At 39.0% G+C, this 138,794-nt stretch overlaps 1 protein-coding gene across 1 annotated transcript; it reads left to right on the top strand.

Moving 5' to 3' along the window:
* The first annotated feature begins 37,425 nt into the window (after positions 1-37,425).
* On the top strand, positions 37,426-110,403 carry Rab38 (RAB38, member RAS oncogene family). Its single transcript, XM_032895941.1, has 3 exons — positions 37,426-37,986; positions 66,042-66,322; positions 109,535-110,403. The coding sequence occupies exons 1-3, from the start codon at positions 37,785-37,787 to the stop codon at positions 109,685-109,687; spliced, it is 636 nt and encodes a 211-aa protein (XP_032751832.1). The 5' UTR covers positions 37,426-37,784; the 3' UTR covers positions 109,688-110,403.
* Positions 110,404-138,794: the final 28,391 nt, after the last annotated feature.

The raw sequence follows: 138,794 nt of genomic DNA, 5'->3' as shown, positions 1-138,794 counted from the left end.
TCTGTAGTTATGTCTCCCTTTTCATTTCTGATTTTGTTAATTTGGACACACTCTCTGTGTCCTCTCGTTAGTCTGGCTAAAGGTTTATCTATCTTGTTGATTTTCTCAAAGAACCAACTTTTGGTTCTGTTGATTCTTTCTATGGTCCTTTTTGTTTCTACTTGGTTGATTTCCGCTCTGAGTTTGATTATTTCCTGCCTTCTACTCCTCTTGGGTGTGTTTGCTTCTTTTTGTTCTAGAGCTTTTAGTTGTACTGTCAAGCTGCTGACATATGCTCTCTCCTGTTTCTTTCTACAGGCACTCAGAGCTATGAATTTTCCTCTTAGCACAGCTTTCATTGTGTCCCATAAGTTTGGGTATGTTGTACCTTCATCTTCATTAAATTCTAAGAAGTTTTTAATTTCTTTCTTTATTTCTTCCTTGATCAGGTTATCATTGAGTAGAGCATTGTTCAATTTCCATGTATATGTGGGCGTTTTTCCCTTATTACTATTGAAGAACAGCTTTAGCCCGTGGTGGTCTGATAGGACACATGGGATTATTTCTATCTTTCTGTATCTGTTGAGGCCTGTGTTTTGACCAATTATATGGTCAATTTTGGAGAAAGTACCATGAGGTGCTGAGATGAATGTATATCCTTTTGCTTTAGGATAGAATGTTCTGTAAATATCTGTTCAGTCCATTTGGTTCATGACTTCTCTAAGTCTGTCTACATCTCTGTTTAATTTCTGTTTCCATGACTTGTCCATTGATGAAAGTGGGGTGTTGAAATCTCCTACTATTATTGTGTGAGGTGCAATGTGTGTTTTGAGCTTTAGTAAGGTTTCTTTTACGTATGTAGTTGCCCTCTTATTTGGAGCATAGATATTTAGGATTGAGAGTTCATCTTGGTGGATTTTTACTTTGATGAATATGAAGTGTCCTTCCTTATCCTTTTTGATGACTTTTAGTTGAAAATCAATTTTATTCGATATTAGAATGGCTACTCCAGCTTCCTTCTTCCGACCATTTGCTTGGAAATTGTTTTTGAGCCTTTCACTCTGAAGTAGTGCCTGTCTTTGTCTCTAAGGTGTGTTTCCTGTAGGCAGCAGAATGTAGGGTCCTCATTGAGTATCCAGTTTGTTAATCTATGTCTTTTTATTGGGGAGTTGAGACCATTGATGTTGAGAGATATTAAGGAATAGTGATTATTGCTTCCGGTTATATTCATATTTGGATGTGAGGTTATGTTTGTGTGCTTTTCTTCTCTTTGTTTTGTTGCCAAGACGATTAGTTTCTTGCTTCTTCTAGGGTATAGTTTGCCTCCTTATGTTGGGCTTTACCATTTATTATCCTTCGTGAGCACTGGATTTGTAGAAAGATATTGTTGTAAATTTGGTTTTGTCATGGAATATCTTGGTTTCTCCATCTATGTTAACTGAGAAATTTTGCAGGATACAGTAAAACCTGGGCTGGCATTTGTGTTCTCTTAGGGTCTGTATGACATCAGATCTTTCTGGCTTTTATAATCTCTGGCGAGAAAATCTGGTGATTCTGCTAGGTCTGCCTTTTATATGTTACTGACCTTTTCCTTACTGCTTTTAATATTCTTTCTTTATTTTGTGCATTTGGTGTTTTGACTATTATGTGACAGGAGGAGTTTCTTTTCTGATCCAATCTATTTGGAGTTCTGTAGGCTTCTTGTATGTTTATGGGCATCTCTTTCTTTAGGTTAGGGAAGTTTTCTTCTATGATTTTGTTGAAGATATTTACTGGTCCTTTGAGATGGGAGTCTTCACTCTCTTCTATACCTATTTTCCTTAGGTTTGATCTTCTCATTGAGTCCTGGATTTCCTTTATGATTTGTACCAGTATCTTTTTATGTTTTACATTATCTTTGACAGTTGTGTCCATGATTTCTATGGAATCTTCTGCTCCTGAGATTCTCTCTTCTATCTCTTGTATTCTGTTGGTGATGTTTTTATCTACGGCTCCTTGTCTCGTCCTTTGATTTTCTATATCCAGGGTTGTTTCCCTGTGTTCTTTCTTCATTGCTTCTATTTCCATTTTTAATTCCTTCAACTGTTTGATTGTGTTTTCTTGGAATTCTTTCAGGGATTTTTGCGATTCCTCTCTGTAGGCTTCTACTTGTTTATTTATGTTTTCCTGCATTTCTCTAAGGGAGTTCCTCATGTCTTTCTTGAAGTCCTCCAGCATCACGATCAAATATGATTTTAAATCTAGATCTTGCTTTTCTGGTGTGTTTGGATATTCAGTGTTTGCTTTTGTGGGAGAATTGGGCTCCGATGGTGCCATGTAGTCTTGGTTTCTGTTGCTTGGGTTCCTGCACTTGCCTCTCTCCATCAGATTATCTCTGGTGTTACTTTGTTTTGCTATTTCTGACAGTGGCTAAACTGTCCTATAGGCCTGTGTGTCAGGAGTGCTGTAGACATGTTTTTCTGTTTTCCTTTAGCCAGTTTTTGGAACGGTGTTCTGCTTTCGGGCGTATCGTTTTTCCTGTCTACATGTCTTCAGCTTTTCCTGTGGGCCTGTGTTTTGCGTTCACTAGACAGGTCACTTGGAGCAGAAAAGTTGGTCTTACCTGAGGTCCCGGGCTCAAGTTTGCTCCTGGGTGTTGCTTTTGAGCTCTCTGCTAGGGCAACAACCAGGAGGACCTGTGCCTCCTTTTCTGGGAGCCCCAGCACACCAGGGTCCCAGATGGTATTAGATGTTTTCCTCTGGAGTCAGAAATGTGGGCAGAGTGTAGTCTCTTCTGGTTTCCCAGGCGTGTCTGCCTCTCTGAAGATTTAGCTCTCCCTCCCATGAAAACTGGGTGCAGAGAACTGTTGATCCAGTCCCTTCAGGTTCCGGCGGTGTCTGGGGCACAGGGGACCTGCAGCTCCAGTGCCCCTATCTTCTGGTTCCCAGAGGCCGTATACAGTTTCCTCTTGGGCCAGGGATGTGGGCAGGGGTGGGCAGTATTGGTGGTCTCTTCCGCTCTGCAGTCTCAGGAGTGCCCACCTGTCTGGGCGGTGAGCGGGATTGGCATGGTTGGGAATCCAGCTAAAAATCGGAAGTGTCTGGTCCCAGAGGAGTTTTGCCTCTGTGTGTCCTGAGACCACCAGTCAGGTCGCTTGGAGCAGAAAAGTTGGTCTTACCTGCGGTCCGGATGCTCAAGTTTGCTCCTGGGTGTTGCTTTTAAGCTCCCAGCGAGGGCAGCAACCAGGAGGACCTGCGCTGCCTTTTCAGGGAGCCCCCGTGCACCAGGGTCCCAGATGGTGTTTGGTGTTTTCCTCTGGGGTCAGAAATGTGGGCAGAGTATAGTCTCTTCTGACTTCCCAGGTGTGTCTGCCTCTCTGAAGGTTTAGCTCTCCCTCCCACGGGATTTGGGTGCAGAGAACTGTTGATCAGGTCCCTTCAGGTTCTGGTGGTGTCTCTCCATTCTATTTCTTTACCCTATCCAGAAATACTATTTTTGAGAACAATGAATGTATCATGTGAGCATGGCAGTAACTATCTGATAACCTGTTTGTGGTTTAACTCTTAAACAGAGGCTCCTTGAAAACTAGATGCAGGCTGGCTTCTTCCTACACAATTAATATTGACTTTTTTGAAAACATATTCTCTCTTATTGTCTGTAGAAACTAAGCTGATTTTAACCGTAGCCTTTAACAGCTCTTATTCTAGTTTGTATGGCCATTTTGTTGAGAAGCCAGTTGTGGGGCAAGGAGTTTCATAGGCTTCCTCCACTAACTTTAATTCCTGAGCTTTTCAGGATTAGCTTAAGAGATTTAATGGCATTGGAGATGGCAAACATCATATTTGAGCTCTGTGACTGAGCTCTGCAACTTGCCCTCTATTGGCATGAAGGATGGTCAATGATTATTCATTTCCTCTTGGGCACATTGTAGATGTACTGAAAGCTTTTCCACCAGGCACAGTGCATTTTCACAGTGATGAAATCTATTCCTAGCTATGCATACACAGCCCCCTACTCTCTTCCTTACAGATCTGATAACCTGTTTGAGGGATAACTCATTAACAAAGGCTATTTCAAAGCTTGCTGCAGGCTAGCTTCTTGCTATGCAAACTATATTGAGCCTTTGAAAAATAATCTGTTCTTCCCCATTATCTGTAGAATGTAAGGTGGCTTTTAATGTAGATTCACTCTGGTATTAGTTCATTTAATTAATAGCATTTAATATATTTCTTCAGCCTTCATTTAAAAGCTTTTCTTTCCCACATTATGAAAACAATTGTTTAGGGACTTTTAATGGGGGCTTAGCTATTGTTATGCTGTACTGCATGTACTATTTTTCCTTCTATTAAAATCTACCGTAAAAATTTTTATTGATCAGGTCAATAGAAAAGATATAAAAAGGTCAGCTTTCTTTTTGACATGTCAAATGGTTTATACCAAACGAAAGTGAACCATTCTGAGACAGAACATCTCCAATGTCCTGTCTCCTTTGCTCTTCTTTCCGTTCTCCTTCTGTGTGGAGGTGGTGGCCGCTAAAGAGTCAGTGCAGGCCTCCTCCTCCTCCACTTCCTCTTCCCTGTCAGTCTTTCTTTCAATTGCCCATCTGCTCGAAGGGCCATTTGGTATTTTCTGTTGAACAGCATGTTTGTGCATTGAAACAATGGAAGGAAGAAGGTCTGGAAACAGGTTTTCTCTTTCAGGTGTTAAAGCTAAGCTGGTAAAATTCTCATTCAGCATGTTGCTTCTGTCCAAGGGCCCCAGGAGTTAGGTTCAGAGATTCAGTCCATTATCATCATCAAGACAGGAGCTTGGCAGCATCCAGGCATATGTGGGGCTGGAGGAGCTGAGAGTTCCACCTCTTGTTCTGAAGGCTGCTAGCAGAAAACAAAAGTTTTTTTTTTGTTGTTGTTGTTGTTTTGTTTTTTAAAGTCCATTAGGCTATGTCAGCTGTTAGAAAAACCTCAGTTGACTTGAGGGAAAAAATGCAGTGTGTGTGTGTGTGTGTGTGTGTGTGTGTGTGTGTAGATAAGTGGTAGAGAAAAATCATAAAACTTTTTGTTCCTATCCTTAAAATATTATTCTTTAATGTAATTTAGGACGATGAATTTGTAGTCACATTCTTTAAAAGACTTCAAAAGAGGTATAGGATCTTGTAGGGAATTGAGCAGGAGTTAGGATTAGCACTCTGGTGGCTTAAATGAAAATGGTTCTCATAGACTCATATATTTGAATGCTAGATTCCCAGTTGGTAGAACCATTTTGGGAAGGATTGGGTATGGCTTTGTTGGAGGATGTCATTTGGGGTTGTATTCGAGGTTTCAATGCCAGCCCTAGTCTGTCTGTCTGTCTATCTGTCTGTCTGTGTGTGTGTGTGTCTGTCTGTCTGTCTCTGCATCCAACTTGCAGATAAGATGTAAGCTCTTGGCTATAATGTCATGCCTTCCTCGCTGCTAGTATACTCCCTGATGAAATAAATGGTCATGGAGTGACCCTTTGAAACTCTAAACAAGCTTTCAATTAAATATTTTTTCTCTTGAATCGCCTTTGTCTTAGTGTCTTTTCACAGCAATAGAACAGCAACTAAGACAAGCACATACATGCTTTGTTTCAACTATGAAGCTGCATTTATCCAGTACTAAGAATATTATTTCTATTAATATATTGTTAACTAAAGTCAAAATTTTCAAGAAATGGTATACTTAAAACAATAGTGTAAATTACCTCAATGAAATGGCTTGTTGGTTCGCTTTCTGACAAAAAAGTATAAGTGTTAGAGTTCAGTGCATTAGGACACTGCAACTTGTGAATGCTTCTGTAAGATTATTTTGAGTGTAGAAAAAAATTACCAATCATCTTCATCTTTTCAAAAATGAATGTTGAAAGCACATCCTGAGCAGACATACATGTTGCACACTACACTGTGTCGAACAGCATGACCATTCCAAACACATGTCCTGGATATTTAACATTAAATATTAAACTGTAGGGCCATTTAACAGTGTGGAAAGTACCTATTGTGTGGCTAATGTGAGAGAAACTGTGGATTCTGGCATGGGAGGGGTCCTTGACTACTTCACTAAACTCACAACAAAGAAAATGGATACCAGAATAGGATAATTACCAACCAAAAATATAATGCAATAATAAATAAATAAAGAGGACACATTAGCAAGAACACAACCCCATTCTAAGATCAAGATTCAGACTGGGAGCTTATCATATCTTTGTCTCTTTGGATGGATAAGCTTGTGTGATTTCAGATATAATTCCTCAGATACAGAGTAACTTGTCTTGAGAAGGAGGATGGTTGTATCTTGCTATTTATCTCCTACGGCTGGTCTTCTATGCACTGAGACCAACTGCATGCTAGGTTTCTCAAAGAGAACCTTTGCGTAGCGCCAGCTCTGTTCGTGCCCAGGTTCCTTTAGTTTCCAATTTATTTTATATCAGTCATGGATGGAGGTGAAAATGCCTCGTACATCCCATCCCCTGATCTGAACCTCAGCCAGGTCTCAGAATGGACAAATGCCTCTTTTCAAAAGAAAAAGTGATTTGAGACCGTAAGCTGTCGCTTCAGGGACACTCACGTATTACTTTTCTCACTGTAGCGAGAAAATACCTGACCAAAGCACACTGGCATCTATTTTCAATGAATTTGAGACTACAATGTCTCCTGGCAGGCAAGGGTGGCAGCTGGTTCCCAGTCAGGAAGCAGAGAGATACGCACCTTCTCCTTGCTTTTGTGTTTGTTTGTTTGCTTGCTTTGAGAGGTTGTTTGTTTGTTCCTTTTGTCTTGTTGGGACCCCATCCTAGGGAATGGCACTGCCTCTAATCTGCCCCTAGTCATCACCCCCAGAGTGCTTCTTTCTACTTTAATTAATCCAATCTAGCACAGGCACATTCAAAGGATTGTTTCCTATGTGATCCTGGACCCATCAAGCTCAAAGTATTGACTATTATAACTCTCTTCTCTGAAATCTCAGTATAGTTCTTGATTCATAGTTTCTTGATGCATTTAAAGCTAGGATTAGTATATTCTATAACTTTCCTCAGGCTTATATTTTATCCCTGTAGAAGGTGTGACCTAGTACACTAAAAAATTTGAAAGTGAAAATTTTCTGCTCCACTGTTGTTAGTATAGTTATTTAATATTATAATTTTAAAAGGTCCTTGTTATACAACCCTAAAATTCACGATCCTGCTGCCTAGAAAGACTGGAATTGCAGAGAAACCCACAAGGACTAGATGTCATATTGGTATTTTAAAATTAATTAGCATAAAAGTTATGCTAAACTTAATAAACTTACTAAGTATATATATATATATATATATATATTTCTTAAATGCTCCCTACACCTTTCCATCTTTCCTCTAAACTTCAAGTATTAAACACCAGAATTTAAATGATCCAATTCACTTATTGCTTAAAGATAAACTCCATGTATTAAGCTGTTTTTTAAAAATTTTATGATGCTGTTCTTCATTTAAAATACAGAGTCAAAGGTATATTCTGAGGAACAATGACTTCCCTTTAAACTAATAGACTTTTTAAAGATAATTTCAAAAAGAAAAAATGTAATTTGGTAGGTAGTCATTTTTATTCAATTATTTTTGCATAAATTATTTAGTTGATTTTTTTCACAATCAAAATTCACAGATTTTCTCTCCTCTAAGATAGAAATCAGGTGATTAAAATGTAAGAAATAAAAGGGTCAGGCATGGTGGTGTGCACTTGTGGTTCATTAATCCAGAGGCTGAGGTGGATCTCTTGAGCACGAGGGTTCGAATCCAGCCTGTGTACCATGTAGCAAGTCCTAGTCTCTGAAGAACAATATAAAGTATTTGAGACTTTACAGGATTAGCAATCTAACAACCACATTCAGAGAAGACTGAGGAACAAGCATCTTAATATCTGAAGGTGAGTACCTCCCAGCCTCTGACACTTACATATCAAAGACCCTTTAAATGTTTTTGTTCCTACTGCTAAGAAAAGGCGAGATCATAATGAAAGGTTTTCTTTAATCTGTTTTGATATATTTGCCCTGTAAGATACATTTAAAAAGTTTCAAAGAGTCTTCTACTGTATTTGCATGGTCACATTACCTGTTTAGCCTAAATGATTAGAAATAATCTTGGAAGTCTCCATGTGGAGACTTTCATCTCAACTGCCAAGTGTATATTAAATTTAGGATTACATTGCTACATCAGAGATAGAGGGAAAAATGGGTCTTTACAAAAGCTTGTTTCCAGGGGACAAAGTGACTAGTCAGAAAGAGTGTTAAAGAAGGGGAGGATGTTGAAGTGGCGGGCTGGACAGGAATTCTTGAAGGCGTAGTGTGAAGCTTCTAAAAGTTGAAGTCTGCAATAGGAGAAAGAGCAGAGGCCTTGAAAACTGGATTCAGATTAGACTCATTACAGAATGCAAACTTCTGAGTGCCGAGAGTCCAGGATCTAGAGCTTCTGCAGGTGACTGGGATGAGCAGCAGTCCAGGCATGGTACTGCTGGGGCTAGTAGAGCTACAACTGTTGGGTGGAGGAATGATAGAGTCCTAAGTAAGAACTTGTAGTAACCAGAGAGGTCTCTGCTTAGTGAAACATTGTATCACTGTGCACAAGCATCTGAAATAGCCAAGTAGGGAAGCTATATTACTTTAGTCCACAATTTTTCAGGCCTTTATTCATGGTTTAGTTCCATTGATTCCTGCCTTGATTGTGCTGAGAGACAAGACACCTGTTGGTGGCAGCATAGGCAGAGGCTCATTTCTTGGTAAACAGGAAGCAGAAGGATAAGAAAGAAATAAGGATTGCAGGAGTAGTGGTGCAAGCCACTTGAGGGAGTCACTTGTGGGAGTGTGGTGGCAGGTAGATCTCAAGTGTTTGAGACCAGCCTGCTCTATAGAGTAAGTTTCAGGACAGTCAGGACAGAGAAATTCTATGTAGAAAGAAAAGGAGGAGGGGGAGGAGGAGGGGGAGGAGGGGGGGGAGGAGGAGGGGAAGAGGAGGGGGAGGAGGGGGGGAGGAGGAGGGGAGGAGGAGGAGGAAACCAAAAGACTACAGAGCAAGGATAGCCTTTAGAAAACACCCATCAGTGACCTAGTTTCTTCAGCCATTCCTTAGTTTCTAAAATTATCACTATCTTCCAAAATAGCAGCGTCAGCTAGGGACCAAGTGGTCAAAGCATGAGCCTGCGGACAGCATTTTATTTTCAAAGCCTAACACTTTCCTTTGGGGAAAACTCTTAAGTGTTTGGTGATACAAGGTTCACAGAAGGGTGGTAAGGCAGCCCCAGTAAAGGAGCAAGCATTTCCTGCTGACATGGGCAAAATCCTGCGTGAGCAATGCTCCAGTTTTTCAGTCAGGACCTCTATCACTTAAAGTACTTAAGTGTAGCAAAATGCTGCACACATTTCAGTGTGGTAATTTTAAATATTAAAATCAAAGAAATATCCTCAGCTATCATGAGCTTAATTAACTATACTACTTCCTGTGTATTACGTTTTAGGAAATCCCTTTTTTTTTCTGCTACTAGATATTTATCAAAAGAAATTCATCTGAGCCAGGCGGTGGTGGTGCATGCCTTTAAAGCCCAATACTCAGAGGCATAGGCATAGGCGGAGGCGGAGGCAGGGGCGGAGGCGGAGGCGGAGGCGGAGGCGGAGGCGGAGGCGGAGGCGGAGGCGGAGGCGGAGGCGGAGGCGGAGGCGGAGGCGGAGGCAGATCTCTGAGTTTGAGGCTAGCCTAGTCTACAGAATAAATTCTAGTACAGCCAGGGCTACACAAAGAAACCATACCTTGAAACGTTAAAAAAATAATAATAATACAATCCATCTGTTCTAGTGATGCTAATGCTTTGTGAGTAATTTCAAGGGCACTAAATCAAAGACTACATTATTGGCAAGTTAGTCTAATGTTTGGTGGTATGTCACTAGCTAGATGTATTTCTTGTATATTTTTATAAAAATAAGTGACCATGTGCCAAAAAATTATAAGATGAATAATGAAACTCACTGGTTCTAATAGATCTACAAATAAAATTCACTCAAAATTTGTATAGATTAAATATATGAAAGTAATTATATTAAAATTAAATGCTACTTAATGAAACACATGAAGCAATATTAAATTGAGCAAATTATGTTTCACCTAAAACATAAATATACAGTTTACTATCTATATTTTTTCTAATTTTATTATATTAAAAATAGTTTTTTCATACAATGTATTCTGATTATGCTTTTTCTTTTACCCCCAACTCCTCTGAGCTCCTTCCCACCTTCCCCACCATCTGAATCCACACCTTTCTGTGTGAAATAAACAGTCATCTAAAGAATAATAAGAGAAACTAAAATAGATTAAAATAAAAAAAAAAGCAAGTCAGAATAGGAGAAAGCAAAGTAAAAGGATAAAAAGAGCCAACGAGGACGCACAGAGATGAGAGAGACACAAGGCTGCACCCTGGCTTCATTACCATCGTGTTCATTTTTCATGTGCCTTTGGCTTTAAAACCCTCATCTGCTTTGTTTTTCTAGGTTTAAAAGGACTTAAGGCTGCTGAGGGTTAGGCGCATCTTCTCTGACTGAGTCTAGATCCACAGTTCTCTGCTGTATGTGTGCTGGCAGAGGGTAGACCCGGAACTGAAACTGTAGAAATCTGAAACTGTAAAAAAGACTAAATTTTTTAAAAAAAAATCAAAAAAATATAAAAGAACTTAAAACTCCATCTGTGCAGATATTCATTATTTAAATCCTGTGTAATAATAAAAATATCATTTTAGTGGGGCGGCTGAGGCAATGGTATAGAAGGAACTCTTAGAAAATGCGAAGGTCTTTTATATGTACTGCTCCGTATCCAGCTGAGGAACTCATATGCTGGTAGCAAAATAAAGGACCTCATCCATATAAATTCTTGCAGCCTGGATTGATTTTCCTCTTCCTGGACAGTTTGCATTCAGTGTACTCCAATTAATATGGTGCTATGGTAAATTCTAGCAACTACATAGCACCAAACTGAATATACGTGTAAAAGCAAACTATAACACAGAGAAATCAATGGCAAAAGTGATTTTTAATTTAGTTCTGTAGCAACTCGTCAACTCTGGTCTCCCAGAGCTAAAAGATATTCTCTGCTTTACAATGGAATAGGACCTCTTCCTTGACAATGATGCCTCCATCAAGACACTTGTAAATCTTAGTCTTTGTACAAGGACACAATGCGTGAGCAAGAAGTTATTTTTACAGAATCACATATTCATGTGGTCACATCTGTGAGAAACTATCCACTCCTAATAAAGACAATGCTGAAAGTTTTGCTCAGTATACCAGCTGTTCCTGTTTTACTAAAATTATAAATACTCTTGATTCATATAGTAATGCAAATTTTATTTATCCTTATTGTTCATTCTCAATTTTAAAATAACTTGTAAACAATCTGAAAAAGATACATAATATGAAATTGTACAACACATCTGATTGGTAATGTTGTTTATTAAGGCATCTGCAAAGACATCGAAATACTGCAGATAATTGATGGCCACATTAACAATTGTGTCGTTAACATTATCATGCTACTCATTTCCTTATTATCCTTACCCTTGAGCTGTATTCTGTCCTCTTTTCCTACTATAGTCTATCTGCCTAGCTACCATAACCAGAGTCTAAATAAGACATATAGCCTCTCTGCCGTTACAGTACTCACGTCACTTCTCTGGGTGAATGCAGTCTACCTAATTGTGTGTTTTAGTAAGAAAGGCATGCACTGGTTTGAGGCCCATGACTGTTCACCTTGGTTGGCTGTCCAGGTTCAAGTTACAACCCACACAATTATCAGGGTGGCCTTGGCCATGACTCATTCAGACACTGTTACCTGTATCAATTTATACTAATCAAATACAAGGAGACAGATATTAATAGGGATTTTAGAAAATAAAACGTCTTTTCTGCAAGCTACTAAATGTATATTTTCCACTACTGGACTCTGAAAAGAGTTCTAGCCATAACGAATAATATTAAGAAATTAAACACCCTTGGTACCAGGCCCAATAGGAAGCTGTGTTAGCTGAATTAGCTATAATATTAGTTGTAATAAACAAACATGATTCAACAATACCATGAGCTTATTTATAATTTATATAAAGTTTTAATTTCATTGCTTTCAAAGATGTAAGATCTTTATTTTATAACGATCACTTTTGTGGAAGTATGATTAACACAAAATATATTATACTTATCTAGAAGATACACCTGTGTAAGAAAACACATTGTATCATATGTAAATTATCTTTCTATGCTTGGCTACCCTCCTCCAAGATCTTTTCCTTCTCCTTCTACGCCCTCAAACTCCCACTTGTCTGCTTTTCCTTAAGATGTGATATTTTCTGGTTAACAGAACTTCAAGGGCACAAAATTACACAGGACAAAGTCTATTGATCTTCTTCACAGAATAATTACTTTGATATAAATACACATTATTCCATTATCTATAAGTATTTCTTATTGCCAAGTAAAATCCAGCATACAAATACTCCAAAATATATCAAGTGGTTAATGAATATAGGAGTTGTTTTCAATTTATATTAGAAAAAATTGAACATATATATCCATATATGTTTGCATGCTTTCAGTCCTTATATGTGAATACTTAGGAATAAAATATATGCTTGGTGTCTGTTTAACAGTTTTAAAAAACTACAAGACGATTTTCCAATTGGGTTCTGAATTTTGTATTACCATTAGATGCTTTCTTTATACGTTTCTTTTAAGTTGTTCTTACTATCTTTACTACTATCACCTAATGATTTTTTCTTAATTCTGATCATTATAGTTTTCATATCTTAAGCATTTCTTTTCAATGTATTCTAATAATTAACTAATATATGGGACCAAGTTAGCATAACTATTATTTTCTCTGTCTAGTGTTCTTATGATGTGTGTTATGCCTGCAAAGTTTTCAGAAGAATGTTTTCTCTTTTTACTGTGGACAATATTTTCCTGCTTCTTTGAATCTCTGAGCATTTTTATTGGATGCCAAATGTAGCTCATTGAGGATGGATAGGTGCTGGATACTGATGTGGCCCTGCAGACATCCTTGACGGCTGTCCTGTAAATAGCTACAGCAAGTAAAAGCAGTCTTATTCTCTCAGGACATGTTTTTAAATATTCAACAGGCAGGAAGAAATTTCACTCTATTATAGGGATAGAATTTTTCCTACCCCTATAGTGATAACTATACTGCGAACCACATAAAAAATAACAATTATCTATTAGCTGGTACACGCAGGCAATGGTTCTAGGCTTGGTGTTTCTTGAATAAATAATTCTCCGAGTTCAGACAGTTCTCTCACCTACATTTGCTGGTCAGTGATGAACACTCAAGACTTGCATATGTATCCTGTGCATACCTTATAAACCCTGGTAGCGTAGCTTTACCGTTCCTATACTGTTCTCTGTGATCTCTACCTCTCATTATTCCTCCAACTTATATCTCTGACTACTTAGAGAATGTTCAAGGCCCTACCTCAAACTCCCCCCTTAAATCAGGTCTTGAAATGGGCAGTGAACTGGAATGGGGCAAGGCTTGCCTTATTCTCAGTCTCTTAGATTGTTATCTTTCATTGCTTAACACCAATGCCCAGTATTTAGGCAGCTAATACTTCAAGTATTTCATTTGGTCTGTGTGTTAAGAAGAAGGGTGCATTTAGAGACTTTCCTCCATCCATCCTTATCCCATTCCCAAGCTCCTTGAATCCTTTGGCATTTTTTATATAAATCTTACTTGTCTCCATCTCTAAGTTCTTTCGATTTGGCACAGAAAGAGAAAGACCATAAAAGATCATGTGCATGTGTGAGTAACGACTGAAAATAGTCACTCAGTTCTGTCCCATGGTTGTTCTTGGTTGGAAGGTCAGTAGGGGACAATAGCCAGTCTGTGCTCCACTTCATAGCACACTGCACATCTATCAGCCCCAAATATGAACATTGCTCCTCCCCTGAAATAATGGAGGGCAAGATTCCTTGCTGAGGGAAACAGTAGAAGTCCCTTATTTATGATCTTCAGGAGCTAATCTTTCTTGTCCATTGAGGAACAGTGTTGTTTTTAATTTACTTTCAGACTTGGAGACAACTTAAGACCTTACTCATGCCTATATAACGAATAACATTGGATAGCAAAGGAAACAGCTTTAATTAAAGCTTACATTTAGACAAAGAAAATACTGGAATATTAATTCAGCTGTGGCTCACAGTGTTGATAAAAATCATGCCAGTCAAAACTCATCAAGTTCCGGGGTTAGCAAGAATGATGCCACATGCCTGTAAGTTCAATGATAAGGAGGCTGAAGCAAGATGTTTGGGAAATGGGCCACCCACTCATCCACCAATTTTTAACCCAGAATTGCTCCTGTCTAAAGGGAATATGGGAGAAAGTGTGGAGCAGAGACTGAAGGAAAGGGCATTCAGAGATTGCCCCGCCTGGGGATCCATTCCATATACCGATGCCAAACCCTTCACTATTGTTGATGCCAAGAGGGGCTTGCTGACAGGAGCCTTGTATAGGTGTCTCCTGAGAGGCTCTGTCAGAGCCTGACAAATACAGAGGTGGGTGCTCATACCCCTTTCCCTTTCTCAGTTCCCACTAGCCCACCTCCATCCAATCTCTCACCCCCTTTCTTCCCCTTCCCTGCTTCTTCCTTATTTGCTGTATTGAAATGACCCCATTCCCTTTTCCCAGTAAATGTGCTAATGGCTAAACTCTTGCCCTCTGAGATAACAGTTGAAGTCCCAACCAATGCTCTAGATCTCTGCCTCTGAATAATCTAATTAAGAGTATGATTAAAATGTTCTTTACGGGGTCCAAACACTTAAACCAGATTTCAGGACTTTCCTCTTTAGATGACACATCATAGACACTTCCGTGCAAGCTTTATTGGTGCTTTTAACAACCTAAAGGATGGTCAGAAACTAGAAAAGGACAGTGAGAAAAATTTTGTACTGGACATAGAACAGGATGGAGATACAATAAAGTCTTTAAGCTATTAGCATTGATTGTGCTTGGCTTAAAATATTGCTACTGAGACTTGTTTCATTTTAGCAAGCAATAAAAACGTTTTTAAGAAGGAAAGAATGGTTTTCTGAATTCCACTTGCTGTGCATTTATCTTGAAACAGAACATTTGTCTTAGCATTTTAGGAGGTTTGTAACCATATGTTTTTACATATAGTCTCTTATGTAAAGGGTTTCAGTGAAAATTTCTTTGTTAATATCACCTCAAGTTAAATCTTTAATTAAAAGCTTTGTCTTTATTCAACAGTATGAAATGCTTTGATACAGCCCTGATAAGAAGTGCTAAGCATAATTAGGTGTTTGAAAATTTGCATATGCTGAAAATCATGTTCAAAGACTTTTGTGAAATTTGCACTTTGGAGGAACTCCCTAAATATATAAAAGATAACTTTTGTAGCTTAAGGAGACTATTTTTGTAACTATGTTTTATTTTGGAAATAAAACAGATGTTTTATTATCTTCAAGGAAGGAAATGATTTTGCTTAAAATGTTATTTCCTATGGCATATCACTTCATATATAATGTGTTTAAAGCAAGAAAAAAATCTTATTAAAAATCCAACGATGTTATATTTGGCAATGCCACACTGGATTAAAAGTTATAACTTGCTAAGTTTTCTTTTTAAACATTTTTAAGAGAATAGATTATGATGGAAACTTAATTTCATAATATTTGAAAGCAATGATTTAGTAATTATGTAAACAAGTAGAATAAAATGTTTATATACCTATTATTGTTTTAAGTATATGTACATGTCTATATATACATATGCATTAACAGACAGGAATAAGCATTAAATAAGATGCAATAAATTTTGACAGGTTGTATTAAATAATCAAACATATGGATTTATTTTCTGTACTTTCTGTTCTTGCCAACTTCTTGAAGATGTATCTGTAAGAGTGTATAAAAACTTAAAATGAAAAAAAAACCCTAATCTGATAATGAATAATATAAACTCACTATTTATTATCAGCAGAAACATTTATGACTCTAGTAACTCTCTGAGATTGTTTTCAGAATTGCTTTGTTTCTTCATGATGTAGATAGCAACTTGGTACATTTACATCACAAATTGGTAAAGGTCAGAAAATTTATTGTTATTGAGCCACAATAGATCGTTTTTATTGAGTACTGATTTTTTTCATAACCTGGGAGTACCCCAGGATGACCTTGAACTCAAGATCCTTCCACTTCCCGAATATTGAGATTATTGGCATGATCCTTGAAAACAGAAGCATCTATGGTGAGCACTGATAAATACCATAATATATAGGCATATGATAAGTAGTGACTAAGGGTTGGTTTGATTGTATGTCCATTTAACAGAATAATAGTAGTATGTTCATCCACAAGGTCCATGAAATATCCTAGTCACTGATTTATGTCCTGAGAATGGTGACAGGTATGGGTTTCCTCTTGTGGATGGGGCCTTAAATCCAATTAGAAAGTGGTTGGTTACTCCTATGGCATTCATGTTACTCTTGAATCAGTGGGCATGTTTTTGTCAGGCCAGCTCATAGGGTTTATGCCTGGATAAAATTAATAATTGTTGTTCTTCTCCAATAGCATGCTTACTTTAAGTACTACACACACTCTATTCTTAAGATAATTTGAGAATATATGTGATATTTTAAGAAAGATGTGTGTGTGTGTGTGTGTGTGTGTGTGTGTGTGTGTGTGTGTGTTGTATGTACCCATGAAGGCAAAAAAGAGGACATTGAATCCCCTGGAGCTGGAATTATAGGCAGTAGTGAGCGCCGCACTGTGGGTACCTGAGAGCCAAGCTCAGATCTTCTGCAAGTGGTGTTAACCATTAATTCATCTCTACAGTATGGCTTTAATTTAGGAGAAAAACCAGAAACACAGAAGGGTAAAAGATCCTTTTAGTGTTTCTTGTTAGCATCCGTTAATTATAAATAAAGTAGCTTTCTGTAAAATAACTTTTATTCACCCGATGTAATTGTCATATCTGAGGCTTACGGCCTCCATCCCTGTCCTAGACCTAGTCCTGGAAGCTTCTAACCTCCATACAGTTTTAACAAGGTCTATAATGTTTACAGCTTCTAAGACTTACTGATGAATAACAACCCTTTCTAGTTATTTCTGAACTCTGGTTGGCTGATTCAACTCTGTCCTGGCTCAGACTTCTTCCCAGGCTGAATGCTTCAATCTGGCTGTCCTCTCTGCCTATGACTTTTTGCTTTTCAGACCTTAAACTAACTTTGGCAGTCTATTCTAATCTTCCGGCTCCTCATTCTCTGTCTTGTTCTGTCTTTACCTGTGTCTTCCTTGTGCTCTCTTCAACCCGTCTCTGTCAAATTCTTCTGGTAAAATTACCTCTTCCTCTCTCTGGCCCTGCTCTCTATAGCTTTCCCAGTAAAACTGCCTCTCTTCTTCACACTGCTCTTCTGAAAGTGGTTTCACTTTCCTCTGTCCACTTGTGAGAATTGGCATATCCTATTCTCGAAAAATCTCTCTGATTTTTCACTTCGTCTGCCACTCAGTTAGACACTGCTATCACATGTGGGTGCTTCCTTCTACAAACCAACTTTTCCTCCATTGATTGCGATTAAAGGTGTGTAAAAAGGACATGTCTGTATTCCATACAGAGGGATTAAGGGTGTGTACTAAGACTGAGGAACACCATGAATAGAAACAGAGTTTTTCAGTAACTAGTACAACCTCAGGGTTCTCAGTGTGGTCAAAGCATGAAAAAAGAGTGTCTTGATAGGAGCATGAGTATCTTTATTTATTTATTTTTTATTGGATATTTGTTGTGCCCACCTCGTCCGGCAAGGAAGACGAAACACCGTCGGATCCTTGTCAACAGCCTTTATTGCAGGACACCTTCATTGCTGATACGGGGACCACAAGCGGCAAAGTCGCTCGCCTTATATACACAACAGTATGCTAATAATCTCTCAGGGATTGGTGGGGCACGGGTCACCCCACTATCACCCCACTGTCATCCCACTATCACCCCACTACTTGTCCTCCAGGGATTGGCAGAGAACGAATCACCTCATCAGCATGGTACCGCCCCCTCATTAGCATATTACCGGCCAACTGACACCAGGTGCAAAACCCGCACATGCGCAGTACTATTGTTCACCAAAGGAGGGCGACGGATCATACACCTGCCCTGACGAGGGGACAAGCCTGCGCATGCGCGGTAAGTTGTTTACATTCAGACGGGGCTGGCTGTCGGCGCCATCTTTGTTTTGCCACGCCGCTCCCTACAGATATTTTTTATTTACATTTCAAATGTTATTCTCTTTCCCGGTTTCCTGGCCATAAGCCTCCTATCCCATCTCCCTCCCCTTCTTCGATAAGGGTGTTCCCCCTCCCAAAACACCCCCTCATGCCCCCGACATTCCCCTATACTGGGGTGTCCAGCCTTGGCAGGACCAAGGGCTTCTCCTTTCATTGGTGCCTAACAAGGCCATCCTCTGCTACATATGCAGCTGGAGCCATGGGTCTGTCTATGTGTACTCTTTGGGTAGTGATTTAGTCCCTGGAAGTTCTAGTTGGTTGGTATTGTTGTTCTCATGAGATTGCAAGCCCCTTCAACTCTTTCAATCATTTCTCTAATTCATCCAATGGGGGTCCTGTTCTCAGTTCAGTGGTTTGCTGCTAGCATTCACCTCTGTATTTGACATGGAGCATGAGTATCTTACCAGATATCGTGTCACAGAAGAAAATGCCTTTCTTCCCCCATCAAATAGGACCAGTCTTCTGAAGATTTTGTTCAGGGGATCATCTAACTATGAGTTCTCATGCCCAGACAATCAAGAAGTACCATGTCTTCTTCCTTTCCTTTGTCTTTTATGTTAATTTCAGGGACTTCCCCAATATTCCAGAGTCTTTGAGAGAGTGGTATAGATCTTGCATTTATAGCTGCCATTCAACTTAATTCTCAGACACTTATTCTGAGTACTATGATCAATTATGCATCTCTGCAGTTAACACTGGCTACTGTAAAAGGAGCTTTTGTTTACCTAAAGCTGACAGTAGTACATAAACATGGCTATGTAGAAAGTTTGACAGGTGTATCATGTTTATTAGCAAAACAATAACAGTAAATCCTCCACTAAAGTCTTTGACCTCTCCAGCCTTAGGCTTATGCTTAACTATGCTGAACGAGGTCCCACAATTACTAACTATTTTCACCAAAACGAAACCAGGACCTAGGTTCTTTTCCAACCCTTAACTAAAATGTTTGCCTGTACCCACCAGATGTCTACTGTGTTCCTTTGTGTGTTGGTTTATGCATTACTGCCAAGGGAGAAAGTTCTGGATTTAAATTTCACTTTGAATACAATGACATGCAAAAGATCTATTGTTTAACAGTTTTATATCCTACAGTGAAAACAGTGGTCTCTCCTCTTGACTGTTTCGATGAAAGCAGATTTAAGTTGTATTGCATCCAAAGATAATAAATATATGAGATAATGCATACGTTAAGTAACTCAATTTAGCCATTCTGTGTTCTCTCTCTCTCTCTCTCTCTCTCTCTCTCTCTCTCTCTTTCTCTCCCTCTCTCTCTCTCTTTGTGTGTGTGTGTGTATGTGTATCTTAAAAAATGTGCCGACCATGGTATGCATGTATGCTATTATATATAATTTTTATTTGTCAACTAAAATAACTTTTAAATATCTGGTTTAAGAATTTATATATTATAAATTATATATAATATGCCTTTGGAAAAGGAACCTATCCTCTCAGTTTGAATTTCTCTATGAATAAATGGTAATAGTCATACTGTTTTGTGTTAAAGAAAGGCAGTGCTTGAATTATATATAAGACACAAACAAGAAAAATGTGTCTTGGCACATTAAGTGACTTCTCTGAGTGCGCACAGTTAATGAGTGTTACAGTCTCAGTTCAAGTTCGGGTTCATTGATGCAAAACAGCATGTGTCACCAAATGTCAAAGAGGCTAGAGTCACTCTGGTTGGCAATGCTCAAGAATGCTCCTTTAGAGGAGAAATTCTTTTCAGTTTTAGTTTTTAGCTTAACTTAGTCAAGTTGTTTCAGACTTAAAAGACAAGCTTGATATTTAGTCAGACAGTACAGCCTTTAGACTTTAGTACTTCGGTAAAAACATTATTACAATTAGTATTTAATCTTAACACTTAACAAATATCAGAATTATTTTTAATTTTATGGCATGTTCAACAAGAGAAGAATCCATAAGTTACTTTCATATAGACAATTCTCAAGCTACTATTCTTGCAATTTACCCAATTTGATTTTTTTATAGACAGAGAGTATATGATATTTGCTGTTAAGAATTCAGGTTTATTTCTTCTTGGTCTTTTGATCAATATCGAATGTAGAATTTGAAGTTCATTTCCCAAGCTCATACTGTAGGCGAGCTGTAGAGCTGGCATCTAACTTATACTGTAAGTTCTGTGGTGGAATTTAAAGTGTCTGACACAAAGTGAATTGTTGGCCTCCTTGCAGAGTTTGTCTCTGGAATCAGCTATAAGCATTTCCTTCTCTCAGGCAAGATGGCCATCATTTCCTTTGGTGAGACCCATAATTAAAGCCTTCAGCAATTCTTGCAGACTAGTGTTTCAAACTTTTTTTCCTAGTTATGCTAACTTCTCTAAAAAATGAGTGTCAGGTAGTACCAGCTAATTAGCAAATGTCAGACACTGTGTGATGATACATAACTCTTACCTTCCAAAGCCCCTATTTGCTGTCTGTGACTTGTGACCTCGTTGTGAACCCAAGCTCCAATAAGGCTACCACTGTGATTGGGGTTATAGTAGCTGTAATCTTCTTAGCCTTAGTTGAAACTGTGAAAGTCTCTTTCATCTTCAATTATTATTTATTTGGCCTGTTTCCCTGGAGGGCAGGGGGCTGTCTAATCCTTTTGACTGAGCCTCAGGAGTTTGCCCCAGCAGAAAGGAATGTTGGTGTTACATACCAGGAGCTTGAAGACTGGGTCTTGACCCCAATAAAGATGGAGGAGGACATGTTTCAAAAGTTCACTTGTTCCATGGCTATTGATCAAGGAGTTACTTAGAAATGACTCAAGGGAAGTTCCTAGCATTGTAGATGATTCATAAATTAAGGAAAACCAAAAAACTAAAAACCATTTATTTCATTTGTATATGATTTGTTTTTCTTCTTTTCTCATATATTACATCCTGCCTGAAGCTTTCCCTCCATTGATTCCTCCCATTGACCTCAACCCCTGTGCAACTCTGCTCTCCCCTCAGCTCCACTCCTCTTCTTTTCCCTTGAGAAAAAGGCCGACCTCCAAGAAAAATCAACCAAACATGGCATATCAAATTATAAGACTAGGTGCCCTTCAAATTAAGGTTAGACTAGGCAACCTAGTAGGAGGAAAAGAGTCCCTTAAGCAGACAAAAGAGTCAGAGACAGATACTGCTCCCATTGTTAGGAGTTCCATAAAAAGAATAAGAGTAAGAGTAAGTAACCATAGCATTTATGCAGTTTACCTAGCTCAGACCCATGCAGGTTTTGTGATTGTCAGTTCATTCTCTGTAAGTCCCAGTGAGACCCAGTTAGTTGATTCTGTGGTCGTTCTTGTGATGTCCTTGCCCCTGAAATGCCCAGCCCCAATTCCATTTATTTCTCCTGTTTCAGAAATTCAATTGTCCCATGGACATTTACTGAGAGAGCTACTTTAGAAATAACTCAAGAAGTTCCTAGCATTGTAGATGATTCTTAAACTAAGGATAATTAAAAACACTAAAAACCCTTTCTTTGCAATGCCAAACCAAAGCCAGCAAGCATTGAAACAAACAAACAAAGTCAAAAACAAAAACCATGCAAAACAACAACACAAAAGAACAGAGAGCAAATGAGGTGTGGGAACATGACCTGGCTGATGGATGATTGTCCTCCTAATGTTTTCCAGGCCAGCAAAACTAACATCAGTTCTCTGCATATGTGCAGAATTTACTCTAGGGCTGAGGAAAGCATTGGAAAATGTGTTGACTTGAGAACTTTAATGAACATTTGTTTGCAGAACCATTGCATCAAATGGAGGATCAGTAACAGTGTGGTGTGACGACATTCATCAAAAATGACTCTTCTACTAACAACTTCTATAAACTCTTTTCCTATATGGGACCTGGCTGGGCTCTCTACAGCCCTGATGTGAGCTTTCACATACTGGACATTGTGCCTCTCTTTTGAATTTAGCATGAAATATGTACCTCAAGAAGTCTAGTAGACAAGTCTGATGATGTCGGCGCCAGCACCAACACGGTACCGAGAATCGGGCGAAAGCCTGCGGGATGAAAGAAACACACACACACACACACACACACACACACACACACACACACACACACACACACACACAGGGGGAGTGTCAAGAGGAGAGAGAGAGGGAGAGAGAGAGAGAGAGAGAGAGAGAGAGAGAGAGAGAGAGGAAGAGCGAAGAGTGTGAGACCGGAAGAAGAGAGCGGGAGTGAGAGTGAGAGTCTCCGGTAGCTTTATTCACCACTTATATACCCAAGTTCTCCAGGTAGAAAATATCTGGGAAGCACAGTGGGAAACCCTGGCTTGTGACTACCTGGCTCTTGACTTCCTGACTTCAGTAACAAAAGACCGACTACGAGATCTGAATTAATTAGGGAGAAATCCGAGAAGACGAGCCTAAATCTCAAGGATAAAGGCTGAGGAAGCAAAAGGCAGAAGTAAATTGACCACCACCCAGGTGTGGTCCAGGTGTGTTGGTTCCACATGCATCAGCCAGGCTCAGCAGAGGTCATACAGTGGAGACACCGGGTGTTTACTACTTGGTCTTTTCTTCCTGTGCCGTAAATACATGGGAGAGGCCTCTGTCCAACAATCCCAAGACTTCTTAACTGTGGCCATACAGTTACAAAGTGGCCAGGCCCAAATCCAATATGGCTCACTACATGATGAGACATCTCTCTGATTCTCCTTACTCTGTTCCCTCTGACATGAGTCTATTGTGCAACAATACACATTACTTATAGAAACTAGCATGGGTTAACAGGCTGAGAAGGGCCACCACAAATGATCTGAAACACAGACTTTGACTCTACTAAAAAGATTTAAATAGACCTGAGCTAAATGACTGGTTTGGTAAACAGCCAACTAACAACAGAAACCTCTTATCTTTCATCATTTCCATTTCTACATTTTTTTGAGTACTTTCTAACCCAAATTCTGAATCCAAGATAATCTTTAAATGACTCTAAGTAAAATAACAAAAGCCTATCATCTTTAACCTGCCTTCCATGTTGGACATCAGCGTAGCTAATTAAATTTTCTTTCAATTATAAATTTCTTATTTAGGGTTTCTATTTTTTGTGAACAGATACCATCGTCACAGCAAGTCTTATAAAGAAAAATATTTCATTGAGTTGGCTTGTAGTTCGAAGGTCTAGACCATTATTGTCATGGCAGGAAGATGGCAGCATGTGGGTAGGCATGGTGCTGAAGAAAAGGTTGAGAGTTCTACATCTAGGGAGCAGAAGGAGACTGCTACACTAGGCATGGATTGAGCAGACATGAGACCTCATAAGACTGTACAGTGACACTCTTGCTCCAACAATGACACCTGCAACAACAAGACCACATCTTCTAATAGTGCATTCAAACACATGAGTCTATAGGGGCCATTAGTATTCAAACTACCACAACAATTACTTGAAGAAGTTCTGTTTTCTATAAGTGATTTATTACCATCATTGTAATACATTCAGGTTATTGTAGAGACTAGGATATGCCAAGTTTGCAAATCTGTAGGCAATATACAATATCTTTTCTTTAATTACTTCCAATGTGAAAAGATAGGGGAAGTAAAATCCTTAAGTAATAAACTTTCCAGTTGATTTTTTTAGGAACCTGAAAGGATGTTATTATCAAACACCAACACAGAAAGTTGCTCCTGTCTACAAGAAATGCAAGAACAAAAATGGAGCAGAGACTGAAGGAATGACCAATCGGTGACTGGTCCATCTTGGGATCCATCCCCTGGGTCCTGGCACTGCTGCTGATGCTATGTTGTGCTTGCAGATGAGAGCCTAGCATGGTTATGCTCTGAGTGGCTCTAACAGCATCTGACTGAGACAGATGCAGATTCTCATATTCAAGCATTGGACAGGTATTTGGGGCCTCTATGGAAAAGTTAGGGGAATGATTGAAGGAGCTAAAGGGGATGACAACCCCATAGCAAGACTATCAGTGTCAACTAACCTGGATTCTGGGAGCTCCCAAAGACTGATCCGACAACCAAAGAACATACATGGGCTGACCTGAGGCCCATAGCACATATGTAACAGAGGCTGCCTTGTCTGGTCTCACTGGGAGAGGATATGTCTAAACCTGTATAGACTTGATGCCCCAGAGTGGGGGGAATACCTGTGGGAAAATAATATATTATAATATTTTTATATATAATATATAATATAAAGTAATAATAAAAAATAAATAATATAATAATATCATATAACAAATATATATTTAATGTATGCAAATATATGCATATATAAAATTTATGTCCCTATGTCTATAGAAGTAGGATTATAATATTCATATACATTGATGAATGTGCCATTTAATACTTCTTCAAAGTATCTCATATATTCACTATATAATTGATACACAAAAATGTCACATGTAACTTTAAATGTTGAATTTTCAAATAGTAGAATAGGGTGATTATAATTTTTATTGACTAAAATTCATGAACTAAATGTTAAATGAATATAAGTTATAAAATTTTATGGATATAGCATTGTTTTTATCAGTTTTATATTGAGGTATATAATGGTTTCTATTAAAATTAGTGGTATACTATATATTTTGTACACAAATTTTGAAAGATGGCCAATTTATTTAGAATAGATTCTTAACAAAGCACTGGTTACCCAGTTCAGACACTTTGTCAGTTAATTGTATCTATGTTTGAGACCCATGATGCACATGTTTATAAAGATCTTTATAATTTAGAGAAGCTGTTTAACAAGCTGTAGCACAGCATGAGGCAGCAAAACTAGGCTGATTCTGGAGTTGGTGGCAGATTCAGAAAGGAAAGACAACCCTTAAAGCTTCTTTTCCAGCAATCTTTGGGCTTCCATTTTTCCATTGTTTTCTACTGATGTCATCAGAATGCTCTTGTCTTAGAGGAAAACAACAGCAACAACACAAGCAGCTTTCATAGGTACCTTACTATACTTAAGGCTCACAGTAAGAGAAGTCATGGTCTTTCAACTTTCACATACATACTTTATTCACTTTACATCCCAATAGGTGCTCTCAGTCCTGGTCACTTCTCCCACAATTCTCCCCTCATCCTCCATTTCCTTCTCCTTTGAGAGAGTGGTGCTTCCCCCTCTCCTCCCTTGAGTATCCCCTCACCCTGGCACATCAAGTCTCTGCAGGGCTAGGGGCATCCTCTCCCACAAAGGCCAGACAAGGCAGTCCATCTAGAAGAACATATTTCACAGACAAGCAACAGATTTAAAGATAGCCCTGGCTCCAGTTCAGGACCCACAAGACTTAGCTGTACATCTGTTACATACATGCAGGGGAGCCTAGATCCAGTCTGTGAATGCTGTTTGGTTGTGGTTCGCTGTCTCAGAGTTCCCAGGGGTACAGGCTAGATGACTCTGTTGGTCTTCCTGTGGAGTTACTACCCCCTTTGAGGCCCTTAATCCTTCCCCCAACTCTTCTCTAAGATCTCTCCAATGTTTGACTCTGGGTCTCTGCATGCTCCTGGGTCAGGTGGTGGGTGGAGTCTCTTAGAGGACAGCCATAATAGACTCCTGTGTGCAAGAATATCAGAGTGTCAGTAATAGAGTCAGGGATTGGTGCTTGTCCATGAGCGAGCTTGGTCAGTTATTGCTTGGGTATTTTCTCGCTCTCTGCTTGATTTCCCATGCCTGCACTGCTTGTCAAAAGGATACATTTTGGGTGGAAGGTTTAATGGATGTGTCGGTTCCCCTATTGCTCCACTGGGGTTCCTGGCTGGTCACAGGGGGTTGCCTTTTCAGTTTCTATCTGCCCACTGCTGTGAGTTTCAGCTAAGGTTACCTCCATTGACTCACTGGAGCCTCCCCTAACCTAGGTCTCTGGCATGTCCTCAAGGTGTCTACCACCACTACACCCCTGCCAGCTGCAGATTTCCATTCATTCTCATTGCCATCTGCCTATCTCTCCTGTCTCTCCCAATGCCTGAATGGCCCCATTCCCTTCATTATCCCTTCTCCCTCCTATTCCTCTATCCATCTACCTCCTATGACTAACTGAATTTCAAGTATCCACATGTGGGCCTCCCTTCTCATTTAGCTTCTTTGAGCCTTTACGGCTAATATCCACTGATACGTAAATATATACTATGCACATTATTTTGGATCTGGGTTCCCTCACTCAGGATTATATTCTCAAGTTCCATTCATTTGCCTGCAAAATTCACGATGACTTTGTTTTTAATAGCTAAATAGTATTCCATAGTGTAGATGCACCATATTTTCTTTATTTGTTTTTCAGTTGAGGGACGTCTAGGGTTTTTTCAGTTTCTGGCTATTACAAATAGTCTCCTGTACCAATGAGTTCAGTGCTATTCTCCAATTTTTGTCCTGTTAGACTTACTGTATCTGGTTTTACCTTGAGGTCTTTGGACTGGAGTTTTATACAAGGTGTTAGATATAGATCTATTTACATTCTGTTACATGCAGACATCTAGTTCAACCAGCACCAGTTCTTGAATATGTCTTCTTTTTCCATTGTATGGTCATGTGTCATGGTTTATGTTATTATTAAATAATTCTTGAGTATGGGTGCAGGGTAGAACATCAAATATAGCTGCACCTGGACAAATTAAAAAAAAAGTCTCACCCTTCCAGGTATAATGTGACAGGCACAGTGCTAATGTGCTGACAAAGGATATGCTCATAATCCCACAGGTAGAGTCAAAGAGGAGACAAAGTCTCCAGAACCAAAGCTTGTGGAGAGAAATGACATACCAGCATTCATAGAATCTGTATTTACACAGTGTACTATTGATGGGCATAACTCCCTTTTGTAGACTCAAGGATAGTTATTAGTTAGGATTCAGTTTGGTTGCATCTAATAGAGCTTTACTAAACTAATGGACAGAATAGATTATATTGTTCTCATACATAAATTAAATCTCAAAGTTATAGGGGAAATATGTACTATTTTATATTTGAAGGCGATTGATTTGGTGATCAGATCAGGATCAGATCAAATCAAGACTGGTGACAGAGTTCCAACCTAGGAAAACTAATTCAAGCAGATTTCTTAGGAAGCTACTGCTTAGTGATTTGTTAACAGAGAATGAAATCGGGCCAGTGAGATGATTCATATGGTAAAGGCACTTACTGCCAAGTCTGATGAACTGTGTTTTATCCCTTGGGACGTGCATGTTGGAAGGAGAGAAATGACTGTTGTTCTCTGACATCTATTCTTACATGTACCCAAATTCCTATTCCCCAAAAATAAATAAATAGAGGTGTAAGAAAGGAGGGAGATAACAGGAATCATGACAAGATAAATGGGAGAAGCACTGGAGATAAGAATTAGCAAAGGACTGCCAATGGGAGAGTGGGGCAGGAACAAGACAGTGACAAAGATATTACCAGATGACATCCATTAGCCTGGTGGGAATTTTTTTACCAAAGTGAGCTCATGGAGAAAGCTCCCATTAATGCCTCCTGAGCTATGTATGGGCTGCTATGGCAGAGTCACTCTAGGACAGTGGCCAGGCCCAGTCTGACTGGTTCTGAGTGCCACATGAAATGGTGTGTTGGTCTGTGGTTAGAGAATATTTCTCAGCACTGATAAGATCAGTGGGATGAGAATGAAAAATATTGGCTGGAAAAATACTGTCACACAGCTGAGAACTTGGCAGCAAGACATTGGACCTCATTGTCACTGCACACTGAACCCTGAAACCCGCATCTAGACTTGCTAGGACTCCTTGTCCAAGACCTTATCATATACTCAGATTCTTTTCTCTTTTAGGTATCAGCAGTGCTGCCTGTATAGGTGAAAAAGAGAATATACAAAAGGAGAAGCAACACAGTGTCAAAAGGTAATCATCTCATCAAGAATATACTTCAATTGTATATAATTGTGTAGTCTTTTGATAAGTTACTATGTATAAAAATATATAAAAGTAGAAGTCCCTGTCCATCATCTTATGCTCAAAGCTCCAAAGCAATAAACTGTACTACATACTCTGTACCCCATTTCCTGCCCCACAACTCTGTCAACTTTTCTGGAGAGCTACCTGCATCAGGAACACCAGGTAAGCCCTTCCCCTAAGTCCTTGCCCACCTTATTCCTTTAAAACACACCTCTCAGCCTTCAGTTGCTTCCCACCCGCTGGACTTGATTTTCCAGATCATAGCCCATCTGTTTTTCTGTACTGATAAACACTGGTACTAGAGTCCTGAGAGGCAACGATATCACCGAAAATCAAAGAGGGCATGCAGAACACAAAAACCCCAGGGGAGACCTCCTACTGGACCTGAAGACTAGCTAGTAACCAGAACCTCAAGTCACTCAGACCAATAGTCAGAAAGGAAACAAAAACCAGGGTGGGGGAATAAAAAACTAAAAATCCAACCACCCAGCAAAGATAAACTCAGAAATGAGCATCTGAACTATAATAACCACAAGCTCCTCATGATTAAAGGTCAGAAACACAATCAACAACAGCCAAGACATTATGATACCACCAGAACCAAGCTATCGATTTCACAGCAAGATCTTGATATCCTAACAGAGCTGTGAATATCTATGCCCCACATGAAGGATACCCACATTCAAAAACTAAAATTTACCGAAGCTTAAGTAACAGATTCAACCCTACAAATTAATAGGGTGAGACTTCAATACCCCACTTTCACCAATGAAAAGGTCATATAGACACAAATCAAACAGAAATTATGAATGAAATGGACCTAACAGATATCTGCAGAATGTAAAAGAATATACCTTCATCTTAGCACCTCATAGAACCTTCTCCAAAACTGACCACAAAGCAATTCTCAAAAGATACAAGAAAATTGAAATAACCTCTTGTATCTTGTCAGATGCAAGATTAGCTTCAACAGCAACAGAAAGCCTACAAACTCATGGAAACTGAACAACTATCTACTCAATGTGGGTCAAGGAAAAAATAAAGAAAGAAATTAAAGGGTTTCTAGATCTCAACAAAAATGATTGTGCAACATACCCAAAATTATAGGGTACAATGAAACCTTCCCCAAAAGAAAAGATTGAAGAGATTTTATACTAACAATAGCACATTTAAAAGGGAGAGAGGGGAGCAAACAGACTCAAGTAGACAACAGGAAATAATCAAACTTAGGGGTGAAACCAATACATTCAAAACAAAGAGAACAATACAAAAAACAAATCAGTAAAACCAAGGGCTATTTCTTAGAAAAATCCGTAGCCAACGAGAGAATATCCAAAATAATAAAATAAGAAATGAAAAGGTAGACATAATAATAGAGATTGAGAAAATACAATGAATTATTAGGTCTTACTTTAAATATTTTTCTGCCACAAAAATTAGGAAATATAGAGAAAATGGATGATTTTCTTTCTTGCTAGATTCCACTTACCAAAGATAAATGAAGATCAGATTAAATAATTTAAATAGCTCTATATCTCCAAAGGAAATAGAAGCCATTAAAAGTCTTCCACCCCTCAAAGGTCCAGGACCAGATAGTTTTAGTATAGAGTTCTATCAGACTTGCAAAGAAGAGCTAATACCAATACTCTTCAAACTAGTCCACAAAACAGAAACAGAACAAACTTTGCCAAACTCATTCTATGAGACTGTAGTCTAATTAAATGTAGAGAAACTTAAAGCAATTTCAGTAAAATCAGGAATAAGACAAGGCTTCCCACTCTTTTTTTATCTATTCAGTATAGTACTTGGGTATCCTTCATGTGGGGCATAGATATTCACAGCTATGTTAGGATATCAAGGTCTTGCTGTAGTAGAATAGTTTGGTTCTGGTGTTACAAGACAACTAAAGGAGATCAAGGGGATATAAGTAGAAAAGGAAGACATTAAAGTATCATATTTACAAATATGATAGTACACATAAGTGACCCGAAAATTTCTACCAGAGAACTCTAACTTCTAATAAATACCTTTAGCAAAATGTCTGCATACAAAATTACCTCAAAAATATTAGTAGCTCTCATTTATACAAAGGATAAACAGACTGAGAAAGAAATTAGCTAAGCAACACTTTTCATTATAGCCACAAAAATTATAAAATATCTTGGTGTTAACTCTACCCAAGCAAGAAAGACCTGTATAGCAAAAACTTCAAATCTCTGAATAAAGAAATTGAAGAAGATATCAGAAGAAGGAATGATCTCCCATGCTCTCAGATAGGTAGGATTAACATAGTGAAAAAGGCCATCTTGCCAAAAGCAATCTACAGATTAAATGCAATCCCATCAAATTTCTTTATAGACCTTGAAAGAACAACACTTGACTTTATGTGGTAAAGCAAAAACCCAAAATATGTAAAACAATCCTGTACAATAAAAGAACTTCTGGAGGTATCACTCTTCCTACTTTCAAGATCCACTACAGAGCAATAGTAATAAAAACCTCATGCTATTGGCATAAAAGCAGACATGTTGATCAATGGAATCGAACTTACATCCTAGAAGTAAACTATACAATGTAAAAAGAAAACACCTTCAACAAATGGTGCTGGTCTAATGGTATATCAACAAGAATGCAAATAGATCCATATCTATCACCTTTACAAAGCTCATGTTCCAGTGGATCCAAGACCTTCACATAAAACTGGACACACTAAATCTGATAGAAGAGAAAGTGGGGATTACACTTGAACTCATTTGTACAGGAGGCAAATTCCTGAACAGAATAACAACAGCTCAGGCACTAAGACCAACACCTAAATGCTACTTCGTATAACTCAAAGCTTCTCTAAGGCAAAGGACACTGTTAACAGGACAAAACATGAACTTACAGAAAAAAGTTCTTTAGCAACCCTACATCGAATTGAGACTGATATCAAAAATATATATAAAGAACTCACGAAACTTAGACATCAGCAAACCAAATAGTGCAATTAAAAAATACTGTACAGGTCTAAGTAGATAATTTTCTATAGAGGAATCTCTAATGGCCTAGAGACACTTAAAGAAGTTTTTAAAATCTGCAGCCATCAGGAAAATGTAAATCAAAATGACTATGAGATTCCACCTTATACCTGTCAGAATAGTAAAAATCAAAACCTCAAGTGACAACACATACTGGCAAGGATATGGAGCTAGGGAAAAACACCTCCATTGCTGGTGGGAGTGCAAGTTTTGGAAAACAATTTTTCAGTTTCTCAGGAAATTTGGAATATTTTCCACCCAGAAACTTGGAAACAACCTAGAGAGCCCTCAACTGAAAATGGTTCAAGAGAATGTGATAAATTTATACAATGGAATATTACACCACTATTTAGAAAAATGACATCGTGAAATTTGCAGGCAAATGGAAGGAACTAGAAGAGAACAACCTCAGTGAGTTAACCCAGATGTGGAAATACACACATTGCGTGCACTCACTTATAAATGGATATTAGCCATAAAGAATAGAATAGCTGTGCTATAATACACAGACCTGAAACAGCTAAGTAAACAAGAAGAGCCCAAGGGAGGATGCTTGAATCTCACTGAGAAGGGTAAGGGTAAAGAAAATAGAGATTAGGGATGGAAGGGGAACTGACTGGGAGAGGGACACAAGAGGGATCAAGCATCGGGAGGACAGAGGGAGAGAGAACTGGGGGGCATCTCTGGGATGAGCTAAAAACCACGGGCAATGGACTCCCAGTAATCTATGAGAGTGACCCTAGCTAAGACTCTTAGCAATGGGGGATATGGAGCCCAAAATTGCCATCTTCTGTAACCAGAAAGGTCTTCAAATGGTGGGACTGGGGCTCTAACCCAACCACTAAACCTTAGAGCCACGATGTATTCTGTTTACAAGGTGTGCAGGAATAAAGATGTAGTAGAAACTGAGGAAATGGCCAACCAATGACTGGCCCAGCTTGAGACCCAGGCCATGAGAAGAAGCCAGCCCCTGACGCCTTTAATGATACTCTGTTATACTTGAAGATAGGCACCTAGCATAACTGTCAGCTGTGAGACTTCACCCAGCAAATGATGGAAACAGAGATCCAGAGCAGGAGCAAGCGCTGTCTCTGACTGTTGCCTGATGTTACATTCTTTCCCCTTAACTCGGCTGCCTTGCCTAACTACAATAGGAGAAGATGCTCCTAATCCCATTGCAACTTAATATGCCTAGGCTGGTTGATATTCATGGAAATTCTCCTCTTTTCTGATGAGAAAGTGGGGGCGGGGCTGGGAGGAGAGGGGGAGACAAAGATGTGTGCAGCAGGATGTATAGTAAATAAATTAATAAAAAGGAAAAAACATTGAACGTACACGCTTTATTTGTAACTGGTGATTATAGTTTATAATTTGAGTTTTCCAATTTTAAAATAAATTTTACGAACAAAGTACTGTGAACATCTTCCAGTGTGTTGTTGATTTCTAAAGATTGTTTAATTTTCATATTTTAAGTTGCTAGAAAATATTTTTCCTATAATTGGATTTTTGTTTTTCCTCTGCATCAAATAGTTTGTTCATATCTTTTATTTGTGGGGCCGTTTTAAAAATAATTCGATGGGAATTTATGTATGTAAAGCATATTTCATTTTTCCTTTCTTAATTGTAAATTTCCAACCATTTTCCATCTGTCATTTGTCGTGTTCCCAAAGACACGCATACAAAATAAATAATATAAGCACACATAGTCCCATACACACAAATACACAAACATGCTACAGACACATATGTAGCCACACGTACACACAGAGAAATGTATGTGCACATGGATTGTTTCTCCTTGCATCATTCTTTCTTTCGTGTAATCCAATGGTATCAAATGACCATTACCTTTATCTCCTCATGTCACTTCTGTGGTGTAGAGGAGACACTCTCCGGAACTGGCCTGTGATAGAATCAGAGGGTCAGCTGATCAAGAGGGAGGAGTCAAATGTGGCTGACTTTCCAGGCTTGGTATATGATGGTAGGGTGCAACCACAGACCAAAGCCATGGGCACAGGAAAAGGAACAAGTCTGTTAGGGTAGATAAGGAATTCAGTTTTGCCCATGCTGCAGTTAAAAGGCCTGGCAGAAAACCTGGCAGAAGTGCCCACCAGGCAGTTTGTAACTAGTGTTACAAACAGCAGCGAATTACAAGAGTAATGCTGGGGTTTAAGATGGGGCTGTAGAAATCAGCAGCCAACATTTATTAGTTTATCTTTTTTTTTTCAGTGCATATCCTGGGCCAAGAATTATACAAAATGCTTTATTGCGTTTTTTTCATTTAGTCTTCTCAAAGAACTTATTAGGTAAGATATATTGCTGTTCTTATTGTATATAAGAGGGGACACAGTTACAGAAATTAAGTGACTAAGGTCTTACAACTGGATAGTGGTAGAACCTGAATGAAAATTTAATCTGCAGACTCATTGGTGAATGAGCTTAAGCAAAGAGAGAAGATCTAAAGGATGGAAAAGAGCGAAAACACTAGATGGACAGAAAGAAAAGAAATTGCCAATGAAAGAGCTTCAGAAGTTTGTCACAGAGTAGGTAGAGGATCATATTGATACTTTAATCAGAACGGGTGCGTTTTGATGGTAGAGGCTTATATTTCCTCTATTCTTTTAGATAAATGTGAGATCCTTCTTTTAGCTTTTACCTTAAAACTATCCATTGTAATGTTTTGCATATAAATACCTTTGATTGACACTTTAATAGCAAGTCAATAATTTCTGGCATTATTTCATCCTTCTGGCTACACTGCATGACTTTTTGTATCAGAACTTTTGCAGATTGAGGGATCATAATATTATTGCTTTCTCTTGGATCAATGGAAAAAGATACCCTAGTACATGATTTGTGTGTGTGTGTGTGTGTGTGTGTGTGTGTGTGTGTGTGTGTGTGTAATTGGATTTGAGTGTGAGTGGATCACTATTCAAATAAAAAATGCTCCTATTTATTGAATGAGTGTAGAAAGTATACTTTTCATCATTATATGATAAGACTTTGTGTTCTAGGAATAGAACTAACCTTTATAGTCCTATATAGCCTGAATATATGATAGTATAGCACAAAAATAATCTGGGGTAGAAATTTCACTCTATTTTGTCAGATGTCAAGGAATGCAGTATACAGCAAAAGAAACAAATGTTGGAGCTATTAAATGAAAGTCACCTTCTTTTCTTTTATTTTGTGATTCTGGGGTGATTATGTAAAATACTTAATGCCTATTTTGCCCAAATAAGGAGGTACTTGCTATTACATAATTATGAGACATAAATAAATTCAGCTATTTAAACAGTACCTATAGTATGAGGAACATTAAATTTGACTACATTTGGAATGTTTTAGTGCCTGTGCTTTATGTAGCCTTACCTGTCAGCTATTCCACTGCTCATATCTCCTCATCTATGTTGGGCAGGTTACAAGGAACAGGGGCTCCAAGTCTGACACATCTGCCTGATGCAACCCTAATGAGAGCAGCCACCAACATAATTCTCTTTCAATGAACCTATGACAAAAATGGTTTCAGGCTGAATTGGGTTTTCCTGATGAAGAGTAATGGACAACTCAAAACCTCAGTTGCAGTTAGTTTCTGTTGATAATTGTTTTTTTTTTTCTTTTTTAAATAAAGTTTAGGAGGAAAAATATTGCAACATCAGAATTCTTAGCAACCGACTCGTGTTCATTTCAAGCACTCTCCACACTAAATCCACCTGGGCCTCTTTCCAAATAATCTAAATGTTAATGTGTCCCTGTAGATGGCTGCTGCATTCCTGAATCAGTGCTGGCTGTAACCAACGCCCATTACAAGTGGGAGCAGGTTCGAGAGGAACAGGTTTCAGACAAGCCTAGCGGACAAACGGGGAACTCTTTGAAGATAACTGCGCAAAGATCTGCTGCAGCCTTAACTCGGCAGCTTTATTTGTTGAAATTGTGCTTTAGGAGGTTTTCAGATGCCACTGTTAAATGCAGGTGTCACTTGAAATCTCTAACTCTCTGTTTCTGCCTCAGGAAGGAATAGACTTGAGGAAACCTTTGGTTCATTCCTTTTATTTGGTGTAATCATTAGTAATGTCCCTTTCTATTCTCAAGTGGACCAGTTTCGGAAAATAAATTCTATGATCATTTCTTCGAAGACCTTTTTTATTTATGGGCAAAGGACCATCTTCTTGATGATATCTTTCTTATATTAATCTGAGAAAAATTAGCTTACCTTTCCTGCAACAAAGCCTCTGGGACTGACTCTGTCTTGCAGTCCTTTAAGTATTTCTTTGATGCAATAATTAAGAGCTCACATAAGCTAACGACTAACTCCCTGTGGTTCTTTTAATGGCAAAAGCAAATAAAGTAACTTTTCAGAGGCTCATCTAATTTGGCAACCCCAGAGAGAAGCAAAAGGAATTGGCCTTTCAAGTTTATATTTGCAAAGCAATTTCCAATCATTTTAATTAGTTTCTCCACTTAATAAGTGAAAGCTTTTGTATCCACCCTGGACAGCAAGTGAATGGAGACAGAGATAGCTATGCCTGTGCTTTCTGGGATATGGTGAAGGCCTTGAACTGGAAGAACTTTGCAGGCTAATACTATGACTTGCATCATCTGCCTTTCTGTTGCTGGGGAGAGGGTGTGTTGTGATTTGGCAATAGGATCATAGTGAGAGCATGAAAACAGTGCCAGAGATGTGTGGAGAGACACTGGGAAAAACTGGTTTCCCTGATGCAAATGTGGATGGATGTTGGCAAGGTTCCATTACAAGTTCAGAGACCTAGTTAGGTCTCACTGGACTGCTACTCTGCTTTCTGGGTCACGTAAGTCTAAAGGGCTGAAAAAAAAGAAGCTCACAGTAATTTCTTCCCATTTTGAGGAATTATCATAAGACTACGATGAATACCTATGGAAACAAATTGTTATAGTTCCTGCCTGCTCAGAGTGTCTGCTAACTCTGGGCAGGTCCTGTCCCTGAGAGGGTCTTCTACTGCTTCAGACAGGCCACAGAACAGACATGTCAGGGCTCCTTCCATGGCCCTAGACCTACATTTTAAGTTTTAATTTGGGTGTTCTTTTGCTTAAAGAGTCCCCACCCCCCCCATTTTTATAAACATTAACCCTAGAAACCCTGAGTCTTATCTTGCCTACCCTAAACCATATTTGGATGTCTGATGTCCCAATAACAGGAAAGACCAAATTAAAGTCAAGATGACACAGCTGGTTTCTGGCTTGGGAAACAGGCTAGGGCCTGTAAAAATGTTGGGACACCTATAATAGTGAGGGCTGAGCCACTCTGGGTCTCAAATTTCTCCCTATCTGCTAGTTTCTTCCATCAGATCTTCAGGCACAAAGATTTTTTCTTTTTCCTACCTACCGGGGTGTGGTTTGGGATCTGGCAAGGGTCTGATTTTGTGGATGCTTCATAAAGAAATATAAAGACGAAATAAGACTGCATGGACTGAGTGTTTTTCTGAGCACACCGGGTAAAAATAACCCATTTTGAAGTAGAATAATGATCCCAAAGATCTGCTCCCTCCTTCCCTCACAGCCTTAAGTTCCCCCCAGAAATTCCCACCTGCCAAGGGAGACTTTCTCTGGCCTCCCTAAGTAAACAGTCAACCACATACAGACTTTCCATACTACCTTTCCTATATGAGTGCATTTATCCCGCTGGAGATCTCTGATTATTTGTATATTCCCACAAGCACACAGGTATCTGCATAGGTCAGTTACCTATGAACGAATGATTAAGTGAATGAATAAGAAAGCAGGTGTTGAATCCAGCAGGACCTGGATTTCAAGCAGGCACTTTCTTTACATTTCTAAGGTATATCCGGTTCTTGGGACTCCTCATTGTAAAAGAGGAAGAATAATGCTACTTAGTTTTAAGACTTCCAGGATGACTAAGTGGTGCATTATGGGAAGATTTATAAATATCTGCTGTTACTTATAGTAAAACCACGTGTGTATCGCTCAGTCTAGATTGGAGGGTTTAGGATAAGGGTGTAGGCTGGCGGTGCAGCAAGCTCTTTGCTTTTCACCTCTGGTGGCCTCTGCTTAAAGTCATTAGCAGTTGTATAGGTGAAAAGGTGCTAAGAGATCAGCAGTACCATTTTATACAGCCCTAGCAAAAGGAGCTCAAAGGGTTTGTCTAATGTCATTCAACAATAGGGACCAAAGTACCTGCTGCTTTGGCCTCCCCAACCTCACAACACTGTGGGTGGCAACAGGGCCCGGTAGCCTCAGAAGACCTGGATACTTTTCAACTCTCAGTTCTCTCCCAGGCAGAACGTGGAAAACAAAACCCACAAGTTTGTGTCATGGACGGAAGGCGAGAGAAAAATCTTTGCGAAAGTGTAAAGCACTGTGCAAATAAGAGCTGGAACAGGCCCGGAGGTCCCGGGTCCTTTAGTTTCCAGTCCCAGGAGTTGCTCCTGTCTCCTCCCACTTTGGAGACCGCGGAGTAGGAAGGATTAAACCCGGGGGAGGAGTTCCGCCCCAGCTCCCTAGCCTGTGCCAGCACGCCTAGCCTTAGCGCCCACATAGAGCTCCAGTCTCCGTCCTGTGCCGTGCCCCGGCTGTGCTTCCCAGGGCAAGCTCCAGGCTCCGCAAGACCCGCGGGCCTCCAGGATGCAGACACCGCACAAGGAGCACCTGTATAAGCTGCTGGTAATCGGCGACCTAGGTGTAGGCAAGACCAGCATCATCAAGCGCTACGTGCACCAAAACTTCTCCTCCCACTACCGGGCCACCATTGGTGTGGACTTCGCGCTGAAGGTGCTCCACTGGGACCCAGAGACCGTGGTGCGCCTGCAGCTCTGGGACATCGCAGGTGAGCATTCAGAGCAGCGCGCAAGGGGGTGAGGGTGGAATGGGACAGTGAGAAGTTGGGGGGTGGTGAAGGTTCCGGGAATGGAGAGTGACTTGAAAGCAGAGTCCCGGGACCCTAGAGTGCAATCAAACAGGACCTCCAGATCTTCAGAGCGCTTCACTCTAGGAAACTTTGGCTTATTGGCTTGGAAACCTGATTTCAAAGAAATGAAAGTGTTTTCTTGTTTCTTTGTTGTTGTTTCTGTTGGAGTGGGCCCAACTCTAGCTGCAATGGCTTGAGCTGGTTACTTCACTTTCCCCTGGAATTCTTGGGTGCAGAGCAGGCTGTGGCCCGGATTCACAAGGAGACTGTAGACGCTTTCTGTTTTCATTCTAGTCTTTTTCTGGCCTTAGGGAGCCCTGACTTGGCCCAGAATGTCTCACGTGGCTTTCATCCTTCGTGTTTAGAGGGGAAGCCCCTAGGAAACTTAAAAAGGAGCAGGGTTGTCTCCTATGGACTCTTTCCTGTTTGCCCTTTCTCGGTCTTTCGGAATTTAGTTTCTTCCAAATCTCACTACTATCACCTCACTCCTTCTTGACCTCTTTAGTCAGGTTGAGATGCTGAATTTGTATAAATCTAGAATGAACTATCCCTTCCCACACCACTCCCCTCTTCCCTATCTCTCTTCCATCTCCCTCTATCCCTGACTCACTCCTCTTCACACACTGTCTCAAAAAGGAGACCTTGTTTGTGTTTTAGGACAACTTTTTTTTTTTTTTTAAACTGAGACAGGATCCTGTCATTTAACTCTGCTAACCTAGATCAAGTTGACCTTGAACTCACAGAGATCCACTTGCCTCTGCCTCCCCAGAGGCAAGGGTAGGGGTTTTTGATGATGTTAATGTCATCTGCTTTAAGATTTCTTGACTTGATCTTGGTGTAGTTTTTGAGAAAACTAAAGTATGAGATCAGAATTTGACCAACAGTTTATACCAACTCCTAGGCACAATGAAAACTGAGGCAGGCTGCAGTTTGTTCTCAAGACTGGGTCCTACTTAGCTGCTTGTAACCTGGGTATGCCTCGCTTCTTATTCCAGATGCTAACTCACCAGACCAGTAGCATTTTGAGTTGCAAATGGCTAGGCAGTGATAGCTCAAGAATCTTCTCACTTTGGAGTTTTAAACTCCAATGAATTCTCCATGATCCATTTTAAATGGCCCTACTTAATCTCTATTCATGGTTTGCAGCACCAAGAACCCCTTGATAAGTGCTGGATTTAAGTAAGCAGTTCTTTTTCAGAAGATATGTTCATTTCAGCTAGTGCATTTGGCTGGAAACATTTTGCCCTGACTTGAAATGAGCACCGAGAAGGAAAATTCCTAAACGGACATGTATGGTCTTTAGACACATGTGCTTCTGCAGCCATGAGCTTGCAGGTGTCATGATAAGGTTTGCTAGTGTAGACAGGTTCATGGTTTGGAGTCTTTAGCAGTTCTAGGGAAGCAGGAGCCACTGGAGACGTGAAGATTGCATCCACTAGAGTCCTCTGAGCTTTTCCCTGTGAGCCTTTGCCCTCTGTTGCTGCATGTGTTCGTGTCTGAAATGTCTTACAGCCACACCAAAGTTCTCAGGATCCCAGTTTAAAGTTGTGTACTGTTTAAAAGATGTAGTTGTAGCTAGCGTCATGCAGCTAGCATAGTTGTAGTCTAAGTAGCATTATGTCTTCAACCTTGTTATATGTAGGTGAGTCTTAGTTTCCTCTTCTAAACAGGAAGAACAGAAAGACATCATGATTCTGAGCTTCCAGAATGGGATACCTTTAGAGCGGAATCCCTTCTTCTGAATACTACTATGTGATTATAGATAAATTCCCCATATCTTTATTTAGGTTTTGTTATCTATAAATAGGGAGTCTGTTTTATCCCCCAAATGAGAGAAGAATAAACAATAATGCAAGGTAAAGGCAGTAGTGCTGATCTCTAGGAGCTCATTAAGTTACTACTGTTTGCATATTTATACCTACTAAGCTAGAGGAACATGGCATAGATATGGTGACTAAGTCCTAACAAGTAGTAATTCCTATACCACACATATATCTTGCTCTCAAACGTCAGTCCAGCATCAGTTTTAGTCTTATGCATTTTGCAACATAAGACAGTTTGAGTTCCAAGCTTGCTCTCAGAAGCAATTTAACTCCCAGACTTGGGAATCCTTTCACAAGTCTGCCACAGTTTCAGACCAAAGTTTTGGTGAAGGCTATAATCACAGAAGTTGGTGCACGTAGGAAATCGCAAGGATCTGAGGTTCCATACAGCAGACAGAGTGGCATTCAACCTCATGGTAATGCTCAGTTCACTTTCTTTGATGACTTCAAGCTCAAAGGCCCTGAACAGATGAGTTGAAGGCCGAAAGCTGTTTGAGTGAAAGCAAGGTAATTGGGGGATAGGACGGTTGTAAGGCAATTGTTTCAGGTTGTATTAGAGACCTCTGGGTTCTAAGGTGGTTTGAAATCCAACCTCCACTTTCCACTCAGATTCACGTTAGGTTAAGTATGCTTTTGAGTGCCCTCAAGTCACAGCATGCCCTCCTCCTTTTCTTACCTCTGGTACGTGTCTATAAAGAAGGGGTAACAGGGAACTGAGTTTTGAGAGTGTTCAAATTCTTTTCTTTTAACTTAAAAAGTAAAACATGGTTTTATGTGTATGGATATTTTGCCTGCATGTATGTTTATACATCACATGTATATAGTGCCCACGGAGGCAAGAAGAGAGCGTTGCAGTCTCTGGAATGGGACTTACAGAATTGGGAGATGCCATGTGGGTGCTGAGAACTGTACTCAGGTTGGTCTTCTGCAATTGCAGTCAAAGTGCCTAACGGCTGAGCCACCTCTCTAGTTTCTCCCCTTTGTTTTGGTTTTGAGACAATGTAGCCCAGGTTACCCTTGAACTCACTGTGGAGCCAAAGTTGATTTTAAAACTTCTGATCTTCTTTTCTATGCTTCCCCAGTGCTGAGGTTACATGTAATGGCCACCATATTTAGCTTATGCAATACTGGGGATCAAATTAAGGGCCTTGGGTATTTTAGCCAAGCACCCAGACACTCTTGATGAGATGGCAAGGACTTGCCCTGACTCTGTACGATATTAGCCTACTACAGTAGTTCTTGGCATAGATAGATCCTTTGTGTTTCATTTGGTTCAATGATGTAAGGCCTGATTTGTATATGGTTTCCCATGATATATATCTCATATCACCTTGAGTGACCTGCCCTATTCTGAAACTCCCAAGACAATAGGGGCTTGTGAAACAAGATGATAATTTCTCTAAAATTTGCCCCATTTCTGAGAAGGTCAACTACAAAGGCGAATCTGGGTCAACTCTGTTCACATAACCTTTGTAGAGTCAAATATATTGTTATTTTGTCCAGGATGAACCTGTTAACAGCCAAGTAGGATTGTGCCTACTCAGTCTGATTTGAAATCATACTAGGTTATGCACGTCCACTAACCTGTGAGTACCTGACAAGCAGTGAGTTCTTGCGGATAAGGCCTTCTCTCTTTCTCTGGTTGGTAGATAACTTTTGCTTTCTTCCAGCATTTTTCTTTTATGGAAAATAGATATTTTCTCATTTAATACAATCTGATCACGTTTTCCCATCCTCCTACTTCTCTAAGTTTTTCTCCAACTTTCCTGTTCTTGAGTTTTTAGGCAATCCTTGCCTTCTTCCTATAATTTTTGGATATTTATAGACACCATTATGGAGAAACTGGATAAATGAATGAAAAAAATTTTGAACATTTGATCACAGATTGAGGTATGAGTTTATACTCCTCTTTTCTGTATACATAAACCCCCCCAAAAGAAAGAAAGAAACAGAAAGTATATACTTGAGATTTATTTTCTTACTACTCTCCAAACTAGATCCAGACACCAGCAATTTGCCACATGAACACATTCAGAGAATTGTGCTGTTCTCTGTGGAGCTCCTAAGTACTTTGGGACACAGCTTCAGGAATTGTGACAATTACAGATCTAGCAGCTACCATCCCTTAAGCACCTGATATTATGGCTGTCCAAGGACATTTTATTTCCTAGTTAAATAGCTGGCTATATGGTAGTGTTAGAATGTAAAATATGGCTGTTGAACAGGCCACCTACCTAATGAACATGCCCCTCCCCACCCTTTTTAACAACTTTGTTCTACTTCCCCTTGTTTAATAGTAGAGTGTTTCAGATACATTCTAAATCCAATATGAATTAATTATGTATGATGAAAATATAATATTTGATATTGGTCAAGTCATGAAATTTTACTGGACCTCAGGTATAGAATAGCAATTATTTTATTTGCCTATGATATCACATTTGTAAGATGTTCTCTCAGCTTCTACAAGCTTTAATATTATAGTATATATGTATATATATCTACCTCTGTCTATATATGTAATAGTATATACATACATTCATATGAATGAATAAGTGAAATTTGACTGAGTGTGCTAATCATCATACAATCCAACTCAGTATTCAAAAATGCCATGTAAAACATCGTATTTGCAGACAGTTAGAAGAGTGCTTCTTCACCATGGAGAAGTTTTCGTGAAGCAGTCTTCTATATGACAGCTGCCTCTAACAAGATCCAACTTAGGACAACAGCATTCCATTTCTATGCAAGACTCAGCTATTCTGTCTTTCCCCATTCACTTGGGTCACCATGGTAGAATGCTTTGAAGTTTTGAAAGTGTTCTCACGCTGGGGTCTCAACTGAAGGAAAGGTTTGGACTTGGCCATCTCCTCAGTGTCCTTAGTATCTATGTTGATAATAATTATCCAATTAATCTTATAAGTATTAGGTATATTGGCACTAGATCTAGATATATAGCAAAAGGTACGTTTTGAAAACAAGTATGTCAAGTAGAACAAAATGCATTTGAAGACGGGCCTATCTCCGTGGGGGAAATCATTGCCTCTTTTTTATCCTGGCTAATTATAGGTTTTCAGATCACTATGTGGATAACAGGCTGTGCACTTACAGCAAAGCAGAGTGTATAGTAAGCAGAAGTGGAGACTGCTCGATATCGTGCAGGAAACATGGAGGGGAATCAGGATATTGAATTAGATATGACTTGATTCTGGACCTCAAGAAGGTTAACTCTTTTGTGTCATGATGACATGAAAACATGCAAGCATGCCACCTCTCATAGTGAGGGACATGGGCTCATAGACGTGATTGCAAAATATTTTTGCTGCTGGAACAAAGTGGATCCTGTCCACGCCACACCCTTTAACTGTTTGAGACAAAAAAAAGCCTGAGGAAGTTGGACGAAGCCTGAATTAGCACAGCATTTCTTGTGCTCACACTTATCTCTGTTCTTTTATTGGAGCTATAATTCCCTGAAAGAGGCTCAGACTCTGATTCTAAAGCTGCCTGTGTGCTTGATGTTGCAATTTTTCACCTTACAATTCCATTTTCCCGATGGTCATGCTTTCCACAGTGTTTTTGCACATTAGTTGTTTACTAAGTTTGTGTGTATCTGTGTGTGGGTGTGTCTGTATACAGTCACTGTGTTTGAACTAGAGTGGATCTGAGACTTTTTTGAGAATAGTTGTCTTGAAATAGGCTTACAGCTTTTTTTCTCTTACGATAATTCATTTCAGGAAGGGGATAGATCAAGACTTTCAAGCTCCTTTGAACACTTTTTATGTCTTTTTCTATGATCTAGAGGTAAACTTTCCAGAAAGACCTGGTGACCCCATTATTTTAGAGTAAAATTTAGATATAGGACATCTATGGAAGATCCATCTCTCTAGGTCATTATATGTTGGTATAAGTTGGCAAAGTTCAAATATAAGACTTGATTTTTAGATTTCAAATTATTAATTCACTGTTTATTTGGGATAAAGTTTCTGAATTTGCACTTTTCCCCCTTCTTTTGATTTTCCATTCCTAGATCAAGAAAGGCCATTTCATTACTTTGTAAAGTAATGATCTTTTTCTTTTTGAGTAACTATGACTTGCTCACCACCCATCCGAACTTTGGTCTTCAGATGGACGTTTACAGCAGCCCTATACTCAGTACAGTGTCCTCATCTATTTTGACTTCTTCAGTTTGACCTCTTTCGACAGAAGAGCACCATTTTCAGAGTTCAAGACTGGCTTTTCACTATACATGTCAAGGCTTTAAGTGATCAGGCCTGTGTTGCACTTCAGCTTTATTGCCCACACATGGCATTGGACTGTGCCGGAATCTCACAGCGTCCCATTGCCTTACCTTTCCTGCTATGCAGTAGCTCACACAATTGCCCCTGTATCAATGTACCTTCCTGTCTTTTACTTAGGTCACTTCAATATAGCCTGAATCATTCCATCCATTCTATCTGTTGACTTCACATGAAGATAGGAGGAGACACTATTTCCAAAATCACAGATTAGTCTGTATTTTCCCTAGATTATGATGTTTCTTCTTCTATACAAGAGTGGTATGTTCATCAAAACTGTATCCCAATATCCTAACATAGTACTTAGCACATACTTGACGTTCAATGAATATATAATAAAACATTTCTAATCAAATATTGCATCATTAATTTGGTTCCAAGACAGGTTGATGTTCAATTTTATAGATAAAATAGAAATTACTAATTCAAATTTGATTGTAGTTTAAAGACCAGAATTTTATACATATTACCATATGTATAAAATGTATAACCAAACACCTTAAGAAGGTATTTTAGTATTTTTAACACAAAACTGGGGAATATGCTTAAATATGATTTTAAAGACTTTCTTTTTTTTTTTTTTTTTTCGGAGCTGGGGACCGAACCCAGGGCCTTGCGCTTCCTAGGCAAGCGCTCTACCACTGAGCTATATCCCCAACCCCCTAAATATGATTTTAAAAGCTATGATTCTTCATTTATCAACATCTCTGGAGTTTGGAGTAAAATGTCAGTTGTTTAAAGGTCAAGGGGAAAAGTGTGTTCTTTGAAATTTTCAGTATGTTAAATGGGGTAATAACATATGAAAAGTAATTTTATATAATTACATCATCTTGTACCTTATCCAAACCTTTCCAGTCCTTTTAGAAATAAAGGGATTTATGATTTGGAGGGATAGTATTGGAATCTCAGGCCCATAAAATTTATAAATGTTAGAACTAATCCCTTGTTTATTATTGATGAGGTCTGAAAAATTAAAACCTTCTTAAAAGTTTGTGTTATCTTAAGTATTGACATTCAGTTTTGGTAGGCAAGAGGGATCCACAGTTCAGTTGCTAACAATATAATTTTTCTGTAGCTCTGGGGATTGAACTCAGAACCTTTTGAGGGCTAGTGCAAGAGATATACCACAGAGGTACATCCCCAGGCACTTTAACCATAATTTTAAAATGAAAACCATCCCAATGACCATGCATGGTAATATTCAGATTTCAGTCATTTTAACTCCTTGGCTTTCCATGTTTGGTCCCATGTTTATTGTCTCTACTCCTTTCTGTCCATCCTGCAGATGCATGAGATCTTTTCTTTGGTTCCACACATCATAGAGATAATAGTTGATTGATTTGAAAAGCAACTGCCCTAAGGAAATTCCCTAATTGTTTCTGTCAGTAGTAACTTCTTCACTCTTTGAGTCCCATGCAACATTTTTTTATTCCCCTGTAATACTTGGAGACAAATCTTGTGTTAAAGTGAGTTTATCCCTTTGAAGATATACTGTGCACGTTTCAGAGACTTCTGCCATGAGTTATTTGGTATATATTGTAATTAGGTGGTTGTGGCCAAAGAAGTAGAGAAAGTGCGAATGCTACTTAGGAGGGTGTCCTAGTTAGGTTTCCACTTATAATAAAATGTTCTAACAAAAGCGATGTAAGGGAGAAAGAGGTTTATTAAAGCTCACAGTTCATCACAGAAGGGAAGAAAAGGCAGCAGGAACCCAAAGCATCATGTTCACAAACAGAAAGCAGAGAACACTGAGTGCACGCCTGTTAGTGCTTAACTTGCTTTCTCCAGCTTATGCACTTCAGGATCCCCTGCCTCAGTCAGGGTCCCACACGCAGGGGGAGTTTTAAAGAAATCAAGAGAGTCTCCCATAGGTGTGCTCCCACATGCCTCTAGATTCTGTGATCTCAGAAAAGATCTAAGAAAAAGCCTAATTTTGGAAAGAAGAGTTAATGAATTTAAGAGGGCTGGAGAGTTTGAAGTGTTTGATTTTCGTTTTCCTTAACTCTGTAATTTTTGTAGCCTGCATTTTCCTGATGGACTGTTTAGCCTTTGTTCCCCATATTTATATTCAAATTTAACTTTTAATTAGTTTACCAGTCTTGCATAAAATTGCTCTCCCAAGAAGAATGATGGATTTTCTTGTTTATGTCTTCAGTCTAATGCAGACCAAGTATTTATGGTATGATGGGGATTCCAAAAGATTTCTCTCTAATGCATAGGGGAAGTTCAAAACAAATTGATTCAAAAATCCTTGTTGAGAAACTTGTTTTCCTCTGCAATATAATGTGATATTAATAGGTCTATTTATTGAGGGTCAGGCATATTATAGGAATATGCACCATTAGCTTTATTGCTCACAATGAGCTTCTCTGGACTCTTACTACATAGAGACAAGAAAACTATAATTGTTTAGGCTATAAAAATGTGAAGCATGGAAAACTTTTTGGACAGGCACACAAATAAGGAGTTCTGCTGAGTTATGATTTATCTGACCACTACTCCTATTTTACAACCAGTCTATGCTAATGTTTCCCAATATTTGATAAAATAAAGCAATTGTTTTGCAACTAATAGATTATTTAAAGTTCATCAGTAGGAAAGCTAAATTCTTTTCATGCATCATCAATGAAAGCTTATGATTAGCTGAGCTTAATGTAACATATCTTTATATATGACTTTTAGGCCAGAAAACTATAGTATCTAAGGAGCCGAAGTACCTCATTTGAGAAAGAAAGCTAAGAATAGCTGTGTGGTTTTCAAATAATAACTCTTATGATGCTAGGAGGATCTCTCTGTGTGTCTTTGTATGTATGTATCTGTTTTGGTTTTTTTTGTTGTTGTTGCTGTTGTTTTGTTTTTGTATTTTTTTGTATTTTTTGTTTTGTTTTTTTGTTTTTTGATGTAAAGAAAATAGAGTAGCCTCTAGAGGCTTATGCAGAGAATCTCACACTCTTAGTGTCAAAATAATTTCTTATTATGCCCTTAAATCAAAGGAAGTACTTAAAACTTCTGTTCTTTAAGGGGATAAAGCCAGGTGACTTAATAAGCATATTTTGGAGTAACTCAGTTTGTAGAGTGCTAGCATCCATAAAATTCTAAGTTGGTTTTCAGCACTGTATGGAACGAGACATGGTGATCTTTCTCAATAATCTCAGCACTGTGGAGGCCGAAGGATCAAAGCTCATCAAAGGTCATCCTGGGCTATGGAGCAAGTTCCATGTGGTCTTGCTAGACACACAAATATGTATCTTCTAGCAAGTAGTTATTCATTTGAAAAAACATAGCATAATTTGCAAAAGATTTTATAAACTACAATTTAGAAATATGTGTGCCTTGGGTTATGGAGTGACCTCTTAGCTCTTTGAGAAGACTACCCAGATTTCCTGCCTGTATTGATTTGTCACACAGTTCTTGTTTTCTATGACAGAAATTTCCAAAATTAAACTACCCCTAAGTGTTTGCCTTGAAATTTTAAAATATCACAAGGATTTCCAGGAGGCATATTATAGCATTTCTAACATTTATGGTTTAGGGAATAAGTATACTAAAGGAATCTAGAAATCCTTCAAGAATTGAGATTGGAAATAAGCGGTATTTTTGTATGTTATGTATTAGAGTGAATTTAAAGGTTACTTAGGACTACTATTTCAAATGCTAAATAATTCAAAGATTGCTTTTTGTTGGATCTATTAAGCTAATTATTTAGTAAACATATTTAGGATGATTATTTGTTATTTTTAGAACAACATTGTTTTTAATTGAAATTGTTGGTGTTTAATAATATTAATGAAAGGAATCATAAGATTTCAAAATTTAGGCCAGGAAAGGTAATGTAAAGCTGTAATCCCAACATTAATGATGTAGAGCAGGAGGACCATAAATTCAAAGCTACCTTGGGTTACACAGTAAGTTTTTTAACGGAATCTTATTTTCTTGTACATTTTTGCTTAGTTAAACATATCATAGATAACTTGTTTATTCTTGATGGATAAATCCAAGAACTGATAACTACCGTGAGTATTAAATAAGAGCCATTATTTATGGTGGATCTGAAATGATGGAAAGAGCCTGGATAGTTCTTCAATACAGGCAGGTTGAGATCTTTATGAACAGAAGAAATGGAAAATAAATGCATAAGATCTGTGATTCTTCTTTTTTCAATCCAGTTCTTTCCTTGCAGGGGTTCCCTCCCTCCCACAAATATGAATAAAAATAGTCACTTCATTATATGAAGTCCCCGTATTGCTACTTTCATTCTGTTATGTAAGTCTATTAGGGGTACACACTAAGAGTCTCTTAGAATCCATGTGCTATGCAGACATGAGTACTGTGATTGAGTAATTGAATTAGTGGCTTGAGGAATCTACAGTGTTACTGGAGACACTGTAGAGGGTTACAGAACATGAAAAATACTGCAAGCAGGTGCTAAGCTAAATAAACAAGAGGATGATATATAGTGAGTCATTGTTGTGGAAACTTGGGAAACAAAGAAATGGGTTCAAAGCCAAATAGTCATAGTCTAGTCATAGTCATGGTTAAAAAGAAGGTATACTTATCTTATTAAATTGATTATGAATGAAAAATGAGGTTTTAAATTGGTGTTTTTCTTGCACACGAGTATTTGAAGGAAGTAATGTCAGCACATTTTTTTTTCATTTAAAAGTTAGAAGTTTGGTATTGATTAGTTCAAAAGTGTTCACAAGTGAACAATAGATGGTCATGATTTATTATTAATATGAGTTCTGTACTTGTAAATGTTCAAAATTTTTAAGATATTCCAATATGTGAATTTTTATGATATAACTTCCTTTCTGTTCCAATCAAAGGGGCTAATTTAAATTGTTTGAAATCTGGTATGGATCACACCACATATTAGCAGTTCAACTTCTCATTATGCACCTTCGCTCCAGGCTCTAGGTACATTACTCTCTACAAGCATTGATACTGAGACACAGGGCCATGGAAAATGAATTCGGTAGTAGTTCATAGAAAAGAAAATAGGTTAACTGCACAGTTGTGACCTCCCCCTATAACATTTGGCCATATACTCAACTATCTATGTAACATATCTATTTATAGAAATCTAATATCAACTGTAACATGTCAGAATCTTGATTTATTTTCTGTCATTGAGTGTCACACATCAAACCTAATGAAATCATCTCTGTCCTAGCTACTAGTAAAGTCCTGTTTTCTTTGAGGCTCCTGAAGTCAGGCTTGAATCATCCTTTTTATACAGTTCCTCTGCTGTGTCTGTCTCCAGTTGTTTCCAGGAAACAAACAATCTTCGCGACTACCACTTAAATTAAATAATAGTCACTTGCCAATTGTTGCAATACCTTCCTAACTGGTGTCTCCAGTTCTGTCCTGGTTCCCACAAATCATTTCTCAATGCATCTGCCTTAGTATCCCATGATTTTTCATCTTGTTTAGTTCCAGCAGCTTAGCCCATTACCATGGCAGAGAGCAGCTTGGCAGACATGGTACTGGTGAAAGTAACTGAGAGTTCTACATCTTGATCTACAGAAAGAAAGATACTGGTCAGGGCATGATGTTTTAAACACCAAGCCTACTCCTAGTGATACCCTGCTTCCAACAAGGCTGCATCTACTCTAACAATGCCACACTTCCTGATCTTTCTCAAATGGTCCCATTGCCTGCTCACTGAGCCTTCAAATATATGAACCTATGGGGACCATTCTTATCGAAACCTTATATGTTTCCACCACTATATATGAATAAAGGGCAGAGGAAGGGAAAGAGGGAGGAAAGGAGAGAGGGAGAGAGAGAGAGAGAGAGAGAGAGAGAGAGAGAGAGAGAGAGAGAGAGAGAGAGAGAGAGAGACTACTCCCCAAAGAGAAGGCTACCTATTTCTTGTAGCTAGGTCCCATCTATACTTAGTGTGAAATCGAATCTTCATGACCCATTCCTCTTAATTAGGGTAAAGCTCAAGCTTTCAGTTCTTGAGCTTTTGGGGATACAGTTCATATCTAACCAGAGCAGAGTTTCTCTTTTCCTGCATATATAAACCTCAATGAACTTTCATTGTTTATAGCTTGTCATAGGAGTAATAGAAATTTGGTCATGGTTATAGATCAGTTGGTAGTGTTTCAGGGGTGATGATAAAACAGTTGGTATTAAGTACAATCTATGATGAAAATAGTGATTAATAAACATCTTTCTGTCACTGGAATATCAGAGAGAAATGCAAAACAGTGAAGAGATTAAAATCTACCAGCAGATGATTATCAAGGCTCTTAAAAATAAAAAATTTATATTCACCTACCACAGCACGTGGGTTTCCCTAACCCTTCAGAAAAAGCTTACTCTATAAACAGCTCGTTGTTCCTTTCACCACAGCTGGAAGTGGCTGATATGATGTGGTTACTTTTCTCTGAGACCATAGTGAAAGAGTTATATTTACTTTTGATTTTATATTGGCTTTCCGATTTTCATATACTAATCATATAAATACAGAGAACATATTTATGGGTCTTTTAGATCTCCTGATCGGGCCATAACTCTCAAACATGAACTGCTTGTAGTAAATTCATTACACTATTTCTTATTTATTTATTTACTGGATTTTCTTTATTTGCATTTCAAATGTTATTCGATTTCCTGGTTTCCTATCCGTAAACCCCCTGTCCAATCCCGCCTCACCTTGCTTCCATGGGGGTTCCTCCACCCACCCACCCACCCCTTCCTGCCTCTCCGTCTTGACATTTGCCTACACTGGGGCATTGAGCCTTGGCAGGACCAAGGGCTTCTCCTCCACTGATGCCCAACAAGGCCATCTTCTGCTACATATGCAGCTGGAGCCATAGGTCTGTCAGTGTGTACTCTTTGGATGGTGGTTTAGTCCCTGGGAGCTCTGGCTGGTTGGTATTGTTGTTCTTATGGGGTTGCAAACCTCTTCAGCTCCTTCAATCCTTTCTCCAACTTCTCCATTGGGGACCCCATTCTTAGTTCAATGGTTGGCTGCTAGCATTCACCTCTGTATTTGCCATGCTCTGGCAGAGCCTTGCAAGAAACAGCTATATCAGGGCAAAATTTACCTATTATTAATAGATCCTAATAAAATTGGAGTTACAAGATAGGGGCTTACTGTTACCCACAGAGTGTTTTTAAATGGAGATTTATGGGCTCTGTGCAAAACCAAAACAGCATGTCCCTAAAGAGTATAGGGGAGGAGTAGGTATTCTATAGAAATGCCAGGTTTGTTTGTTTGTTTGTTTATTAGTATTTCAGAAAAGGGTTTCTCTATGTAGTCTTGCCTATCCTGTAAATCACTCTATAGACTAGGCTGGCTTCCAACTCCTATATGCCTACCTCTGCCTCCCAAGTGCTTTGATTTAAGGCATGCACCAGTATCACCTAGCATTTTCAGATTTCTTTAAAATGTTGCCAGGTTGAAATAATTGACCTGTATTGATGCAGTTTTACACGTAGACTTATATAGAAAGGAAGTGATGAGAGGCAGTAAGGGACCTGCCAAGGGTCCAGGCGATGCGGTTTTACCAAGCAGTGGCAATTTTGGTGGATAAGAGGTGGCAGAGTTAAGAGCCACCTCAAGTAGTGGAATTTGGGATGAGTATCAGGGCAGAGACTCTTTGTATTGAGAATATAGTTCACTCTGGGTGGATGTGTCAGTGATGCTATGAATCACATTGGCAGACTGAGGAAGGGTAGGAGGAGAACAATTTGGGTATCTGCTGTATCAGTTCTTTCCCTGCTGTGATGAAACAAAACAACTTCAGTGTGGATTTATTTGTGTCCACCGCCATGATATATAGACAGAGTTCCCTGTGGCACTTATGGTGGCAGGAGCAGGAGGTGGCTGGTCACATTACAGCACACTCAGGAAACAAAAAAGAGTAAAGGATAATACTCAGCTTACTTTTTTCTTTTCCTTTCTGGACCAGGACCCTAGCTCATGTTACTGTGCTGCTCTCAGTTAAGGTTGATCTTCCCTCACAGATACTCCCTCACAGACCAGCCCAGACAAGTAATTCCAGATGCAACGAACTTAATTATATTGACCATTACATCAGCCAGATTTCCCAGAAACAACATTGAATGTAGTTTAGAGTGGACAGTGAGAAAACTGCAGCCCATCATGATGAATGGACTAATCTGTAGTCACACACTGGTGGGCTGAGATGAGTTGGGTAAAAGTATTTGTTTAGTGTTCACCATCTCTCACAATGACTCAGTTAACCTCCTCATCTGGAAAGTGTCTGTAAGAATATGGAAAACGGTTTTATGCAGATGAAATGCACTAACATAGACTAAGCACCCAGCAGTCAAATTTTCTTTACTGTCTAGAAAAAAGAATAGAAATATGATGTAGGTTCTAAAATTAGAGTTTTGGATCAGAATTTAAGACGAAACACTCTTACAGGTACTTTAACAGAGACAAAAATAAAAAAGTGGACCAAATCCTAATTCTATCTACTAGTGATTAGGATTTTTTTTTTTTGTATTATGAGCCCCGAACTTTTATTTACAGTGAATCATAAAATTATGTTAATCAGAAGAAAATTAAGTAGACAGCACATTTCATAAGACTGAAATACTGAAAATGCAATGTCATTAGGAAAGTGCATGTCAATATAACCTCAAAAATATGTCAGATAAGTTTAGAACACAAGATGCTGTACTGGATGTCTTGTAGGTTATAGCCTTCTATGCTTCTGCCATAGGCTTTACCTGTTTAGGAAACTCAGGCATAAAACAACTTGGCTGTTCTTAGTGAGAGCACTGGGGAACTGATTGTAATAGTTAACTTTAGCTGTGAACTTGACCTAGAGTTTCTTAGTGTTTTATCACAGTCACAGAAGTCAAACAAGAACATGGATCATTAAGTGAAAATTCCATGAAATACACATTATGGTTGTGACGTTTGTATATATTTTTATCTACACTTGGGACACCAAGGAAACCACTACAGGCCATTGAAAACAGAGCCAAAGCTTGACTAAATCACAGCAGAGAACAACTAGGAGGGTTTAGCTGTCACCCTTATCAATGCCATTAGCACCACGGAAAAATGAGATGCAGAGACAGAAATAGTTGTTTAAGGCTACCTTGGTGTGTACAAGGCCACTGGTAACAAAATTAAGGCCCATGCTTTCTGACTCCTCTAATAAATTTGCTTAAAATTTCACTGCCCTCAAAGCTGGAGTCATGATTCATATCCACACTATGCTGGAATGTGTTTAGAGGCTATAAGACAAGTGGTCCCACACCTAGGAACTAGGTCATCTTAAGAAGAAAAACCAAGTATGACTCCCATGCCTTCTAATGGGCAGAACCCTCCATATTAGTGGCACAGAGTTAAATCGCTGTCCAGTAAATGTGTGTTTGAATGAGTATTACAGTGCCAGAAATAGTTTTTGAATCACAGTCTTTGTTTTGTTTTAAAATAAATTTATTCAGGAGAGACTGTACAGGTTCTCTACCCGTAATCCGGTACTCGCTGAGAGTCACATGATTTTCACTTTTAACAATTGCTAGCAGATAGGGCTATCAGCTGATGGAGGAAGGATAAGACATGAGAGCCAGAAATTCTCTGGTCTGCCTATGACCCCTTCCTGGAATGTCAAAAATACAAACTTTCCCAGTGAGCTGGCCCAGTGACCTCCATATACAAAGACCTTTTCTTTCTAGAAACATATTGCTTTCTACTTGCTTCTGATTCATTCACTCACTCACACACTTACACACTTTTTCTATCTTTGTCAGGCTATAAGATTAAGGCCATATATTGCTTTTTGCATAGTCCGAAGATGATCCTTGGCCATATGCTAAATGGGAAAATCTTCCTTTTTGGGAGCCATCTACTTCGCAGACCTCTTGACAAGCAGATCTTTGAATAACCCATGACTTCCCTTCATCTGGCTCTCTAGAGAGATCATAAGACGTCTTTAACAAGCCTAGAGGCCCTCAGAGTTATGAATGATCACAGAGGGCTTTTTTCCCCATTTGTACTGAAATGTCATGCCCCACCCTGAATGGAATCAAAAGAGACATTTATTTATGTAAAGCATTAAAAAAATGAAAAGCGGGAGGGGTCATTCGGGAAAAAGTAAAGTTCATCCGTGGGTTGCGTGTCAGATGAAAAATGTTTTACCCTTCTCCTTCATTGACCTGATGACTATGGGAAACATTTCAAGTTTCTCTATGGTGTAACCTATGTTAGACATATTGTATTGTCATGTGCTGGTTCTGACGAAATGCTGCTCTCCAGCACACATTCCTGAGGAGAGGCTCAGATACTAAGGCAAGAGCCATCAAATGTCATTCCTTCCCAAGGCATGTTTAGGAAACGGTCTTTTCTGTAACACCAATGAGAAAATGACCGACTAAACATTCATTCCTTTTTATGAAAATTTATCAGCACAGAACATTGCACTCTAAGTTTATTTAAAGTATAGTTAGAGGCTTTGTTGGCATGGATTTTCCTAAATACATTGCATTTTCGGTAATTATTTTTCCTATGAGAAGATGCTGATTTGTGTAATTTTATGATTCAATGTAAATAAAGATTTGTGGCTCATGAAATAAAAATCCGTCCTTCATAAGTTCCTGCCTCCAGCAGTCATTAGTGGACAGAATGAGAGGTAATAGGATTTTGTTCATTTCTGTCTCTGCTGAAGTGCCTATAAAAGTGTTTTTTGTTTTAAACTCTGATCGAAAACTCTGTTTTCTGATCTTACATCATATTTCTATTATGTTCTTAACATAGTAAAGAGAATTTGGCTGCTGGATGCTTAGTCCATGTTAATGCATCCCATCTGCATAAAACTGGTCTCTGTATTCTTCTAAACGCGTTCCAGATGAGGAAGGCTTAATTGAGAAAGTCTAAGAAATCCGCCAATACTCATTTGGAAGATTTTCAGAGTCAAACTGATTCCAGCTGACTGCAACCAATTTCCAAACCAATCTTTATTCTTTAAGAGAAAATGGCTTTCTGCAATATCAGGGATGTTTCTCTGTCTAATAGATTGTAGACTACTTAATGAGGAGACTGGCTCACTGCTGTATTGTGAGGACATAGACGACAGACCGCCACGGAGTCTGTACATGTCCATTGAGTAGCTGTAAAATTGGAACGAGTTGGCTGCTTCTGGAGCAGAAATCGGCAGTCAGGAGAGCACAAGAGTGTGCGGAAGAGGCTGAAAGTACTTGATGTCAGTGAATAAACATGGCTGTGGATTCAGACAGCTGAGCTTTAGAGTCTGACTTTGCAAGCTTGCCATCTGTTTAATTTGATAAAGCTACAGACATTCCAAGTCTCAATTTTCTCATTTTATACTGTGTAAAATGGCCGGGAGTGTAGCTCCCTGGTAGAGTGCTTACCTAGCACTCCTAGACCCTGGGTGATTTTAATCTCCACAATACCAATAATGGCAAGAAACTAAACAGTGAGAATAATAATTGACCTGCAATGGTCATTTATGTAAATCATACTATTGAGGGGGACTAAACATACAGAGTATGCTAACTTCTTCTATTGCCTTTAAATGAAAATATATTTTGGATGCGTCTTTATCATACTACATACTTTTATTGTTAATCTGGTTTCCCATTAAAATATAAACTCTGGAGAACATGATAATATCGTTCTGCATCAAGTATTAAGAGAACAATATGATGACCTGTATTGATTATATAGAATGTAGCAGTCATTAGATATATGTGGGTATTTGAAATTAGCAATTTTAAAATACAATAATTAAAGTAATGGATTTTATTAGTGCTTATTAGTTGAATTTTATTTATTTATTTATTTATTTATTTATTTATTTATTTATTTATTTAATATGAGTCCTTTGTAGCTATCTTCAGACACACCAGAAGAGGGCATTGAACTCCATTACAGATGGTTGTGAGCCACCATGTAGTTGCTAGGACTTGAACTCAGGACCTCTGGAAGAGCAGTCAGTGCTCTTAACCACTGAGCCATCTCTCCAGCCCAATGTTGTTTTTAATCTATTAGTCTGTTTCTTTCAGTAGATGAATTGTCTGTCTGTTTGCATTTCTGGTTGTTACTAAGAGGGATTTGATATTCCCAGTTTTTTTTCTCTTTTTTTTGTTGTTGCTTCTTCTTCCCTCCTGAAGAGGGAATTTTGGGGATTTTGGTTTACCATGTTGAACATGATTGGTCCCTTACCAATTCCCAATCTTTTAGAAATTCCTGAAATAAGTTGTATTATTCCTTGTGTGCCCACTGATGAATCTTTTTTTCTTCTTTCAGTGTGTAGTTTCCCATATTAATATCCTTTGCAATATTGGCCTGATTGTCATCATTGCCTTATTTTTTGCTTATTATGACAGTTTTAAATTCTCTGTCAATCTCGAGAGACAACTTTCTGTGTATGGCATCTGAGACAATTTGATTTTTCTTTGAGGGTTTAAATCATAGCATTTCATGCTTACATGGCTTTTCTTCTTAGTAATTAAAACATTATTGTACAGTTCTTACAAATAAAAAACAATATGCTCTTAGATTAGTAAGACCTAAAATCTGTATATCTCAATGAGTTTCTGTGTAATTAAAATGTCTTGGAGCTTCACACTACATTTTAAGATTGTTGATGTGAGAGCTGATGTATTCTGAAAATTCTCATCTATGTAATAATTTGAAATTTTTAACTTACAGCTTTTTTCCCCCATCTTTACTAAATTGGGTATTTCTTATTTACATTTCAAATGTTATTCCCTTACTCTGTTTCTAGGCCAACATCACCTAGTCCCTCCCCTTCCCCTCCCATCATTACCACCCTCCTGGGGGAGTCCAGCCTAGGGAAGACCGAGGACTTCCCCTTCCACTGTTGCTATTTATTGCTACCTATGAATTTGGAGCCCAGGGTCAGTCCATGTATAGTCTTTGGGTAGTGGCTTAGTCCCTGGAAGCTCTGGTTGCTTGGCATTGTTGTTCATATGGGGTCTCAAGTCCCTTCAGCTCTTTCAGTCCTTTCTCTGATTCCTTCAACAGGGGTCCTGTTCTCAGTTCAGTGGTTTGTTGCTGGCATTCGCCTATGTATTTGCCATATTCTGGCTGTGTCCCTCAGGAGAGAGCTACATCTGGTTCCTGTCAGCCTGCACTTCTTTGCTTCATCCACCAGATCTAGTTTGGTGGCTACATATGTATGGGTCACATGTGGGGCAGGCTCTGAATGGGTGTTCCTTCTGCCTCTGTTCTAAACTTTGCCTCCCTATCCCCTCCTAAGGTTATTCTTGTTCCCCTTTTAAATAAGGAGTGAAACATCCACATTTTCACCATCCTTCTTGAGTTTCATGTGTGCTGTGCATCTTGGGTAATTCAAACATTGGGCTAATATCCACTTATCAATGAGTGCATACCATGTGTGTTTTTCTGTGATTGGGTTACCTCATTCAGGATGATATTGTCCAGTTCCATCCATTTGCCTATGAATTTCATAAAGTCATTGTTTTTGATAGCTGAGTAGTATTCTATTGTGTAGATGTACCACATTTTCTGTATCCATTCCTCTGCTGAAGGGCATCTGGGTTCTTTCCAGCTCCTGGCTATTATAAATAAGGCCACTATGAACATAGTAGAGCATGTGTCTTTGTTATATGTTGGAGCATCTTTTGGGTATATGCTCAAGAGAGGTATAGCTGGGTCCTCAGGTAGTGTGATGTCCAATTTTCTGAGAAACCTTCAGACTGATTTCCAGAATGGTTGTACCAGTCTGCAATCCCACCAACAATGGAGGAGTGTCCCTCTTTCTCCACATCCTCGCCAGCATCTGCTGTCGCCAGAGTTTTTGAACTTAGTCATTCTGACTGGTGTGAGGTGGAATCTCAGGGTTGTTTTGATTTGCATTTTCCTTATGACTAAATATGTTGAACATTTCTTTAGGTGCTTCTCAGCCATTCGATATTCCTCAGCTGTGAATTCTTTGTTTAGCTCTGAACCCCATTTTTAATAGGGGTATTTTTCTCCTGCAGTCTAACTTCGTGAGTTCTTTGTATATTTTGGATATAAGCCCTTTATCAATTGTAGGATTGGTAAAGATCTTTTCCCAATCTGTTGGTTGCTGCCTTGTCCTAATAACTGTGTCTTTTGCCTTACAGAACCATTGCAGATTTATGAGATCCCATTTGTCGATTGTTGATCTTAGAGCAATGAGCCATTGGTGTTTTGTTCAGGAAATTTTCTCCAATGTCCATGTGTTCTAGATTCTTCCCCACTTTTTCTTCTATTAATTTGAGTGTATCTGATTTGATGTGGAGGTCCTAGATCCACTTGGACTTAAGCTTTGTACAGGGTGATAAGAATGGATTGATCTGCATTCTTCTACATGCTGACTTCCAGTTGAACCAGCACCATTTGCTGAAAATGCTGTCTTTTTTCCATTGGATGGTTTCGGCTCCTTTGTCAAAAATCAAGTGATCATAGGTGTGTGGGTTCATTTCTGGGTCTTCAATTCTATTCCACTGGTCTATCTGTCTGTCTCTGTACCAATACCATGCAGTTTTTATCACTATTGCTCTGTAATACTGCTTGAGTTCAGGGATAGTGAGTCCCCCAGAAGTCCTTTTATTGTTGAGGATAGTTTTAGCTGTCCTGGGTTTTTTGTTATTCCAGATGAATTTGCAAATTGTTCTGTCTAGCTCTCTGAAGAATTGGATTGGAATTTTGATGGGGATTTCATTGAATTTGCAGATCGCTTTTGGTAAAATGGCAATTTTTACTATATTAATCCTGCCAATCCATGAGCATGGGAGATCTTTCCATTTTCTGAGATCTTCTTCAATTTCTTTCTTAAGAGACTTGACGTTCTTATCATACAGATCTTTCACTTGCTGAGGTATTTTATATTATTTGGGACTATTATGAAGGATGTCATATCCCTAATTTCTTTCTCCACTTGTTTCTCTTTAGTGTAGAGGAAGGCTACTGATTTATTTGAGTTAATTTTATACCCAGCCATTTTGCTGAAAGTGTTTATCAGGTTTAGTAGTTCTCTGGTGGAACTATTGGGGTCACTTAACTATACTATCATATCATCTGCAAATAGTGATATTTTGATTCTTCCTTTCCAATCTCTATCCTTTTGATCTCCTTTTGTTGTCTGATTTCTCTGACTAGGACTTCGGGAACTATATTGATTAATTAGGGAGAGAGTGGGCAGCCTTGTGTAGTCCCTGATTTTAGTGGGATTGCTTCAAGTTTCTCTCCATTTAGTTTAATATTTAAGTACTGGTGTGCAGTATATGCCTTTTACTATGTTTAGGTATGGGCCTTGAATGCCTGTTCTTTCCAGGACTTTGATCATGAAGGGGTGTTGAATTTTGTCAAATGTTTTCTCTGAATCTAATGAAATGATCATGTCGTTTTTAATCTTTTAGTTTGTTTATATAGTGGATTATGTTGATGTTTTCCATATATTAATCCATCCCTGCATCCCTGGGATAAAGCCTACTTGATCATGATGGATGACTGTTTTGATGTGTTCTTGGATTCAGTTTGTAAAAATTTTATTGAGTATTTTTGCGTCAATATTCATAAGGGTAATTGGTCTGAAGTTCTCTTTCTTTGTTGGGTCTTTGTGTGGTTTCGGTATAAGAGTAATTATGGCTTCATAGAAGGAATTTAGTAGTGCTCCATCTGTTTCAATTTTGTGGAATAGTTTGGATAATATTGGTATGAGGTCTTCTATGAAGGTCTGATAGAATTCTGCACTGAATCCATCTGGACATCGGCTCTTTTTGGTTGGGAGACTTTTAATGACTGCTTCTCTTTCTTTAGGAGTTATGGGGCTGTTTAAATGGTTTATCTGTTCCTGATCTAACTTTGGTACCTGGTATTGGTCTAGGAAATTATCTATTTCCTCCAGATTTTCAAGTTTTGTGGAATATAGGTTTTTGTAGTAGAATCTGATTTTTTGAATTTCCTCTGATTCTGTTGTTATGTCTCCCTTTTCATTTCTGATTTTGTTAATTTGGACACACTCTCTGTGTCCTCTGGTTAGTCTGGCTAAGGATTTATCTATCTTGTTGATTTTCTCAAAGAACCAGCTTTTGGTTCTGTTGATTCTTTGTATAGTCCTCTTAGTTACTACTTGGTTGATTTCAGCTCTGCTTTTGATTATTTCCTGCCTTCTATCTTCCTGGGTGTATTTACTTCTTTTTGTTCTAGGGCTTTTAGGCGTGTTGTCAAGCTGCTGATAAATGCTCTCTCCTGTTTCTTTCTGCAGGCACTCAGAACTATGAGTTTTCCTCTTAGCACAGCTTTCATTGTGTTCCATAAGTTTGGGTATGTTATACCTTCATTTTCATTAAATTCTAAGAAGTCTTTAATTTCTTTTTTATTTCTTCCTCGACCAGGTTATCATTGAGTAGAGCATTGTTCAACTTCCATGTATATGTGGGCATTCTTTCCTTGTTGTGATTTAAGAAAACTTTTAGCCCGTTGTGATCTGATAGGACACATGGGATTATTTCTATCTTTCAGTATCTGTTGAGGCCTGTTTTGTGTCCAATTATATGGTCAAGTTCGGAGAAAGTAACATGAGGTACTAAGAAGAAGGTATAACCTTTTGTTTTAGGATAGAATGTTCTATAAATATCTGTTAAGTCCATTTGGTTCATAACTTATGTTAGTCTGTCTATGTCTCTGTTTAATTTCTGTTTCCATGATCTGTCCATTGATGAGAGTGGGGTGTTGAAATCTCCTACTATTATTATGTGAGGTGTAACGTATGCTTTGAGCTTTAGTAAGGTTTCTTTTATGTATGTAGGTGCCCTTGTATTTGGAGCATAGATATTTAGGATTGAGAGTTTATCTTGGTGGTTTTTTCCTTTGATGAATATGAAGTGTTCTTCCTTATCTTTTTTGATAACTTTTGGTTAAAAATCGATTTTATTCGACATTAGAATGGCTACACCAGCTTGCTTCTTCAAACCATATGCTTGGAAAATTGTTTTCCAGCCTTTTACTCTGAGGTAGTGTCTGTCTTTGTCTCTGAGGTGTGTTTCCTGTAGGCAGCAAGATGCTGGGTCTTTATTACATATCCAGATTGTTAATTTGTGTCTTTTTACTGGGGAATTGAGTCCATTGATGTTGAGAGATATTAAGGAATAGTGATTGTTGCTTCCTTTTATCTTCATATTTGGAGGTGAGATTGTGTTTGTGTTCTCATCTTCTCTCTCTCTCTTTTTTTTTTTTTTTTTTTTGCAAAAAGATTAGTTTCTTCCTTTTTCTAGGGTGTAGTTTGCTTTCTTTTGCTGGGCTTTACCACTTATTATCCTTCATAGGGCTGGATTTGTAGAAAGATACTGTGTAAATTTTCTTTTGTTGTGGAATATATTGGTTTCTCCATCTAGGATAATTGAGAGTTTTGCTGGATACAGTAACCTTGGCTGGCATTTGTTTTCTCTTAGAGTCTGTATGACATCCGTTCAGGATCTCTGGCTTTCATAGTCTCTAGTGAGAAGTCAGGTGTAATTCTGAAAGGTTTGCCTTTATATGTTACTTGACATTTTTCCATTACTGCTTTTAATATTCTTTCTTTCTTTTGTGCATTTGGTGTTTTGACTATTATGTGTCAGGAGTAGTTTCTTTTCTAGTCCAATCTATTTGGAATTCTGTAGGCTTTTTGTATGTGTATTTTTTCCTTTAGGTTAGGGAAGTTTTCTTCTATGATTGGGAGTCTTCACTCTCTTCTATACCTATCATCCTTAGGTTTGATCTTGATCTTCTCATTGTGTCCTGGATTTCCTGTATGTTTTGGGCTAGTAGATTTTTCTGGTTTACGTTATCTTTGACAGTTGTGTCAATTATTTCTATGGAATCTTTTGCTCCTCAGATTCTCTCTTCTATCTCTTTTATTCTGTTGGTGATGCTCACATCTGTGACTCCTGATCTCTTCCCTAGGTTTTCTATCTCCAGGGTTGTCTCCCTTTGTGCTTTCTTTATTCTTTCTATTTCCATTTTTAACTGCTCGATGGTTTTGTTCATTTTCTTCTGTTTTGTTGTTTTTTCTAGTAGTTCTTTAAGGGATTTTTGTGTTTCCTTCTTAAGGGCTTCTAGTTGTTTACTTGTGTTGTCCTATATTTCCTTAAGGGAGTTATTTATGACCTTCTTAAAGTCCTCTATCATCATCATAAAATGTGATTTTGAATCTAGAGCTGGTTTTCTGATGTGTTTGGATATTCAGTGTTTGCTTTGGTGGGAAAATTGGACTCCGATTATCTCATGTACTCTTGCTTTCTGTTTGCTTGCCTCTTGCCATCAGGTTGTCTCTGGTGTTACCTTCTTTTGCTATTTTTGACAGTGGCTTGACCTTCCTTTAGGCCTGTGTGTAGTGCTGTAGACCAGTTTTCCTGTTTTCTTTCAGCCAGTTATGGGAATAGAGTGTTCTGCTCTCAGTCGTATAGTCATTCCTATCCACTGTCTTTCAGCTGTTCCTGTGGGTGGGAACCAGAAGGGCCTGCCCCTACTTCTCCTGGGTCCCTGTTTATAGGGACCCCAGATGGTGCTAGGCATTTTCTTCTAGATTCAGAAATGTGGGCAGAGAGTAGTCTCCTCTGGTGTCCCAGGCATGTCTGCCCCTCTGAAGGTCTAGCTCTCCCTCCCACAGGATTTGGGTGCAGGGAGCTGTTTGACTGGATCCCTTCAGATCCCGGTGCAGCCTAGACTACAGGCTCCTGCTGATTGACTGCTGCTATCTTTAGTGCCCAGAGGCACTATACAGTTTCCTCTTGGGCCAGGGATGTGGGAAAAGGTGGGCAGAAGTGGTGGTCTCTCCTACCCTGCAGTCTCAGTATTGCCCACACTTCTGGGTGATCAGCTCTCTCTCCCATGGGGTTTGGGAGCAGGGAGCTGTGGGCTGGTATCAGCGAGATTTGGGTGCCAGCTAGAAACCGGAAGTGTCCTGTCCCAGATGAATTTTGCCTTTGTGTGTCCTGATTCCACCAGGCAGGCCACTTGGAGCAAAAAAGTTGGTCTTACCTCTGGTCTCAGGCCTGAAGTCGCTCCTCAGGGCTGGCTTTCAGCTCTCTGTGATGACAGCAACCAGAAGGGCCTTTCCCTACTTCTCCTGGGTCCCTGTGTGCTAACTTACAGCTTTTAATGTTCCTTTGTTTGTGCCTTTGACATTTTAACAAAGATGGTGTGGTAGATTTTTCTTTAGCTATGAGTGTTTGGGAATTTTTAATGCCTCTTGCATTTGAATGTCTCTCTAGTTACAGACAAAAAAGTCTTAATTTTATTGAACACATTTTCTATTCTTTTAGGCTTTACCATTTCTATTTTCTACCTCACAGTTTCTTAGATTCTGTGTCTTGAACACATCTCATAGTTCTTGTGAGTTTTTTTTTTCACTTTCATTAATTTCATCTTTACTGAAATCTAAGTATTTTCCCAGTTTTCACCCTTGTTCCTGACATTAGAACTTCTGCTTAGGCTTCTCTGTTGAATATCCTTCCCATTGTCTTTATTTGATCGATTTATTCTTTCACTTCCAAAATTTCTGTTTGGTTCCCTTTTTGTAGTTTCAGAATCCTTTCTAAATTTTTCCTCTGGACAGTTGATATTTAAATTTCTTCTCCAAGATACTGTTTGGATACTTTTGAGTACCTTCCTTGTCTAGGTCGAGATTTCCTTACTTCATTTGTCTGCTTATTTGAGCTCTCTTTGTAGTCACTGATCCTTTTGAAAAGTGGGACTCTGAGCTCTTCTAGCATTTCAAGCATCTCATTTTCTTTGGTTTCCAGTGTAGAGGAGTTGGAAGCTTGTGGAAGCCTCATAGTGAATTGTTTGCTACATTTGTAATTTCATCTGTTAAAATATTGAATATTTTATTTATTTACATTTCAAATGTTATCCCCTTTCCCAGTTTCCCCTTCAGAGACCCACTATCCCATCTTCCCTCACCCTGCTTCTATGAGGATGCTCCCCTCCCCTTTAATTAGGTTTTAATGTTCTATAATGTTAATTATGTTGGAAACTAATCACAGTGGCAGATCTCAATCTTAACTTTTAATAGAAGATAAGTTGTTGTCTTGCTTATGTCCTGATAGAGTTCATAAACAGTGCCTCTAAGGGAACTGGTTAAAGGACTATAATTTTTAGTGCCTTTAGAGGTAAAGGTATCACCTTTAGAGTCAGCTGAGGAGAGAATGTGGAAGAGGGAAAGCTAGAATAATATTAAGAAAGAAGTTATGCAAAAAGTTCTGAGAATTGCTAGAGAAAATGTTTTTGAATATATATATGTATACATATATATGACAATATAAAGTTTTTTACTGAGATACTAAAACACAATAGCATAAAAATTAATGTAAATAATAATGATAGTTATTATACCTCTAAAGAGCGACAGGAGAAGGCATTGTGACTGTCATTGGGAAGATGTGGTTTCTTCTTCGCCTTGTCTTGTCTTCATAGGTAGATAAAGGACATTTATAGTGTCAATAATAATTTATAATAGGGTCAGTAACTCAAACAAGTTATGTCAGTTTGTCCTTGCAAGTGTGAAAAATTTCGTAAGGCTAAAATCTACTTTCCTTTAGAATTCTCAGTCTGATACTTGCTGTCAGATTGTAACTTAGTCTCTGGTGTTTTGAGGCTCATTCTTTTTGTCAAAACTTTCTGTGACTGAGGCAGAGAAAGAGTTTGGAAGACCTGCCTGCCCATGTTTACTTTTTATGGAGTCTATCTGAATACCATACCATGCTCTGTAGCTTGCCTAGGCAGTGGCAAGGGTATAGGTTGAGGATTGCAGAGAAGTTTCCAGTTCCAGGTTCCACACTTCTAATGTTGTCTTCAGTCTGTTCTGTTTGAAGCCTTGTTGTACCCATCGATGCATCATAGTAAATTCTGCTTCAAACTTCTGGTGAATATTGTAGCTCACCCAAGTAATGGGGAGGAGTGAGTATGTGTGTTTGGAGTCCCTCTCAGCTTCAAACATGTGTGCCACACTTCAACCTCTGAAGCTGACTGTACTCTTGCACCTCTGGTTTGGGTTTCTGAAACCTGGTCTTAAATTGTTGGTTGTCTGAGAATCTGCTTCCCAGGGAGCTACAACTGAATTTTCCAGGGTGCCAGCAGTGTGCCTAGGCTACAGTGCTGGCTTGGCTGTTGCTTTGTCGGCAAAACCATACCAAGGATTATTTCTGTTTTGTATAGCTCTTTTATAAGAATTGGTTTATTTTGTATTATCAATATTTTTTAGCTATTCTCACAGACACAGCTCTTAAAATGTCATCTTAATTCCAAAGATGACCATATGTAGTTATTTAACATTTGAAATGTAGCTAACTGCTATGACTTGGGGATTGAATTTTAAATTTTTTTCATCTTTAATTAATTTAATGTGAATATCCACGTGCACTTACTGGGGTACTATACAAGCTGAGTTATAAAATATTGTATGATTTACAACACTTTTTCAATAAACACTTCATACTCCTTTTACATTTACTTACTTATTTTGTGTCCATTCACATGCACACAAACATACAAGCACACACACTAAAGCACATTTGTGGAGTTTACAAGACAAGTTGAAGTGGTCAATTTTCTCCTTTGACCGTGGTGTTTCTAGGGTTTGAATTCATGTCATTAGGATAAACGTCAAGAGCCTAAAACTGCTGAGCCCTCTTTCAGACCCAATCATCAAAAACTTATTTTTTAAAATTGAAAGTTTCCCATCTGGTCGTAAATATTAAATGTATATTTATCTACCCTTTAAATATTAGCATTAAAACTCTATTTTATCACCTGCTCATTGGGGGGCTGCATAGGAAGCTCCAGTGTAGTGTACAATTATGATTCCAATTTTAGTAACAATGGATTCTGTCTCTTTGCTGCCAGGTCAAGAAAGATTTGGTAACATGACAAGAGTCTATTACCGAGAAGCTATGGGAGCATTTATTGTTTTTGATGTCACCAGACCAGCCACATTTGAAGCAGTGGCAAAATGGAAAAATGATTTGGACTCAAAGTTAACTCTCCCTAATGGTAAGCCAGTATCAGTGGTTTTGTTGGCCAACAAATGTGACCAAGGGAAGGATGTGCTTGTGAACAATGGACTCAAGATGGACCAGTTCTGCAAGGAGCATGGTTTCGTAGGATGGTTTGAAACATCAGCCAAGGTAATGCTATATTAAATAAGTTTAATACAGTAAGATTGACAAAGAACCCAACACATAACCATTATCATTATAATAGTGAAAATAATGTTCCTGTCCAGTAATTTAGAGTTAGCAAATTGCTTTGTGCTCTGTCTCATAGTAAGGTAATAAGTGGCAGAAATTATTATTTACTACTTAAGATGACTATGACTAAAAAAGCCAAACCACTTGTACATGGCCACACTGATCATAATTTATAATTGCACACAACTTTTTTGAGTTCAAATTTATGCCAGGCATGTTTAACAAACTTTTTTGCACTCAGTCCTTACAACATTATATAACTCCATAAGAAATTATATGTATTAAATATATACATATATTTATTCATGAATATTTGAAAATATATGAAAGAAATAGATTTCACATTCTGTGTTATTGTCTTGTTCTTCACACTGTGACTCTTAAGTACATGGATCTGCATGTCAAGGGTTACACTTTGTAATATGAATGAAGAGATGACAGTATATAGAAACACCATACTGGGAATACTAGGATAGTAGACCAAGAGATAGAATAGTACAAATGTGGAGAGTATAACATAGTTTTGTATTTCTGGTTCTCTTAGGAGACTGGGAAGTACCAGGAAGTAGGAGCCTATGCAAGAAACAGGAACCAGGAACCTTCGTATACAAAGAGCATTGCATTTAGATTTGTGCCTTACATTATTCTGATTTGTTAGTACAAGTTTTCTTTTCTACTGTCACTCTCCGTTCCATTTTTAGCTTATATTTTAAATCTCAATCTTAGCAGGAAATAACTTTAATAATAAATTTGTTTAATTTAATTTACTTTTAATATACACATAATACTTAGACAAATTTATGTCATGCATTGTACCTGGATTCATTTACTCATTGGATAATGATCAAAATAGGGTAGTTAGCATATCCATCACCTTTTTTTCCCCTGTGTTTTCTGAGATTTTCTGTGTGCATATAAATGTATCATTCAGATTAGTTAGATTACAATCTGTGTAATTTTGTTGTCATCCCTGTTCTACTTTTTAATTAATATAAAACAAATATTTCGATATCTGTGAAGCCCAAGCATTCACTACTTGTTTGGGAATTTTATGTACATAAGACAGGTATTTTCTCTTATGAAGGTTGTCTGTAGACTTCATTGTAGACATTTGTAGATGGCTCCAGAGAATTGTGGGGGAAATTATTTGAATGGCCATCATTTAAAGTGGGTTGTAAGTGTTCTGTTACCATAGCAACAGTAGTATCTGACCATAGATATGATAACCTATTGTATAGCTTAAACATAGTTATATATGTTCAAATAGCTAGAAGAAAGAAAATGTTTTATTAAATATGTTTCCTTTTATTTAAACATTACTGGATTCCTATGGGAAAATGACCTTGCTCAAGATTAGTAGCTCTAAGGATTGAAAAGAAAAGGTTTATTTGAGAATATGCCTGAAGTGTCAACCTGGCAGGATTACGTTATTGCTTGACTCACAAGATGATAGAAAGGGAAAAGAGCTGGTAGTCTCCCTTATGGGGTTCCACTGCTGGGGTCCCAATCGAAGCAGGCTTTGTTAGAGCAATTTCTGGATACACTCAGCACCCGGCCCCTCTCTGGTCTGTCACAGCTCACTAAGATTTTCTCGTGTGGAGAGACTTATGTTCCTCAGTTTTTAGAGTGTTGACATTGTTTTTTAATGGTTTCATGTTCTAGTGTCCTTCTTTAGCACTTTTAGTCCTTAATTAGCCATTCCCTATTACTCTCTGCTTAGTTCTTGATGACCACAGGCATTTTTAACATCTGTAGTCTTCCCCTGAATGTTAGCCTGCTCTTTTCTTTCTCATTCCAAAATACAAGTTAACTCACATTGTCTTTGTTTCCCTGAGCTGCACACCCTACTTTCACACTGTCTGCACTTTCCTTCACACCCTTTCTTTGAATTTTTTCTTGCTTTCTTGTTTTCATCCTTTCTTGCTTGCTTGCTTCCTTTTCTTTATTTCAACTCTTTATCTGCTTACAGGAGACATGGTGTTCTGAACCCAGAGTAGTTAACTTCTGTTAACTACTGGAGAACTGGAAGGAATGATTTTTTTTCATCTTTATTAACTTGGGTATTTCTTATTTACATTTCGATTGTTATTCCCTTTCCTGGTTTCCAGGCCAACATCCCCTAACCCTCCCCCTCCCCTTCTCTATGGGTGTTCCCCTCCCCATCCTCCCCCCATTACCGCCCTCCCCCCAACAATCACATTTACTGCAGGTTCAGTCTTGCCAGGACCAAGGGCTTCCCCTTCCACTGGTGCTCTTACTAGGCTATTCATTGCTACCTATGCAGTTGGAGCCCAGGGTCAGTCCATGTATAGTCTTTGGGTAGTGGCTTAGTCCCTGGAAGCTCTAGTTGGTTGGCATTGTTGTTCATATGGGGTCTCAAGCCCCTTCAAGCTCTTTCTATGTATAAGTGGACTTTTATTATTCTTCCACTGAACGAACACCATCAAGTATCTCTTATTTACCAATCAAGTGTTCCCTGCCCTGCCACTGCAGATATTTATAAATCAGAGACAATTAGTCATCATGCCTAACCATAGTACAGTATGTGTAAAACCTATTGTGTGTGGAATAAGGGGTAAGGATGCTATGAGCTATGGGGCAGGTTGAAATACTTTGAGGAGGGAAGGTCTAAGAACTTTCTTAGCTTTGTTTACCTCAGTTCTTTTTGTTCCTCTACTGCAGCATCAAATTCTATACACCCAAGAACCTTATGGTCATTAACATCAGTCCTGGTTGACCTTCCAAATTAACTACTGCATTTCTAGTTATCCAAATTGCTACCAGTGTTCAAGTTTGAAGCGAGGCTATGTACGTGCGTGGGAAAGGGGACCATGGAATTTCACAAGCAATGTGTGCACACTTGTAGAAGACCGCATGGTGAAACAGAGTCCACATTCATTTTCGTGTTCCCTCTAAAAGCTAATGCATTTGAAGCTGTTGTGCTGAGCAACCTAACACAAATGGCTCGCTGACACTGAGTTCACATTCACCAGCAGTATTTGAAACCTCTGCAGAAATATGCATCATTGGCAAAGAGGAGTCCCAAGTTGCTGAACAAGTCTTTTCACAGATTTTAGATAAAAGTCTGCTAAGTTTTGAATATAGCATTGCAAACCATAAAACTGAGACCCAGATTAAACTTCCTGTTTGACCCTGAGACAGCAGCATTTGGGGACAGCAAACAGTTCCTTCTTTGATTGCTTGTGGGATCAGAGGATGGGTCTGATATAAAGAATTTTGATAAAGGAAGTCTTTAAATGACAAGAGATCTCTTGCATGATATCATAATCAACAGGTGGTGAACGTCTGATTTCCATTTTTATCTTTCAAAAATGACTAATGAACCAAAGCCTCATACTCTGTATTTGCTCTCATAGATCCAGCCTGTAGAAATCCTGTGGACATCAGTAGCAACCTTGCCCTTTCTTAATTGAAAGTGGAGCTTGTAATCAAAGCTACCTTCCGACATGCTGCTGACCCACTTCTGAGGAGGATTTCATGTTCTAGCCTCACATTTTCTTCAGTAACTTGCATTGAGAGCTTTGGTGCCTGTTATTATTGCTGGCACAATATGATGGTAAAATCCTAACTTCTTATACTAAATTCAAAGGAAGGAAAAATGATCTTTACCAATTCAGATTTTCTTTACAGTCAGTGAATGAATGCTCACTGTGGATTTTCTAGGTAACATATGATTGTTCCCTCAAACATGTCAACTTCCCCCAAACATTCCTGGTTTATATGTCTGCTATTTAAAAACAATTATTAACTTTTTCTACTCCTGGTTTTACTCCTCCACTTACATGTATAAGTGGGATCTCGGTCCATATTTGTCTGTCCACTTACTCTAACAATGGATGTTTTGTGACTTCCTGTGACCATACATGATCTTCATAATTTGCTTTCATAGTAAAAGTTTGGAGTTCTGCCATCTAAGCTCATCTCAAGGGATGACTGAACCCTGCTCCCTGTTAACAGTTAACACCTAGTGCAACCAATCCACTTTCAGCTTTGGGATTTGCTTTCTCGCCATCTTCTGAAGTTGTTGTAATCACTGTGAAAATGTATATAGATTGCCAAGATGCTTCTCTCTCTCTCTCTCTCTCTCTCTCTCTCTCTCTCTCTCTTTCTCTCTCTCTCTCTCACACACACACACACACACACACCACAACCACACTCCTACTGATTGTTGCTACAGTCCAAGCCCATCTGCGACTCTGTGTTTGGCTCTGAAGCACACACAGCTGGACTCTTGTGAGAAGTCCTTTTGTATCTGATCTCCCACCACCACTCCATTTTGTTCTTAAAGTGTGTTTCTGCAGATGCAGCTATGTGCAGAAACAGGGCATTGGGTAATGGCAATATAACTGGAAACAATGGAGAGTATTGTATCTGTGTAATAGTGAGGATGAGTCAAATCCACAGAGGAAAACCTGCAGTGTTTTCTGTTCTTGTTTCCCTTTACCCCAAGCCTTACCCCTGGCACATTCCCTAACTATTTCTATTCTATGTAAGTGAGTCTGCAGGTGCACACTTCCAAGAGGGCTCTAGGTCAATAGGTGCACTGGCAAGCAGCTATTTTAATTTGAGTTAAAAGTCAATATGCCCGTGGATGCGAGAATAAATGCGCGTGACTTGCACTTTCTGACGTGGTGCTACTTACTGTAGAAAGAGTGAACACTTAAAATATCAGCGCCCCCCACCCCATGTGTAAGTAAGTGCTAAATACATGTACTAACTTTAGAGACTTGTTTTAGTTCACCCATACAGGGAAAACCTATAATTCTTTTGTTTGTTTTTTGTTGTTGTTGTTGTTTGGTTGTTTGGTTGGTTGGTTTTTTGTTTGTTTCGTTTTGTTTTGTTTTGTTTGGAGGCAAGTATTCCATATCCTAGGCTGGCCTCACACTCACTATGTAGTCAAGAATAGCCATGTATTATTATTTCCCTATGTGTAGACAAGGTTGACCTAGTATGACCTTGTTTTATTGATCTTTCCGCTGTCACCTCCTGAGCACAGCATTACAGGCATGTGTTACTACACATGGTTTTAAGAGGTGCTAGGGATTGGACTAAACTTATAGTACTGTGTATTCTAGATAAGCATGTAATATGCTATTTATAATAGTTTCACAGATTTTATTTATTTTGGTGTGTGTGTGTGTGTGTGTGTGTGCATGTGTGTGTGTGTGTGTGTGTGTGTGTGTGTGTGTGTGTGTGTGTGTATGTGTGTGTGTGTATCTTGACATATGTGGAAGCCAAAGAAAAATCATTTCTGTCTTTCCCCTATGTGGGTTCCAGAAATAGAAAATTGTCAGACTAGGGAGCAAGTGCCACTACCCACTGAACCATCTCACATATTTTTTTCTTTTGCTTCTTCTGGAGTTAAGACACAATCCCAGGACCTCGATTGCACCAGTTAAATGGACTAGGACGTGACCAACTAGATGACTAGGGTAAAACGCAGAATCCAATTTTTTTTTTCTGGAGCAGGCTGGCAGAAAAGGCTCTGTGTTTGGGAAACCTGTAGTTTGTAAGCTTTTCACAATCAACCACTGCCAGATCCAAGAATATGTTGCAAGTTAAATTCTTCGCTGCTTCAGAAAACAACAGGCCCAGCGCTGCTAGCAAAAGTTTCTTCCTTAAGCTGTTTCTCTGTGGGGATTGAACACATTGTGGAAGATCTATTTGGATTGTTTTTCTGGATGCGTACATGATTCTGCACACTATATCCACCTAGCATTAGGGGATTCAAATGAGGACGTGGTTTACCATAAATAAAGGGTGAGGAAAACAAGTTCACCGCAGTTTTCCGCCAGCAATTTTAGATTCTGTTATCCTGTGTGCTCTGAATCCACACTGACAATCTCTACATTTTGTTATCTACCAACTTGGTTTTCTTAAAATAGATTTACTGTTTTAACTTTTATTCTGTGTGTCAACGTGCCACATGTGTGCAGGTATCTGAGGAGGCCAAAAGAAGGGTTGGATCCCCGGGAGCTGGAGTTGCAAAGCAGTTTTGAGCAGCCTCATATGGGTGCTGGGAATCAAACTCCTGTCCTCTGGAAGAGCAGGAAGCTCGCCTAAGCACTGAGTCATCTCTTCAGCCCTTGCTATTTGTTAACTGTGTGCAAAGACTTTTTAATGTAAGAACCCACTCGATCATTTGTAAGACTTTCTGAGGTAGGCCTTATCATCATTCAAAAGAAATAAAAAACTGAAGCGTAGGTGATGTTTTGTAGTTATTGTATCTTTTTTATTTTAATACGTTTCTTTATACCTCATTATAGTGACATTTCAAAGCTTCCTATAGTCTGATGCTGTGCCATAACGAACAAGAGGCTTATTTTTGTTTTGCTTTTTCCTGCTTCTTCTAAGAGGCAACTATCCTGAGTGGCAGTTACAAAGACAGAGCAGTGAGAATGGCGGCCTGGAATTATGTTGTTGCTGTTGCTGTAAAGGGAAAGTTTTCTGGGTTTCATCAGATTTAGTGAGCTCTTTTGTTATTTCTAAGTTAATTCTGAAGCTGGCATGGAGAGCAGTTAAGATTGGCGAGTTTTCTAGATGCTGTGTAAAGGGTAGTATCACACGTCATTTGTTTTACAGGCATCTAGAAAACAAACAGTTATAAAACATGCATTTATACAAACTGGAATTGCATAGATAATTGCACTCGGGTATGGATAGATAGTTATTCTAATTTCTTTTTTAATGAGTTGAGCACAGCACATTATTTTTAAAATCCTTTTCTATTAAATCAAGTAATAAGCCATCTCTCATTCTTTCTAGTTCCCAAACGTCAAAATGTGAAAAAGGAAACCTCAATAGTCACTTTTATGCATTCTTTGAGGAACACAGTTTGCACCAGATGACTTTTCATTTAGGATCTGTGTTATAAATTGTGTGCCTTAAGCCCACAGCGTGTTCATAGGAACATGAATGTTATTTTTTTTAACAGGGCTCTAAGAAAATTAAATAAGTTTGCACATTCAGCTCCCATGGCTTTAGATGGAGTTATAGAATGTGGTTAGACTGACTTGTGTGGCCATGCCTTTTAAACTGGTCATCCAGTTAACCCTGTACTTTTAGTTCTTCTAGCTGTAGCTGTTAGAACTTAGAGTCATAAAAAGAAGAGACCCATTTGAAATCTAAAATCAGAATGAAGTTAGAAAGTGTAATTTAAAGGAGATTATGGGTGTATTTAATAGTCACGATTGGGTCCATAATGACAACCAGTCTGCATTAGCACCATCTGAATAATTACTTCTGACAAGGTCTTAATGCCTTACTTGAAAAATGGAAATCTTTTCCGGAGTTTTAAAGTGGCGTAAGCCTGAGTCACAAACTCAATCTACCCATATGCTTACAGATCATAAATTAATAATAACTTATTAATTTCTGCATAATTAGTTCTCTGAATATACTCTAGCTCTCTGCTTATAATTTGCTAGATAGGCAGTCATCCCATTTCTATGAAGTGGAAAGAGAATATTAGAGAATGTTCCCATGGCTTGATGACTGGAAGGTACAGGATTGTACCTGTCGCTCTGTCCTTCATGGCTCATGATTTTATCTTAGACCTCCAACCTTTGCTTTCTCACATTTAGCATCATAGCCATCTTGTGACTTTGTTTACAAGACCCTAGTTGAAGTGCCATATGCCGGAAACTCACTCTGAACAGGGACTGTTTGGATTTCTTCACTGCCTAGATCAAAAATCTCCAGTAGACTTCATTTATTAATGATTAATAGTCAGACAACTTGGCAAGTGTCAGTAAACTGTGACCTGTGGGTCAAATATAGGCCACCTCCGTATTAACCTAAGCTTCTATTAGAGCAGAGCTATGCTCATGGTTTACACGTTATTGATGACTGCTTTTCTGGGTCAGTTGCAGAGCAGTTACACAAGAGGCTTTGTAGATTGCGAATCTTGAACTGCTCTGATGTTTTATAACAAGAACACCTTTTCTTTTCAAGGAAGTATAAGCGTAGCTTTGCGTGAAATGTTGTGCTATTGGTTTCCCTCAAACACGTTTGTAATGAAGTTGCTGTTAATTCCTGCCTTACAGATGAGGGCATTGAAGTTTAAAGTAGAAAGTGTAAATGACTACCCGACGTACTTGTGGTTGGCATGTAATAAAGCTAAGATTTCAGTATAGGTATACTAACAGCCAGGCTTAAGTCACTCCACCACCACAATGCTACCTTGTAGCTTTCCCCTATTGTGATCTTCTACAATAACTACGTATACTGAGCAACTGGCACTTGCAGATGGCAAAATATGAGTCTGTTCTCCAGAAGACTAAAGTCTAATAAGAGAGATGCATGTGATTAAAGTAAGCCTTGCTTTCACTGTGACAAAAGAAACACTTTGGGCTCAGCCCATGGTTTCAGAGGTTTCAGTACGGACCTTTGACTAAGATGAGGCCAATCAACATCGTGTGATCTAAGAAAGGCAGGAATGAAGAGAGTTTGGGAGGAGCAAGGGGGGAAAGGCAAAGAGAGAAGAAAAGGAAGGTCAGGAAAGAAAGAGAAAGGAAGATCAAGAAGAAGAGAAACGTAGATAAAATATACTCTTCTTGGGTACACTCTCATGACCTACTTAACCTAAATATACTTCAACTTTGAGAACTTCTACTACTTTCTAATAATGCTATCAAATTATGAATCAGGCTGGGATTTACATCAGTGGTAGAATATTTGCCTAACAAATGTAAATCTCTGGCTTCAGTCCCTAGTAAACAAACAAACAAACGAAGGCTGACATGTTGGAAGGAGAATCTAAATTGGAGGTCTCCACTTGACTTCCTCCCCTAGGAGGTCGGGGAACCTTGGAAAACAGTGGGAAGAAAGATTGTAGGAGTTAGAGAGGATGAAGGATGCCAGTAGAATATGGCCCACTGTCTCAACTAAGCATGACACGCATGGGCTCACAGAAACTGAAACACCAAGCAAGGGACATGTTTGGGTCTGTATCAGGTCCTGTGTATATATGTTATGACTTTTAGCTTGGTGTGTTTGTGAGACTGTTAACAGTTAGGGTGGGGGTGTATCTCTGACTCTTGCTTGCTCTTGATACTCCTTTCCTCCTAATGGTTTGTGTTTTCCAGCACCAATATAAGGGGTTTTCCTTTGTCTTATTGTATCTTGTTTTGTCCTGTTTCACTGATGTCTCTTGGAGGCCTGCTGTTTTCTGAAGAGGAAACAAAGGCTTAGTGAATTTATGGGAGATGGGGGTTAGTGGGTTCACTGGGAAGAGTGGAAGGAGTGGAAACTATGGTCCACATGTATTTTATAAAAGAAGAATCTATTTTAAACAAAAATGCATTATAAAAAACAAAACAAAATAAAACAAGATTTTCTTGCAGTAGATACCAATTAATATAAGGAGAATTACCACTAGTCATTATGTAGAAGCTTAGAGATTTCAGAAGTGTTCATCCCTAAATGGGACATTTATAGTTCTCCACTTCTAAGACTAAGGGATCATTGCAGATCAGAAAGATTCTAAGAGATAGAGTTAGTGGATGACTATGGCAAAGAACATTTTTTGGATGCAACAAAGCATTGGCGCGGGTGGACTTGGTCTGTGATAGCATTGCACAAGATCTGTGGAAGATCAAACAAGCCAAACCTCAGTATGGAGATTGAAAGGGGGCATGGAGTCTTACTTGTAGCTCAGAAGTTATTGGCAATTGATTCCTTCTGAAAAAAGGTAGTCAGTTTTCTTCAGGGATTCAGCTTCTGAGTAGATGGCCTTCCACCTGTGCATATACAGACAGCACTAAGTGGACTCGGTGTTTCCTTATTTATTATTTAAAAGAATACTAATTTGGAGGGACTTGAATAGACATGGGAAACAAAGGACGGATTGAAGTGGAAGGAATGGGAGATGGACTTGAACACAATACAGCATATTTAAGAATACAGCTCAGTGCAATTATTGCACCAAATTCCAAAAAATTCCAAATCCCAAAGGCTTCTCAGTCATACCTTCCAACCAAATCATAGAATCCTCTGTATCTACTCCCTTGTTTCTTTGAATTTCATAAGTCTTCTTTGCAACATATTAAAACACTGCTTGGAGATAGGAATTTAAGAAGGAACACCATGCTTAGAATATTATTTGAGAGGAGGAATGTGTATCAGAGAGAATGGAGGAAGATGCTCTAAGGGAAACTTGAAGAACTTTGCCAACTACCTTGGTAGAAGGTCCCACTGCCTCCCTCTTTCTCCTTGGAGAGTCACTGTATGGGTTTAGAAATGGTTCTCATGTGGATCAGTTCACTGTGAGAGAGGAAACAGAAGCTACACACTAGCGAGCTTATCTAGAGGAAGGCTAGAGTTAAAGTGACATGTATGAACTGGATTTATTTCTTATTTTCTGTGTGTCTGTGGTATGCATGCATATGTCTATGGTCACATGTGAGTGGCTTCACAATTATAAGGGAGTGCATATGCGGAGGCCCAAGGTCAATATCATGTATCTTCTGCAAACACTTTATTTATCGAGTCAGGTTCTCTCTCTAACTCCAACTAGTCTCATGAACCAGCTTTCCTAGAAGATCTGTTTCTGCCTCTCAGATACTGGAATTATAAGAGGCTCATCATACCTGCCATGTTTGTAGATGGGTTTGGGGAATATGAACTCCATTCTTCATGCTTGCAAGGTAAATGATTTATTCACTAATCTATCTCCATACCACTCAAAATTCAATTTTCTTTCTGTTAATCATTTTCCAATTCTACATTAGAAACATTTCTATAACTCTTTTTTTTTTTTAAGAGCAAAAGACCTATGTACTTCTTTTGGGAATTCCAAAGGATAAAAATGCTTTCAAGGCCCCACGTAGCTCAGGCTTGATCTGAAACACAAAAGCCCCTTTTCATAAAACTGTAGATAATAAGAACAGCTCATCAAATTATGGGTTGTTGGGATGACAATATTACCTGGGTGCATCCCAATGCAGGGTCTAAATAAATCCTGATTTCCAGACTTTTTAAGTAGACCACATCACATATTCCTGGATCCAAGGAATGATTAAATAAAACCAGAATTTGTTTCTGGGTTATGGATTCTGCTTGGATATCTACCTCCAGGTGTAATTATTTATCTCCACTCTTTAAACTTCCCTTTTTCCTGATCTAGAGATCTCAACTAACACGGCATACACAGACACCTACACTCGTCCTTAGTATAGCCCCTTACTCATCCATCAGGATCCTCTTTGCTGAGCATCAGAAACTCCAACAGAGAGTTTCTTACCTTCTTCCCCAGAACTTTGTTTACTTCTTCTTTCTCCACAGTTATTCTCAGTTGCATGAAATTTCTTTGTATTTGTAAGTAGAATAAACTTCCTGCTTTTATGCACCTTATTGTCTTCCTTCAGGCCTCTGCTTGATATCCAACATTAGTGATTTCAGGTAATATCTTTCTTCGCTTCAGACTTTATGTAATGATTATATTTCATGAGCTTTGGTCCTACCCTCATCCATGAGTGTCCTTGTTTATAACCCAATTCAATGGCTGCTACAGAGAAAGTGATCACTTTGTCAGAAGCTATTGAATAGAAGAGCTGTGTTTACTGTCGTGCCTTTCAAGGACACTTTCAGAAGATTCGTCTACTATATTATTCTCTTCCTGCCTTTTGTGGATGATTTCTGTCCTTGGAGAATACTGCAGAAGAGAAAAATTAAATTACTTGTGTATTTCCCAGAAGGACTCTAGAGAATGCAACTCCTTTCATCTAGAAAGCCCTCTAGATACTTTGCACAATAAGGAGATTGCTGCTGTACCTTGCTATGTGAATGGGATATAAGAAGAAAGAAATGAAAGTGGAGGAGACCTCCTCCTCCCTCAATGCCCTCGGTCCTAAACTGAAATTGCAAACTAGAGTATCCTATAAGAATCCCATAAAAACTTGACATTAGGTCTTGGATCTGATCACCCAGTGTATTAATCCACCTTCTCTCCTCACTGATTTTGTTTTGCATGAACATCTTAGGAGTTTTTGGGATTGCCATCCCCACATCCTCAGGAAAGCTTTTCAGTGATGATTATTGGGCATACCAAGCATCAGCTATAGATCGAGGCCAATGACCTGTCTTCTGAGAGTGATTCTTCACGGGGCTTGAACATTGCGGTCATCTAAGGGGCTTATTACAATTATAGGTGCTTCAGTCTAACTTAGAAATAGTTGTAGAGGAAGAGAATATTTTTGGAAAATACTACTGTGGTTTTTATTTCAATAGTAATATTTGCTGTTTTAATGTTTTAATGTTCATTCATTCATTCTCAAAACATTCTAACAATTTCTGTTTTGTATTCAAATGGGCACTTTGCTAAATACTGAGATGCCGAAAATTTATGGGCAGTTTCCCTTAATCAGAAAGTTCCCAGTGTCCAAGGAAAAAGCCCGTAAACCAGTATAGTATGAACTTTGAGTTTAAAAAGTGCACTTTCTAAGAGCTGTAAGAGAATTTGCAAGTAAAAGTGCTACCTATATCTTGGTAAAACAACTTCCTTTCTGTTTTGTCAAAACCACTATGCATAAAGAAGCATCATCACATCATCTGGAGACTCAAAGGGGATTCTTAGAATTTTTTTATGGGTGTAGAGCTTTAGGAATCCCATTTAGAAAACCCAGGGGTTATTGAAGGCCTTCTAGCTTTTCATCTTAATGCTAAGTATCTACACAACAATATATGATGCTTCTACTAGACTTATCTCACTATGTAAGTCCTTAGAAAAGTGTTACTATAAAATCACAGCGAATTCTAATATGAGTGAAACTTGTTAAAAATGCATGCTTTCTTTCAAAGAGACTTTTCCCTGAGTGATTCGATTATTCATTTTACCAACTTCTTACCAACCTTTATGAGACTCAAACAGATGGTAGAGAAGTTTATTTACCTGCAATCATGTATGTAGCTGTGGCAGAGTCAGAATTAGAATGCAGCTCTGTTTTCTCAAGCTTCTATTCTCTTTTTTCTCTATTTCTAAGGATATAAGTAACAGGTTTATTATTGTTATTGTTATTGTTGCTATTACTTTCTTAGTCTAGGAGAGAATGACAAACAAGCATCAGAGGGATTCCTGTACATGACTGTTTCCTCTTCAACTATCCCAAATGTTTACAGTGTTCTTGTCAATGCTTTTAGTTGGATAAATAATGACTGTCTGATATGATTTAACAAGACAGTGCTATGTAGTTCCCTTATGTAGTTTGCAACTCCTGGTTAACATCAGTGAAACTTTCTTCCTTAATGTTCACATGATACTATTATGTGTGGATGTTGTCATTTGTGTTTCTGGATTCTGAGTTCTTTCACCTTAGAAACACACACACACACACACACACACACACACACACACACACACACACACACAAACACATATACGCGCACGTGCACGTGTGTATTTGTTTTCTATCTTTTCTTTGTTCTTTCTTTACGATATCCCTGATGATTTGGTGTAACCTCTTTTAAGTCTGTGAAATTTTCATTTTTCCACATAATTTCAAAGCTTTGTAAATATTCACTTTGATTAAGTTTTCTATTCATTTATTTTCAGGCTATTTGGAAGATATAAGTATATTTGATTCAGATTGTGTTATAGATGTTGCTGGCATGTTGTGGAGACAGAATGCAGGGTTACATTCTTTCCCTCAGTCTCTCTGATTTCAGCTACCCTTAAAATGCAATTCTAGGGATGGCTGGATTCTGTGGGCATGACTTTTTTTTATGACATTTTTTCTTTTATTTGATATTATTTATTTACATTTCAAATGTTAACCCCTTTCCAAGTTTCCCCTCCAGAAACCCACCATCTTCCCCTGCTTCCATGAGGCTGCTCCCACCCCCACCCCCACACACACTACTTCCCACCTCCCTGCCCTGCCATTCACCTATACGGGGGCACTGAGTCTTGACAGGACCAAGAGCCCTTCCTCCCACTGAGCCCGACAAGGCCATCCTCTGCTACATATGTAGTTGGAGCCAGAGGTCCATCCCTGTATACTCTTGAGATGGTGGTTTAGTCCCAGGGAGCTCTGGGGAGTCTGGTTGGTTGATTTGTTTTTCTTCTTATGGGGTTGCAGACCCCTTCAGCTCCTTCAGTCCTTTCTCTAACTCCTCCATTGGGGTCCCAGTGCTCAGTGCAGTGGTTGGCTGTGAGCCTCTGGCTCTGTATTTGTCAGGCTCTGGCAGAGTTTCTCAGGAGACAGCGATATCAGCAAGCACTTCTAGGCAACTGCAGTAGTGTCTGGGTTGGTGTCTGTGTATGGATGGATCCCCAGGTGGGGTAGTTTCTGTGTGGCCTTTCCTTCAGTCTCTGCTCCACACTTGGTCCTTTAGACAGAAGCCCTTATGGGTTAAGAATTTGGAGATGAGTGGTTGGTCCCATCCCCCAAACTGGGGCCTCGCCTAACCTCTGGGTATGATCTCTAGAGTTTCTCCCTCCCCTTTGTTGGGCATTTCAGCTAAACTCATCCCTGTTGGGTACTGGGAGCCTCTCTCTTTCCAGGAATCTGGGAGTTGCTGTTGGCTACCCCAGTTCCCCATCCGCCATTGCTACACACCTCTCTTCAATTTCCTGACCCTTTGGATATCATCTCCTCCTATACCTGATCCTGCCCCCCTTTTTCTTCCTCCCCCTGCTCTTCCTCCCAAGCCCCTCCCACCCTCTACCTCACTTAAATATTTTGTTCCCCCTTCTAAGAAGGACTGAAGCATCCACACTTTGGTCTTCCTTCTTCTTGAGCTTCTTGTGCTCTGTGAACTGTATCTTGGGTATTCTGAGCTTTTGGGCTAATATCCACTTATTAGTGAGTGCATACCATATGTGGTCTTTTGTGATTAGGTTACCGCACTCAGGATGATATTTTCTAGGTATGTTAGCCGATTGTTGTGGTGCACGCCAGTAGTATTTGCTGAAGGAACCAAAGGCAGGAGGATCACAAGTTCAAGGCTAGCCTGGGCATGACTTTACTTTTCTTTATCATGCTCCTTCACAAAAATGTTAGTCTATGCTACTACCTACATACTAGAACTACCAATTTTCCATTTCCTCTAGATTTCTAAAACTATGTCAAAATCTCATAAATGTATATTTTCTTATTGTTTTAATCATTAATATGCTATTTAATATCTTTTATTACTCTCGGATAAGTTATTCAGAATATTGGTAAAGAAAAGAAGCGGACATGTTTCCATGTTTTGCCATCCTTAACTGGATTGTGTGCATGCTCTTGGTTGATTTGCCAATTGCTTACTCATTCCTGTCCTCGTTTATATATAACTTAACTGCTGTATTTTTTAAAACATAATATTTTGTCTTAATTTTATAATGTGGGAAGTAAAGTGTGACAGTATGTGAGTTCTTTACTCACAGTGACCCAGTTAGTGAGCATCAGAACTGGGACTAAAACTTGTAACAATTGATTCACCTTCATGCTCTCTTTGTCAATTTCTGAGTTTAAAAAAATATCAGAGTAGACAAAGGTTTTCCTCCTCTGTCAGAACCAGTGCCTCTACTCTTTCTACCCACGACAGGGTTTTCCCTGCTTCCGGAGGGCTTCATTGTTAAGACCTGTTTGCCTTCTCCCTCCTTGTGTTACTTTATTGTTTTCTGTATGGACTTTGTTTGTCCCCTGTTTTGTGATGCTTTGCCTTCTCCGATGGTGTCTTGTTTGCCATCTTTTAAGTATTCTTGATTTGTTGGTGACAGCCTTATCTCAAGGCCTCCCATTTCATCTCCATCTGCTTCCCTGCGAGTGAGATATTGATTTCTTGGGAGAGCCTGCTGGGTTTGGGGAAAAAAATCAATATCCCATTAGACATAAGTGAGGAGTAGCGGAGCACCTCAGCTGCCAGCCTACTGACCTGACATGCTGGGATAGTGCTCAAAGACTGGCTCAGCCTGCTGGGCCAAGATAGATTCTGAGATGATAAGAATGTCTACGGAGAAGGAAGGCGGCCAGGTAAGCATAGACAGCACTTTCCTATGCTTTAGCAAAGCTAAAAGAAAACATCTGATCTGTGACTCCAAATAGCGAGGGAAAGTGTGAGGTGGACAGAGCATCACATTAATTTTCAGACTGAAAGAGACTTGATAAAATACAAAAATATTGAATGGGTATTTTATAAGGGAATTCACAGACAAAACTGGAACAGTGAACGAAGTGTCAGGGAAGAGGGGAACTGGGCTTACCAAAAAAGGTAAGAAATGGAAGATCTGTAGAAGTGAAAACAAAAGATCTATAAGACATGTAGAGAGGATGCTGGGTGACAGTCCACCTGCTGGGAGCCATGCCTCATTACTGCTTAGAATGCTGGAGTAAGGAAGGAGCAGATCCCAAGAGAAAGTCTTCAATTAAGCTGCTCAGCTTGGAGGAAGGCAGTTAGAGAGACAATGATGCAGCATGGTGTCCCTAAATCTCCAAACCTTCTTCCTTTTAACCCTGTGAGGCCCAAAGATCCTCATGAATATTCCATGCAAGCCATTGAGGTATGGAATGAAACCTAGGAGAGCAAGCTTAGCTAAGGCTGGTAATGATGCTGACAGGAACAGTCTAAACATTAGTCAGATGAGCATGTCCAGACAAAATGTAAATAGGGCATGGCCTCTTCAGAGCCTTGGATGCTGAGCTCCACTCAGGGAAGTGTAAATGTCTTGCACATCAGTGGGTGAGGTACTCCGGGACAAGACTTCATACAGATGTCTGAGAAACTCCAGAACAAATGGCTCTTCCTTCCTGATGTCTATGAAGAAATACAGTACAAACCAATACTGACAAATCATGTATATCAGGTTTCATCTGGATACATGAATAGCAAGTCTCTCATCATGACAATTTGCTCTAGAAACTATTTCATGGGGAAGATGGATCTAACATTCATCTTACCAAGGAAAGTGTATTGACTGAAGCTATATATGTCACATTGTAACTGTGGCTTTTATTTGTTTTAAATTTCATTGACTATAGTTGTTTAAATGAGAAACATCTCCTATGGATTGCAGTACTTGGTCCCCGGTTAGTTGTGTTGTTTAGGGAGGTTTTGCAGCTCTGCCAGAGGAAGTCACTAGAGTGGACTTTCAGAGCTCATAGTCACTAGAGTGGACTTTCAGAGCTCGTGTCTTACGTATTTCCAGTTGCCCTCTCTGCTTCACAATTGAGGTTGAAGATGTGAAGTCTCAGCTTTCTGCTACAGCTGCTACTTCTCTATAATGGACTCTGATTTAGAACCATAAGCCAAAATAAACTCCTTCTTACATAAGTTGCCGTGGTCATGATATTTTATCACAGCAAACAAAAAAGCATCCCTTGATTCATTCTAGATTTTAAAAATTGCTCAATTAGCTTGTGTGATTATTCTAATCCATTCTATATTTATTCTGTTGTGTTGTTTGTGTTATTTACATATAATAAATGTAAATTTCTATCTTTCTCATATCTTATATTCTCTTTGTTCTATCTTTCAATTCATGTTTTTGATTCTTCAATGTAAGTTCTACAGCATTAATAATTTTTAAACCACTTGACCTGACTCAACTTTTTTTGACTTTTTTTTTCTATCTTTATTAAATTGGGTATTTCTTATTTACATTTCAATTGTTATTACTTTTTCCGGTTTCCAGGCCAACATCCCCCTAACCCCTCCTTCTCCCCTTCTATGTAGGTGTTGCCCTCCCCATCCTCCCCCCATTATCGCCCTCCCCCCAAGAATCCCGTTCACTGGGGGTCCAGCCTTGGCCGGACCCAGGGCTTCCCCTTCCACTGGTGCTCTTACTAGGCTATTCATTGCTACCTATGAGGTTGGAGCCCAGGGTCAGTCCATGTATAGTCTTTGGGTAGTGGTTTAGTCCCTGGAAACTCTGGTTGGTTGGCATACAGAACACATGAAACTCAAGAACGATGATCAAAATGCCAATGCTTCACTCCTTCTTTAAAAGGGGAACAAGAATACCCTTAAGAGGGGATAGGGTGACCTGTTTTTTATTTTTATCCATTACGCTAATATTGATCCCTAGTCTTAACCAAGCCGATTTTTCTTCCATTCTTACCCTTAAAATAAATATCTTAGTATATATCACACTCTCCTGCATCTTTATTTTTTATTTTTAGGTTGATAGAGTTGAATTGCTTATAATTGGCAGTGGTCACAATGAACTTATCTATCGTTTGTGGTTGTTTCCATTAGTATTCTAATTTCAGAATGCTACTGGAGATCGTGTCTGGTACAATGAAGGTTTAGCTTCTGAGCCACAGTACTAATCTAATATAGCAGAGTGGCACCTCAACACTATTACAGCCTACACACTTCCAGTGACTTCCAGTGAAAGAATATGTTCCTCCAACCAACTACATAAGTTCAAGTCCTTAAGTTTTGCAGATGCACAAGAAAGAAGGGAAAAAAATGAAAGGTAGACTTTGCTGCAAATACGCAGATCGAATTAGATTTAATTTCAGAGAAAGTCAGAAAAATAATTAAAAGAATGTTTTAAAAGGTGACACAAGCCCCAGAATGAACTCAAAAAGAATACATATAAACAGGTGAATGAAATGAAGAATTCAGTAATTCAGTATCTTAAATGGGAAAAACTTGCAAGCATTTTTACTAATACCAGGAACAAAACAAAGATATCTGCTTTCACAACTCAAAAATATTTTAATTTATTCACTTTTTTGAGAATTGTACACAATGTATTTGGTCATACAAACACTTGATTCTTCCTACCTCCTCCTGGAACCACCATAAACTCCTTATACTCCCCAATTTCTGCTCAAGGTCTCACAGCAGCAAGGTGACTGAAGAGAATAAAAGACATACAAATAGGAAAGAAAGAGAAAGATGTCAAAGCTTCCTTACTGCAGAGAACATTACCCTACATGTAAGAGCCCATAAGAACCCTACCAGAATAGTTTTACAATGGACAAACGTTTTTTCCTTTTCTTTTGTTTTTTCTTTTAATTATTATTATTTTTAGTTTTTACAGTCCAGTCTTTGCCTCCCTCCCCATATACCTTCCCACAGTTCATCTCATTCTTTATTCCCCCCTGTCTGCAAGAGGATGTTCCCCTCTCCTGTGCCTCCCCACTCCCTGGGGCCTCAAATCTCAATGATAAGTGTGTCTTCCATTGAGTCCAGACCAGGCAGTCCTCTGCTGTTTGTGTGCTGGGGCCTTGGACCAGCTCATGTATGCTGTTTGATTGATGGCTCAGTGTCTGAGAGATCTCAAATGTCTGGGTTAGTTTTTAAAAGTAGCAGCATGCAAAATTAAGCCACAAAACTCTGTAAGTTTTAAAAATACATAATCATAATAATAATATATAACAGTAATGGAAGTAATAAAAGAGAAATCAGGAAGACAGTCCTGTTCACAATTACCTCAAAACAAGACAAGGAAAACACCCCTCAGAACAAATTTAACCAATAAAGAAAGCCCTATATAATGAAGAAATTTGAACAGTGAAAGGAAATTGCAGACACTAGAAGATGGAAAAACCTCTCATTCACATCGACAGAATTAATATCGTGAAAAGACTATACTAGTGAAGGTGGTCTACAAAGTCAGTGTAATTCCCATAGGAATTCCAAATGTGTTCTCTAGGAAGCTAGAAAAAAAAATCCAAAAATTCATATTAAAGCACAAACGACCCAGAATAACCAAAGCAATTCCTAACATAAAATACAATTCTGATGTTATCACCATATCTGGTTTCAAGTTTTCCTACAGAGCCATAGTACCCTAAATGACTTGATACTATATCAAAGACAGAAATGTAGGTGAACAGAATAGAGAGTTCGTGTAACCCCAGATGACTACAGCTGCCCAAGCTTTGACAAATAGGACAAAAATATACATGGAAGGAAAGGCAGCTTACTCAGCAAATGCTGAAGAAGCGGAAAAGTGGAGCTAGAGCCCCTCCTCTGCCCCCTTGTAGACCTTTCCTTCCGTGAGTCCTTGCTTTCTGTGATAGTACTCTTTGTTCTGATTTAACTTGTACCGTTAGCAGTTTCTTTAATCAGTCCTAAAATCTGGTTTAGCTTCATGACCTTATTGGTACAAGTTTAGATTAATTCTGAATCTGTTCTGAGTTCAGACTGTAGAGCTTCTGACCTCTGTCAATGTTCTTTCTAACCTAATCTTGTAGTTAACATTGATTTCTGTTATATTACTTTTCTCTTTATCCTTAATCTTTTTCTAGTTCCTGAAATGTTTATCAGTGTGTTCTTTCTTTCATAACTGTCTGGGTTTCAGTAGTAAGATAAACTTTTAAATTTTCTTAGTCAACTTTTGACTTAAAACTTAACATTATTTTACTTGTTCTACCTGTAAGTGGGAATATTATCATATAGGTGCCATACGGAGAGCTTAAAAACATAACCACAATTTAAAGCACAAGATACCATTCTCTGTAAAGACTAATTGAATTAAATGAGAATATTTTACTTTGTTCTCTAAGAGCAAGGGTTTTGTGTATACATGTGCATTAAAAATAACTGCATCCTAATTTTGTTAAGCCATGTTTATTCCTTTTTAAAATTTTTATTTATTTATTTTGGTGTGGAAGGATATTTTGTATGCTTGCATGTCTGTTTGCCACATGCATGCCTGGTGCTCATGAAGGCCAGACATGGCACCAAGTATCCTGGAACTGGAAGTACATATGAACCACCATCTGGTTGCTGGGAATCCAATCAGAGCATCTAGCCCCCCCTAACCATTCAGCTATCTCTTCAGGCTACCCTGTTACTCTAGCTCTCAAGATGGACTCATTATCACTAAATGTAGAGTTGCACTCGGTAGGTGAATAGTGGCAGTGACAGCTGCAAGGAGAGAAGCAAATAGGCTTAGTGGTAAAAGCTACTCTTCTGAATAAGGTTTCATGATGTAGACAGTGTGTATACATCTTAAGCAGTTCCCAGCAATGCTATAATTTTAAAGTTCGCACCTGAGTCAGCAGCACACTCTTGTCAATGATATTGATCCTTTTGCTCTATGTAGTTGGTAAAATTCTGTAGAACAACCAGAAAACTGGAATTAGGTTCTAATTCTTAAGTTTCAAGTAGGTCTTTTTAGTACTATTATTATTACTATTATTATTGTTGTTGTTGTTTTATAAAAGAATGTATTGATGAATTGTAACTTTCTGATCAAGCTAATTCTTTTCAGACACTTCTGTTCCACTCTCCTTAGTGTCTCTCTCACCATGCCCAGTAAGGTAGCCCAAATTATACATGTGTCCAGCACAGGGTGAGGCTAGTCAATGTCTCTGTACCGGATGGAAAATATAGCTTTATGGAAAATACTTTTCTTGTTTCTTTTTTGATAAGGCTATCTAAAACACAAGCATGTGCCCTGTCTATACTGATACTATAAATGTCTGTGAAGTGATATAACAAGGACAGCTAAAGACTTTGAAGTTCAAATTTATTCTACCATGTGAGGTTTCCTTTTCTGCCCCATCCACATCCTTCTTTCTTTCTGCCACACATGCTGTTTAAATATGTTACCATTTCCACATGCTGGGGCTAACGAACCACTGTCAACTGCTAATAGTGTCCATGTGATCAAAGTGGGCCACTCTGGGGACCACTGGGCTTGGAGTTGTTCTAGCTTTGAGTGTGAACACGTGACTGAAACTAAATCCATCGAAGTGATTCTTGAGGGATATTTTTGCATCTGAAGTTGAGGACTTGAAATCTTTTTCTCAGGCATCAAAGTGATAAGCCAATGTGCCTAGACGCTTCAAGTCTCCTCATATACAAAAAGCCACTACAGATGGAGAAAGTGAAGCAGACCTGATAGCATTTGAGCGTATAATTTTATTGCCTAATGTTCATGGAACAGACTGAGTCTATCAGCAATTCTGTCACTCCTGAGAACTAAACTCCAGATGCCCTAGGCAATTCAACGGGTTTCCGAATTTTATAGTCGAAAAACTTATGGCTAATCAAGTTGATAGAGTGTACTTGCTCTAGTAAGTGATCCGTTAAACAAATGTCTCCTACTTAAAGCCTCAATGTGAGGAATCTTCCCCATTAAAGGAGCATTTTTCTTAGGTCTCCCACCAGTTTCACTGCATTAGACAACAGACAGAGATAGTCTCCAGGGTCATCTTCAGCTCTGTCAAGAAAACAGCAGAGTGTAAATTCCCTGCCTTCATACTTGATGAAATTGACACTAGAGAGACAGAGAGACGTGTGTGTGTGTGTGTGTGTGTGTGTGTGTGTGTGTGTGTGTGTGGAGAGAAAAAGAGAGAGAGAGAGAGAGAGAGAGAGAGAGAGAGAGAGAGAGAGAGAGAGAGAGAGAGGTATACACACAGGTTTTTTCAATAACTTATTTATTTATTTATTCACTTTACATGCCCATAGCAGCCCCCACCTCCCTCCTTTCCTGTCAGTCCCATGGTTACAAACACCCCATCCATTATCCCTTTCCCTTTTCCTTAGAGAAGGGCAAACCCCTTTGGGAATCTGCCTGCCCTGGGACACCAAGTTGCAGCAGGAATAACCACATCCTGAGAGAGAGTGATTTTGACATGTCCTTAATGAATAGGACAGTGATATCAGGGCGAAGGTGATTTTGCTTTTCTAATGAATCTTGAGTTTAAAGGAACCTGAATATAATGGATATCAACATAGGCAGCTCATACATATCTTTTTTTTCTTTTTCACAAGATAATTTACCCATGAATGACATTTTAAAAACTATACACCTCTGTACCAGGTAATGGTATTGCAGAGGAATACTAGGGAGCACTAAGAAGAGGTGCTTGACTGATACCAATCTATTAAAGAACAGGATGTTTTTTCAAGCAATCAGACCCCCTATCTTCAGTGTTACCTTATGTGACTCTATTTTGTTAATATATTTCATACACACACACACACACACACACACACACACACACACACACACACACACACACCATCTTCAACTAGACTCAGAGAAATGGAGAAAGGTGAGAGAAGTATTGTACCTTAGATAAAGGTTAAAAAGAACAAGGTTATCTAAGAGCAGTTGGTAAATGTTTACTGTTACCCACCTTCTCCACCCTCTATTCTCCCATATACAACTGCTGCTTCCAGTTAGTACTGCTAATTGTATATACACAACTGCTAAACCTGATGGAGCATTATGTAATAGCTCTCTGGTCAGATACAGTATCACTGTTTGATACTTCTCCATGTTGGCATCGAAGGAATAAAGTGGGATAGGGCTTCATTTTGCTTTTATTTAATGGTCCCTTTCTAAGAGAAATCCACCATGCCCTAATGCAAACAACATTGATACCTTCATGTGTGTTCTGCTTGTTGCTATGAATGGGCAAAGCATCTATGTAGACAGGTGGAATACGATAATCAAGTCAGAGGTGTATAGTTGATATACAGCCAGGGAGGGCTATAAGACTAAATTAGGCAGAGGCTACAGTGAGTACTCTAGCCTCTAGCACATCCTATGATCTAACTCACCTGGACTTTAGCTAAGCAAGGAAGTCAGTGGAGATGAGACAGGAGCAACAAGCTTGGCACAGTTTACTAGCGTGTACTCATTCAAGTAGTCAGTCTAAGCCAGTACACTTTTATAAGCTGATAATGAGGATGAGGCATGAACAAAATTATACTTTAATTAAAATAATGAGACAACCTGGCAGGGAAAGGAAGGGTGACTTTTAATGGAAAGGAACTAGAGGCATGAAGCCCAAGAGATTATACAGTAGAGAATGCCTATAAGATAAAAGCACACCCCGTCTTTCATCATTTCTAAACATGAAGAACAATCCCCGGCCTAAGTCAACAGTTACAGAGGCTGACACAGTGTGTTAAAACACAGACTGAGACAAGATATACCTGACCTGATGAAAAGCTCAATGTTTTTCTCCTGTCTATTCTATTCATTCTGTTCAGTGATCTGGTATTTCAAGTCTTAGAGTGTCTACTTTTCTTTTTTTTTTTTTTTTTTGGTTCTTTTTTTTCCGAAGCTGGGGACCGAACCCAGGGCCTTGCGCTTCCTAGGTAAGCGCTCTACCGCTGAGCTAAATCCCCAGCCCCTGAGTGTCTACTTTTCTAATTACAAGGTTATAGAATGAAGAAAGAAACATATGACCCATATCAGAAAGAAATTATATATCAGTCTTCATGTGCTACTTCAGGATGTTCCCATGCTAAGCATGGCCCAGCCTATTATCTGACTATAGAACCTAGGAGTTAGAACTCAGGATTTGAAAGGCAGATGGGCAGTCTTAGTTCCAGGGTGCAGACTTGGGTTCTGATAGTTAACTAACATTCCAGACATTCCACATATAAAAAGGTGATTAAGGATGGGTTTTACAGCTTTAGAAACATGTCCATTTATTCACATCGTTCTTGTTCTTATTTGTTTTTATCCTAGTTGGCATTACGCTCATAACTGTGGTAAAGACAATTTAATTTACACTATCAGAAAAAGCAAGAAATTCAAACTCTCTATATCTTAGTCAGTGTTCTATTGTTGTGAAGAAACACCATGACCACAGCAACTCTTGTAAAACAAAGCATTTAATAAGAGTTTGTGTAGAGTTTCAGAAGTCTAGTCCATTATTGACATAGCAAGAAACCACAGCATTCAGGCAGACAATGGTTCTGAAGAGGTATCTGAGAGGTCTACACCCTGATCAACAGGTAATAGGAAGATAGATAGATAGATAGATAGATAGATAGATAGATAGATAGATAGATAGATAGATAGATAGGCAGACTGACTGACAGAATACCTGTCTTGAGTATTTGAAATCTCAAGCTGTACCACTAGTGATACACTTCCTCCAACAAGGCCACACCTCCTAACCTCTGTCAAGTAGCACCACTCCCTAGTAACCAAGCACTCAAATATGTGCTATGGGGACCATTCCTATCCAAACCATCACATTTCACACCCTGGCTCCCAGAAGCTTGTGGCCATATCATAATGCAAACATGCATTCAGTCTAGCTTCAAAAGTCCACATAGTATATAAAAGTCTGGACACTGTTTAGAAGTCCAAAGTTTAACATCTGTTCTGAGACTCATGGCAATCTTTTTAACTATAACCCCTTGTCCGTCTCCTAACTGTAAACCCCTGTACAATCAAAATCAAAAGGCAGATCGCATGCTTCCCACATACAGTGGCATAGGATGCACATTATCCTTCCGAAAGAGAGAAAAGGGAGCATAGTGAGGAAATACTGGACCAAAGCAAGACCAAAACGAGCGGGGAATTGCCAAGCTCTACATCTCTATGTCTGCTGTCCGATGTCAAAGAACAGTTAAGGTCTTCGATTCCTTTCTTCTTGGTTGACTGAAACACACCTCTCTTCCTTGGGTTGACTCCACAGCCATTAGCAGCTCTCTTTGGCATGTATGCCACAACTGTGGCCTCACTGACATCTTATTATCTAAGACAATCCAGCCTTCACTTTCACAGCTTCAAGCAAAGGCCTTTCTGGGTCTCCATGCAGGGAAACCCTGACATACACACATGATTTGCCTCTGCAGCCTTTCTCAGCCATAAAGAGAGGTTCCACAACCCCTTTCTTATATCCTTGATTCTAAAGCCAGAACCAATGGAAGCTGTCAAATTCTTCTGCTTCCTGAGGCTGGAATATGCCACCCTTCATTCAAATACATTTTCACTTTCACCACATTTCTGCTTTTGATGTTTTCCTTCAATATATAAACTTGGCTGTTCTTAAACTCAGAGATCTGCCTGCATCTGCCTCCTGAGTGAATGCTAAGATTAAAGGGGTGTTCCACTGTACCCAATCCTAAGATTTCCTTTAATTCTTTTTCATAAATTGAAAGCTTGACTGAGTGGTATTTTGCCCAGAGGTCAATACTTTCTTTATTACATTTAAGATCCAGCTTTTCTTTAATTTTTTTATATCTATAAACACTGGACTTAGCTTTATTACAGTTCCTGGTGGTCCTTTTCTAGTAAAACTGTAATTTTTGTATTTTTCCTTGCACAGTATGCTCCTTTTCACTATAGACCTGCGTAAGACTCATAACTAATAACAACACAACAAAGTCTATACCAGAATGATGGGAAATGTCGTTTGCCAGTGCCATTAATCCAAAACTTTTCAATTGAGCCTCAGGCATATTTTTCAAACAAGGGCAGAAGTCAGCCATGTTCTTCACCAGAATATCACAAGAACATTCTCTAAGCCACATACTAAATTCTTCTCCTTTGAAAGCTCTTGATGTAGGCTGTCATAGTCTATTCTTCTCTCAGCAACGCTGTCTTCCATGCTTCTGCTAGTATGGATCATTAAGCCCCACTTAAAGCACTCAACTGTGTTCCCAATCCAAAGTTCAAAAGTCTTCATTCCACTAACAAGAAATATAGTCAAGGCTATCACAGCGATACCCCAGTCCCTAGTACCAACTTCTGTCTTAGTCAGTGTTCTATTCTTATAAAGAGACACTATGACAACAGTAACTCTTATAAAGGAACATATTTAATAGGGGCTGACATTTGAAATCTCTAACAAGGGCACACTTCCTAATCACTGTCAAGTAATGCCACTTGCTAATGCCTCACATTCAAATGTGACTCCATTCCTACCACCACATTCTAACTACTACACTCTACTAAAGAGTTAATTAAGGAATGGACAAAAGGGCAATATATTAAGAAAAGCTAAGCTGAAATATTAAGAAGATATTATCAAGCTTGAACTGGCCACACATTTAATTTTATTAAAAAGAAACTGTTGGGAAAGCTAATACTAAATAATATAGGCATACACACACACACACACACACACACACACACACACACACACATATATGCATATAAACAAGACTAGTATCTATTCCTAAAATATAAAGGCATATATTATGTAATATTTATACATATTACCAAATGTAATAGTTATAATCCTTATACCTCTGTGCTCATCAGTTTTTTTTTTTTTTTTTGAAGCTGGGGACCGAACCCAGGGCCTTGTGCTTGCTAGGCAAGCGCTCTACCACTGAGCTAAATCCCCAACCCCTGTGCTCATCAGTTTTAACTGTCACATTGAGAGTTCTTCTTCAGTAAATACTTACTTATTCTTATTTTGTGTGCAAGAGTGCTTCACTTGCATTCATGTGCACTCCATTTGTGCCTGGCACTCATGGAGGCCAGGAATGCAGATCAAATCCTCTGGGACTGGAATTGAAGACAGTTGTGAACCACTATGTGGGTACTAGGTACCTAATCCAGGTCCTTTAGAAGAGCTTTTAACTGCTGAGCCATGTTGCCAGCTCAGAAGAAAGTCTTAATGAGGAATGATGCAAATCAAGTGGTCCTGTGGTTGTAGCTATATGGGATTATCTTGGTTGTTATTTGATTTTGTAAGACCCAGCCCATTGCACATGGCATCAGTTGCTAGACACAGTACCCTGAGTTGTGTAAGAGGAAAGAAAGCTATCAGAGAAAGTAACCCTCTACTCTGCCTTAAGTTCCTGCCCTGATTATCCCTCTATAATGATTTGTAGCCAGGAATATAAGCCAAATAAACCCTTTCTTCCCTAAGTTGACTTTTGTAAGGATAGTTTAACTCATCAATGCAAATGAAGCTTGAACATTCTGACAAGTGGGTTTTATTGACTACTTCTATCTCATAAGGAAGGCTCAAGAAAATTATCTTTTTCCTAAATAACCATAGTTATTGAGCAGCAGTGGCTATTCGAAACAGAAAAAAACAAAATACAAAGAATTATCTCTAAAGCAAAAAAAAAAATGATTCAAATTAGGTCTGCTTGGTAGAAGTCTAATTCTCCAACTGAGTTCAGCTCAGTGACAATAAACGAGTTCAGTCAATGTTTCCACTTTTCCTGGATAGAGTGATGTCTGATAGCAGCTGGGAACAAATTAGAATAGGCAGTTTGGATTGGGAAGTAATTTTGTTGTGAATGTATTTTTCTCTTTCAATCTCTACCCAGATCACCCATTTCTAAGTGTATTTTCAGGTTGCAATGTAAACTTGTCACTGTGCTGCAGACCTGATCACTCATTTAGTCAGTTGAATGGCTGTTCATTTACTTATCTGCTGTCTGAAGTCACTGTGGTGGACAGTAGAATATAGCAGTGATCCTGACATCTCAATGAAGGACACATACAAACAATCCCTTTGCTGTTGATCTGAAATAGGTGACAGTATTTGAAGGGTATCTGTTCCAGCCAAAGCAAATCTGGTGACTTCCAACAGAATACGATAGCCAAAGTATGAACTGAAGCAAGAAGAGAATGAGAGAGGAGTAGGGACTTACACTTGTTGAAGTGCCAGTGAGTGCATTGGGTAAGGTTTGAGTGCTTCGTCTCTGTTTACTATTTAACACCACCAAGGGCCCTGTTGAATACAGTTCTTACTGGTCTCATTTTGCAGACTAAGAAGTGAAGGCAGAGCCTTTCTACTTATCCTTGGTCCCAGAGATAAGTCACATTATAGATCGTATCTCTGAAGCTTTCTTTCATTCCATTACACCCTGCTGCTTCCTGGGACAATGACGCTCAAGTTTCAGTTTGCAGTCTTAACGCAGAGTGGCCAGAACAAAAGCATTTAATCAAGACAGAAATAGATTTTAAGATAGATCATTTCTGCTCATAGCGAGCGATCAATAACACTTGAAATTGAATCAAATACATCCAGCACACACTCTGGCTAAGTATTTAATCTGTGTGTGTCTCAATCTTCTCTTTGACAAACTGGGGTTGATAATATATTTCTTCTCAAATAAGTTTATGTATGAAACAGCACAGCAAAGCAGAATATTAAGTGTCCAAGCAAGTAGAATTAACAATTATTAGTATTAATATTTGTTTCTGTTGGGTCACTTACTTTCCAGAGCTGACAAATGAGAAAGGATATTATCTGAAGCAATTTTTCATGAATGGAGTTATTAAGCCTGACTAAATGATAGCATTGAAACTTGGGTATTCTCTTTTTAAAACTGATTATTGAGTGTCTTAACACCGTGTTAGCAAAAGACTCACAGAGATGATAATTAAAACAACTAAATTAAAAGTGAAGTGTTAATAGTAGCAGAGTCTATGAGTGTTCTGACTGAGTGATCATTCATGATGAGTTACACATACTGAGTTTGGAAAATGCATCTCAGGAATGGCAAACTAAAAAAAAACCCTTTTGGGAACTGTCTGACTAATATTAGGGTTATAGGTACTGGATGAAGGGAGAAAGGAAAAAGATATGATGCCATGTTTCTTTAGGTTCTGGATTTAATGGAAGTGAAAGAGTTAGGTGCCAGGCTAGAGAGAACATGAGGCCTGAGGCTACACACCTAAAGGTATTAAGCCTCAAAGCCTTCAAATTAACTAATAACCATGGATCAAGTGTAATACATTGTAGACTGCTCATTTCTCATTTTTTAGATTCAGAAAAAAAAAGCAGTAGAGCAATGAGTTAGGAGAGCTGCTGCCTGGTGGTTTCATGGCATTTATGGAGAAGAGTAATCTAAGAACAAAAACTATGATGCCTGCAGTGCTGCTCTGATAGAAATGTTTTTAGGTCATGTGACTAGTTTGATTTGTGGGCTGGATAACTCTGAGAAAAGTATGCAGTCTCAGTTTTCTTGGGGTTCTTCGGGAGCATTGAGTTAGCCAACACAGAACAAGTGTGTAAATGTACATGGTTTATAACTTGTCTATAGGTATTAGTGATGTCGTGTAATATGATTTAAAGCATTCTTGCCATTGTTGGGGCACCAGCAACAGGAAGGAAAGGCACAGTCCTCAGGGGCAGGTGAAGTAGCTATAAAGAGCTAGAGAACATAGAGAATGCATTTCACAAGAGAGACAGAAGACCACTCAAAAGAGAGAGCATTTTCAGAAATGAGGAGAGAGGGCAGCAAAAGCCACGCAGTTCAGTAACTCATGTAATGTTCATCAGTCATATTTCCTTTAGTTTGCCTAAAATTTCTGGGGTGTCAGAGAAGGCTGAAATAGTGACTTCTCTCCCTTCCTCCTAGTGTTAGGTGACTCTGTAAATCTAGGGTGTTTTCAAGGCTGAAGTGGGCTACATAGCTGCGGGGGTGATGGAGGAAGTGTTCCCTGGTAGGTAGGAAAGGAGAACTGTGAGATATGAGGCCCTGAAGCTCTAGGGAAGCACAGTAAAAGACTGAAGTTGGATTATAATGGGAGAGCCTTGCCTCACATGCCAGAGGCTTTGGGTTCAATCCACAGCACATGAGAAAAAGAAAAAAAGAAAAAAAAAAGAACCTGAAAGTAAGGAACAGTAAGACAGGAAGAGTATGATAACAATAGGGGAAGTATTTCGAGAGGAGCATGATCCTTTTAGTTGAGTGTATCTGTAAACTTCTCCGTACTCCATTTCTCTGTGCCAACAATATGATTGTTCAGTGTCCAGTCCAGTGGTGATACAGCTCAGTCTGCCCTTCCCAGTGATTGTTAGACTGAAGTTGGGCAACTTTTAGTTTCTCATTGTATCCCGCACATGCCTTCTCATTCAGAAATTGTGGCAGAATACGAAGCTTCCAGTGCTGGTGACTGTTAATATGGACATAAATAAAAAAGTAGCCAAGTGTTTACCAAGCAAATGGAAAAATGGAGGGCTGTGAGGGACCGAGCTGAGTCCTGAACTTTACTGTTATAGGATCTTGTGTACATCATTCTAAGAACTGAATTTTCTCTGCAGAAATGTGTACTTAATATTGTGGTGGAGAGTAAGTAAAAAACTCCACCATAAGAACAGCGTGTGAGGTATTAAGTCGCATCAGAAGGGAGCCCCTTCTTCAAAGCATGAGATCTCCAAGAGGCAGTAAACCCCAAACAAAAGTGGAGGAAAAAGTGCGAAGCAGACACAAATGTGGGCATCACCCTGGCACCTGGGTTCATATTGACCACAGTTAAGCTGGGAACTCTGGCACTTAAGTGTTAAGCACCTGTCTGTGTGTAACTTCTTACAGTAGTGCTATTACCCAACATGCTCCTGCTTTAATTAAAACTGCACAGTCCTGAGGAATTTAGTGCCTTAACCTCAAGTCTCTGGTACATCTTGTATTTTGATTGAGGTTGCTGTATTTGAAAAGATTGTAGAAAGTGAATTTGCCAGCTTCAATGAAGCAAATGTGAGGTTTTTTAATTAGAGTTTTATTTTGTTTTGTTTTTCTTCTCTGGCATTGAGGGTCAAAGATTAAGTAATTTGATCTTAGACAGAAAGATGTTCTAAAGAGTTGATTAGAAAAAACTTAAAAGATCTCCAGACCCCAAATAGTTAGATGGTTTGCTCCATGGGAAAATCAGAATCACTCCAGTGGTGGGCACTGTATTAAATTATATTTTCAGAAGTTCCAAAACAGAAAAAGAAAGAACAGTTGTATTTAAAGATATCTTTACTATCTGTGTCTTGTAACTGGATGCACACTTCATTGTGTGTGTGTGTGTGTGTGTGTGTGTGTGTGTGTGTGTGTTTGTACACATGGGAGGGGCTGAGTTCTCTGCCTCTGTACATGTGTGTATGTAATAGTCGTTAACATTAGTACCTACCTTAACTCTCTCTACCGTCTTTGTTAGGACAGATTCTCTTATAAAACCTGGAACTCACCAATTTAGCTAGGCTGGATGGCCAGCAAGCCCCAGGGACCCTCCTGTCACTGCTCCTTCAGTGCTCTTCAGTGCTGCAATTGCACAATTAAGCTGCTTCCCTGGTGTATGTGTGTGTGTGTGTGTGTGTGTGTGTGTGTGTGTGTGTGTGTGTGTGTGTGTGTGTGTGTGTGTGTGTGTGTGTGTGTGTGCGTCATGTGCATATGTGTGCACGTGTGTGATGTATGAATGTATTTATGCATGTTTGTGTGTCCATGGGTACTCATACCCAAGCATGTACAGGCTATTGTTCGTGGCATATAAAGTTTTTTTTGTTTGTTTGGGGTTTTTTTTGTTTTGTTTTGTTTTTTTGTTTTTTTTGTTTGTTTGTTTTGTTTTTTTGTTTTGTTTTTGTTTTTTTTACAGCTGTCTGTCTTATTCCTGTAACACAGCGTCTTTTACTGAACTGGAAGTTCAGCCTTTTTTCAGCTAAGCTGACTACCTAATGAGCTCCCAGGATATCCTTATGTGTCCCTCTCAATGTAGACATAACCAGCTCCTGCATGGATGCTAAAATTTGAACTCAGGTGCTCAGGTTTCCATAGCAATTTCTTTTTCCAGCTGAGTCATCTTCTCAGTCCAGAATCTTCTGAAGCATGTCCATGTGGTTTACTATGCCAAATCCAATGACTCAGTGCCCTGAGAGGAGGACCCCGGTAATATACTTTTGTAAACACACGTAGTAGGCATATATAGCCATGAATGAGAACTCTGGATTTAGAAGTGAAGTTATTGTCTCTGTATTTTAAACTTGAAATCTATTATGTAATGCTCAGAGACTAAAACAGGAAGTTGTGGGTTTTTTGAATGACAGATTGATGTAGGACAGGCTCTGCTCTAGGTGAGTTTTCCTGGGCCTGACTTCCTTCCTAATGTGGCTGACAAGTTTTCTTGTTTGTTTTTTTACTTCGTTTGGTTTGATTTTTTAAGAGGGGAGAGAGAGAGAGAGAGAGAGAGAGGAGAGAGAGAGAGAGAGAGAGAGAGAGAGGCACTGAGAGACAGAGGTGAGAGACATAGAGAGAGGTAAGTGCGTGAGAACTCACTTGTCTAACCACTGGATGCACACCATTTGTTTTAGCAAAATGCTTCGTTGGCAGTTTTCACCCTGCTTCTCAGGCTTACCAGTTGTTACAATGATGAGAATCCATAGCAGTGGCCCCAGCCCCCAGCCGACCCGAGCATTCCGACCTGAAGCTGCCAGTACGATACACCTCACACTGCAGATGTCTGAGTGAGTCAGCCAGATCCTGCCAGCCCATGTGTGGTTTGGGAATTACAGAGGGTGTACATTCCGTCTCAGGCCGAAGATACCCCTGGGATGCTGTTACTGCTCTGAGTCACACATGCAAACAAAAGTCCCCAGGTGCACCTTACAGTTGAGCCAGCAGTTCTGCCTCTGTGCAGTCACCTGCAATGTGAGCCTACATTGATGCAGAGTAGCTCAGGAAGTGATGTCTGCAACTTAACTCAAGTTTCAACCAGCAGGGTTTTATCATCTACCTTGGCCTTGGGACAAATGGCAGTGAGAGAAGTTTGTTCTATATTAGTCTAAAGAGGAGACTCAGAAGGTAAGAGGACCTACTGCCAAACCTCATGATCTGAGTTCAAGACCCTGTAGAGGGAGAGAATCCACTTCCTCAGGTTGGCATAGTTTTATACATACATACACACACACACACACACACACAGAGTCACAGGCACACACACACACACACATGAACACACACACATACACACACACACACACACACACACATGAACACACACACACACACACACACATGAACACACACAAACACACACACAAACACATACACACACAAAGTCACACACACACACACACAACACACACACACACACACATGAGCACACACACACACACACACACACACACACACACACACACGCTCACACACCACTAAATAAATACATTTAGTAACTATTGTGTCTAATACTGGGTAAAGAACTTTTGTGACAGCACTTGATCTTTAAACCATTTTTGGCAGCATTTTCTCACGGATCATGGAAGAACTCATGAGTCTCCACCTCTCCCTGAAGGGTTATTGGGAGTGGATGGAGAAAGGCTGTAATTTTCTTCAGAAGTGTAGTTAAAAAAAATAGTAGTCTCTGCTCCTGTAACTAACCTTTCACACATGCTCATACAAAAAAACTGTAATTAACCTCTGTGGGTCACACAGAGAAACAGATGAAAGTGTTAGAGGGTGTGTATGTGGAGGGGTGAGAGAAGGTACTGAAGGTAGCATGAATAAAGTTCTTTTTAAATTTTTTATTGGATATTTTAAGTATTTACATTTCAATGTCATCCCTGTCATCCCCTTTCTTTGTTTCTCCTCCAGAATTCCCCTCTCCAATCCCCCCTATCCCTGCCTAACCAACCACTCCCACCTAACCTCCCTGGCATTCTCCTACTCTGGGGGAATCCAGCCTTCACAAGAACAAGGGTTCTCCTCAAATTGATGCCAGACAATGCAGTCCTCTGCTACATATGTGACTAAAGCCAAGGGTCCCTTCATGTGTACACTTTGGTTGGTGGTTTAGTCTCTAGGAGCTCTAGGGTGTTTGGTTGGTTGATATTGTTGTTCATCCTATGGGGTTGCAGACCCCTTCAGCACCTTCAGTCCTTTCTCTAACTTCTCCATTGCGGTCACTGTGCTCAGTCCAGTGTTTGTCTATGAGCCTCCGACTCTGTATTTGTCAGGCTCTGGGAGAGCCTCTCAGAAGACAGCTATATCAGGCTCCTGTCAGCAAGCACTTCTTGGCATCTGCAATATTGTCTGGGTTTGGTGTTTGTATATGGATCCTCAGGTGGGGTAGTTTCTGGATGGCCAGTTTCTGCTCCACACTTGGTTCTTTAGACAGAAACCTTCATGTGTTAAGATTTTGTAGAGTCCCATCCCCCAAACCGGGGCCTTGCCTAACCTCTGGGTATGGTCTCTAGATTTTCTTCCTCCCCTTTTTTGGGCATTCCATCCCTGTTGGGTACTGGGAGCCTCTTTCTTTCCAGGCATTGCTGTTGGCTACCCCAGCTCCCCACCCACCATTGCTATACACCTCTGTTCAATTTCCTGACCCTTGGTATACCATCTTCTCCCATACCTGATCCTGCCCCCGTTTTTCATCCTCCCCCTGCTCTTCCTCCCAAGCCTGTCCCACCCTCTATCTCATGTAAATATATTCTTCAACCTTCTAAGAAGGACATTTTGGTCTTCCATCTTCTTGATATGGTCTGTGAACTGTATCATGAATATTCCTAGCTTTTAAGCTAAAAAAGCACTTATCAGTGAGTGCATACCATGTGTGTGTTCTTTGTAACTGGGTTACCTCACTCAGGATGATACTTTCTAGTTCCATCCATTTGTCTATGAATTTCATGAAGTCATTGTTTTTGATAGCTGAGTAGTACTTCATTGTGTAAATGTACTACATTTTCTGTATCCATTCCTCTGTTGTGCAACATCTGAATTCTTTCCAGCTCCTGCTATTATAAATAAGGCTGCTATGAACATAGTGGAGCATGTGTCTTTGCTATAGATTGGTGGATTTTTTGGGTATATACCCAGGAGTGGTATAGCTGGGTCTTCAGGTAGTACTATGTCCAATTGTCTAAGGAACCACCAGACTGATTTCCAAAGTGGTTTTAAAAGCTTGCAGTCCCACCAGTAATGGATGAGGGTTCCCCTTTCTCCACATCCTCTCCAACATATCCTGTTACATGAGTTTTTTATCTTAGCCATTCTGACTGGTGTGAGGTGAAATCTCAAAGTTGTTTTGAGTTGCATTTCCCTGATGACTATTGATGTTGAACATTTCTTTAGGTGCTTCTCAGCCATTTCTTATTCCTTAGTCGAGAATTCTTTGTTTATTTCTGTACCCCATTTTTAATAGGGTTATTTGGTTGTCTGGAGATAACTTCTTGAGTTCTTTGTATATATTAAATATTAGCCCTCTATTGGATGTAGGATTGATAAAGATCTTTTCCCAGTCTGTTAGTTGCCATTTTATCCTCGTGAGAGTGTCCTTTGCCATACAGAAGCTTTGCAATTTTATGAGGTTCCGTTTGTCAATTTTTGATCTTAGAACATAAGCCATTGTGTTCTGTTAAGTAAAATTTCCCCTGTGTCCACATTTTTGAGTCTCTTCCCCACTTTCTCTAATATTAGTTTCAGTGTATCTGGTTTTTTTGTGGATATCCTTGATCCACTTGGATTTGAGCTTTATATAAGGAGATAAGAATGGATCCATGTGAATTCTCCTACTGCTGACCTCCAGTTGAACCAACACCATTTGATGAAAATGTTTTTTTCCCTGGATGGTTTTAGCTCCTTTGTCAAAGATCAAGTGACCATAGGTGTGCGGGTTCATTTCTGGGTCTTCAGTTCTATTCCACTGATGTACCTGCTTGTCAATGTAACAATAGCAATGTAATTTTTATCACTATTGCCCTTAACACAGTTTGAGGTCAGGGATTGTGATTCCCCCAGAAGTTCTTTTATTGTTGAGAAGAGTTTTTGCTATTCTGGTGCTATTTGTTATTCCAAGGGAATTCACAAATTGCTCTAACTCTGCGAACACTTACCTTGGAATTTTGATAGGAATTGCATTGAATCTGTAGATTGTTTTTGGCAAGATGGCCAATTTTATTAATCATGCCAATCCATGAGCACGGGAGGCCTTTCCATCTTCTGAGATTTTTTTCAATTTCTTTCTTCAGAGACTTGAAGTTTTTGTCATACAGATCTTTCACTTGCTGGGTTAGAGTCATACAAATGTATGTTATATTATTCTTGACTATCGTGAAAGGCTTCATTTCTCTAATTTCTTTCTTAGCCTATTTTTCCTTTCAGCAAAGGAAGGTTACTGATTTGTTTGAGTTAATTTTATATCCAGCCACTTTGCTCATATAAGGTTGAGGTATACTCTGGTAGAATTTTGGGGGTCACTTAAGTATACTATCATATCATTTGCAAATAGTGATATTTTTACTTTTCCTTTCCAATTTGTATCCCTTTGACCTTCTTTTGTTGTTGGATGCTCTTGGCTAGGGCTTCGAGTACTATATTGAATAAGGAGGGAGAGAGTGGGCAGCCTTGTCTGTCCCTGATTTTAGTGGGATTGCTTCATGTTTCTCTCCAATTAGTTTAATGTTGGCTACTGGTTTGAAGTATATTGCTTTTTACTATATTTAGTTATGAGCTTTGAATTCCTGATCTTTCCAAGACTTTTATCACAAAGGTGTGTTGTATTTTTGTCTCAGCATCTAATGAGATGATCATGTATTTTTTCTTTGAGTTTGTTTATATAGTGGATGGATTTGTTGATGGATTTTCGTATAGTGAACCATATCTTCATCCCTGGGATGAATCCTACTTGATCATGATGGATGGCCATTTTGATGTGTTCTTGGATTTGGTTGGCGAGAATTTTATTGAGTGTGTTTGTGTCGATATCCATAAGGGAAGTTGGTCTGAAGTTCTCTTTCCTTGTTGGGTCTTTGTGTGGTTTAGGTATAAGCATTATTGTGGCTTCATAGAACAAATTGCATAATGTTCTGTCTGTTTCTATTTTTTGGAATAGTTTGGAGAGTATTGGTATTAGGTCTTCTTTGAAGATCTGATATAATTCTGCACTAAACTCATCTGGTCCTGGACTTTTTTTTTTTAGAGACTTTCAATGACAGCTTCTATTACTTTATGGTTATGAGACTGCTTAGATGATTTATCTGATCCTGATTTAACTTTGGTACCTGTTATCTGTCTAGAAATTGTCCATTTCATCCAGATTTTCCAATTTTGTTAAATACAGGCTTTTGTAGTAGGATCTGATGATTTTTTTGAATTTCCTCAGATTCTGTTGTTTCCCTTTTCATTTCTGATTTTGTTAGTTTGGATACTCTCTCTGTGCCCTCTGGTTAGTCTGGCTAAGGTTTATCTATCTTGTTGATTTTATCAAAGAACCAACTCCTGGTTTTGTTGCTTCTTTATATAGTTCTCCTTGTTTCTACTTGGTTGATTTCAGCGTTTAGTTTGTTTATTTCCTGTCTTCTTTCCTTTAGGGTGTATTTGCTTCTTTTTGTTCTAGAGTTTTCAGGTGTGTTGTCAAGCTGCTAGTATATGCTCTTTCCATTTCTTTTTTGGGACACTCAGAGCTATAAGTTTTCCTCTTACCAATGATTTCATTGTGTCCCATAAGTTTGGTTACGTTGTGCCTCTTTTTCATTAAATTCTAAAAAGGCTTTATTTTCTTTATTTCTTCCTTGACCAAGTTATTGTTGAGTAGAGTGTTGTTCAACTTCCTTTTGTAAGTGGACTTTCTGTTGTTTCTGTTAATATTCAAGCCTTAGTCTATAGTCCTCTGATAGGATCCATGGGCTTATTTCAATCTTCTTGTGTCCGTTGAGGGCTGTTTTGTGATCAGTTATGTAGTCAATTTTGGAGAAGGTACTGTGATGTGCTGAGAAGAAGGTTTATTCTTTGTTTCAGGTGAAATGTTCTATAGATATCTGTTAAATCCATTTGGTTCATAACTTCTATTAGTTTCACTGTGTCTCTGTTTAGTTTCTGTTTCCACGATCTGTCCATTAATGAGAGTGTGGTATTAAAGCCTCTCATTATTATTGTGTGTGGTGTAATGAATGCTCTATCATCATCATGATATGTGATTTTAAATCAGAATCTTGCTTTTCTGGTGTGATGGCATAAACAGGACTTTCTGTGGTGGGAGAATTGGATTCTGATGATGGCATGTTGCCTTGGTTTCTGTTGGTTAGGTTCTTGCCTCTTGTCATATGGTTATAGCTGGTGTTAGTTGGTCTTGCTGTCTCTGACTGGCACTTCTCCTTCCTGTGGGCCCATAAGCCTGTGATCTAGGGTGTGTCAGCACTTCTGGGAGACCAGCTGGGTGGGGTTTGGGTATGGAGGACTGTGGGATAGCCTTAGCACTGGGGCGCATATGGAGATCACAAGGTTCTGTCTCCCATCTGCTCTGCAGTTCCTGTCTCCTGTGTGCTCTTGGTAGGTTCTTCTCTGGACAGTTGTTGGAGCAAAAGTGGTGGTCTCTTCTGTGGGCTTAGGAGTGACAGCACTCCTGGGAGACCAGCTCTCTCTGAGCATGATTTGGGTATGGAGGGCTGTGGGATAGCCTTAGCTCTGGGGCACAGATTGTGTCTAGAAGGCAGTAAAGTCCTTTCTGTGCATATGTAAAATTATTAAAGAATAAATATTTTAACATTAGAAAAAATGTCAGATAATAAATACAACTTGGTAAGAGATATACTTTAATGCTGAGGGTGGAGGGCGGGGTCGGAGGTGTCTGGCTTTCCCATCCACCTGCTGTGCAATTATGGTGAAAGTCTATAACCTTTCTAAACTTAAGGTTTCTATCTGCCAATATATGATAACTCTTCTCTGGTATGGGGATGCATAGAAAGATTTTGGGGGGTTCTTAATGCTCCCCTTTGTTCCAAAGTAAATGCAGGAAGGTTCTACACCCACTTAGCTCATATAGTTCTCAAATAAAAGATGCACTATGCTGGGTTGGTTCTGAGCTATTCTAACCCTCTATTGATATCTAGATAAATGCCCAGCTACTTGCCATCTCAGTCTCCTCTTGAATCTGTCTGCTCCATGTGTATCCTCCTGGCTGCTCTCTCGTCTCATTGTGACTTAGTGGTGAGTTCTCTTGTTCTCTCCACATGGTCTCTCCACACCTTTCTTCTCCTCTCTCTCCACCTGGGACCCTCTCACTGAGATCTGATGTCCAGCTTCTGCCCAGTCATAGGGTAGTCAAAGCTTTATTAACCAATCAGCGGTGATGGACAACAAGTTTTACATAACATTGAGACCGGAGATGCTTAACCTTGCCATCCTCTGTACTGTAACCAGATGTCTTGGGCACAAAATTCAGCATCTGAGTATATAGCACATACTTTAAATCTACCCTAGTGTGTAGGGTTTCTTTAGTGAGAAATACCATCTGGAATGCCGGAGACCTACAAGCCTAAGTGTGGTTACTCGGTCTCACCATCACGAATGTAATACAGTAGAGAACCCGTGACCAGGCTTTTCTTCAGTGAAATAAACAACTAGATTTTTGGAGCAAAGCATTCATCTTGGACTGCCATAGATACTGCCTAAGCTCAGATTATTACCTTTGAGCAAGAAGTTCAGGTGTGATCTGTGGTTATGATGGTGAGAACAGAAGTGTGACAGGTGTGTCAAGAATGGACGTGACTTCAGGGCACAGCAGTCTTCCCATCAGGGAGCAGTGGCACTTGTTTTGCTCTTCTCCTGTTTCCATGGAATGGGAAGATGTTTGAGCTGCAGAAGGCAGGTTACTTGCCTTACACTTCAATAGTAGAACGGAACCTAATTTTTAACCTGCAGTAATTCTGAGTGGAATAAAAGAATATGGGCCTAAAGGTTTTGACATATGAATATAAAGCACATGTACCCATGACCAGTCATGTGAAACAAGTTTTTATTAGTTCTGTGTCGTCAGAAAGAGCTCTTTATAGCTGACAAAGCAGAGGCTCAGAGACTATTATTGACTACTGTTCCAGAAAAAAATTCAATACCAAGGTATGACCACTTGTGATTTGACAGCAGGTAAACGCAGGGTTAGGTATGAAGGATTTCGAGTATAATAAATGACCATGGATACATTTGGTGGCCATCATCACCTTTTGCATTTTCTGTATACTAGAACTTCATGAAAGGGTCTTAAAATAGACCAATGATTTTGTGAAACAAGAAATTAGGGATAAGTGATATCTGTTCTGGTTGGACAAAAGGATGCAGCGATGTCAATAGCTTGACAAGACAAAAATTCTTGTACTTTTGCCATAGAATGTCTGCAAGTATATTTTTGAACGTTCTATAAATTAAGATTTACAAGTTTACTAGAGATCGTCACTGAATTTTACATGAGAAAAAAATGTTTTTTGGTATCCTAGTGGGAAATTTTTTGTTATTTTTGTTTCTATTCTGCAGGGAAAAAAATCCCATAGTTTATAGCAATTAAGTATGTGATGTATATTTTAGATTAAAATGTTTCTTCCATTTTTCAAACTTAAAGGTTGTTGTATTATTAACACTAAATTTCTATCTTATGTGAGCACCCATGTATATGTATCAGAGACAGGGGTGGTGTGGGGCTGGTGCAATCCATGTTACAGTGTCTGTGTGTAAGTCAGAGAACCATCTAGGGTATTGTTTGAAACAAGGCCTTTTGCTTGTATTTCCAGGGCAGGTGTCAATCTAACTGACCCATGAGTGTGTCACAAGTCTCCTGCCAGTGCCCCACATCTTCATGCAGGAATGTGCTAGTATTAAACACCCTCTGGGTACTGCATCCATGCTTTATCATAGAGTCCAAGGATCTGAACTCAGATCTTTAGGCTTATGTGGCAAATGCTGCTCACAAGGTTGTCTTCCCCATCTTGGACCCACCTGACTTCCTGTTTTCCTTGAAAAAGTCACCTACATCTGAATGTTGATGTGCCATAATAAAATGATTTGTAATCTTAGTGATTTCAAATTGAAAAGGCGTAACTGCATAACTCCTATCCATGCTAAATGTATCTTCATAAGCTGATTGGAACAGAGTCTAAGAATTCCCACTTAAAGGTTTTTATGAATTCATAAGAAAGGAATGTGGGGCAATTAAATCCTGACTTTTCTCTCTTCTAGCCATGAAAATAAGATACATGCCATCTCATTTTTCTCATATTTAATTGGCCAGAAGCTGTCATATGTTCATACCTGAGTTCAAGGAGGCCAAAAACATGGTAGTTGTATCATTTGGCTGGATGGCAGAAAGACGTATTTGTTAAACTGCTAATGACTTCTGAAAAAGATGTCCTGTTGCCTCTATTTCCTATTGAGACTACAAAAGCAATGTGAATTCATGCAATTATAAATCTCAGCTAGACTGAAAATGCATTTCTTCTTATAAGATTATGAACAGATAAAAAATAAAAAATCTGACATTAAACATATCCAGCAAATAATGTTCCTATTTGAAAAAATGAAGTCTATATTTTAACATGTATGAAGAACCAAGAGATAGACAGATAGATAGATGAGATAGATAGATAGATAGATAGATAGATAGAGAGAGAGAGAGAGAGAGAGAGAGATAGAGAGAGAGAGAGAGAGAGATAGATATGAGGGTAAGGGGGAAAATGGATGACATATAGAAAGGAGTTTTACATGAATTGCCACAAATACTGCCTTGGCTGGAGAGATAGCTCAGTAGAAAGGTAATTGGTTTGCAAACACAGTGATTGGTGTTTGATCCCTGGAAAGCAGGTAAGAAATTCTAGACAAACTGCTCCCAAGGTACCTTTAATTCCAGAGTTGGGGAGGTGGATCTTTGAACCCCACCAGCCAACCAACCTAGCCTTTTTGTAACTAGCAGGCCAGTGACTACTGTGTCTCAAGGGAAGTTGAAGCTACTGATAGCGCATCACTTTGGATTGTCCTCTGATGTCCACATGCCTATGCACAACATGTACATAGAGAAACAAGCAACACACACACACACACACACACACACACACACAAACACACACACACACACACACACACACAAATATTTTATCCCTTTTTTACTGGTTGTTTTATTTATTTACATTTCAAATGTTATCCCTCTTCCCAGTTTCCCCCCCAGAAGCACCCTATCCCACTCTCCCTCCCCCTGCCTCTGTGAGGATGATTTCCACCCGCCTACCCATTCTTGTCTCTGTGACTTAGTGTTGCCCTATTCTGTGTCATCAGGCCTCCAGAGGACCAAGGGGTACCCTCCCAGTGATGCCAGATAAGGCAGTCCTCTGCTACATATCCAGCTGGAGCCATGGGTACCCCGTGTGCTCTTTGATTGGTGGTTTAGTCTGGGAGCATTGGGGGATCTGGTTGGTTGATACTGCTGTTCTTCCTATGAAGTTGCAAAACCCTTCAACTCCTACAATCCTTGCCCTAACTTCTCCCACTGGGGTCCCTACGTTCAATCCAATGTTTGGGTGTGTACATCCACATCAGAATTGGTCAGGCTCTGGCACAGCCTCCCAGGGGATAGCTATACCATGCTCCTGTCAGTAAGCACTTCCTGGCATCAGTAATAGTGTCTGGGTTTGATGTGAGCAGATGGGACAGATCCCTAGGTGGGGCAGTCTCTGAATGATCTTTCCTTCAGTCTCTGCTCCACTCTTTGTCCCTGCATTTCCTTTTGACAGGAGGAATTCTGGATTAATATTTTGAGGTGGGTAGGTGGCTCCATTCATCGACCAGTGGCTGTTCCTATCCACTGGATATGGCCTCTAGATGCCAGGGACTCAAGCAGTTCCCAGGACCCAACAGGGAGGACTTTAGCCAAAATACCGAACGAAGAGGAGATAGAAACCTGTAGAGATGACAAATACTTTTTAAATACTGGGTTTTGTCTCATAAGATACTGTTATTTTAGAATGTCACATTAAAAGAAAACTGTTTTTTCCTCCTTAGGAAAATATAAACATTGATGAAGCCTCAAGATGCCTGGTCAAGCACATACTTGCAAATGAGTGTGACTTCATAGAGTCTATAGAACCGGACATTGTGAAGCCCCACCTCACATCACCCAAGGTTGTCAGCTGCTCTGGCTGTGCCAAGTCCTAGAAGGCACCTCTGCTGGCATATGACAGAAAGAACCCGTGGCCCTCATGAATCGTGCTTCAGTTTTTCCTTATCCATTTTGGGTAAGCATCAGGATAGGGAAGCACATGTGACAAGCCAAAGATAATATGACTCTATGTTTCCTGTCAAAGAGGAACAGCAAATGTTCTTTATGTGTTTTCCCCCCACCGTCAACACAGTGTTTACAAGCTTTTAAAATATTAGTCTGTTGCAATATGCTGTTTTATCACTGAGCAAAGTCACTCAGGGACACAGACAGCCTTGGTATTCATTCCTTTAAATCAACAAAGGCTTCTGGTCTTCTTGAGAAGGGGACTAAGAGAGCAAGACAGAGGTCAAGCTAAGTGTGGGGATTTATCTTGCCCTGGTGCGTCTTTGTTCAGGTATCAATTTGTTCCTGGGTGGTCTGATAGGTCTATTAAATAGGAACACTATTTTTTCCATTCACGGCAGACCTAAGGGTTGTCTGTGATGTTTCTCTTCAGAGTCGTGTGCACAGGCAGCCTGGGCTTTTGTTGTTACTTGCTGTGCCCTGAATGCTGGTTTAACTGGAAACTGTATGGAAAGATCTGCTCCCTGTATGTGCCTTTCTTTCAGCTTTCTCTGACTCAAGCTGCGGGACTGCTCTGTACATGTAAGATATATTATATATATTTTTCACAAGTGAAAAATAAAACATTAAAAGTGTTCTTTCCCTATTTCTGATATTGCCTTCTTTCTTAATACTGTGGATCTTTTTGACAATACAACTGTGTTTCTCAATCCATTTCTACATTTGATTTGAGAAAGGAGGTAAGGCATTGGGATGAGTGCAGTGCATCTGCATCCACTGTTTCATTCAGTATTCAGGTCAGGGAACTAATCAGTGATTACGCATTTTCGATTAATCACGGAAACATACCTTCATACAATCTGACCAAGAAGGGGGCAGAGCATCGAATGTAAAAACAAACAACTGACCACACTGTTGAAAAATGTTGCAGGTGAGTAACATTTTTAATAGAACTATTTTCCTTTGATAGTCATAGTATTCTCACAACGACTTCAACTTTTACAATATATGTTTTATCATATTCCCTTGACATCCATTGTTTCTGTAAGCTCCACACCCATGTGTTGGTGTTGTGTTTCTTCCCCCCTTAGCATGTATCCTTACCCCTGATGCAGTTGACCCATGAAGCAGGTAGTCCTAAAGCATGGAGGAATTGATCCTTTTTGAACAAGCTCTCACCCATGACAAGAATGAACTATAAATTCTCCCCAAATTTCTTTTCACTCACAAGGGATAATATCAAACACATGTTCTGTGTAATGTTTCTAGTGGCACTAAGTAAGTGGTTTCTATAGAGATAATTTTCTATTTGATTCATCCCAAATTATTTCCTTATCCCTCTGATGATGTTCTCTAGTAAACCTTCCAAATAAACCATAGTCCTGCAAATACATGTCTTATGAGGACCGAAGTTTATTAAGACAGAGGTGTACCTAGCGGATAGATGCTTAAGTTGAATCATTTACAATAAGGCACAGTCAGGATGGGTTCAGTGTTCTTGAGCAAAGCTATTAGCAGTAGTATCAAATTGCTAAGAGTCTCATGAGGTGGAAAGAGGACAGATGATCAATAAATCTGATTCTATCAAACACAAGCTTTTGCACACCGAAGGCTACAATCAGCAGCATAAGGAGATGAACTACAGAATGGAATAGGTATGTTCAAACTACTCATTGTTACAAATTAATATATAAGTACATAGGAACTCTAAAGTCTCAGTGCCAACATTAATAATCTAATAAAAATGATCCGAAAAGCTACTCTTCCAATGAAAATATCAATGGCCACAGGTCTATGAAAAATAAATGTAGACCATTACAAGCCACCAGAAAAAGGCAAAGCTAAACCACAATGTGGTGTAATTCCACTCTAATCAGAGTAGCTAACCACACAAAAGGAAAATAAAAAAAAATGCCTGTGAAAACAAAGAAAATAAAACTCACACACCATTGTTAGGAATGAAAGTTCATGTAACAGCAATGATAAACCAAATAAAGATCTCATGAAAATCTAAAAATGTGTCTACCATATGGTTCAGTCATACATTTATCGGTCTATACTCAAGAGGAAATGAATGAAATAACTTACCAAACAAGCATCCGGACTTTCATATTTATTAACTCACTATTCACAATAGCCAACATATAGTGCCATTGGCAAATGAATGGGTGAAGAATACACACACACACACACACACACACACACACACACACACACACACACACACACACACTATGGAGTGCCACTTATCCATAGTAAACAAAGAGAACCTGTCATTTGCAGCAAACTAGATAATTATTTAGACAAATTAGAGAAATAAAAGCCAAACTTAGACAAATGCTATGTGATTCTTACTTACATATGTGGACCTATTAAAAAGCTTATTTTAAATAGCAAAGATAGAAGTGTATATACTAGAGGATATGAGGAGCAAGAGTGATGGAGGGAGGTGATTAATGGGTATAAAATAGGTACAGAGAATAACTCTTGGTGCTCTACAGTATAGTAAGGTTATTTGTAGTCCACGTGTTCAGGAAAAACTGAGATATGCTCAAATTGCCCAAATATAACAAAAATATAAAACATAATATAAAATGTTAATTTAACTAATTAAGTCATATTATGTACATGTATGTATTGAAATATTTTAATGCATGACATATATATATATAATTAACATCCATTACTTTAAAGAAAGTTTTTAGAACAGACAAAGAAATTCTGAAGAAGAAAACTTATAGAGTAAGATCAATCTGCACTTGTAGGGAATGTGGAGTACAAGCTGTATCTAATGAATGACCGAAGGATCCTAGGAATCATCTCAACCTTGCTGTGTTGAGAGGATAGAGTAAATAGACTGAGAGTGCATGTTTAAGACTAGATAGTTAAGCATATGCTCACGAAGGCACTTCTTCAAGGCTCAATTTTTGACATTCTGGAAAATCCATCTGTAGTAGACATTAATATGCTTCTAGATATCTACTTAAAATGGACAATTACATCAGCCTCCAACAAAACGATATGAAAATGACCAGAATTGTTTCACATTGGCAAAGGAAAATAGGGACAGTGAATAAAGTGCTTATTTTGAATAGCTGAATAATTGATCAGTCGTTTCATTTCCTGAGTGTAGAACAAACATCCTTCACTAAAGTAATAAGGAATCTTCCAGAAGAGAGACAAGGGGCAGGGAAGAGGAGACGGAAACAAAGAAAATCTGGGTACTCACTTTTTCAGTATATCACGTTTAAGTAAATGAATATGTGGCGGTATTTTAGCAGGAATCTCAAGTATGTCCAAGAAATACATCAATGATTCTAGCATATAGCATATTGTGGACCCCTCAGAATGAAAGATAAGATCTGGAGTGGATCTTCTTTCCTCAATAAGAAATTCTAAACCTGTGCTTCTCCTTGCTTCCAGACATTTTGAGGTAAGAGGGAGTCTTGATACCTACTCAGTGGACACAGGAAGGATTCCATGCTGCTTAGTTGGTTCTGAATCCTTATGCTCATAGACCAGCCTGTAGGTACACAATACAGGGTAACTCATGATGGGCAAGGGGAGATAGGATCGCTGAAAAGGAATGGATCACAGCAGGATTCTTTTGCTACTTCCGTGCATAGTGACAGCTTGCTGGAATAATTGCAGTGTCGTCTTTGTAAGGGTAAGCGAGGATTACCCTTACATTCATGAGGATAGTCTTAGACTGTTGATCTAGAAGCAACTGAGTCAAGGGAATGAGAGCAGTGGACTACTGTCAGGAACATCAGTTATGATCTCGAAAATTAACCACACGAAAGTTAAAAGATTGTTCCACCAGCTCCATTTTGAGTAGTCTCTCCTTTTCCCTCCCCTGGAACCTTATTATTAAGACTCTAGCTTCAGAAATTGCGGCTTGTGATTCCTCAAGAAGCCCAAATAATCAAATGTAAGGACTTTGAAAATTTGGCAACACTAAAAAGGTTTCTGAACGCACAATTAACCAAATATTAATTTAAAAACAAATACCTCACGAATCCAGTGTGTCTCTGGGCTCACTAACCTGTGCTGTTTCTCACTCAGCTCTCCTTGAGGCCTTAATTCTGTACATAAAACGCACGCACTTTCCACTGGGTATGTTACGTCTCCACATGGTACCTGAGGCACTTTGGCTTACATTGGAGATTAATGTGCGCTGTCAACCGCAGAGCTTTTACTGTACATAAAGAGTTTTTCCTCTCACAGAAGCACAGTGGCATAATCCTGCAAAATGAACACTTTTAATATTCTTCTGCCATGCCTTGGCCTATTCATGTAAAATAAATATTTGAACTATTTGAATTGAATCGAGTCAGAATGGTTGGTTTTTGAAAGTTTCTATTTAAAACACTGGATTGAGTTTTAAAAAAACATTAAAGGAATTTTGACTCGAGGGTTAGATAGAATTTTAAACAATTGCTGAAATGACCCTAAATATAATTCTATCATTTCCTACTATCTAGTTAAAGGAATTGGAGTTCTCAAAATTAATGTTTACAAAATCAAAACATCAAAAAATTTGAAATAATATTAAAGATCATCTACAATCTGCAAAATTTAATTCTTTATGAAAAATAATCACTTCCCTCTCAGAATTCAAATAGACTTTCATCTTTAACAAATTATAAAATTATATATACAACAAAGAACTTTTTAAAATACATTTATTTGTCATTATCTGTAAATGTTTGGAGTCTATACATATTCTATTTTATATGCTCAGGCTCTTGACAAAATTTCCTTGCGAGAAGGGGTTAGAAAGGAAAAACTGTTCAGACCAGTGACTTTCTTGAAAAATTCATGAAAGAGCAGAGTGTACTGAATATGTGCATTCAGTAGAGTACAGAATGAGTAAATACAGAGTATGGAGACAAGAGTAAAACATTCCAAATGCTTTCTGCATGAGACCCCCAACTAGTGTTTCCCTGCACCATTTCCTATAAACAATCTCTAGATGCCTGGGGTCACAGCAGCACAGAGTTAAGGCCTGCTGGACAAGTCTCATGCAAGACTAGTGTCAATTAGGTAAGGAATCAAGCTTTCTCACTTTGACTTGAATAAGCCTCAGGCTTCCTCCTCCAAAGGTGAAACTACACACAATGGGAAATCGAGGAAACCTTTTAGGTTTCGTTTCCTCCCTACCTCCTTTGTCTCAGCACCAGTGAGTCCCAGGATTCTTAAATAATTGTACTGCTTGAGCTCTATGCGTTTGTGGCTCTTAAAACATCAGAGCACCAGTTAGTAACTATGAAATTTATAATGCACTGCTTGCTTATTCTACTGCCCAGGGTGGCCTCAAACTTATGTTATCCCTGCCTTAGCCTCTGGAATAGCTGGAGTTACAAGTGTGGGCCAGCCCATCCAGCTCTTACTACATAGTTTTTTTTTTCATTTTATTAATTTATGTGTATTTTTCTGCTTGTATATCTGTGTATCATTTTTAAGTGATACTACTAGAAGCCAGAACCAGGTATTCAATCCACTGGAACTCGACTTACAGATGGTTGTGAGCTGAAATGTGGATCCAGAGACTTGAACACGATTTTTTCTGGGAGGCCAGCTAGAGTTCTTAACTACTCAGCCACCATTTTCACACATATATATTCATTGATATGTAGGTCGGTATATGCTTTTAAAGAAAGAAGTTACAATTACTTCTTTATTTTGTATGTGTGTATATATTACATGTGCTCATTCTTGAAAGCACATGTGGAGACAACAAGAACAAGAAAAAAACCAGAAGTCAATTCTCTCCTTCCATCATGTTATGGGTCCTAGGGACCAAACTCAGGTCATCCAGCTTGGCATGAGGCACTTTTACCTGCCAAACATGGTAATTCATGGCCCTCTCCACACATCTATTTTAAACAATCACTGAATTGCCACCACTGGCCCTGGGAACTGTTTGTGGAGAGATAAATGACTTGTGATCCCAGACCTGAAAATGTTATGCTCAAAGAGGCAAACACATGATCAGTGAACTTTGTGCTACAGAAGAAGGTAAATATCTTATAAAGCTATTTCTTATGAAAACATAATTTGCTTTTAGTTGTTGTGACATAAGCTATAATTATGATTGATCGAGGTCAGGGGGGAAAGAGGTATGTTTCTAATGTTCTCTTACTTGAACACTAAAATTTAGACATCCTACAAAAATTTGTCTACGTTTTCTGTTCTTTGGATTATTCTCTTCTGGGGGTATAGATTTGTCTGAGAATCATACCGGCCCTCAATGATCCAAACCATGATGTAGTAATATGGGTTCACCCATCTCTAAAGACAGTGATCGACCTTCCAAAGCCCATACAGCTACCAGCAGGCAGAACTAGGACTCACACCCAAAAGTCCTGATGCCCAGAACCATGTTTTTAAATGTTTTGGTAAACTTTCTTCTTAGGTTTCTGCAGGATGTGGGGATTTTAATTGCCATCACTTCTCTTCAGAACCATGAGAGATGCTGCTATACTCTAACTGTAAAAACCCTTCGCACAGTGCTTGACACATGGCAAGTAATCAACAAAAATTATCAGTGTGTTATTATCCTGTTGAGTCAGTTATTACTAAACTATTGGAGTCCAAACATAGCCATTGGATGAGATGATATACATGATCTCTCTCCATATACATATATATTTCTTAGAAGTAACTCACTGATACTTTTTGGTGATCAGTTCCAATGATGGCTGAAAGGACTGGTTTTCTTTGGGGAAAAAATTAGAAAAATAAAAGATGGTCACACGACTTTGTAAATATATTAAAATCCAGTGAAAGGTGGGATAAATGCAATAAATCACAAAGTCCTTAAGAAACAAATTGAAGCCAGAGAAAAATAAATATGGAATTGTTTTCCCTGATGAGTTTATGTAGTTCAACTCAGGGAATTAGTCTTGATGTGATTCCACAGAAAGGTATCTCCTGAAGAGTGTTATACCACTGTTATCTGTGTCTTCAGCCTGCCCTGCTGAACACCACTTGCTTTCACATGCTGGGAACTTCTATTGTGCATAGCTTTGCATTCTGCTGTTTCTGAGATGCCCCTGGCCCTGGTATCTTTACCTCTCTGAATTCCCCCAAGTAATAGTACATCTTCCAGTGCTGGAAGAAAAGGAACATGAGAAACTCCAACCAAAAGACTGGAAAGTGCAGGTGAGCTGAAACAAGAATCTCAAATATAGGAGGACAGTATGTCTGGAAAGCATGGCTGCACCCACTTTCAGAGCACGGCTAAGACGGAAACGCTCCATTTCCACAACCCACTTCTTTTCTGCAATTGAATTAATTGTTACAGTCTTAATCTACAAACACAGTCAGTGTATGCCTAAGCACTATCTAGCTGGCTTTCAACATAAGAATGCAGGAATTTAATATTCCAAAGGGCTAGGGTTATGCTTTTTATTAGAACACGAATCAATATTGTGGAAATAGGTCTTTCATATATATATATATATATATATATATATATATATATATATGAAATATCAAAGTATGTGCTGATACTTGTAACACATTCTTGTGTTTCCAGTTGCCTTGAAGTGGAGTTTTAAGAACTTACCATATGTTGGATGTGTAACATCAATCAATTTGTATTCAGAGAAGATTCTAATCAAATAGCTATGAAGTCCCTGCTCTGAGCATGTCTCTGTATTTGTATTAAATAGGCCACCTGTCAAGGTTTGTAACAAAATACATAGTGCTTAATATATGTTAGCTTCTTTTTTTTCTCGTGATAGCTGTTGTCATGGAAACAGGAAGAATAAAATGTCATGGTTTCCTGCACTTTAAGTACGGAATTTTCTTAAAGGAAAAGAGAGTGGTAGTGGGAGAGGCAATGGAATTAAGGATGGAGATGACTGTTTCTGATTCTACTACATGAAAGTCTTCAATTTTATAGTATCTTTTATCATTACAGTAACTGGTAATACTATCGATTATTTCTAGGCCCTACAATATATCATTACTAAATACGGTGTCATTTAATTATCTGTGCTATTCTACTTACTGGAGTATTTCAACGTTTAAAAATAAATTAACTTATAGAGAAAACAGATGTCCTGATTAACATTATTCTGCAGAAATTTACCAGTATATCTGCTGTTCTGGTTAATTTTTAATACTTCCCTTAGCTAATGTGAGATAGAGGTATGTATTTGTGACAAAGACTATACTATGAGCTTCCCCATCCCTAGAACTTTAATAAAACAAGCTACAGGGTGTTACTCATTTCCTCACTTCAGCTGCAGTTCAGGGAACTCCTGACCTATACATAATGGAGTGAGAGTCAAGCAGAGAGGCAGGACAGTGGAGAGGGTGGAAAAGCCGATCTAGGTCCCCTGGTTCAACTATGCAGGAATCGTGATTCAACCTTTAATATATTGTTACAAGAAGCAACACATTCTCACTTTCTTTCTTTGGGTTTTGCTCAGTAAAATGAAGTTGATTTTCTACTGTCTGTCAACCAAATGCTCCTGGCTACTGAGAGTGCATTGAACCTGCCTCCTGTTAATTGTATTCAAGGTCCACACAGCACACATTCCTGACCATAATGTTCATTCACAATGCTACAATTCCTGGTTACATGGAAACTTTTCACTGTTTTTATTGGAGTTTTATCATCAAACATTCTAGTAGTATAGAAACATCCAAAAATGTAATTGATGAAAGGATAACTGCTTTATGCTAATGAAAATCAAAGTTGGTTTTACAAAATTAAAGAATAAAGTGATAAAAAATGACCCATCAGAACATAATCAAAAGAATGACCCATTGGCGAAAAGGGTCTTAGGGAACTATCAGAAAGTTTCCAGAAAAAAAAAACAAAACAAAACAAACAAAAAATGGTAAGGGCCCTCACCTCAAGTGCATTTTGTTTCCTGGATTGTTTCCTAGATATCATTTCATGCCTCCTGTGAAAGACATTTCTATTCAATTTATAAGACATTTGTATTCTTGTTGAATGGCAAAACATAGCTATAGAACCCAATCTGGCCAGTGTACCCCAAATCTGGATATGGCCTCCTGCCTTGCTTTCAGGCTCTTCCAGATATAATCGATACTACATGCCAGCACATTGTGTTAGAATTGTTTTGTTCTGAGAAAGTTCTGGGAAAGAGCGGCTCTGTTAATAGGGTGCTTGCTGGTGTTTAATTTACATGTTTTTTGATCATGTTTTTCTGAAGTTAACCTTCCTTAGATTATTGCTTTGTTTGTTCAATTCACGTGTGAAAGCACACTGACACTGAAATAAGGTTGTCTACAGCATTAGACTGTACTCATGCTATTCTTTCAGGTCCTCAGATCCCAGGTTCAGCAGAAAATATATCAGCTGAAAAGTTGACAGTGGCCCACAAATGAAAACAAGCAAATAATGATTTTGTGATTAAATTACTTGGTAAGCTCATAAAGAACAGTATAATAGGCATAAAATATTTCAAATTGTGCATCAATTTGTACTTTAAAATTAATGCAAAAATGTTTTACAGTATATTTATATGTCAGGAAAGCAGATTTTCTTAAAAGTTGGCAAAGTATAATCTGTTTTAAAGAGAGATGGAGTTTTTGAGGAGAATCAAAAAAGGACAGGAATAAAAATTTTATAAAAGTATGAAGCAACATGGGCCCACTGAAGTGCTAGAAGTGACAGGGTCATGGTGATGCCTGTAATTCAAGCTCTGGTGGCCAGAAGAGGACTACTGAAAACCAAGAAAGCACATTTTGAGCATTTCTCCATGTAATGTAACCATAGATATTTGATGGTAATTCAAATGACAGTTTTTAAGTTTACTTATTTTGTGTGTGAAACCATAAAATTTGGGTGAAAAGATAGGCATACAAGAGGTTGAACAACGAACATTTAATAAGAGGATTTACAAACTAGTAATTGGAGGCTATTTATGAAGAATCAGTGAAGGAATGTAGGGGGAATTCAGTACTTTTGAGACTGAGAGGACAGTTCAAAGAAGGAGAAAACACCGTTGAACCTGCCCACTTCTCGCCCCTGACTGAGGCTGATATTTGGACTCTGATAAAGAAGATGCTGCTGAGGCCCCTAGAAACTCAGAGTGGCTAAATGTGAATAATCCTATGCAAAAGAAGATGCACAGGAACTACTCTTTGGAAACCATTGTTGTGGATGCCACTGAAGCCCACTGAGTGGTGTCCAGAACTTCCAAAGCCTTCTGACAAAAGAACTGTCTGCCAGAAAGGAATTCATAGCATCAGCCTACGGAAGAAAGAACAACACTGGATCCAGGAAAAAGTCCCCTTCTCCTTTTGGGATATGGCTAGCACTCAAAGACAGTGAATTAGAAGGCTCACCTCTGGAATCAAAGAAGAGATAATGTGGACCTTAGCTTCTAGTGTTAGCTATGGGCATTAACGTAGCAATCCGTGCTAGTACTGTCTAGTAAACAAGAATGTTATCTGAAATGAGAATACAGCCTCCAGAAGAGGAAGGGGAGGATAATAAGAGTGCATGTGGTATGAAAGGGAAGGCAGAGAAGAGGGGCTAAAGCTGAACTAAGTGCACATGAAAATGCCATAAAGAGCCCCACTGATTTGCAGGGAAATTACACAAACACTTAAAAATAAGGCTAACACAATAAAGGAAGGATGACAGATTGAATTTGGAAGAGAAACCCAATAAACTGGTAAGCAACACCATTTGTTAGTTATGGTAAGCCACAACAGCTCAACCACTAGGGGTTTCCTGTGTTGCTGGCTCAACTTAACCCTTTCCTCATCATTGAAATCATTACTTGAAGCTAGTGAGATGGGGTTATTTTTCCCTGCAGTTTCTCTGTCATTTGGGGGCCCTTTGCCTCTTGATATGCAGGCAGAAATGTAAAAGAGAAATTCAGAAGATTAAAGCTGATCTTAGAAGGGTCATATGGAACTCTTGTTCACACTGAGCTGAACAGAATAAAGAAGATTACTAGTTTTATGAGAAGCTGGGAATGTCCCATAGAAAAATGACATGTAGTCTTGTCATTGCCAAACTAGATTTTAAGTGATTTGTTAATGTTAAATTTTCAGCATGCCAAAAAAGTCCCAATTTCAATTATTGTATCTATAATACAAAAAGAATGATACTTACTGCGTATATTGATATTCAGTAAATATTAAATTCTCCTAATTAGTAATTAGTAAGGCTGGATAGAAAATTTATGTGTGTATAGATATCCTAAAGAGGTCATCATGATTAAAAAACGTATTCAATTTGTAATTCACAAAGGGAACCAGAAAACCCTGGTATTTTAGTGATGGGATTTACAGGTCTTTAATAATTGTCTGGATACCAGATAATGGTTGCTTTATCATGAGTCATGTATTTGAAGCAATCCTACACATTGAAGCATTAATTCTGGTAAAGCCTAGCATGAGTTTTCTACATAAACTCTAACACTCGAGCTCTTCGGTTTTCAGTACTGAAGTGTCGATGATCATTCCAGAGTCTTCACCTATTGTGAAGAGTCTTCAGCATCAGCAGCATATGCTCTACTGAAGGCATGGTTATGAGTGCTTGCATATGGAGAAGTATTTCAGGCATGTAAGAAGTTTTGATGTTTATTTTTATTAGTTTCCCACTTTCTCCACGACTATAATAATGATTATTTCAATTCAGATTAAATATGCAAATGATATATATGACCACAACCATGAAAGTATAGCATTTCGTTTTAATAGGATAATTATGTATATTAATATTTCTTTTTTGGTTACCTGATAATCAGCTGCTGAAGATATTAATAAGAGGCATGTGGTCACAGATATGAAAAACACTTTTAGTACTATGAAAGAGTGACTAGGTTTTCATAATAAGCCTCTGTGTATGTTATGAAAAGTAAAATGAAGGAAACAAGTTATGAGTAACTTTACTTTCCAAATTAACCAGCATTTTGTTCTCTATCTAAAAGGAATTGGTATTTAGTCTGACAGTATGGTTTTCCCCCCTCTCTGTCTTTATGATGAACATCTTTCTAGTCCATGAACATTTTTTCAATCACAAATTTTGAGGGTGGATAGAAATTACACAACTTATAATTCAATGTAGTGTATGCAATCACACCACTAATGAAGGACTTGTTTTCACCAATAATTTGAATTTAAAATATCTCAAAGATACACTTTTTATATAGTCATGATTAATTCTTCAGAATAAATTTCTAGAAAAGGAACTGCTGTGTCACAATTTATGCAAAACTTTAAAGCCACCTGAAAATTATTTTGCAGAAAATGTATACTGATCTCTTCTTCTCTCTGAGGTATTTGAAAATAACCAGAGAGCAAAGCAAGCTAGGATTCTCTATCGTGCCTGGACTCAGAACCGTTGCATGCTCTTTGTAGAAAACCTCCCTATGTGTGTGCTAGGGAGGATAGGCAAATATATGAAAGTACGAGAGATCTCTGCAGACACCAAAGACATGATGTCATTTTATTTATAGGAGACCCTATTAAATACAAATTTAGACTCCTCTCTTCTCCTCAATGCCTTGAAAAAGGTCACTGTGTTCTCTAGTCCTTGGGGAGAAGTGTCATGGCACTAAATAAAAAAATGATGAGTACAAATTGGCTTTCCTAGGAGGTATTTTATCTGGTAGGAAGATGTGACCTGTAGGCTTCAGTAAATCTGCTTGCCAATAATATTAATGAAATCGATGAGTCAAGTATTGCAGTTTATAGCCTTATATTTATTCTACCAAGGCACTGTAAATTATAACACTTCCAAAATCATAATAGAATCTTCTTAGTTTGCTTTAAATCTATGACCATACAGTGCATTTTTACAAAATACTATTGAGACTGCTTTCACCTTAGCCTTGTAGAAAATTGAATTGTAGTGACAGGATAAATCTAAGCATAAAACATTTCCCCAGCCGTATTTTGTTTTGTTTTGTTTTTAATCTTAATTTATAGAGATTTTACAGCCCTGATATCATATACCTATAATGTTATCCAGGCACTCAGGAAGGCTGAGGCAAGCGGACACTGAGTTGGGCATTACTCTACTCTGATTATACAGTGAGGCAGTATCAAAGACATAAATAAAGATCAGGTTCCTTGTGTCTTAGTTTGGGTTTTTCTTCCTCTGAAGAGACAGCATGAGCATGACAACTTTTCTAAAGAAAAACATGTATTGAGACGGATTACAGTTTCGGAGTTTAGTGTATTATCATCATGGCGAGACCCATGGCAGTACGCAGGCATACATGGAAGAAGACAAGAAGTCTACAGGAGTCACCATCACGATCCCAAAGCAGTAGTAGACAACTATGTCAGTAGGCATGACTGGAGCATCAGAGACCCCAAAGTCCACCTGTACAGTGACACACTTCTGCCAACAAGATGACACCCGCTCCAACAAGGCCACACTTCTTCATCATGTTGTTTCCTATGGGTAAAGCATTCAACTACATGACTCTATGGGCCCTACCTATTCAAACCATCACAGTCCAGTCTCTGGTTCCCATAGACTTGTGGCCATAATCAGATTCTAAATTCATTCCTTCCACTTTCTAAAGTACCCATAGCCTATCACAGCCTTAACAATGTTTAAAAGTCCAAAGTTCAGTGTCTCTTCTAAGATTTATGTGATCTCTTAACTGCAATACTCTACGAATCATCAAAACACAGATCACATAATTCTAACATACAATGTCCTAGAGTATACATTACACTTCCAAAATGGAGGGAAGGGAACATAGCAAGGAAATGTTGGATCAAAGTGAGACTGAAAACTCAGAGAGTCAAACTCCAAACTCGGCATCCGCACATTTGATGTCAAAGCGTTCTTCAGATCTCCAACTCCTTTCTGCTTTGTTGAATGAAACACGTCTTTCTTTGGGGCTGATTCCTCTTCATATTAGCAGTGTTCCTTAGCGGGTATCTTGTGGCTCTGGTATCTCTAACACCTTGGGGTCTCCAAGGCAGCCCAAGCTTCACACAATCCTTTTTAAGCTGTGATGCAGGGACATCCCTCCCACACACCTTGCCTCTCTGATTTTCCTTAGTCACGGAGGAAGATTCCAAATCTCATTTCTTCTATTCTTGACTCTAAACCCAGAAACACATGGTCGAAGCCATCAATTTCTATTGCTTGCTGGGGCTGAAGCATGGCTACATCTTCGCCAGCTTTCTGTTTCAGAAGGTCTCTTTTACTGCCTAAGCTGGGCTATTTTGGAACCTGCTCTGTAGATCAGGCTGGCCTTAACCTCAGAGATCTGCATGCCTCTGTTTCCCTAGTGCTGGGATTAAACATGTGCACCACCAAACAGGGACCTAAGTTTTTCTTTACTTCATTTTCACAAGTTAGAAGCTTAGTTGGATGGGGTCTTCCCTTGAGTCCACTACTCCATTTATTCCATTTAACATCCAGATAACCTGTTTATTTCATTGTACATGGGATTTAACTCTACTTTTCCTGTTTCCCCTTTCTCCTCAAATTTTACATTTTGTAATTTTCCTTTCTCGACCTCCTCCTCTTCATTATAGATCTTTGTAAGCATGGCCACTAATAACCCCAGGACACAGTTAATACTAGGCTGTTTTGAAATCTCCTTTGTAAATTCAATTAATCTAAAACTTTTCAGTTTTGCCTCAGACACATTTTTTCCTTTTCTCCATCTTTATTAAATTGGTTATTTCTTATTTACATTTCAATTGTTATTCCCTTTCCCAGTTTCCAAGCAAACATCCCCGTAACCCCTCTCCCTCCCCTTCTGTATGGGTGTTCCCCCTCCCGATCCTCCTCCCCTTACCGCCCTCCCCCCAGCAATCCTGTTCACCGGGAGTTCACTCTTGGCAGGACCAAGGGCTTCCCCTTCCACTGGTGCTCTTACTAGGATATTCATTGCTACCTATGCAATTGGAGCCCAGGGTCAGTTCATGTATAGTCTTTGGGTAGTGGCTTAGTCCCTGGAAGCTCTGGTTGCTTGCCATTGTTGTTCATGTGGGGTCTCAAGCCCCTTCAAGCTCTTTCAGTCCTTTCTCTGATTCCTTCAACGGGGGTCCTGTTCTCAGTTCAGTGGTTTGCTGCTGGCATTCGCCTATGTATTTGCTGTATTCTGGCTGTGCCTCAGACACATTTTTGACAGGGGCAAAACATAGACACGTTCTTCACCAAAATATCAAGAATGATCTCTAGGCAACATACTAAACTTCTTTCTCCATGAAACATATTGAGCCAGGTCCTCGCAGTTCAAATCACTCTCAGCACCTCTGGCTTCAATGTTCCTGTTAGAATGGCCCATTCCATTGCTTTCCTAATTCAAAGTCCCCAAATCCACATTCCTCCAAACAAAAGCATGGTCAGCCCTATCACAGCAACATTCCACTCCTCACACCAACTTCTGACTTAGTTTGGATTTAATAAGGCAATGTGCAAGAAGACATAGTGCTGGAGGAGCCTAGAGTTCTAGATCTTAATCCCAGACAGAAGAAGGGAACTGTGCCACTGAATATAGCTTGAGCATAGAAGACCTCAAAGCCTGCACCCACTGTGACACACTTCCTCCAACAAGGACACTTTTAATAGTGCTACTCCCTATGAACCAGGCATTCAAACACATAAGTCTGTGGAAATCATACTTATCCAATCAGTTGTCCAGTCCCAGGTGCTCAGTTCTTGAAACATACATATAAAGAAAACTATATAGACTCAACGGGTTATATAATAAGGAATTTTTAAGTGTACACAAATACATATGTGCATGTAATAACGACAAAGAATGAGATCATGAGTTTGAAGGCAAGTATAGAGTGGTATATGGGAGGTTTTTGAAGGAGGAAATGAAAAGGAGAAATGTTGTAATTGTAATCCCCAAAATAAAAGATAAAAGAAAACAAGACTTTTAGGTAATTTCCTGTCACACTGTGAAAGGTAACTCGGTTTCCAGTTCAGCTATGGCTTGGCATTTCTGAAACCCTGAGGGGACAGTAGGTGCTTTGCCTGTTCCAGGCCCCTGTCACTAACCACAGATTCCCCATAAATTTGTGGCCATCAGTCAATTATGGGTAATGTCTCAAGCCCCTCCACATGTAGAGGAGGTGACCTGTGGTCAAGTAGGCTCAAGATAGATCTCCATTTTAATGAGGAACCTAAAGGCCTGAAGGGCTTAGCCAATAAGCTTTCCTTCCCAGGCACTGCTCCCTGCAAAAGCTATTTAACTTCAGGCCTACCCTAGGAAGTGGGGTGTGGTTTTACTCATCTACTTTCCTGACAATAAATGCCTTTAAACCAACTGCCTCTTTTCATCAGGATCCTTGGGGAGCCTGTAGAAGGTCCCTCTGTGCTCTCCCAGTCATGGCCACCACCAAGCCCAAGCCAACAAGCCAATGACTGACTCTCTCTCTCTCCCTCCTTCCCCCTCTCTCTCTGAGGGATGAGCTGGAAGACAGACTCCCATTTCTCCCTTGGCCCCCAGCTAGATCCAGCACAAGGGCCTACATTCTGTTCTCAACTCTTCCATGGCATCTTGCTATGTCTGGGTGTCCGAGAGCCTGAGAACCAGATGGCCCTGTATCGCAGGCCTGCGGAACCCTCAACCAGCTTAGAACCAGGTCCAGCTGTTCTTCACCTCAGGCTGTGTTGCTACACCCCTGGAGTAGTGTCCAGCAGGTTTCCCCACAGCCTGATACCTGTCCAGTTACAGTGTGGGGTAAGCACAAACAGAGAGTCCGAGGCCTGTGGTGGAGCAGACAAAGACCCCCATAACCCTACAATTTCCTTCTCTTCTTTCCCTCCGTCTTTCCTTTGGATTTGCTGCCTGTTTGAGGTTTAATTTCTCCTAGGGAGAGACTTCAGCAGTGACTCATGATTAAACACTTGCTGATAAAACTTTAAGATCTTGATAATTGATTTTCTAAGTGAATTAGATGAAGTAATCAATGTGAAATATTTAGATGAGTCCCTGCTTTCTTGCTTTCCAAAGATGTTAGCTAGTAGTATTCTGATATGAATTTAAATTTAAATGTCCCACAAGATAAAGGGAATTTCTGTGACCTTCTGTGCCAGGAACATGTTCTACAACAACCATACATTGACCCCAATCTCTCTTTTAAGAGTGCAACAAACACTAATGATGATAGATAGAAAAAGGCTTGTCTGACGCCTCTGAATATACTCTCTTTCCTTAGACTTTCTTGGATGAAGTTCTGTGGGTTTGTGTGGTTTGTGTGCATGTGTCTGTCTCTCTCTCTCTCTCTCTCTCTCTCTCTCTCTGTGTGTGTGTGTGTGTGTGTGTGTACATGTACTCACACATGTTTGCAATGTTTTAAGGTTTATTTTTCTTATTTTTAATGATGTATTTTTGAGTGTAAATCTAGGCATGTATGTGCAGGTACCAAAGGTATCAGATGGCCTAGATCTGGAATCATAGGCACTTGTGTGTCTCCGGGGAACTGAACTTCATTCTTCTCTAAGAAGAGTTCACACTCCTTTTTTATTGTACTTTCTTTTTTTCAGATACTATATTTTAATCACTCTATTTCCCTGCCTCAACTGCTCCCAGATCCTCCCTATCTCCATATCCAACCCACTGCTGACACATCTATGCTTACTTTGATTCACTCCCTTTAGGAGACTATAACTTGTAACAGTGAAATTCAGTATGAAGAATTCCCACTTTGGTCTGTATGAAGTTTGCTTTCATTTCACTCCCTCCTTTTTTTTTGTTTGTTTGTTTGTTTGTTAAAGAAAATCTGTGACTCAAAAAGTGGAAATAAATTCTGTGAAAATTGAAATATAAAGAAATATTACAATGAAAGGGATTTCCTTGTGCTCCAGGACATGAATGTCATTGACTATTTAATAACAACTCAGGCTCGATTTTAATCTCTTTTTCATTATATTATTGAATTTTGTACAATAATCAGATTACATTTGAGAAAACTTCACTGAGAAGTTCCTCCTTATATTTAGATTATGTTTTGAGAAAAACAAAATGCAGCTCTCTCTATAGCTTTTAAATAATTATTAAAACCAGAGTGGATACTAAGGAAACTCATTCATTTTATTGACTCTGCTATGTTTTCAAGTAGAAATAAATAACAATAAATGTTGCTACTGTTAACTTTCTGAATAAAAGGAATTAAATTTTCATTCATTCCTCAAGCCCATAAAAAGTGAAACAATAACAAAATCTTTTCATTAGCATGACTAGTGAGAAGATGGAAAAATGGAGAGGCCCTTTTGGATTTTCAGGGGTTTGGCCTGTTCTCCAGAACATGGTAGACATATCAGAGGTAAACAGAGTACACGGGTTTCCTTTAGCCTTACCTGACAAATCAGGATTCTAAAGCAGTGAGCAAGTTAGCTTCAACATATACAGATAGCTTGGCTTTGGGTTTGACTATCTTGGTGAGCTTCAGAGATGTAACTGCTGGGCATTAGTGCAAGTAGATGCCATAGTTTAAAACACAGCATCTTAAAATCTAGGTTGTTTTAAAACCACAGTGTGGAGCCACTTTGTCATCTTGTTAAAAGCTATAACTCCATTATCAGAAGGTAGGGTGGCACCCAGGAGGCCAGGTAACCAGCTGTGAAGCAGAGGAGTTCTTCAAAGCCGCATTCCTAGCGCTCCACTCATACCTCCTGTCTGTGGTACCAGGTTGGACGTCAGGGATGGTGTTTACATTGGTTTTGGAAGTAGAATAGCCAGTTTGCCCTATACATATAAATTTAAAAGGGATAGAGGCAAAGAAGTTAAGTAATGTATGCACAGTCATGTATATAAGAGTAATGCCAAACCAGCTTTTCACCCTTGGGGTAAGTCTTTTTGATACACTACCTTATGGTTCTCCCTAATAGCATTCTATTCCAACTTTGGTGTTGAAATGACTTTGATTGTGCTATTTTACCTGTTGTGTATCAAAGTCCTGGTAAGATGCTAGATAATCACTAGCTAAAAGTTATATCCTTATGTGCATTTGTGTGACTACATTTTCAGAATAACCGATACACACACACACACACACACACACACACACACACACACACACACACACATTTGTGTATATCTTGTTCTACAACAACCATACATGTTTATAAGTGATTTATAAGTGGTTATTCCTGGTTTATAAGTGGGTCATATGGAAACTACTAAGGTGCTTGAAAATTTCTATTAACAAGTCAAATAAAACAGAAAGTTAATGATTTTCTGAAAGGATTAATCTCGCATAAGAAAGTCATGAGTACCAGGGGAGCTCACTGCGTTGAGTTGGTTTTGTATGTCTGACTCTACTACGTGCTGACAACCATGCCTTGTGTTGATATGACCACAGAACCTCTGGGACCTTAGATTAAGATAAGTTGTACAGAGTCAATCTGAGGCCCCAGTCTGTCCTTTTCTTATTATAAAAAACCTGAGGATCCAATCCATATGCAGCCACCAAACCCAGTAACTATTGCTGATGCCAAGAAGTACCTGCTGACAGGAGCCAGATATGGGTGTCTCCTGAAAGACTGTGCCAGAGCCCTATTGATACAGGTGAGGATGGTTGTAGCTAACCATTGGACTGAACAAGGGAACCCAATGGAGGAGTTAGAGAAAGACTGAAGGAGCTGAAGGGGTTTGTAACCCCATAGGAAGAACAACATCAACCAACCAGACCCCACCAGAACTCCCAGGGACTAAAACACCAAAAAATGAGTACATATGGAGGGACCCATGTAGTGACATATGTAGCAGAGGATGGCATTGTCCAGCATCAATAGGAGGAAAAGCCTTTGGTTCTGTGAAGGCTCATTTGCCCAGTGTTGAGTAATGCCAGGGAGTTGAGGTTGGAGTGGGTGGGTAGGAGTGGGAACAACCACATAGAAGCAGGTAGCGGGGAGAGGGGGTTTGGGAGGGGGGAAAGGAGATAACATTTGAAATGTAAATACATAAAATATCCAAGAAAATTTTTTTTAAAGTCTACATATGTTGGAATTTCTTTAGGTTTTTAAATGGCATAGTTGGGCATCCATACCTATAGCTATAAAGGGAATTAAAAGAGTTTGCATTCTCTGGGCAGTAGGAAATGGATATGACCCTTGTGTAGCCATAAACTCCTTGGTATAGCTGAATCACAGAGAATTCCACAGGCACATTAGACTGTGAGCAAGTCCAGGTTGTGGCAGCATCCCAGGATTGCCTCAGAAAGGTTCCATTATGGTCTTATTTTTTTCCTCACTGAGTTTCTAAAGACTACAGAACAGGAATCACATACAGACATTGCTCTATTCCCCAAACGCAAACGTTATGTTTGCTGCCTAATAGTTTACACTCTGTGTGGGGCACAGTTCTCTGTACTTAGCTAAGCCAGATAGGGCCTGGAGTTTAATTACTTTTACCCAGGGTGCATCTGAAATTGGACTTGTAACATTCTATTTGCACACAATGAATTCAAGCATTTCATGGACTTTGAATGATAGCCTGAAAAGTCAGAGGAAACGGGAGAGGAACAGAAAGTCTCTTCCTAATGCTAAAACTGTGTCTTTACCAATTTAGTCCAGTGGTTTAGCTTTCTGCTTAGGAAGTAGATGGAAAAAATAGGAGCACATACTCACCTTGTTACATCTTAATACGCTTAATAGTTTTCTTTACGTTTAAAAATATTCAATAGTGTCCCAGTCAGTAATGAACTCACCAGGCAAGCATTGGGACCTGAATTCCATCTCTAGAATACACTTTAAGAAATGAATCAGGCAAGCAAACATCAACAATATCAAATAGGTTTGGCAATGAGCACCTGTAATCTCAATGTGAGACAGGAAGATCCTGAGGCTCACAGCCTTTGTCGTGAATTACCTAAGTGAGTTACAGGGCCATGGGGAGACTCGATCTGAGAATAAAAAAAAAAAACTTTTTGAGGAGTGACACCCAAGGCTGTCTTCCAGCATCCATGTGCACATGTACACACACACACACACACACACACACACACACACACACACAGAGTTCACAGAAGAAAATCTGAGATCTTTTTTGATTGTTTTTCAGATACAAAATTATAGAATAAAAAATAAAATTCTGTTTCCCTCCAAATTTTTCTCTGTAATCATAATCTGAATTGTACACTGTTAATATTTTATTATTTATGTTTCTAAACTGTTTTCTCTATACTATATGAACTATCTTTCATTTTAAAATAAGAACAACATGAAATTATTTATTCACTGCCACACCAAATTAAGGGAAATGTTGTGCATATGGAAGTTTAGTTTGACACGTTTGACACTAGTCCTTCCTTTCTCCCTCTGCCCTTCTGCCTTTCTTTGTTCAATACTTGCTTTTATTCGTTTTTGCTTTATTTTTTCTTTTATTTCTCATTTACTTCAATGTTTTGTTGCAATAAATTTTTTTCTTCAAGAAGTTCATTTCTTTAACAACTTAGTTTTGTTGACATTGCTGAGTCAAAGTTATAAATAAAATAGAAGTCCTCTCTCCCAAAAAGCTAGTATGGTATACAGATACAATTTATGTCAATAAATATATAGTGTATTAAGTATTAAGACTTTCATGTTCAAAGTAGAAATCCTTGAGTGAAGATGTACCTTTTTTTAGTTGTTTTATAAGTTAGCCAATGAAGTCTTCTATGATTCGATGAAGATATGTAGAAGTAAATGGGAAATGAGAAAGCAAGACTTGAAAATATCCTGGAAGACCAAAGTCTAGAGAAACAGAAGAACAAATAAAAATCTCCAGTTGAGGACATGTTTGTTGTATCCAAGGAACCTCAAGAAAACCAGAGATGTGACATCTGTAAGAGATTAGCAATGAATGATTTAAAAAAAAATCCTGTGTGAGGAGTGAGAAATAATCTAGGACTTCTTGCCTCAACTTTGACTAAACTGAAATAGGAAAACTATTATGTGGTAGAATAATAAGGCCTAACCCCTCCCTCCTGAGGTGGCCATTTTACTGTGTACAGATTATTTTTGTAGATGACTAAGACCATGCTATCCTGCAAGATGGGATGAAAGTAAGGCAGAGGTCACACTTCCTGTGATGCTAAATTCCTTCATCAAAGACTTGGATTAGTGCAGGGTACGCTGAGATGCTGTTTGGGGGTTAACATATCTGAACAGAATTGGGTGGTGAATGGAAGGTAGATGCTGCTATGACTTCTTTACTGCTACTGCAACTGATCTCACTTCCAAGGGTGCCCTATCAAGAGCCTTTGCTTCTATGGCTGCAGTGTGAGCATTGCTTTGGCTGCTTAGCCTCTGTAGAAACAGTAATAACCATTACTTCAGCTGCTTGATTTTCTATAGATGTACCAGGGAATATTCTGTAGTCTTCAGGAGTCAAAATGAACAGCTGACCACATGACATCTGAATGTAGAGGAATCAAGCAATAAAACAGATTCCCTTTCAAGTAAAAACTACCTGTAGTACCTAGAACAAGGAGCCTGCATGATTGTGCAGAAATTCTGTGTCTGACAGCACATTGTGAGCATACTAACTCAGACCATTTACCTATATAAGATATATTTCTCCTCTCCTCCGGGAGGCAGTCCAGAATATCTACCCCATGCACTGCACTCCTTGTATTTCGTCATTTGAACCAATAATGTCTCACTTACATAGTTTGAGCTATTCTTTTTCATAAATTCTTTCTTGAAATGAACAGAAGAACCAAGGGCTGAGATGACAAACACTAATCTAGAGCTGTAAAGATAAAGAGCTAGGAGCAGCTAACTGGGAGGCGAGAATTAGGGTTTTCATGACTTCTATAGAAATTGGCCAAAAAGAACTCTCAGATAACTGTGAAGAAGAATGACCTAGTGTATACCTAGAAGAGTTGGGGAGGGTGTGTGTGTGGGGTGGTCTGTCAAGAGTTGAATGGCAATCTGGGAGAAATATGGCTTTCAAAGTTTTAAAAGTCAGTGAGATTTTCTGATAGATTATGTGTGAGAAATGAGAGACGTTGAAAATATTCAAAAATTTTATCTCGACTATAAAAATTCTGGGACAAATGGGAGAACTTATCCTGATGGTGGAGAGATTAGAAATTAAATTTAGACTTCTTAAATTTGATATAAATAGTTGGATATGTGAGACATGACATTAGAATAAAGAAGTGCCAGATTTAGTTCAAACCTTGGGAGCTTATTCGCAGTAGTTATAGTTATGATGATAATAGAAAAAACATGCAAATGCCTATGAAAACAAACAATTTTATCTGAGTTCCTCAGATACTCACCTTTTAACGTGAGAGGTGAGAAGACAGAGTTAAAGACAGAAAGTAATGGCTGGTCCGTAGGGCAAACAGCAACCTCCTAGAATACAAATGAGAGTTTCAAGAGTTGAGAGAAAATAATGTCACAGCTACTGACGGGCCCAGGAGTGAGGCCTGAGAGTACATCTCGGGATTTATTACTGAGAAAGTCATCAAATGTCTGTGAAGTAGCTCACTGAGAAATCTCTATCTATAGGTACACATGGAGACTCATCATAGGGTATGCTGTATCAGCAAGTTAATCAATTTATTTTCCCCACAGGTGTCTAAAGTTGAGACTACATAGAGAAAAACAATTGACTGCTCTTGTTTGGAACAGAGAAGGCGAATTGGTCTGATAAGCCATGATGACAATGGGACCCAGAGAAGCAAAAAGAAATGCTCTGTGTCTTTTAAAATTTTTTAAGTGTAGGATTAATTGGGGTCCCGTGTCTGTGTCTGCTCTGCCACAGGGCTTGGGCCACTCTGGAAGGCAGAGAACAGGAAGTTTGGCAGAGTTTACCCTGTGCTGCCTAGGCAGGTGTCGGGCTGTGAAAGCCACAGGACACCTCTACAGGGGTGGGGAATCGCCTGTCTGGGTGTGGGACCTGGCTGGAGCTGGATCAGGGGTCCCTGGGCCTGTAAGGAGGCTGGGACCATAGGTTCTTAGGCTCTTGGGCAACCAGGCGCTGCTGTGATGCCGCAGAAGAGCTGAGAAGGAAGTGGCAGCCACTCTGGCTGAGGAGAGAGTCTTTAGTCAGTTGTCATGGCCAGCTTGGGCTCTGTGGCTGGCACCGCTGGTAGGAGAGGGAGGCCTTCTGCTGGAGATCAGGCAGCGGCTCTGTAGGTAAAGGGCTTCTTTAAGGCTCCCCACAGCAGATACCGTGAAAAGAGGCAGTCCATGGTTTCAAGGAATTTATTGTCATGATGGAAAGTGGATAAGTAAAACCATACCCTACTTCTCAGAGTGGGCCTGAGATTAAATACCGTTTGCACGCAGGAGTGTCTGGGAATGGAAATTCATTGGCTAAGTCTCCAGGACTTTAGGTACCTCATAATGATCTGTCTTGAGCCTATGTGACCTGTGGTCAAGTCCTCTACCTGCAAAGGGGCTTTGGGCATTGCCCTCATGTGACTAATGGTCACAAATCTATGCAAGGCTGTGGGTCAGGGACAGGCCAGGTTTCCTGGGTGCTTAGGGAAACGCCTATCGTCCCTTTCAGGGTCACCAGGTTTTCGAACCTCAGCCAAAACTGGCATTTTTTTCACTGCCCCACATTAAAATTCCAGAGTTCTCATCTTTTTGAGGTCTGGCTACATTAAGAACTCCACCCCTCCCCCCTTTTCAATGATCCCATGTGCCATTTAAAATTAATTATCATGAGTTACAGGACATTTTGCAATTTTTATTAATCTTTTCTTCTTATTATTATTACTTTTTTACTTAGTCACTTTACATTATTCTCACTGGCCCTTCATAATCATCCCCTCCCTCACGCTTTCCTCCATTTCCTCTTCTCTATCCCGGAGTACCCCTCCCACCCCTCTTGTCAAGTCTAGGGATGTGTCTAGGCACATCGTCTTCCACTGAGGCCCCACAAGGCAGCCCAGCTAGAAGAACATACATCAACCACCCCACAAAATTTTATTAATTTTTATACTTTCTCTGAGGCAAAAAACCTTTGGGCAGTGCCTTTTATATGTTGACTAGTCGGTTTAAATTGGGTGTTCCCAATCAGGTGACTTCTTATATGAATTTGTCATACCTGTGGTAAAGATTGGAATTAGCTACCACCCACAAACACAGAGCTCATTTCTTCTTACTAATTATTTGTAACAAATTAAATAATCATAAGTAGTGATCCTTGCTTGGTTTCTTAGAAGGATTTTGCTCTGGGTGTAGGGTAGGTCTTCATCCAGGGTTCTCATCCTTGTAATTGACCTCATATAACAGGACTCAGAATCTAGTATTTGGATAAAGTAGTGTTGTGCTCGGAAAGGAACATCATGCCTGTTAGAGGGAAGAGAATCAAACAATGTCCAGATTTTTCCCACATCATGTTCTGCACTTCTCCATTTTTTTTGTCTTATTGCAAATTGTGCTGCAGACTTGTTAGACATTTTTCCATCTTTCCCGTTGTTCCTATAACATTATACAGTCCATTTTTTTTAGTGCATTCAGAGTTTTTCAAGCATAAATAGTAAATATATTTTTGGACATTTACCGGGTGCTAGGAATTGGAACTGTAGTAAGACGTTTATGTCTGGTCCACAAAATGCTGTATTATACAGACATCAGAAAGATGTCTATTTAATGCCTATACTGTGATCTCAGAGATCAACATAAGGAAAGATTATATGAGTTTCTTTCCCTCTGACTTTGGTTTGGCTAGTAGAAGAACAAAGAAATGATAGTAGCACAAAAAGAGAAAAAGGTTGGCTTTCTCCCTGTATGGTTACCAAGAACTGGATAATTTTCTTGCCACAAGGTTACTGCTCCCACAAACAGTCTTTTCCTTGTGACTATTTCTTCTCAAATTCTGGTAGCCCTAGACCCCTGGGCTGTGCTCTGTTCTTTGCCCTCTATGAATACCTTTAAACATACAAATTACTCAAGCCATAACTAATTTGGGGTATTTTTATTTGACAAGGCTTTAATGAAATACTTTCAATATAAAAAAATCACTGATTTAGTTTTCGATCTCACATTAATAGAATGAAGAAAAACCTTATGGTATAAATATAATCGATTTTCTCAGGGCCTAGAAAAGTTAAATTTCATTTTTTTTTTTTTTTTTTTTTTTTATTATTATTAACTTGAGTATTTCTTATATACATTTCCCGAGTGTTATTCCCTTTCCCGGTTTCCGGCAAACATCCCCTCCCCTCCCTTTCCTTATGGGTGTTCCCCTCCCAACCCTTTCCCCCATTGCTGCCCTCTCCCCAACAGTCTAGTTCACTAGGGGTTCAGTCTTAGCAGGACCCAGGGCTTCCCCTTCCACTGGTGCTCTTATTTAGGATATTCATTGCAACCCTACGAGGTCAGAGTCCAGGGTCAGTCCATGTATAGTCTTTGGGTAGTGGCTTAGTCCCTGGAAGCTCTGGTTGGTTGGCATTGCTGTACATATGGGGTCTCGAGCTCCTTCAAGCTCTTCCAGTTCTTTCTCTGATTCCTTCAACAGGGGTCCTGTTCTCAGTTCAGTGGTTTCCTGCTGGCATACGCCTCTGTATTTGCTGTATTCTGGCTGTGTCTCTCAGGAGCGATCTGCATTCACATTTTGATCATCCGTCTTGAGTTTCATTTGTTCTAGGCATCTAGGGTAATTCAAGCATTTGGACTAATAGCCACTTATCAATGAGTACATACCATGTATGTCTTTCTGTGATTGGGTTAGCTCACTCAGGATGATAGTTTCCAGTTCCAACCATTTGCCTCACAGAATTTCACAAAGTCATTGTTTTTGATAGCTGAGTAATATTCCATTGTGTAGATGTACCATTTTCTGTATCCATTCCTCTGTTGAAGGGCATCTGGGTTCTTTCCAGCTTCTGGCTATTATAAATAAGGCTGCGATGAACATAGTGGAGCACGTGTCTTTTTTATATGTTGGGGCATCTTTTGGGTATATGCCCAGGAGAGGTATAGCTGGATCCTCAGGCAGTTCAATGTCCAATTTTCTGAGGAACCTCCAGACTGATTTCCAGAATGGTTGTAGCAGTCTGCAACCCCACCAACAATGGAGGAGTGTTCCCCTTCTCCACATCCTCGCCAGCATTTGCTGTCACCTGAGTTTTTGATCTTAGCCATTCTCACTGGTGTGAGGTGAAATCTCAGGGTTGTTTTGATTTGCATTTCCCTTATGACTAACGATGTTGAACATTTCTTTAGGTGTTTCTCAGCCATTCGGCATTCCTCAGCTGTGAATTCTCTGTTTAGCTCTGAACCCCGTTTTTTAATAGGGTTATTTGCCTCCCTGCTGTCTAACTTCTTCAGTTCTTTGTATATTTTGGATATAAGCCCTCTATCTGTTGTAGGATTGGTAAAGATCTTTTCCCAATCTGTTGGTTGCCGTTTTGTCCTAACCACAGTGTCCTTTGCCTTACAGAAGCTTTGCAGTTTTATGAGATCCCATTTGTCGATTCTTGATCTTAGAGCATAAGCCATGGGTGTTTTGTTCAGGAAATTTTTTCCAGTGCCCATGTGTTCCAAATGCTTCCCTAGTTTTTCTTCTATTAGTTTGAGTGTGTCTGGTTTGATGTGGAGGTCCTTGATCCACTTGGACTTAAGCTTTGTACAGGGTGATAAGCATGGATCGATCTGCATTCTTCTACATGTTGACCTCCAGTTGAACCAGCACCATTTGCTGAAAATGCTATCTTTTTCCATTGGATTGTTTTGGCTCCTTTGTCAAAAATCAAGTGCCCATAGGTGTGTGGGTTCATTTCTGGGTCTTCAATTCTGTTCCATTGGTCTATCTGTCTGTCTCTGTACCAATACCATGCAGTTTTTATCACTATTGCTCTGTAATACTGCTTGAGATCTGGGATAGTGATTCCCCCCTGAAGTCCTTTTTATTGTTGAGGATAGTTTTAGCTATCCTGGGTTTTTGTTATTCCAGATGAATTTGCAAATTGTTCTGTCTAACTCTTTGAAGAATTGGATTGGTATTTTGATGGGGATTGCATTGAATCTGTAGATCGCTTTTGGTAGAATGGCCATTTTACTATATTAATCCTGCCAATCCATGAGCATGGGAGATCTTTCCATCTTCTGAGGTCTTCTTCAATTTCTTTCTTCAGAGTCTTGAAGTTCTTATTGTACAGATCTTTCCCTTGCTTGGTTAAAGTCACACCGAGGTACTTTATATTATTTGGATCTATTATGAAGGGTGTCATTTCCCTAATTTCTTTCTCGGCCTGTTTCTCTTTTGTGTAGAGGAAGGCTACTGATTTATTTGAGTTAATTTTATACCCAGCCACTTTGCTGAAGTTGTTTATCAGCTTTAGTAGTTCTCTGGTGGAACTTTTGGGATCACTTAAATATACTATTATATCATCTGCAAATAGTGATATTTTGACTTCTTCTTTTCCGATCTGTATCCCCTTGACCTCCTTTTGTTGTCTGATTGCTCTGGCTAGAACTTCAAGAACTATATTGAATAAGTAGGGAGAGAGTGGGCAGCCTTGTCTAGTCCCTGATTTTAGTGGGATTGCTTCAAGTTTCTCTCCATTTACTTTAATGTTAGCAACTGGTTTGCTGTATGTAAGCTTTTTACTATGTTTAGGTATGGGCCTTGAATTCCTATTCTTTCCAGGACTTTTATCATGAAGGGGTGTTGAATTTTGTCAAATGCTTTCTCAGCATCTAATGAAATGATCATGTGGTTTTTGTTCTTTCAGTTTGTTTATATAATGGATCACGTTGATGGTTTTCCGTATATTAAACCATCCCTGCATGCCTGGGATGAAGCCTACTTGATCATGGTGGATGATTGTTTTGATGTGCTCTTGGATTCGGTTTGCCAGAATTTTATTGAGTATTTTTGCATCGATATTCATAAGGGAAATTGGTCTGAAGTTCTCTTTCTTTGTTGGGTCTTTGTGTGGTTTAGGTATAAGAGTAATTGTGGCTTCATAGAAGGAATTGGTAGTGCTCCATCTGTTTCAATTTTGTGGAATAATTTGGATAATATTGGTGGGGTCTTCTATGAAGGTCTGATAGAATTCTGCACTAAACCCGTCTGGACCTGGGCTCTTTTTGGTTGGGAGACCTTTAATGACTTCTTCTATTTCCTTAGGAGTTATGGGGTTGTTTAACTG

The sequence above is a fragment of the Rattus rattus genome, chromosome 2 (genome assembly GCF_011064425.1).
Source record: "Rattus rattus isolate New Zealand chromosome 2, Rrattus_CSIRO_v1, whole genome shotgun sequence".
In the NCBI taxonomy this organism is placed as follows: Eukaryota; Metazoa; Chordata; class Mammalia; order Rodentia; family Muridae; genus Rattus; species Rattus rattus.
Note: the sequence above shows the minus strand (reverse complement) of the source record. Positions and strands in the feature narration are given on the sequence as shown.

What these genes read in the sequence shown, in the direction of transcription:
- Rab38 (XM_032895941.1), top strand. Translation starts at nt 37,785, where the DNA reads ATGCAGACACCGCACAAGGAGCACCTGTATAAGCTGCTGGTAATCGGC. An exon ending in GCAGCTCTGGGACATCGCAG is followed by an intron (nt 37,987 to 66,041) that starts GTGAGCATTCAG and finishes CTTTGCTGCCAG; the next exon opens with GTCAAGAAAGATTTGGTAAC. An exon ending in GGTTTGAAACATCAGCCAAG is followed by an intron (nt 66,323 to 109,534) that starts GTAATGCTATAT and finishes TTTCCTCCTTAG; the next exon opens with GAAAATATAAACATTGATGA.